This window comes from Myodes glareolus, chromosome 8 (genome assembly GCF_982192425.1).
Source record: "Myodes glareolus chromosome 8, mMyoGla1.1, whole genome shotgun sequence".
NCBI classification, from domain to species: Eukaryota; Metazoa; Chordata; class Mammalia; order Rodentia; family Cricetidae; genus Myodes; species Myodes glareolus.
This window is the reverse complement of record NC_142033.1, coordinates 109310534-109436102: the sequence shown is the minus strand read 5'-3', so window position 1 is coordinate 109436102 and position 125569 is coordinate 109310534. Positions and strand designations below refer to the sequence as shown.

The 125569-nt window shown below is 49.2% G+C and overlaps 4 protein-coding genes and 1 long non-coding RNA gene across 13 annotated transcripts; 1 reads left to right on the top strand and 4 right to left on the bottom strand.

Moving 5' to 3' along the window:
* Window positions 1–37346: 37346 nt before the first annotated feature.
* Window positions 37347–44596, bottom strand: Plpp2 (phospholipid phosphatase 2). 5 transcript variants are annotated; one of them, XM_085692556.2, is made up of 6 exons: window positions 44453–44596; window positions 41905–42056; window positions 41501–41775; window positions 38646–38703; window positions 38302–38478; window positions 37347–38130 (listed from the first exon to the last, which is right to left on the bottom strand). In XM_085692556.2, exons 2-6 carry the CDS (start codon window positions 41938–41940, stop codon window positions 38014–38016), a joined length of 663 nt encoding a protein of 220 aa, XP_085548682.2. In that variant the 5' UTR covers window positions 41941–42056; window positions 44453–44596; the 3' UTR covers window positions 37347–38013. The 5 variants fall into 5 exon arrangements, with proteins under 5 accessions (XP_085548682.2, XP_048315342.3, XP_085548679.2 ...); XM_048459385.3 differs by having other exon boundaries at window positions 44412–44573; XM_085692553.2 differs by lacking the exon at window positions 44453–44596 and adding an exon at window positions 42811–43388.
* On the top strand, window positions 42196–43799 carry LOC146894035 (uncharacterized). Its single transcript, XR_015738640.1, has 2 exons — window positions 42196–42871; window positions 43380–43799. It is a non-coding gene; the product is annotated as an uncharacterized LOC146894035 (long non-coding RNA).
* Window positions 44597–50416: 5820 nt separating the features above from the next.
* Window positions 50417–66661, bottom strand: Mier2 (MIER family member 2). Of its 4 annotated transcripts, none has more exons than XM_048459400.3 (14): window positions 66573–66661; window positions 61883–61973; window positions 61178–61320; window positions 60770–60895; window positions 60263–60380; window positions 59995–60083; window positions 59641–59710; window positions 57789–57940; window positions 57390–57471; window positions 57222–57316; window positions 52752–52876; window positions 52553–52641; window positions 51639–52077; window positions 50417–51364 (listed from the first exon to the last, which is right to left on the bottom strand). In XM_048459400.3, the coding sequence occupies exons 1-14, from the start codon at window positions 66579–66581 to the stop codon at window positions 51343–51345; spliced, it is 1650 nt and encodes a 549-aa protein (XP_048315357.1). In that variant the 5' UTR covers window positions 66582–66661; the 3' UTR covers window positions 50417–51342. The 4 variants fall into 4 exon arrangements, with proteins under 4 accessions (XP_048315357.1, XP_048315362.1, XP_085548677.1 ...); XM_048459405.3 differs by having other exon boundaries at window positions 60263–60374; XM_085692551.2 differs by lacking the exon at window positions 66573–66661 and adding an exon at window positions 66416–66541.
* An 11605-nt stretch (window positions 66662–78266) lies between these two features.
* Window positions 78267–87202, bottom strand: Spmap2 (sperm microtubule associated protein 2). Of its 2 annotated transcripts, XM_048461117.3 has the most exons (8): window positions 86864–87202; window positions 85961–86083; window positions 85661–85732; window positions 85126–85187; window positions 84422–84491; window positions 83467–83584; window positions 81099–81258; window positions 78267–78652 (listed from the first exon to the last, which is right to left on the bottom strand). In XM_048461117.3, exons 1-8 carry the CDS (start codon window positions 87163–87165, stop codon window positions 78414–78416), a joined length of 1146 nt encoding a protein of 381 aa, XP_048317074.1. In that variant the 5' UTR covers window positions 87166–87202; the 3' UTR covers window positions 78267–78413. The 2 variants fall into 2 exon arrangements, with proteins under 2 accessions (XP_048317074.1, XP_048317080.1); XM_048461123.2 differs by lacking the exon at window positions 85661–85732.
* Window positions 87203–118900: 31698 nt separating this feature from the next.
* C2cd4c (C2 calcium dependent domain containing 4C) lies at window positions 118901–122127 on the bottom strand. The gene is made up of 2 exons (XM_087909449.1): window positions 121775–122127; window positions 118901–121373 (listed from the first exon to the last, which is right to left on the bottom strand). Exon 2 carries the CDS (start codon window positions 121343–121345, stop codon window positions 120077–120079), a length of 1269 nt encoding a protein of 422 aa, XP_087765575.1. The 5' UTR covers window positions 121346–121373; window positions 121775–122127; the 3' UTR covers window positions 118901–120076.
* Between the last annotated feature and the right edge of the window lie 3442 nt (window positions 122128–125569).

Here is a 125569-nt window from a genome sequence, read left to right as displayed (position 1 = left end):
GGGATGGCAGAACTACATTTGGCAAGAGAGCTTAGTTGGGAGGAGGTAATGGCAAACTCACCCAAGACACTGCTGCATTTTCCAATGTGGAAGAAAGTACCTGCTCTTCATGAGGGTGGAGATTCCTCGTGAGGCCCCTCAGAGAACTGCGCACAGAGTCTAGTCCATGTCTAGGAGTACCCTAGATTATTATTGTCTATTGAACTGGCCCTAGCTTTATAGATACTTTCTGTGGTCTAGTTTTTGTTCGTCTTCATCATTAAGTTCTTATAAAAAAAAGAGTGTGATATTTGCTTTTAGTACTAGCCCTAGATATGTTAATATTTTGCTTTTGATGGCCTGTTAACTTGTTGTTAACACAGGGTTGACACGGTCAGCAATGGTGTCCCTATTTTTACTTTGGTATTTTGTAATTGGAAGAGACTTCTACCACGTGTTTAGAAGATGATCTCTGCTCATGCAAACTCTTCTTGGACTCTTCAGCAACATATGGGTGAGAAAGTACAGATTCAAATACACTGCCACTTTTCCTTCTCTTGATTTTCTTGCTGTAGTGTAACTTTTTGTGGATTTAGTAGAGAACATATAGTAATTTAGGCAGAATTTGTGTTTCCCTATACGTAAAAAACGTGGGGAAAGAAGAGTAATTTTTTTCTGAGAATTGTGTCTGTTCATAAGTTTAATCTACAGATCTTATAGAGAGCAGCCAGTTGACAATTTTGAATCAGTGATATTCTTTTGCTTTTCTAAAGTTATAGGGGCAAACTATTTAGTTTTTATTCAAGTGAATGCTGAACTTAATTTTTCTTTCCAAATTTCTGCAGATTTGGGTTACCTCTGTAATATGCTATCATCTCTAAAGGGAAATCCTAACATCTTTTATTTGAACTGTCTCTATTGATGGTATATCAACTTTTGGTATACCCTGTGAGCTGAGTGAAAATTCTGTGAACTTATTGCTTTGTTGTTGCTTTTTTAGAGAGGATCTTTCTTTTTTCACATTAATATTTATTTAAAAAAATTTCCACCTGCACCCTGCCTCCCTTTGCCCTCCCACTTCCCACCTTCCCCTCCCTCTCTAGACCTAAGAGCAGTCAGGGTTCCCTGCCCCGTGGGAAGTCCAAGGTCATCCCCCCCTCCATCCAGGTCTATAAAGGTGTGCATTCAAACAAACCAGGCTCCCACAAAGTCAGTCCATCCAGTAGAATCAAAATCCAGTGCCATTGTCCTTGGCTTCTCAGTCAGCCTTCATTGCCAGCCACATTCAGAGTGTCCAGTTTAATCACATGTTGTCCCGCGCTACCATCTCACCCGCAAGAACGACGCGGGACACTTAGGATCCTTCTGTAGAAAAGCTTTAATGCGTCTTGAGAGGGAGAGCATAAGCTTACATGGCGGAGACCCAGAATGAGGGGAACCCAGCCCTTATAAAGGAAACAGTCCTCACTTCTGACGTGTCACTCTTGGATTGGTCCGCTGCCCATTATCCCAGGTGATGCCTCGGAAGTAGGCAGGGACGCAGCAGTAGAGAGTTACCAAGCACATGCGCTGGGATTAAAGGCGTGTGCTACAACACCTTGAACTCACAGAGATCTGCCTGTCTCTGCCTCCCAGGCATTGGGACCGAAGGCGTGTACTACCACACCTTGAGGTCACAGAGGTCAATCTGCCTCTGCCTCCCAGGCATCAGGACTAAAGGCGTGTACCACCACACCTTGAGGTCACAGAGGTCAATCTCTACCTTTGTCCCTTGAAGCAATGGAGAATGTGGTTGCGGCCCTCCACATATCCCCCTTTTTTTACTTCTTTGCAGAAAGGCAACTCCCTCAGAAGGCAAAGATAGAGGTCGCACTTCCCAGAGCGGAAACATTACAATGGGCTTGCACGGAATCTGCCCCTAGGTTCATGACACCTGGAACCTATCCGGCCTGCCCTCTGCCATTTTTCTGGGAAAGGGAATATATGACAGGAAACCCTTATGCAGGGCGACATATCTCTCAGAGAGGGCCATTCTCTGTGCGATGCTCTTCAGCTCGACAACCTTCAGGGCTAGCTAAGCCAAGCATTCCACCCTGTGCAATGAACCACTGTCCTAGGGGTGCAGGAGCTGGTTGGCATAAATCTTATTGCTTCAGCATGGATAACCACACATCAGTAGAGGCTCTCTGTTCCAGGGCAGCCAGCGCTTGTGCAATAACCACTTTGTCCCTACGGCTTTGGGATTTGAGTCAGCAGACCATCCAGAGGAGAAACACTATTCCACAGCATAGGGCTGCTCCAAAACATTTCCACCCCCACCCATTCTTTGAAGTAGGGGATGAAAGACACAACCCAGGACTGAAATCCTACGACCAAGCTTATAAATCATCTCTAGGACGGTAGGGGGGCCCCAGAGTCTTATTGGTTGTAAAAAATCGAGGAAACACCGCCATCCTATGGCTGACTGGTAACAGCTTCGGGAAAGCTGAGAGTGTCCTCCATCGGTACTCTGTCATCCATCCGCAAAATGGCAGGAGGAACAGCAGCCAGGTCCTCAGGCGAATCCGTGTGTTGTGGATCACTCTTCACTGTTCGGGTCAATCGCTCTGGCAGCCAGAATGGGCTTTCTTGATCCTGTGGGAAGACACAAACAGCTCCCCTGGATCTCAATAGAATGGGATCCAGGCCTTTCCATTCATTAGAAAGCACATCTTTCCATTTAACCAAATCCTTGGGCCGCTGCGGATCCGAACAATGTCGTGTTGCAGCATTTTGGCCATTATCATCCAAATTTAAAAAATTTATAGTGAACAGAGCCATGGCAATGGCCACTCTTGGTGTCGGGGGCAACTCCTTCATTATTCCCCCTTTTTTTTGGTTTTAACAAGAACTGGTATCGGTATAGGCCATGCCCTTGTCATTGTTTAGAGGGTCATTCTTATTACTTTCTCATCAAGTTTTCCAGTCCAATTACCTAGAAGATAACTAGACAATTGCTTAATAATCAGTCATTGCATCTGGGATCGCAGGGGCGCAATTCTCCAGCTGCATCAAGAAGTCTACCAGAGGCGTGTTGGAAACTATGGGCTTTTGTGCCACAGTCACAGATTTAGCCAATGACCCAATCACCTTAAAAATCTAAGGACTTTTTGCATCTACCTCCCTGTGGATCCTGAAACATTAGATTTAAAACCAAATAGTTGTAAGCTGCCATGTGGTCGCTGGGGAATTGAACTCACGACCCTTGGAAGAGCACACAGCATTCTTAACCCCTAAGCTATCTCTTCAGCTCCTTATTCAGATGGAAAATCTCTCGGGCTAGTTAGAGAGATTCTACTTTTTCGCCCCGCCCGTTGCCCCAGGCTATTGGTCCACCTTTGTTACCTAGGATATGGGTAACCATGTTGTTGCGCTTTTATTATGATAATTACGACCAGTCCTGCCTGAAGTCAGCATAGCTCAGCTCAGCCAAACGGAGCAGAAGGCACTCCAGCCTCAGAGCCCCTCACAGTTTCAGGCACATTGCAAGCCTTCTGGCCTGGCAGCTTGTGGCACCGCTCTCATTCTCGGTACTGCTTTGACACCCTCCAGGCCAGGCACCAACTGAGCCGGCGCAACGTGCCCCCCACCATAGCCACCTAGCAAAGCTCCGCTCCAGCCACCCTCCAGCCGCAGCTGCATTCATTCCGAGTCCAAACTGGTGCACGGAGTAAAGCAGAATTCAGAGAAGCAGGCTTACTGCTCTGCAACCATTGAAAGGACCTCACTTAAACAATCTTTTAGGGAATTTGGGTGTTGTTAGTCTCTCTGGCTACTTCCTGCTGAATTGGGCCGTTGCATTCTTAGGGGTATTTACTACAACATTTCAGGAGGTCTCGGTGATTCAAACCACATAAATCCCAAGTATACCCTTAGGCTCTCATTTTCTGTGGAGATGAAAACAGAACCTTTTTTCCAAAACATTATTTCCTTAGCAGTTCCTAAATTTAGATATCTTTCTCCTGTCCAGTACATAAGAGACAACATAAACAACATAAAATATATCTGTCCTTTTTTCTTATTGTTGGTATCAGAAAGCTTTTGACCTTGTAAATCAGTCTCCCCCATTCTTAGAACCATCGGGGGATCCTTTTTCCTTATTTTCTTTTCAGTCTCCCCCATTCTTAGAACCACCGGGGGGTCCTTTTTCCTTATTTTCTTTTCTTGCGCACGCGCCTAACCTCTCACTGCACTCAGTTTCTGATATGCTATCCTGGACTTCCTCCAATACATTTTGTCCGTCTGCAACAACTGCCTGGCAGGATTTATCTTCTAAGCAATTTCAAAGTGATAAGAGAACTGCTAAGAAGTACTGAGGCCTCTACGAAACCTTTCCAAGGCGGAGACAAGTCAAGCCCAAAATCGAAAAGTCCAAGAATAATCATACCTCTCTGAGCAAACAACCTGCAGTTCTGAATCCTCCTTGTGTCCAAGGGGTCTCCGGAGGTGCGAGTAGTGGTCAGGGTCTCCCGGCGTCGCGGGTTTCAAGCACCAGATGTCCCACGCTACCATCTTGCCCACAAGAACGACACGGGACACTTAGGATCCTTCTGCAGAAAAGCTTTAATGCGTCTTGAGAGGGAGAGCATAAGCTTACATGGCGGAGACCCAGAATGAGGGGAACCCAGCCCTTATAAAGGAAACAGTCCTCACTTCTGACGTGTCACTCTTGGATTGGTCCACTGCCCATTATCCCAGGTGATGCCTCGGAAGTAGGCAGGGACGCAGCAGTAGAGAGTTACCAAGCACATGCGCTGGGATTAAAGGCGTGTGCTACAACACCTTGAACTCACAGAGATCTGCCTGTCTCTGCCACCCAGGCATCGGGACCGAAGGCGTGTACTACCACACCTTGAGGTCACAGAGGTCAATCTGCCTCTGCCTCCCAGGCATCAGGACTAAAGGCGTGTACCACCACACCTTGAGGTCACAGAGGTCAATCTCTACCTTTGTCCCTTGAAGCAATGGAGAATGTGGTTGTGGCCCTCCACAATATGTTCCATCACTCCCAGTCCAGCTGGCCTTGATGAGCTCCCATTAGATCAGTCCCGCCGTCTCAGTGGGTGGACGCACCCCTCGTGGTCCTGACTTACTTGCTCATGTTCTCCCTCCTTCTGCTCCTCATTTGGACCTTGGGAGCTAAGAATACATTTCTTTTGGTATTTTATGGGGTCTTTTGCAATCCTGAGAGTTGAAGCCAGAGTTGCAAACATGCCAAGCAACCGCTCAGCTACTGATGAGCCCAAGCCCTACTGCCCCTCACTCCATTTGGAGATGGGTTTCCATATGTAATCCAAGACTCAAACCCTCTGCCTTAGCTACTGTGATCGGGCAAGGCAGTGCTGACATTCCTCATTCTTGTATTCTTGCTGAGGCTGTTTTAGGATTAACTGGAATTTGATTCTCCTTTTCAAAACAAGAACTCTGAATCCACTCTCCTTTGTTTGACTTTTTTATTGTCCAGTATCTATTACAACTTGTAATCAACACTCAAAACAAAGACAAACAATAGTAACATATACTTGTAATCTCAAAGTGTGAAAAGCTGAGGCAGGGAGACCAAGAGTTTTAGGCCTGCCTGGTCTATATAGAAAGATCCCCTCTACCAGAAAATGGAAGAATCTCCCATGCTCTTGTATTGGGAGGATCAACATAGTAAAAATGGCAATTCTGCCAAAAGCAATCTATAGATTCAATGCAATCCCCATCAAAATCCCAACAAAATTCTTCACAGACCTTGAGAGAACAATAATCAACTTTATATGGCAAAACAAAAAACCCAAGATAGCAAACACAATCCCATACAATAAAAGTACTTCTGGAGGCATTACATCCCTGACTTCAAACACTATTACAGAGCTACAATAATGAAAACTGCTTGATATTGGCACAAAACAGAGATGTTGACCAATGGAATCGAATTGAAGACCCAGGTCTTAATCCACAAACTTATGAACAACTGATTTTTGACAAAGGAGCTAAAACTATACAATGGAAGAAAGAAAGCATCTTCAACAAATGCTGCTGGCATAACTGGATGTCAAACTGTAGAAGAATGAAAATAGATTCATATCTATCACTGAGAAGCTTCTGTAAAGCAAAGGACACTGTCAGTAAGACAAAAAGGCTACCTTCCGACTGGGAGAAGATCTTCACCAACCCCTCATCAGACAATGGTCTGATCTCCAAAATATACAAAGAACTCAAGAAACTAGACACTAAAACTCTAATTAACCCAATTAAAAAATGGGGTACTGATCTGAACAGAGAATTCTCAACAGAACTTCAAATGGCCAAAAGACAAAAGGTCATGCTCAACCTCCTTAGTGATCAGGGAAATGCAAATCAAAACAACTTTGAGATACCATTTTACACCTGTCAGAATAGCTAAACTCAAAAACACCAATGATAGTCTATGCTGGCGAGAATGTAGAGTGAGGTGAACACTCATCCATTGTTGGTGGGAATGCAAACCTGTGCAGCCACTGTGGAAATCAGTGTGGTGGTTTCTCAGGAAAATGGGAGTCAACCTCCCTCAGGACCCAGCAATTCCACTCTTGGGAATATACCCAAGAGATGTCCTATCATACTACAAAATCATTTGCTCAACTATGTTCATAGCAGCACACTATTTGTAATAGCCAGAACCTGGAAACAACCTAGGTGCCCCTCAATAGAAGAATGGTTAAAGAAGGTGTGGAACATATACACATTAGAGTTCTACTCAGCGGTAAAAAACAATGACATCTTGAATTTTGCATGCAAATGGATGGACATAGAAAACGCTTTACTGAGTGAGGTAACCCAAACACAAAAAGAGGAATATGGTGTGTACTCACTCATAAGTGGATTCTAGCCATAATTAAAGGTCTTTGAGCCTATAATTCGTGATCCTAGAGAAGCTAAATAAGAAGGTGAACCTGAAGAAAATCATATAGTTATCCTCCTGGATATTGAAAGTAGACAAGATAGGCAGGCAACCTTGGGTTGCACGGCGGGGGGGGGGGTGGAAGAAAGGGGAGATGGTTAGGGAGAAGGGAATAGGGGAGGACTGGGGAAAGCTTGGGGGAATGGGATAGGGGGAGGGAGGAAGGATGGATATGGGAGCAGGGAAGTATATATCTCAACTAAGGGAGCTATTTTAAGGTTTGCAAGAGACTTGATTCTAGAGGAGTTCCCAGGTCCAATGAGAGATCCCCAGATTGTTCCCTGGACAGCAGAGGAGAAGGGGCCTGAACTGGCCTTGGCCCATAACCATACTGACAAATATTTTGCATATCACCATAGAACCTTCATCTGGCGATGGATGGAGATAGAGACAGAGACCCACATTGGAACACTGGACTTAACTCCCTAGGTCCAAATGAGAAGCAGAAGGAGGGAGAACGTGAGCAAGGAAGTCAGGATCAGAGGGAACCTTTATCTGATGATGGATTGAGATTGAGACAGAGACCCACATTGGAGCACTGAACTGAGCCCCCAAGGTTCAAATGAGGAGCAGAAGGAGGGAGAACATGAACAAGGAAGTCAGAACCATGAAGGGTGCGTTCATCCACTGATATAAGGGGACTGATCTAATGAGAGCTCACCAAGGCCAGCTGGACTGGGACTGAACGAGTATGCAATCAAACCGGATTCTCTGAATGTGGCTGACATGGGGACTGTCTGAGAAGCCATTGATAATGGCACTGGGACTAGCTTCCTCGGCGTGTACTGGCTTTTTGGGTTTCTAGTCTGTTTGGATGCTCAGCTTCCTAGACCTGGAGGGAGGGGGGAGGAACTTGAATTTCACACAGGGCAGGAAACCCTGACTGCTCTTAGGACTGGAGAGGGAGGAGGAGAGGGAATGGGGGGAGTGGGAGGGTAGTGTGAGAAGGGGCGGAAGTGGAAATTTTTATGAATTAATAAAAAAAAAGAAAAGAAAAGGGAGGCGGGGAGGAGGTGGAAATTTTTAATAAATAAATAAATAATTTTTAAAAATACATGGACACAAAATATTTCACAAATTTCAAATATGAATACAAGAAAAAAAGACAGCAAAAGCAGGAAGTTCATCAATGGTTTAGGGGTAAACATCCTTAGAAACATTGCTGAAAACAACAGATTGTTCCTGTTTTCGTTCCTGTTTTCAACCAACTTCAAGAGTGCAAAACAGATCAAGAGGGGGTGCGAAGGCCTGTCCTCTAGGGACCCAACAATTCCCCCCTTTTTATTTTAAAAGCATGAGAGCCCTGTCTTAGGACTGCACCATTTTAAAACACAGCTTCCTGGGCTGTGCCGCTGGTACAAATGCAAGCTATTAAGCATTTAAATGGCATTAGTGGGCCCAGATGTTTGTGTGCCCACTCTGGATCGGGAACAAAGTACCTGAGACCATGCCTTCGACTCAGTGCTCCTTGCCTGAGCAGGCAGTGGGATCAGCATTACTAGGTGTGACAAGCAGGAGAACATGGCAAATACAGAGAGATGTTTCCAGGCTGCGCAGTGCTCTGTGTGGCAGATTTGGCTGTATGTGCTACATGCTCATTCTCAGAGTTAATGTGCTGAGTGCAGCTTCTGCCTGGTGGCTCCAGAGATAGCAGAAATGGTAGGTCCACCATTTTGAAATTGGAGAGAGGTGGAGTCAACATCCAGAGCAGCCACAACCTAGCTGCTTAGCATTTTAAAAGCTTGTCAAAACAGTAGAGAATTAAAGACAATGCAATAGGACAGATTCAGACATAAAAGACCTCTAAATGGGTCGTACTCTTAGATAAAGTTGTAGGCTTGGGACAGAAGAAAAACAGTATAGAAAGTCATAAAATAAAATTGATGCTTTAAAAAAAAGGGTAAAGTCTTTAAAGACACAGAGTACAGATAATGATAGATTAAAAGGAGTAAAAAAATAAGCCATGTAAAAATGGAAAATTCACAGAGAGTCTTGATTCTGTGTATTGTGTTTTCTTTGATATTTTGACTGTGAAGAAGCTAAGTACAGAGAGACATCTCATTATATGGGCTGCCAAGCTAAACCAGCATGTATATTATAAAGGTATCTTGACTTCAGAAGTTGGGTCTAAGGATGTGATGCTTTGGAAAAGTGGTTCTTTTTTGTTTTCACAGAAGATGAGACCCTGTGGATTCCTTCTAGACCAATATGGTATGAAAGATTTCCATAAACGCCCTCAAAAAATTGCTTCACTCAACTGGTGACTGAGATGAACCTAGCACATAGGCTACACCATGAAAGACCTGATTAACAGTGCCCCCATTCACTACAAAGCAGTTTGGAGAGAAATAACTATGCCCATATTACCAAATGCTGCTTATAAAGGTTCTTTTACATTTAAAGGGGGATATGACAGAGATAGTAATAATTTACACTGGTATGGATTTGGCTTTATTGATGTAAATTTAAGGTCAATCTTTTTATATATATATTTGTTCTTGATGAAGATATTGTGACTCTGTGTATCATTTAGAAATGTATTGTATAGTATAGGTTATTAATTGATAATTATCGATAATAGTAAAGCTTGTAGTCATGTTAGTTACATTTTCTAGAAGTGCATAGAAATATTTCATATAGGCACTCTTTATATCTTTCAAAGACTACAGAATATGGCATTTAAAATGTTTTAATAACTTAGAGCTTTTTATGACAATGAGACACGTCTACTCCTGGCAACACCAATCTACTTCAAGAGGAAGATGGGTATTGAAGAGGCTCCTTATGGAGTTGGTTAGCCATTTGGGCAAGAAACTGCTCTTGCCTGGACTGTGGCATGAACTGAACACAAAGAACCCACAGAGAGAGGACTGCTGAACTTGCCTAAAGGTGAGTTGATACTTCGAGATTCCTGATTCCTGAAAGAGTCTGCAAGACATTCTGCAGGATACAAAAGAAACTGAGTGAACTGTCTTTAAAATTTCCTGCTTTATGGAAAAGTCTGCAGGATACTGTGGGCCTGTAGGCTGAAGATGGATGCCCTAACGGTACAAAAGTACTTGGGGTGACTGTACAGGCAACAAGATGTCTCTGTGTTATCTCACTCAGGATGGTGTTTTCTACTTCCATTCATTTACATGCAGAATTCAAGATGTCATTGTTTTTCATGCTGAGTAGTATTCTAATGTGTAGCTGTGCCACACTTTCTTAATCCATTCTTCCATTGAGGGCACCTAGGTTGTTCCCAGGTTCTGGCTATTACAAATAGTGCTGCTATGAACATAGTTAAACAAATTCATTAGGCATCTCTTGGGTATATTCCCAAGAGTGGTATTGCTGGGTCCTGAGGTAGGTTGATTCCCAATTCTCTGAGAAACCGCCACACTGATCTCCAAAGTGGTCGTACAAGTTTGCTTTCCATCCAGCAATGGCTGAGTGTTCCCCTTGCTCCACATCCTTTCCAGCATAGGTTATCATTGGTGTTTTTGATTTTAGCCATTCTGACAGTTGTAAGACGGTATCTCAAAGTTGTTTTGATTTGCATTTCCCTGATAGCTAAGGAAGTTGAACATGACCTGAAGTATCTTTTGGCCATTTGAAGTTCTTCTGTTGACAATTATCTGTTCACTTCAGTACCACATTTTTAATTGGGTTATTTAGAATTTTAATATCTAGTTTTTTGAGTTCTTTATATATTTTGGAGATCAGTCCTTTATCTAATGTGTGGTTGAAGATCTTCTCCCATTCAATAGGCTGCTGTTTTGTCTTAATGACTGTGTCCTTTGCTTTACAGAAGCTTCTCAGTTTCAGGAGGTCCCATTTGTTCATTGTTGCTCTTATTGTCTGTGCTACAGGGGTTATATGTAGGAAGTGGTCTCCTGTGCCCATGTATTGCAAACTACCTCCCACTTTCTCTTCTACCAGGTCCAGTGTGGTTGGATTTATATTGACATCTTTAAAATACATTTGGACTTGAGTTTTATGCATGGTGATAGGTATGGATCTATTTTCATTCTTCTACAGGCTGACATCCAGTTATGCCAGCACCATTTGTTAAAGGTGCTTTCTTTTTTTTCAATTGTATAATTTTAGCCTCTTTGTCCAAAATCAGATGTTCATAGCTTTGTGGACTAATACCCACGTCTACAATTTGATTCCATTGGTCAAAGTTTCTATTTTTATGTCAATACCAAACTGTTTTATATCAGGGTAACTGTAGCTTCATAAAAAGAGTTTGGCAATGACTGTTCTGTTTCTATTATGTGAAACACATTAAGGAGTATAGGTATTATCTCCTCTCAGAAGGTATGTCAGAATTCTGCACTAAAACCATCTGGTCCTTGACTATTTTTGGTTGTAAGGTCTTTGATGACAGCTTCTATTTCCTCGTGACTTACAGGTCTGTTTAAATTGTTCACCTGGTCTTGATTTAATTTTGGTATATGATATTTAGCTTAAAATGTCCATTTCTTTTACATTTTCCAATTTTGTGGAGTACAGGCTTTTGTAGTATGACCTAATGATTCTCTGAATTTACTCAGTGTCTGTTGTTATGTCCCACTTTTCATTCTGATCTTGTTAATTTTCTCTCTCCAACTTTTGATTAGTTTGGAGAGGGGTTCGTTAATCTTATTGATTTTCTCCAAGAACCAGCTCTTTGTTTCATTGATTCTTTGGATTGTTGTCTGTGTTTCTATTTTGTTGATTTCAGCCCTCAGTTTGATTATTTCCAGTCTTCTACTCCTCCTGGGTGAGTCTGCTTCTTTTTTTCTAGAGCTTTAAGGTGTGCTGTTAAGTCTCTAATGTGAGCTTTCTCCATTTTCTTTGTGTGGGCACTTAGTGCTATGAACTTTCTTCTTTCATAGTGTCCCATAGGTTTGGGTATGTTGTGTCTTCACTTTTGTTGAATTCAAGGAAAGCTTTAATTTATTTCTTTATTTCTTTCTTGACCCAGGCGTGGTTTTGCTTTTTGGTTTTGTTTTTGTTTTTGTTTTTTTGGGTTTTTTTTTTGACTGTTCAGTTTCCATGAGTTTGTAGGCTTTCTGGGGATGGAATTGTTGTTAAATTCTAGCTTTATTCCATGGTTATCCGATAAGACACAGGTGGTTATTCCAAATTTTTGTATTTGTGGATGTTTGCTTTGTTACCGAGTATGCGATCAATTTTCAAGAAGGTTCCATGAGGTGCTGAGAAGAAGGTATATTTTTTCTTGTTTGGGTGAAAAGTACTATAGATGTCTGTTAAGTCCATTTGATTTATTATATCTGTTAGTTCTCTTGTTTCTCTCTTGAGTTTCTGTCTGATTGACCTGTCCATTGGTGAGAGAGGAGTGTTGAAATTTCCTATTAGTTTGTGGGATTTGATGAGTGATTTGAGGTCTAGTAAAGATTCTTTTACATAAGTGGGTGCTTTTATATTAGGGGCATAGGTATTCAGAATTGAGACTTCATCCTGATGAATTGTTTCTGTTATGAGCATAGAGTGTCCTTCTCCATCTCTTCTGACTGATTTTGTTTGAAATCAATTTTGTTAGATATTAGGATAGCCACTCCCACATGTTTCTTAGGTCCATTTGCTTGGAAAACCTTTTCCCAACCCTTTACTCTGAAATATTGTTTGTGTTTGAGATTGAGATATGTTTCTTGTAAACAGCAGAATGATGGGTCCTGTTTTCATATCCATCCTCTTACCCTGTGTCTTTTTATCAGTGAATTGAGTCCATTGATATCAAGCGGTATTAATGATCAGTGGTTGTTAACTCCGGTTATTTTTGTTTGGTGCTAGTGTTTGTGTGTTTCCCTTCTTGAGCTGTGTTGATGGAGGGTTGTCAGATGTCTGTGTTATGATGGGTGTTGTTGGCTTCCTTGGGTTGAGGCTTTCTCTCTAGCATTTTCTGTAAGGCTGGGTTTGTGGATATGTATTGTTTAAATCTGTGTAGTGAGGAGCGGCGGGCAGGCCTGCTTTTCATCCCGCCCAGCTCCCACATGGCTAGCTTAGTCCCGGAAATAACAACACACAAATTGTAATCATTGAAATTTCCTGCTTCGTGGAAATGTCTCTGGATACTATCGGCCTGAAGGCCGAATATGGATGCCCCAACGATACAGAGGAACTTTGGGTGACTGTCCAGGCAGCGAGATGTCTCTGTCATTTCTAGAGTTTTGGATGTGGATTACTTCTTGTTTACTTAGGTAATATATATCCTTCTGGAGTCTTTGATGGAGTTGAAGAATGGTTAGTTATAGTTTTCCATTATTATGATAAAGATAAAATAGATATAAGTATTTTAACTGTAATTCTCACTTGATAACTGTTTTGTTATGTGTAGTTTTACTATGTTAAACTGAAAGCCTTTCTTTTTTGTTTAAATAGAAAAATGGGAAATTATGTAGGTGGGCCTTCTGTTATGTGTTATTTTCATTGGTTAATAAAGAGACTGCCTTGGCCCTCTGATAGGACAGAAAATTAGGTAGGTGGAGTAAACAGAACAGAATGCTGGGAAGAGGGCAATGAAGCAGACGCCATGGAGCCAGCCACCAGGTCAGACATGCTGAATCTTTCCTGGTAAGCCACACCTCGTGGTGCTACACAGATTATTAGAAATGGGTTAATCAAGATGTGAGAGTTAGCCAGTAACTAACTCTCTAGAGATAATGGGCCAGGCAGTGTTTAAATGAATACAATTTGTGTGTTGTTATTTCCGGGGCTAAGCTAGCCATGTGGGAGCCGGGTGGGACGAAAAGCAGGCCTGCCCACAGCTCCACACTACAAATCTGTTTTTGTCATGGAATATCTTTTTTTCTCCATTGACGGTGAATGAAAGCTTTGCTGGGTATAGTAGTCTGGGCTTGCATCTATGGTCTCTTAGTGTCTGCAGCACATCTATCCAAGGCCTTCTGGCTTTCATGGTTCCCACTGAGAAGTCAGGTGTAATTCTGATAGGTTTCCCTTTATATGTTACTTGACCTTTTTCCTTTGCAGCTCTCAATATTCTTTCTATTATTCTGTATGTTTTGTGTTTTGATTATTATATGGCGAGGGGAATTTTTTGATCCAGTCTATTTGGTGTTCTGTATGCTTCTTATACCTTCATAGGTATATACTTCTTCAGGTTGGGAAAGTTTGCTCCTATAATTTTGTTGAATATATTTTCTGGGCCTTTAAGCTGGAATTCTTCTCCTTCTTCTTAGGTTTGGTCTTTTCAAGGTATCCCATATTTCCTGGATGTTTTGTGTTAAGAATTTGTTGATTTACTGGGTTTTTTTTGATCAGTGAGTCTATTTCCTCTATAGTATCTTCAGTGTCTGAGATTCTTTCTTCTATCTCTTGTATTCTGTTGGTTATACTTGTCTCTGTAGTTCCTGTACGTTTACCCAAATTTTCCATATCCAGTCATCTCTTGGTTTGTGTTTTCTTCATTACCTCCATTTCAGTTTTCAAGTTTCGAACTGTTTCCCTTACCTGCTTGATTGCTTTTATTGGTTTTCTTGGGTATCTTTGAGGGATCTATTAATTCTTCTAACTTTTTGTTTGCCTTCTCTTCCATTTCTTTAAGGGAGTTTTTCAATTCCTGTTTAAGGGTCTCAATCATTGTCATAAGGTTACGTTTAAAGTCGAATTCTTCTACTTCTTCTGGGTTAGGGTTTTCAAGTCTTCCTGTGCGTCACTGGATTCTGGTGTTATCATGTTGCTTTCAGGTTGTTGGAGGAATTCTTGCATTGGTGCCTGCCCATCTCTTCCTCTCTGGATCCTCTCAGCACAGGAGCAGGGACCTCGCAGACAAAAAGGCAGGCTTGGGATGCAGGGTGGGGCAGTACAAAGAAGCTCCAGAAACAGGGATACTCTCACTAGCTCCCCAACATCTCAGCCCCAGAGCATGCTGAGTTGGGGGATCCAAGGACCTTGCAGATGATAAGGGGTGCTTGAGGGCAGGAAGGAATGTGCTAAAGAGAGCCAGCAGCCAGGAAACATCATGCTGGATGGCAAGAAAAGCTTAGGGAGCTGAAGGAGGCCAGTACTCAGTTCCCTGGGGACTGTCTGGCCACAGGGCCACCCACTCACCTGTCTGGATCCTCTCAGCACAGAAGCAGGGACCTCTAGCCTTTTATAGTATTTTCACCTGTCAGGTACAGGATTAATTGTCATTTGACAGTTTACTTTTTTACTTGATAACTTTTTATTATTATTATTTTGTTATTACTTAAAAAAATACCAGTACAAATTCCCACTTCCTCCCCTCCTCCTACTTCCCTCCCACCCTCCACATACCCTCCTCCCCACCCCCTCCAATCTTAAGAAAGGGCAAGTCCAAGGCCCACCCCACTACATCCAGGGTGAGCAAGGTATACATCCAAAGAGAATAGGATCCCAAAAGTCAGTACATGCACTAGAGACAAATCCCAGTACCACTGCCATTGGCCCCTCAGTCTGACCCAACTGTCAACCACGTTCAGAAGGACTATTTTGGTCTCATGTTCATTCATTCCCAGTCCAGTTAGAGTTGGTAAGCTCCCATTATGCAGGAACACTGTCTCAATAGGTGAAACCCTCATGGTCTTGACTTCCTTGCTCATACTGTCCCTCCTCCTGCTCTTCAACTGGACCTTGGGAGCTCAATCCCAACCTAAAGATGATGGAGGAGGGTTATCTGTCTATTGTGTTATTTTCATTGGTCAATAAAGAGACTGCCTTGGCCCTTTGATAGGACAGAAAATTAGGTAGGCGGAGTAAACAGAACAGAACGCTGGGAAGAGGGCAATGAGGCAGACGCCATGGAGCCAGCCACCAGGTCAGACATGCTGAATCTTTCCCGGTAAGCCACACCTCGTGGTGCTACACAGATTATTAGAAATGGGTTAATCAAGATGTGAGAGTTAGTCAGTAACTAACTCTCTAGAGATAATGGGCCAGACAGTGTTTAAATGAATACAACTTATGTGTTATTATTTCTGGGGCTAAGCTAGCCGTGCAGGAGCCGGAAAGGACGAAAAGCATGCCTGCCCGCAGCTCCTTACTATATATGGCGCCTAGACGTGGATAACTGAATCCACAGAAAGCTTGAGAAAGCTTGGGAAAGAATAGAGTAAAGCATGTTTTGTTGGTAGCAGCAATTTCTCGGGTCTGCTCTGCTTGCTAGAGGCAAGCAAGCGCTCTCATCTAAGAGATGCTTCCTGACTCAGCTTTAACTGCTAAACCTTGTAGCTCTTTTAAAAGGTCCTGCCACGAAACACTTAAATAGTGTTGATGAAAAGCATGCTTTTCGGGTTTTCAGCTGTGGCAGGAGAAAAGCTGTGCTGTTTTAAAATGCCGGCTTTCTGGGCTGTCCTGCCAGGGCAAACTCTGACTCTTTCAGGCAGGCAGTCCGACTGAGTGTGGTCTGTGAGCAGAATGCTGCAGCTTGCTTGCTGGCAAGGACCTTGAAACGCCATAGAGTTGTGGCAGTGAACACAGCTCTGGCTGGTACCTCAGCCTTGATGCTGGAAAGCTAAATAATGGGCTGGATCTAACTATCAAAACCACAGCTTTAGTCCTACCAATATTGCTTGGTAAATTAAAGACTCATGTGGTCAGAAAAAGAGAGATATACAGTAAAGAGAGATTCAAAGACGAAGAAAACCTCTAAATGGTTTATAGTGTGTTACAAATAAATGCAGGATAAAAGTTAAAGTTCTTAAAGTAAAAAGAGAGTAGTTAGGTGTGGTGGTACACACCTTTAATCCCAATGCCTGGGAGGCAGGGACAGACAGATCTCTGTGAGTTCAAGGCGTGGTAGCATACGCCTTTAATCCCAGCACTGCGGAGGCAGAGACAGACAGATCTCTGTGAGTTCAAGGACAGCCTGGTCTACAGAGTTATTCCAGGACAAAGATATACAGAGAACCTGTGTCAAAAAGTAAAAGTAAAAATAAAAGAAATAGAGGTTAAAAATAAAGCTGCATAAAGATGGAAAATACACAGAGAATCTTGATACTGTATGCTATTATGCTCTCTTTGAATTGTTTGAATGCTGAGGAAGGAACAACAGCTGCTAAAAGATATTTGTTTATAAATGCTGCTGAACTAATCCAAGATAGATATGTTGAAAATACCTTGACTTCTGAATTTGGATCTAAGGATATGATACTTTGGAAAGGAGGTTCTTCTTTTATTTTCACAGAGGATGACACCCTGTGGATTGCTTCTATCCCAATATGATATGATAGACCACGCCCTCCTGAAAGGTTTCTGTGAACACCCTCAACAAATTACTTCACTCAACTGCCGACTGACATGAACCTGGCAGACAGGTTATACCATGAAAGACCTGATTAACTGCGCCCCTATACAGCAGGAAGAAGTTTGGAGAGAAATAACTACGTCCATATTCCCAAATATTGCTTATAAATGTTCTTTTACATTTAAAGGGGGGTATGATATAGATATGAATAATTTGCATTGGTATGGATTTTAAGGTCAATTTTGTTATATGTGTATATATTTCTGATTTTGATTGTGTAGTTCATTTAAAAATGCAATGTATAATTAAAAATATTGGTTGTTAATGGATAATCATTGATAATAGTCAAGCTTGTAGTAATGTTAGTCTGATTTTCTAGAAGTGCATAGATATATTTTAGATAGACATTCATATCTTTCAAAGACTACAGAACATGGCATTTAATGTTTTAATAACTTGGGACTTTTCATGACAATGAGACACATCTGCTCCTGGCAGCACCAATCTACTTCAAGAGGAAGATGGGCATCAAAGAGGCTCCTTATGGAGTTTGATAGCCATTTTGGGCAAGAAACTGCTCTTGCCTGGACTGTTATATAAACTGGACACAGAGAACCCACAGAGAGAGGACTGCTGAACTTGCCTAAAGGTGAGATGATCTTTCGGGGTTCCTGATTCATGAAAGAGTCTGCGAGACATTCTGCAGGACACAGCAGATAGTGACTAAACTGCCTTTGAAATTTCCTGCTTCATGGAAATGTCTCTGGATATTATGGGCCTGAAGGCCGAAGATGGGTGCCCCAACGATACAGAGGAACTTTGGGTGACTGTCCAGGCAGCGAGATGTCTCTGTCATTTCTAGAGTTTTGGAAGTTGCTTACTTCTTGTTTACTTAGGTAATATATCCTTCTGGAGTCTTTGATGGAGTTGAAGAATGAATAGTCGTAGATATAGTTTTCCATTATTATGATAAAGATATAGTTATAAATATTGTGACTGTAATTCTTGCTTGATAACTGTTTTGTTATGTGTAATTTTACTATGTTAAAATGAAAGCCTTTTTTGTTTAACAGAAAAAGGGGAAATGATGGAGGAGGGTTATCTGTCTATTGTGTTATTTTCATTGGTCAATAAAGAGACTGCCTTGGCCCTTTGATAGGACAGAAAATTAGGTAGGCGGAGTAAACAGAACAGAACGCTGGGAAGAGGGCAATGAGGCAGATGCCATGGAGCCAGTCACCAGGTCAGACATGCTGAATCTTTCCCGGTAAGCCACACCTCATGTTGCTATACAGATTATTAGAAATGGGTTAATCAAGATGTGAGAGTTAGCCAGTAACTAGCTCTCTAGAGATAATGGGCCAGGCAGTATTTAAATGAATACAACTTATGTGTTATTATTTCCGGGGCTAAGCTAGCCGTGTGGGAGCTGGGCAGGATGAAAAGCAGGCCTGCCCGCAGTTCCTTACTACATAAAGAAGAATATCCCTATGAAGGTACAAGAAGCTTACAGAACACCAAATAGACTGGATCAAAAAAAAATACCCTGGCCATGTAATAATCAAAGCAAGAAACATACAGAGAAAAAGAAAGAATATTAAGAGCTGCAAAGGAAAAAGGTCAAGTAACATATAAGGGTAAACCTATCAGAATTACACCTGACTGCTCAGTGAAAACCATGAAAGCCAGAAGGCCTTGGATAGATGTGCTGCAGACACTAAGAGACCATGGATGCAAGCCCAGACTACTTTACCCAGCAAAGCTTTCTTTCAACATCCATGGATGGAGAAAACAAGATAGTCAATGACAAAAACAGATTTAAACAATACATATCCACAAACCCAGCCTTACAGAAAGTACTAGAAGGAAAACCTCAACCCAAGGAAGCTAGCTACACACACAGTAACACAGACATCTGATAACTCCCCAACAGCATAACCCAATGAAGGGTAACACACAAACACTAGCACCAAAACATAACCGGAATCAACAACCGCTGGTCATCAATATCGCTTAATATCAATGGACTCAATTCACCAATAAAAAGACACAGGCTAAGAGAATGGATATGAAAACAGAACCCAACATTTTGCTGTTTACAAGAAACACACCTCAACCTCAAAGACAGACACTACCTCAGAGTAAAGGGTTGGGAAATGTTTTTCCAACCAAACGGACCTAAGAAACAAGCAGATGTGGTTATCCGATTATCTAACAAAAGTGATCAGTCAGAAGAGATGGAAAAGAACACTTTATACTCATTAGAGGAACAATTCATCAAGATGAAGTCTCAATCCTAAATATCTATGCCCCTAATATAAAAGCACCCACTTATGTAAAAGAATCTTTACTAGAACTCAAATCACTCATTAAACCCCACAAACTAATAGTAGATTTCAACACTCCTCTCTTAACAATGGAGAGGTCAATCAGACAGAAACTTAACAGAGAAAGAAGAGAATTAACAGATGCAATGAATCAAATGGACTTAACAGACATCTATAGAACATTTCACCCAAATAAGCAAGATTATACCTTCTTCTCAGCACCTCATGGAACCTTCTTGAAAATTGATCACATACTCAGTAACTAAGCAAACATCCACAGATACAAAAAAAATTGGAGTAACCACCTGTGTCTTAATCTTATCACCATGGAGTAAAGTTAGAATTTAACAACAATTCCATCCCAGAAAGCCTACAAAATCATGGAAACCGAACCGTCTACTACCGAACCACCGCTGGGTCAAGGAAGAAATAAAGAAATTAATATCTTCCTTAAATTCAATGAAAATGAAGGCACAGCATATCCAAACCTATGGGACACTATGAAAGCAATGCTAAGAGGAAAGTTCATAGCACTAAGTGTCCACATAAAGAAAATGGAGAAAGCTCACATTAGAGACTAACAGCACACCTGAAAGACAGAAAAAAAAGAAGCAGACTCACCCAGGAGGAGTAGAAGACTGGAAATAATCAAACTGAGGGCTGAAATCAACAAAATAGAAACACAGACAACAATCCAAAGAATCAATGAAACAAAGAACTAGTTCTTTGAGAAAATCAACAATGTTGACAAACCCTTATCTAAACTAATTAAAAGGCAGAGAAAACACCCAAATTAACAAAATCAGAAATGAAAAGAGAGACATAACCGCAGACACTGAGTAAATTCAGAGAAACAGTAGGTCATACTACAAAACCCTGTACTCTGCAAAATAGGAAATCCTAAGAGAAATTGACAATTTTTAGATAGATACCAAATTCCAAAATTAAATCAAGACTAGGTAAACAATTTAAATAGAACTATAAGCTGCGAGGGGAGATAGAAACTGTCATCAAAACCTCCCAACCAAAAAAGAAAAAAAAAACAGGGGTGTATGATTTTAGTGCAGAATTCGACCACAACTTACAAGAACATACTCCTCAAAGCATTCCACATAAGAGAAACAGAAGGGTCATTGCAAAACTCTTTTTATGAACTTACAGTTACCCTCATACAAAAACCGCACAAAGACTCAACCAAGAAAGAGAATTATAGACCTATGTCACTCATGAACATCAATGCAAAAATTCTCAATAAAATACTGGCAAACTGAATCTAAGAACACATTAAAAATCATACATAATTATCAAGTAGGCTTCATTCCAGAGATGCAGGGCTGGTTCAACATATGAAAATCTATCAGTGTAATCCAGCATATAAATAACTGAAAGAAAAAACATATGATCATTTCATTAGATGCTGAAAATGCATTTGACAAAATTCAACACCCCTTAATGATAAAGGTCTTGGAGAGATTAGATATACAAGTATCATATCTACATAAAATAAAAGCAATATACAGCAATTCAACAGCTAACATCAAATTAAATTGACAGAAACTCAAAGTGATTCTACTAAAACCAGGAACAAGACAAGGCTGTCCACTCTCTCCATATCTCCTCAACATAGTTTTTGAAGTTTCAGAAATAGCAATAAGAAAACATAAGGAGATCAAGGAAATTCAAACTGGAAAGGGAGAAGTCAAACTTTTGTTATTTGCAGGTGATATGATAGTGTACATAAGTGACCCCAAAAACTCTGCCAGAGACATTCTACAGCTGATAAATATCTTCAGTGATGTGGAAGGATACAAGATTAACTCATAAAAGTCAGAAGCCCCATGATAAACAAAGGATAAAGAAGCTTAGAGAAAAATCTGAGAAACATCACCTTTCACAATAGCCACAAATAATATAAAATATCTGGGGGTAACACTAACCAAGGAAGTGAAAGATGTGTTTGACAAGAACTTTAGGTCTTTGAAGACAGAAATTGAAGAGGATACCAGAAAATGGTAAGATCTCCCATGCTCTTGAATTGGCAGGAACAACACAGTAAAAATGGCAGCCCTACCAAAGCAATCTCTAGAGTCAGTACAATCCCCATCAAAATCCCCACAAAATTCTTCACAGACCTTGAGAAAACAATAATCAATTGTATATGGATAAACAAAAAACCCAGGATAGCCAAAACAATCCTATACAATAAAGGAACTTCTGGAGGCATTACCATCCCTGACATCAAACTCTACTACAGAGTTACTTTAATGAAAACAGCTTGGTATTGCATAAAAACAGAGATTTTGACCAATGGAATTAAATCAAAGACCCGGATATTAAGCCACACACCTATGAACACCTGATTTTTGACAAACTAGTTAAAATTATACAATGGAAGAAAGAAAGCATCTTTAACAAATAGTACTGGCATGTCAACCTGTAGAAGAATGAAAATAGATCCATATCTATCACCATGCACAAATCTCAAGTCCAAATGGATTAAAGATCTCAATATAAATCTGACCACACTGAACCTGATAGAAGAGAAAGTGGGAAGTAGACTGCAACACATGGGCACAGGAGACCACTTCCTACATATAATCCCAGTAGCACAGACAATAAGGGCAACAGTGAATAAATGGGACCTCCTGAAAATGAGAAGCTTCTATAAAGCAAAGGACACAGTCATTAAGACAAAAGGCAACCTACTGAATGGGAGAAGATCTTCACCAACCCCACATCAAACAAAGGTCTGATCTCCAAAATATATAAAGAACTCAAGAAACTAGGCACTAAATTTCTAAATAACCCAATTAAAAAATGGGGTACTAAACTGAACAGAGATTTCTCAACAGAAGTTCAAATGGCCAAAAGATACTTAAGGTCATGCTCAACCTCTTTAGCTATCAGGGAAATGCAAATCAAAACAACTTTGAAATACAATCTTACACCTATCAGAATGGCTAAAATCAAAAACACCAGTGATAGCCTTTGCTGGAGAGGATGTGGAGTAAGGGGAACACTCATCCATTGCTGTTGGGAATGCAAACTTGTGCAAGCACTTTGGAAATCAGTGTGGTGGTTTCTCAGAAAATTGGGAATCAACCTACCTCAGGACCCAGCAATACAACTCTTGGGAATATACCCAAGAGATGCTCAATCATACTACAAAAGCATTTGTTCAACTATGTTCATATCAGCATTATTTTTAATAGCCAGAACCTGGAAACAACCTAGATGCCCCTCAGTGGAAGAATGGATTAAAAAAAGTGTGGCACATATACACATTAGAGTTCTTCTGTGTAAGCAGTAAAAACAATGACATCTTGAATTTTGCATGCAAATGGATGGAAATAGAAAACACTATCCTGATGAGATAACCCAGACCCAAAAATATGAATATGGTATGTACTCACTCATTAGTGGATTCTAGCCATAAACAAAGGAGATTGAGCCTATAGTTTATGATCCTAGAGAAGCTAAGTAATAAGGTGAACCCAAAGAAAACCACATATAGATCCTCCTAGAAATCAGAAGCAGACTAGATCACAGGCAAAAGCTGGGAGCATAGGGGTATCATGCCATGGGGGTAAGTGGAGAGGGGGAGAGAGAAGGGAGAAGGGGAGGGTTGGGGAGAGCTTGGGGGAGTGAGATGATTGAGATGGAGGAAGGACAGATATGGGAGCAGGAAAGAAGATATCTTAATTAAGGAAGCCATTTTGGGGTTGGCAAGAGGCTTGGCTCTGGAGGGGTTCCCAGGGGTCCATGAGAACCCTGGGCAGTGGAGGAGAGGGTGCCTGAACTGGCCTAGTCCCGCAGTCAGACTGATGACTATATTGAATGTCACCATAAAACCTTCATCTGGCAAGGGATGGAGATAGAGACAGAGACCCACACAGGAGCACTGGACTGAGCAGAAGGAGGGAGAACATGAGCAAGGAAGTCAGGACCATGAGGGGTTTGTCCACCAACTGAGACAGTGTGCCTGATCTAATGGGAGCTCACCAACTTCAGCTGGACTGGAAATGAACAAGCATGGGATCAAACTGGACCCTCTGAATGTGGTTAAGAATTGGGGCAGACTGAGGGGCCAATGATAATGGCATCGGGATTTGTCTCTACTGAATGTACTGGCTTTTTTGGTATTCTATTTTTATTGGTGCAAACCTTCCTAAGCCTGGATGTAAGAGGGAGGGCCTTGGACTTCCCACAGGGCATGGTACCTTGCCCTCTCTTAAGACTGGAGAGGTTTGAAGCGGGTGTGTGGGGGAAGCGGGATGGAAGTGAGAGGAGGGGAGGAAGTGGGAATTTGATTGGCATTATTTATAAAGTAATAAAAAGAAATAAATTTTTTTTAAAAAGTAAAAAAGAAGATACAAATCAGAAATGAGGAAGTCAAAGTATCATTATTTCAGATGGATTGATAGTATGCATAAGTGTCCCTAAAAATTCCACTGGGGAAATCCTACAGGTGATAAACACTTTCATCAAAGTAGCTGAACACAAAATTAACTCATAAAAATTAATAGCCCTTCTATATACAAACAACAAACAGACTGAGAAAGAAATCAGAGAAACAGCACTTTTCACAATAGCTTCAACTTATACAAAATACCTTGGGATAACTCCATCTAAGCAATTAAAAGTTTTGGTGATAAAAACCTCAAGTCTTTGAACAAAGAAGGTGAAGAAGATATCAGAAGATAGAAAGATCTCCTATGCTCATGGATCAGTAGAATTAACAGTAAAAATGGCCATCCTACTGAAAACAATCTACAGATTCAGTGAAATCCCCATCAAACTTCCAACATAATTCCTTACAGACTTTGAAAGAACAGTACTCAACTTCATGTAGAAAAATTAAAAACCCAGGATAGCCAAAAACAATCCTAATGAATAAAACAACTCCCAGAGGCATCACCATTCCTGATCTCCGCTCTACTACAGAGCTACAGTAATAAAATTCACATGGTATTGGCATAAAACCAGACATATTGATCAATGAAATTGAATCAAAGACCCAGACATAAATCCATACGCTTATGGACACATGAATTTTTATAAATGTCTTAGTTAGGGTTTATATTTCTGTGATGAAACACCGTGACCCAAAAGAAGGTAGAGGGGAGGATAGGGTTTAGTAGGCTTATCCTCAGCATTGCTGTTCATCACTGAAGTCAAGACAGGATCTCAAACAGGGCAGCATCCCAGAGGCAGGAGGTGAGACACACAGGCCAGGGAGGAGTGCTATTTACTGGCTTGCTCTCCATGGCTTGCTCAGCCCATGTTCTTATAGAACCCAGGACCACCAGCCCAGCTATGGCACCACCCACCATGGGCTGATTCTCCCCAACTGATCACTAAGTGAGAAAATGCCTTACAGCTGGATCTCATTGAGGCATTTCCTCAACTGAGGCTCCTTCCTCTGGTAACTCTAGCTTGTGTCAAGTTGACATACAAAACCAGCCAGTACAAAAAATTATACAATGGGAAAAAGAAAATCTTCAACAAATGATGTAACATGATGGCCTGCTTGTTGGGGTTTCTGTCCTGGTCAGGTTTCCGCAATCAAGTTCCAAAGAAAATCACACAGAGTTCTATATTAATCATAAACTGATTGGCCCATTAGCTCAGGCTTCTTCTTAAGTCTTATAACTTATATTAACCCATTATTTTTTTCAGTACCTTTTTCAGTGGGGCAGGTCACATTCTGCTTCTTCGGTGTCTGGACAGGACAGTGGGAAGTATTCTTCCCAGAATACTCCTGTTCTCATTGTCCTACCTCCACTTCCTGTCTGGGTATCCCACCTATACTTCCCGCATAACTACTGGCCAATCAGCGTTTATTTAAAGCATAATTGACAGAATACAATTGTCCCACACCAAAATGGTGTTGGTATAATGTGGAATTCCCTCTGTATGCTGTGACTATGTTTTATTGCCATTGGTTAATAAAGAAACTGCTTTCAGCCAATGGGTTAACAGAGTAAAGCCAGGAGGAAAATCTGATCAGAGATGTAGAGAGAGAGTAGGCAGAGTCGGGGAGATGCCATGTAGTTGCTGAAAGAGACAGAGGCCCCAGAACCTTACCAATAAACCACAAGCCTATATAAAAATAATAGAAATGGGTTAATTTAAGATATTAAATTATTGTTATATTAAATATTATTAATATTTATAAATAATATTAAATATTAAGAGTTAGCCAGGAATATGCTACAAATTGGAGTGGCAATGTTGGCTGACAGTATCCACATAAAACCTGAGAGAGCTTAGAAAAGAAATTCTAGAAAACTAGGAATCAACCTACTTCAGGATCCAGCAATTCCACTCTTGGGAATATATCCAAAAGATACTCAATCATACTACAAGAGCATTTGTTCAACTATGTTCATAGTAGCACTATTTGTAATAGCCAGAACCTGGAAACAACCTAGATGCCCCTCAATGGAAGAATAGATAAGAAAGTGTGGCCCTTCTACACATTAGAGTACTACTCAGCAGTAAAAAATAATGACATCTTGAATTTTGCATGCAAATGGACGGAATTAGAAAACATCATCCTGAGTGAGGTAACCCAGTCCAAACAAAACAAATATGGCATGTACTCACTCATAAGTGGATACTAGTCATAAACAAAGGGCAACGAACCTACAGTTCAGGATCCTAGAAAAGCTAAGTAATAAGATGAACCCAAAGAAAAACATACATAGACCCACCTGGAAATTGGAATCAGACAAAAATTTGGGAGCAGGGGGATGGGAGTAGAGGGAAGAAAAGGGGAGATTGAGGAGAACTTGAGGGTATGGGATGGTCGAGATGGAGGAAGGACAAATATGAGAGCAAGGAAAGAGATATCTTGATTGAGGGAGCCATTATGGAGTTAGCAAGAAACCTGGCTCTAGAAAAATGCCCAAGAACCCACAGGGATGACCCCACCTAAGACCCTAAGCAATAGAGGAGAGGATGTCTGAACTGACCTTATCCTGTAGTCAGACTGATGATTATCTGAAATATCGCTATAGAACCTTCATCCAACAACAGATGGGAACAGAGGCAATCACCCACATCGGAGCACTGGACTGAGCTCCCAAGATCCATTTGAAGCATGGAGGGAATGAGAGTATGAGCAAGGAGGTCAAGACCATGAGGGGGTCATCCACTGAAGCAGTTTGCTTGAGCTAATGGGAGCTCACCAACTCCAACTGGACTGGGAGTGAACGAGCATGGGGACAACCAAGCCCCTCTGAAGGGGGTTGACAGCTGGGGCAGACTGAGGGGCCCTGATAGCGACAATGGGATGTGTCTCTACTTCAGATACCGGATTCATGGGATCCTAGTCTCTTTGGATGTAAACCTTGCTCAAAATAGATGTAGTAGGGAGGGCCTTGGAGTTTCCACAGGGCAGGTTCATGGCACTCCCTTAGGGTTGGAAGGGTGTGGGGAAGGATCTGTGGAGGGGGAGGGAGGGGACTTGGAGTAGACGAGGGAGTGGAAGTTTGGATTGGTACTTTTTAAGTAATAAAAAAATGAAAAAATAAAAATTAAAAAAAGAAATTCTAGATATAAAACAGAGTTTAGCACAGCTTCTTGGTAGCTGCATTTTTTTTTTGATGGGCTCTGTTTGCTGGCAGTGAACAGGGGCACCATGGCTCCTTTAAGAGAGGTCTTCTTGACTCAGCTTTGGCAGCGAAGGCAGTGTGGCTACTTTAGGGAAGGGCTTCCTGGTTCATGCTATTTGTGGGAACAGTTCTAGCTCTTTCAGGAGGCTGAGCACTTAAATGGGGTCTATGAGCAGCATGCTACAAATTGCTTAATGGTGACACAGACCTGCTGGGATACTGGAGTTGGCAATGTGCATGGTTCTCAGAGGCAATGAACATGCCTCAGCCATGTTGGACTGTGTGGAATTGGTCCTGGCCATGTCTGCTTAGCATTTAAAAAAAAAGTGCTCCTGGTCAAAAAAATAATCACAGATCTGCACACAATAAAGACAAATCCAGATGGAAAAGACCTCTAAATGGGTCACAGTGTTGGATAAATGTATGCTGGTTTGAAGAGAGAGGAAAAAGAATATAGACAGTTATAATATAAAAGAGTACAGACATAGATCAAAGGAGTAAAGATAATTAAATAAATATTAAACTTGTGGAAAAGGTAATAGAGTAAGAAGAATAAGTCATGTAAAGATGGAACATACTCAGAGAGTCTGGATTATGTATATTATTCTATTTTCTTTTAATTTTTTGACTGTGAATGAGCTAAGAACAGAGAGACATTTCACTGTATGGGTTGCTAAGCTACCATTTTTTTTCCAAACCTTTCAAAGATTAATAGATTGTGACACTTAAAATGTTTAAGAAATTAGGACTTTTCATGACAATGAGACACATCTGCCCCTGGCAGCAACAATCTACTTAAAAAAAGAGGATGATGGGCCTCGAGGAGGCTCCTTATGAAGTTGCCAGCCATTTAGACAAGAAACTGCTCCTGCCTGGTCTGGTTGATTATGGAATGCTGTATGAACTGAACGTGCAGGACCCACAGAAAAATGACTGCTGAAGCTGCCTAAAAAAGGTGAGACAGTCCTTCAAGGTTCCTACTTCATGAAAGAGTCTGCCAGACATTCTGCAGAACACAGAATAAAGTGACTGACAAACTGCCAATATAGGCAGAACTCTCTTTGAAGTTTCCTGCTTCATGGAAAAGTCTGCCGGATACTATGGGCCAACAGGCTGAAGATGGATGCACCTCTGTATGTTGTGATTACCATTAATGAATAAAGAACTGCTTTAGCCTTTGACAGGGAAGAACAGAGCTAGGTGGGGAAAGCTAGGCTGTATGCTGGCAGAAAGAAGGGCCGAGTCAGAGAGATGCCATGGAGCCACTGCCAGAGTCAGGCATGCTGAAACTTTGCTGGTAAGTCACATCCATGTGGCAATACACAGATTAATAGACATTGGTTTAATTAATATGTAAGAGTTAGCCAATAAAAAGCTAGAGCTAATGGGCCAAGCAGTGATTTAATTAATACAGTTTTTGTGTGAATATTTTGGGTCTAAGCTAGCCGGGTGGCTAGGAACCAACACGCAACCTCTCACTACATTTGGCACCAATGTGGGGCTAAATCCACGTAAAACCTAAAAAAGCTTTTTAAAAAATCCTAGACACATATAAGGGAAAAAAAACAGAGTTAAACATGGTTTGGAAGCACCATTTTCTTGAGGGGGCACTGAAGGCGTAAGTCACAGACAATCCCACACCAGTTTGGAATTATGATTAATAGAATGGTTATTTATTCAAAGGGGAAAAAACTTACAGATTACCGTCCCAGACAACAGCCCCTCCGCGCGAACAGGAAAGGAGTCCAGGGGCCAGAAACGGAGCCGGAAGACAAAGAGAAAGTGGAGGACAGCCGCTGCTTTTTTTAAAGGGAGAGACCACGCCCCAATGGGCTGGTAACTCAGCGGCGATTGGCTGAAGGAGCTGAAGGAACTCCCACAGCATCTCCCCCTTTTGTTTAAGTAAGAGAGTTCTAAGCCTACTACGCAATTATATACAATAAGTACAAACCTACGAAATTATATACAATAAATACAAATATCCTATTCTAACTAGCTTAAGTCTTGTATAACAAATAACTTGGCCAAGTCATGAAAGGAAAGTAACTACATTTATATAATCTTCAATCCCATCGAAGATCTGAGAAGGGAAATAATGTTATCTGAGTAATTAGGAAGTGCAATCAAACAACTTCCAGAACATGTAACAAATCGCAGAGACAACTGGCTACCTGGACAAACACCCAAAGTCACATTTGCAGCGTTGAAGCAACCAACTTTGGCTAAGGCCTGATGTAACTGACATACCATTTTCAAAGGCAAGAAACTTCAAAACTATCTTACCCTGTCTTGGCAGGATATGACAGTCTTGTTTTATCCATTTACGGATATTCTGTAACTCTGTCAGTAGTTGAGGTATGAGCATTTCTTTACCCAAAGGCCAGTTCTGCCAAGAAGAAAGGCTCCAGGTGGAGTGTCTTTGGTGCTCAACATTCTCTCGGGCATAGATCAGTGTTGCCAGGAGTGATTGTGTCTCCCTACCATAGAACTCTGAATTAGATTAAAGGCCATTTTCTACAGCTCTTTGAAGAGGTTGAAGATTATCTATCTATACTGAATATAATCTCTATATATCTAAAGAACCTGATTAGTCTAATTATAAATGACAAACTTAGATGACTGTTGATCTATATAATTCTCAATATCTATCTAACTTAAAGACTGAGATAATAAACAAGTGTGTAATAAATGAGGACAATGAGACCTCCAAATATAAACAATGTGCAAGTATACATTGCAATATGGTAAATATATATCAATACATAAACAATATATAAGTATCTTAATCAGAGGTAGAAGTGTACAATGCAATATGGTAAATATACATATATCAATACAATATATATATACAAATACATAAAAATGCTAAGGATATGATACTTTGGAAAGGAGGTTCTTCTTTTGTTTTCACAGAGGATGAGACCCTGTGGATTGCTTCTATCCCAATATGGTATGATAGACCACGCCCTCCTAAAAGGTTTCTGTGAACACCCTCAAAAAATTACTTCACTCAACTGCTGACTGAGATGAACCTGGATGACAGTTTATACCATAAAAGACCTGATTAACTGCGCCCCTATACAACAGGAAGAAGTTTGGAGAGAAATAACTACGTCCATATTCCCAAATATTGTTTATAAATGTTCTTTTACATTTAAAGGGGGATATGATATAGATATGAATAATTTCATTGGTATGGATTTTAAGGTCAATTTTGTTATATGTATATATATTTCTGATCTTGACTGATGTATTGTGATTGTGTAGTTCATTTTAAAAATGTAATGTATAATTAGAAAATATAGGTTGTTAATGGATAATCATCGATAATAGTAAAGCTTGTAGTAATGTTAGTCTGATTTTCTAGAAGTGCATAGATATATTTCAGATAGACATTCATATCTTTCAAAGACTACAGAACATGACATTTAATGTTTTAATAACTTAGGACTTTTCATGACAATGAGACACGTCTGCTCCTGGCAGCACCAATCTACTTCAAGAGGAAGATGGGCATCGAAGAGGCTCCTTATGGAGTTGGTTAGCCATTTGGGCAAGAAACTGCTCTTGCCTGGACTGTTATATAAACTGGACACAGAGAACCCGCAGAGAGAGGACTGCTAAACTTGCCTAAAGGTGAGATGATCTTTCGAGGTTCTTGATTCATGAAAGAGTCTGCGAGACATTCTGCAGGACACAGTAGATAGTGACTGAATTGCCTTTGAAATTTCCTGCTTCATGGAAATGTCTCTGGATATTATGGGCCTGAAGGCTGAAGATGGGTGCCCCAACGATACAGAGGAACTTTGGGTGACTGTCCAGGCAGCGAGATGTCTCTGTCATTTCTAGAGTTTTGGAAGTTGCTTACTTCTTGTTTACTTAGGTAATATATCCTTCTGGAGTCTTTGATGGAGTTAAAGAATGGATAGTCGTAGTTATAGTTTTCCATTATTATGATAAAGACATAGTTATAAATATTGTGACTGTAATTCTTGCTTGATAACTGTTTTGTTATATGTAATTTTACTATGTTAAAATGAAAGCTTTTCTTTTTTGTTTAAACAGAAAAAGGGGAAATGATGGAGGAGGGTTATCTGTCTATTGTGTTATTTTCATTGGTCAATAAAGAGACTGCCTTGGCCCCTTGATAGGACAGAAAATTAGGTAGGCGGAGTAAACAGAACAAAATGCTGGGAAGAGGGCTATGAGCCAGACGCCATGGAGCCAGCCACCAGGTCAGACATGATGAATCTTTCCCGGTAAGCCACACCTCGTGGTGTGATACAGATTAATAGAAATGGGTTAATATCAAGATATGAGAGTTAGTCAGTAACTAACTCTCTAGAGATAATGGGCCAGGCAGTATTTAAATGAATACAACTTATGTGTAATTATTTCTGGGGTTAAGCTAGCCATGCGGGAGCTGGGTGAGGCGAAAAGCAGGCCTGCCCTGCAGCCCCTCACTACAGGGCACTGTTTGCTAGAAGCAAGCAGAGGCAGGGCCCCTTTAAGAGAGGTTTTCCTGATTCAGCCATATGGGGAAAAAGGAGCCACTCTGTTTTAAAATGCCAGCATGACCTCTGGCTCTTTCAGGAGGCCCAGCATTTAAATGGGGTTTGTGAGCGACGTGCTACAGCTTGCTTGGTAGCAACATGGACCAGCTGTGTGCCTAGATTTGGAGCATTGTGCATGTCTCTCAGAGACAGTGAGCAGCTCTACCATGCTGAGCTAGGTGGAGCAAGCAGGAAGGACAGTATTTCCCCTAGCAATGGTGCAATTTAAGTTTTAAGAAGCGTTTAACATTTTAAAAAGTGCTCCTAAACAGTAAAAAATTACAAATATACAGTAAAGACAAATCCAGATTTAAAAAAGAACTCTATATGAGTCACATTGTTAGATAAATGTACATAGGCTTAAAAAGGAAAATAAAAATACATAGAGTTTTTAAAAGGTTTAAAAAAACAAAAAATCTTTGAAATCTTTAAAGAGACAGAGTACAAAAGAAATAGAGTAACAATAAATAAGCCACATAAAGATAAAATACACACAGAGACTCTACATTATGCACATTGTTGTGTCTTCTTTAATTCTGACTGTAAAAAAAACCAAGCACAGTTATGGGCTGCTAAGTTAAACCAACATGTATATCTTAAAGGTATTCTTGATTTCAAAATATGAATCAAAGGATATGTTGCTTTAAAAAAGAGGTTCCTTTTTTGTTTCCACAGAGGATGAAAATCTGTGGATTGCTTTCAGACTAATATGGTTTGATGGACCAAAACCTCCTAAAACATTGCTTTAAACATTCCTCAAAAAAATTACTTTGCCCAATAAACAGCAGAAAAAAGTTTGAACAAAACTACACCCATATTCCCAGATATTTTCTATAAATGTTTGTTTACATTTAAAGGGGGATGTGCTATAGAGATTTGCATGGGTATGGATCTTGGTTTATTGATACAAACGTAAGGCCAATTTTGTTATTTGTATATTTATGCTCTTGATTAAGATACTATGTTTGTGCAGCTCATTTAAAATGTAATATATAATTAAGAAATACAGGTTAACAGATAATCATCTATAGTAGCCAAGCTTGTAGTCATACTAGTTAGATTTTCTAGATGTACAAAGATGTATTTCCGATAAATAGGTATTCTTCAAACCTTTCAAAGTCTATGGAATATGGCATTTAAAATGTTTTAAGTATTTAGGACTTTCATGACAATGAGACACATCTGTTCCTGGCAGCACTAATCTACTTCAAGAGAAAGATGGGCATCAAAGAGGCTCCTTATGAAGTTGGTTAGCCATTTGGGCAAGAAACTGCTCTTGCCTGGACTGCTTGATAAACTGGACATGCAGGACCCACAGAGAAATGGCTGCTAAATTTGCCTAAAGGTGAGACAATCCTTTGGGGTTCCTGCTTCATGAAAGAGTCTGCCAGACATTCTGCAGAACACAGAAAAATGTGATGGACAAACTGCCAGTATAGGCGGAACTGTCTTCGAAATTTCTTCCTTCATGGAAAAGTCTGCTGGATACTATGGACCTGTAGGCAGAAGATAGATGCCCCAACATTACAAAAGAACTTTGGGTGACTGTCCAGGCAGTGAGATGTCTCTGTCAATTCTAGAGTTTTGGAATTTGCTTACAATGCATTTCTTGTTTACTTAGGTAATATTATAACCTTCTGGTTTCTTTCTGGAGTTGAAGAATTTATAGTTATAGTTCTAGATAAAATAGATATAACTTTAATTCTTGCTTGATAACTGTTTTATGTAATTTTACTATGTTAAATTTAAAACCTTCCTTTTTATTTAAACAGAAAAGTAGAGGTGATGTGGGATTTCCCTCTGCATGCTGTGATTACTATTAATGAATAAAGAACTGCTTTAGCCTTTGACAGGGAAGAATAGAACTAGGCAGGGAAAGCTAGGCTGTATGCTGGGAGAAAGAAGGGCAGAGTCAGAGAGAAGCCATGGAGCCGCCACCAGAGTCAGGCATGCCAAAACTTGACCAGTAAGCCACCTCCATGTGCCAATACATAGATTAATAGAAATTGGTTAAATTAATATGTAAGAGTTAGCCAATAAGAAGCTAGAGCTAATGGGTCAAGCAATGGTTTAATTAATACAGTTTCTGTGTGATTATTTTATGCTAAGTTGGGCGGCCAGGAACCAACCAACATCCTCCCATTACACTAATGTTACAGAAGAATTTCTGTAACAGAATGAGTAACTGTCCAGGCAGCAAGATGTCTCTGTCAATTCTAGAGTTTTGGAAGTTGCTTACAATGCACTTCTTAATTTAGGTAATAATATATCCTTCTGGAGTCTTTGATGGAGTTGAAAAATGGATAGTTATAATTAGTTTTCCTTAGTTATGACAAAAGATAAAATAGATATAAATATTATAACTGTAATTCTTGCTTGATACCTGTTTTGTTATATGTAATTTTACCATGTTAAGGTTAAACCTTCCTTTTTATTTAGACAGAAAAGGGAAGGTGATATGGGATTTCCCTCTGTGTGCTGTGAATGTTTTACTGGTTAATAAAGAAGCTGCTTTTGGTCAATGACTTAACTGTAAAAGGAACAGTGGGCTGCGATCCCACTCGCCACCTGGCTAGCTTTACCCCTGAAATAATTACACGGAAACTGTATTCATTTAAACACTGCCTGGCTCGTTATCTGTGGCCTCTAATTGGTTAACTCTTACATATTGATTCAACCCATTTCTAATAATCTGTGTCTCACCACGAGGTCGTGGCTTACCGGGAGGATTCTAACCCACGTCATTCTTGGAGAGGAGAGCCACATTGGGCACCACTCTGTAGTGGTGGGAACGGCGGGCTGCGGCCCGGCTCCCAGCTAGCTTTACCCAAAATAATTACACAGAAACTGTATTCATTTTAAACACTGCTTGGCCCATTAATTTCAGCCTCCTATTGGCTATCTCTCACACTTGATTAACCCATTTCTAATAATCTGTGTACCACCACAAGGTGGTGGCTTACCGGGAAGGATCTTTACCTGCGTCCATCTTGGAGAGGAGAGCTGTAGCGTCTGCCTCACTGCCTTCTTCCTCCCAGCATTCTGTTCTGTCTTCCCACCTACCTATATTCTAACCTATCAGGCCAAGCAGTCTCTTTATTAACCAATGAGAGTAACACATAGACAGATGACCCTCCTCCATCACTTAACAGAGTAAAGTCAGGTGGAAAATCCCAACAGAGATGTAGAGAGAGAGTAGGCAGAGTCAGAGAGACAAGATGTAGCTACTGAAGGAGACAGACACCAGAACTTTACCCAATAAATCACAATTTTGTGGCAAACACAATAATAGGAATGGGTTAATTTAAGATGTAAGAACTACTTAAGAATATGGCTGAGTCATTGACCAAGCAGTGTTGCAATTAATATAGTTTCTCTGTAATTATTTTGGGTCTGGGTGACCAGGAACAAACAAGCAGTCTCCGACTACACTGGTCTAACTGGATATCTGCATGCAGAAGAATGCAAATAGACCCTTATCTATCACCCTGTGCAAACTCAAGTCCAAGTTGATCAAAAAAACAGATCCACTGAGCCTTATATAAGAGAAAATGGAGAACAGCCTTGAACGCGTTGGCATATGAGAAGACTTCTTGAACAAAATATTATGTGCTGACTAGTCGTGTGTCAACTTGACACAAACTAGAGTCAGCTGAGAGGAGAGAGCCTGAACTGGGAAAATGCCTCCATAAGATCAGGCTGTGGGGTATTTTCATAACTAGTGATCAATGCGGGAGGCCCAGTCTCTTGTGGGTGGGGCCACCCCTGGGCTGGTGGTGCTGTAAGAAAGCAGGTGTGCAAGTCCCGGGGAGCAAGCCAGTGAGCAGCACCCCTCCCAGGCCTCTGCATCGGCTCCTGCCCTGCTTGAGTTCCTGTCCTGACTTCCTTCAATGATGAACAGTGATGTGAAGTGTAAGACAAATCAACCCTTTCCTCCCCAACTTGTTTTTTGGTCATGGTGCTTCATCGGAGCAATAGAAACCCTGACTGAGACAACTTTAACACAGGCACTAAGATCAACAGTTAATAAATGGGGCCTCATGGAACCGAAAAGCTTCTCAGCACACGCAGGGCCTGCGCAGGTCTGCACCAGAGCCTCTGCATGGATATTGTAGGTTCCAGGCTGGTGTTTTGTGTGATTGCTGAGTGTGAACAAGTGGGTCTCCGCTGGTTGCAGTCTCTCGAGCTCTTTCCCTTCTGTTTGTCTTGTCCAGCTCTGACATGTTAGCTTTTGTTTCATATTATCACATTTTATTTTGTTGCTATCCCTTAGAAACATGTGCTTTTCTAGTGAAAAGAAAAATCGAGACAGGAGGGGTACGGGGAGGACTAGAAGAAGGGGGCGGGAACCAGAGTCACAATATATTGTGAGTGGAGATCTGTTTTTGATAAAAGGACTAAAGAAAGGATTTGTCCTTTCTGTGTGTGGGGAGGGAGGGTTAAGGGAGGTGGTACGTGCACATAAATGTAGTGCATTTATATAGAGGCCAGAAGGGGACATCAGGTACCCCCAGGAGATGGAGTTCCAGGCAACCGTGGGGCCGCCAGCATGGGTTGCCATGCACTTTACCCACTGTGGCATCTCTCCAGCCCCTGCCTGTTGTTTAAATAAAGAATCCCTCTCTAGGGTCGTGAGAGAAGGGTGTCAGCAGCATACTTCTCCAAAAACATGAGGACCTAAGTTTGGATCCCCGGGAGCAATGCAGTAAGGCAGGCATGACATAATGCCAGCAGTGGGAGGCAGAGACAAGAGCATGCCTGTAAGCTGGCGGCCGTGTACTCTGGTCTACTTGAAAGTTCCGGGCCAATGAGAGACCCTGTCTCAAACAAAGAGTGGGAAGCATCTAAGGGTTGACACTTACAGTCACCCTCTGACCTCCACAGACAGGCACACACATGAACGCCCACGGATATACACAGAAGCGTCAGCCTAGCCCAGGCTGTTCTCACACTCACCAGCCTACCTCAGCCTCCCCAGGGCTAGTGTCACAGGCGTGTGCCCCACTCCCGCTAGGCTTACACTAAACTGAGTTGTCAGTCTGACAGGCAGACATGGGTGCCTGGAAGAGGCCCAGCTCAGCTTCTGGCTGGCCAAGCAGAGGGTGTGTAGAATCAGAGCCTTGCTGAGCTCAGGTGACATGAACCCTCCTTCTCCCTGGGGTCTTCTGACTGTAATGGACCAGCTGATCCCGATACGAACCTGGTGGACAGGACTTAGATTCAATCCTGACCCAGCCTCTAAGAAGAGGAGTGAGATGGGAGTGTTCCTAACTGCCCCACCGTGCTCTCTGACCCAAGGGTCTGAGGAGTACACAAGGAGCCGGCCTATTCCCAGACAGACACACACCTTGCCCTGGGATACAGCAAGACCTGTCACCACGCCTGCTGCCCCTGGATGACCGGCAAGGCACCCTGGGAGCATCCTTGGGCATCTAGTAATGTGGTCCACGAAGGGTCTCTTGTTCTAAAGTGGGCCTAGCATAAGCGTCCACCACACAGCAAGGAAGGCCACAGTGGCTATAAGGCCTCCATCTTGGGCTGTATACAGAACAACCAGGCCAGGTCTGTGTCCCCTAAGTCAATGCTGAGACTGGGCAGGCCCAACACAGTGCACTGGGGAAGAAGGCAGGTGTCGCAGGGCCATCTCACCAGGAGAGAGTAAAATCAACATCCATGGCCAAGACATTTGGTACAAAGTTTATGACTCACCCTCCCATGAAAGTAACTTTAAGTGTTCTGAAATAGATGGGAACGGCAGATCTAGACCCACACCCAAAGCCTGGCTACACATCCAGTCCATGCCGGGGAGTGGAGACCGGACTGGACAGCAAGCTTTGAGGGAGGGCTTTGGAGGGCTCGGACAGGAATCTTCTGCAGGCTTGAGAACAGGATTCAGACCAAAAGTCACGTGTGTCTGTTCCTAGGCAGCCCAAGGTTTAGCAACCCTTTTCACACTTGTGATCCCTGACCTAGGCCAAGGTGAACTGCTCCACCCAGGCAGACAAGCGGTCTGTCCCTGCAGGACCGACAGGGAGGGTGCTGACTTCATATACCATCGCAGACTGGCCCATTCCTGGGGCCGCGCAGGGATGGCTCTCCTCGAAAAGCCCTTTGTGGTGGGAGACAGTCCTCAGAGCAGGACCTCATCTCATCTTCCTGGGGCACTCAAGGAGCAATGAGGATGGATCCTGCCCACACTCAAGGCCAGTCAGGTACCCAAGACCCTGATCAATGGTCACCAGCCGGGACCCTGGGGCAGCTCCAAAGTCAGTAGTGCCTGACCAGGGCCAAGGGGCCAACACATGACTGGCCCACAGGTGGCTTCCGGGAAGAGACTGGGTACGCAAAGTGGCTAAGGTCCGTCGCCGAGGGTCAGCGTCAGTGACAGACTGGGCTTGCGCTCAGGTTCCGGGTCCTCCTGGCAGGGCTGGGGCGGCCGGGATTTGAAGAAGTCTGAGACATAGCGGACCTGTGGGGGAGGGGAAGGAAGAAGCCCAGAGGGAGGAGCCAATGAGGGTTGTAAAGGAGATGGGGCCAGTGGTGAGGGGCAAGCTCTGGGACGCGGATCAGCAGGGAGAGGTCACAGTAACATTGGGCTCAGCCAGGACAGGTCCTATAGGATGAGGCACGCAGGGCTCACCGTGAGGCACGCTACCAGGGCTCCCTGCAGGAGGCCGACGAGGACATCACTCCAGTGGTGCTTGTGGTCGGACACACGGGTGTAGCCCACATAGATCGCAAAGGCCACCAAGAAGAACTGGACCGTGGGCCTCAGCAGCCGTGCCCACTTCCAGCAGAGCCGGGCCTGCACATAGAGCTGTCGGGGCATCAGCCTGCATTAGCTGGGACCGTGGGTGTCCACACCCTACCCAGCCCAAAAAAGAGCCGTAAACCCCCTACCCTCAGGGCCTCCTCCACGTACTCCATTGTGCAGCGGGGAAGACCCAGGCCCAGGGAAGGGGAGGCAAGAAGGGAGACACTCACCGCCAGGAACAGCATGCAATACATGCCGAAGGAGGAGTGTCCGGAGTAAAAGGAGAGCCTGGGAGGGAGGGCAGCCGGTCAGTGGAACCCAGAAGGCAGAGCCAAGAGCTCCTTGGGAAGCTGGCAGTCACAGAGGGGTGAAACTCTAAACTACGGGAAGCGGGGCTGGAGAGATGGCTCAGCAGCTATGAGCCCTGGCTGCTTTTGCAGATGACCCAAGTTCAGTTCCCAGTACCTACATCATGCTGCTCACAACTACCAGAAGATCTGATGCCTCTGAGGGCACCAGCGTGCACGTGCACGTGCACAGAGCGGGGGGGGGGGGAGAGAGACCAAAAATAAATCATCTTTAAGATTTATTTATTTTTATGTATATGGTGTTTTATTTACATCCGTGTGCCACATTCCTGCAGTGCCTGAAAGTGGCCACAAGGGGGCATCCAATCCCCTGGAACTGAAGCTACAACCGGTTGTGAGCTGCCTTGTGGGTTTTGAGAATCTAACCCAGGTCCTCTGGAAGAGCAGCCAGTGGTCCTAACCGCTGAGCCATCTCTCCGGTCTCTTAACCTGAGGGAAGGCTTACACACACAGGACACTCACCACGGAGCGGCCATCTCCCCTCCTCACTCTCACTTCACCAACTCCAGCTCTCCCACCTGCTCCTACCTGTTCCTGGAGCAGGCCTGGCCAGCAAGACCACACTGAGGGTGGCAATCACCCAGGACTGCCACCGTAACCCAATACTGTCACGGCCACTGTCGCCGTGGTCTGAGGTACTGATATCACCTCATCTTATAAAGACATCAGTCACTGCTGCCTCAGAGCAACCTGGGGGCTGTGCTTTGGAGGCTCAGAAGGACCAGGCACCCCCAGTGCACCCACAGAGCCACTCCGCAATCTTGGCAGACAAAGTAAGGCTAAGGCAGAGCCCCTAACTCCACCCTAGCACCCAGAAAACAAAAGAGAATTATATGTCCAATCCTGCCCACCACTACACCGACAACAGACCCTCACGACATGGCCATCCACATTGTTCAATCAGGGAAGTCACTAAATAGATGGTGACCACACTGTCCATTCTCCCCTGTAACTTGGTGTTAGAGAGACTTGCCTGGCATGTGTGAGTCAGAGCCATTGATTTGATCATTAGTATGGCCATAAAGAGACAAACAGACAAAAATCACTGTTTTGCAGCAAAATAGAGAGAGAAAGAGAGAGAGAGAGAGAGAGAGAGAGAGAGAGAGAGAGACTCATACATACACAGAGAGAGAGAGAGAGCACGTGTGGAGAAAACACTCATGCACACACATAGCGTGACTAATGAACAAGCTAAGGAGCTGCAGAGATGGTCAGTGAGGAGCCTGCTCTGTAAGAATAGGACCTGAGCTCCATCCTAGCACTCACGGGAAAGTGAGGTGATCCGGGACCTCAGACTCCATCCTAGCACTCACGGAGGTGTGGAGCATGCCCATAATTCCAGGACCTCAGACTCCATCCTAGCACTCACGGGAAAGTGAGGTGTGCAGCGCACCCGTAATCCCAGGACCTCAGACTCCATCTCAGCACTCACGGAGGTGTGGAGCATGCCCATAATCCCAGGACCTCAGACTCCATCCTAGCACTCACGGAGGTGTGGAGCATGCCCGTAATCCCAGGATCACCGACTCTATTTTAGCACTCACGGAGGTGTGGAGCATGCCCATAATCCCAGGACCTCAGACTCCATCTCAGCACTCACGGAGGTGTGGAGCATGCCCGTAATCCCAGGCCTGGGGAGCTGGAGACAGAAGGCTCCCTGGAACTTGCTGGCCAGTCTAGAATTGGACAGCTCCAGCTTCAGTAAGAGACCTTGTCTTAAAACAAAACGTGGAGAGGGAGTGGAGAGGTCACTCTGGAGTTAAGAGCACTTCCTGCCCTTGCAGAGGACCAGGGTTCCGCTCCCAGCACCCACACAGCAGCTAACAACCTCTTGTAACTCCAGTTCAAGGGGATCTGATGTCCTCTTCAGACTCCACGGACTCCCGCACAAGTGTGGTGCCCGTACATGCATGCAGGAAAACACACATGCACATAAATAAAATAAACACCTTATATATTTATGGATGGTGGAGAGCAACTGAGGAAGACACTTGCCCCTTGACTGACTACTGGCCTACACATACGTGTGGACACACAAACACGCACACATAAGGAGACACAAGCGCCAAGCTTAGGGGACAGACACTTCAACCAGTCACTGGAAGCATCCAGAGATGAGAACATCTGTGAGGATGGAAGGGAAACAGAAGCCGGGGAGACAGTCTATGCCAGCCATAGTGACACAAGCCTGTCAGTGACCCCAGCACTCAGGAGACTAAGGCAGGAAGACGAGAAGTTTGAGGTCCTCCTGGGCTACACAGTGAGATCCTGTCTCAAAAATCTAAAACTGCATTATGGGTGTGAAAATGCCTGTAGTATTGAAGGAGAGAAAGCACTGGAAGGACTTAGGGCGGATGGGAGCCAACAGAGAGGGTCAGGGGAGACAACAGAGTGTGGGTGCAGACCCACAGGCCACACCAGGCATGAACAGCGGAGCTCAAAGAGCAGGATGGGCAGGGAAATGGTGCCAAGAGCAAACAAGCTCACCACAGAAGACCCTGAAGAGGAAAGAACTCAGTCACAAGCCTCGAGGGGCAAGCGGCAGCCAGCCCACCTCTGCAGGGCCTCCCAGACAACTGAATCCTGAGTGCACAACAGTACAGAGGAAGACCCATGACCAGCTTCTCTGCCTGCCTCTGCTGAGAGGTTTTCTCCCTTCACCAGGCCCCAGATTTTCTGTCCCTCAGAGCCTTGCCTGGCCTGCAGTCAGTACCCACCTGGCCTCAGTGACATTGGCAGGGCTGCCCCTGCACACCTCCAGCTGCACGTAGCCAGAGCAGTTGACCCGGCTCCAGTCAGGGTCACAGACAGCCAAGAAGCTGGGTCTCAGCCGGCCGATCATGTACTTGGCCAGGTCGGTCAGAGACTGGCTCACAGCGGCCCCGAACAGGAAGGTCCCCAGCACCTTGTAGATGGCGGCCACGTAGTTGTTGAAGTCGGAACGTGAATAGAGACGGTCTGTGTATACCAGGTAGGCCTCCCCCGATGAGACCTGCCAACAGAAGAGCTGCAGAGCGCGGGGCAGACACCGCTCCCACTGTGCATCCTGCTAGGGAGCTGGGCCCTACACACCTCAGGGCAGGGCTCACCCGGCCCCCACCCAAGCACTTTTCCGCCTTACAAGGATGACGGTGGCTGTGATGATGACCCCAGCCATGAGTCCATGGGTGATCGTGTCTGGACGGTAGGGGTACCGGATGGAGTCATCTCCGCAGTAGAACCCTCGTTTGTATGGTGTGTTCACCAGAGTCAGGATGATGAAGGGCAAAGAGGCTGTGGGAAGCCAGGGAAGGCACACAGTACAAATCTTGCCCACATGGTAACTGTCCTGGGATCAGAGTCACTCTGCCATGACCCTATGGGAAACTCCTCCGTGACTTCTGTTAATGAGCCCAGTACTGAGCAGCTCTACCATGCTGCACTCTGGCCCCACCTTAGGCCTCCCTCGGGCTGACTCAGCACCAGCAACCACAGCCTCTACACACCATACTGCCAGCACAATGGCTCCTTCCCATCTCATCCCAGCCCCCTGATGAGCCACCCATGGGGTCACCATTGCTCTTCATGGCTTCTGTCGCCTTAGCGACAGTTGACTGGACTGCTCCGTCTGCATAGGAACACCAAGGTGCCTGCTGTGTTTGGGGCAGGGCACGACACCAGGCTAGACCGGAGGGCTGTGGGGTGGAGTCACCTACATCAAGGGCACAGTCGGAGGGCTATCCCTAGAGTCTGCCCTTTTGAAGGTGCACTGATGTTTTGTACTGTGTGAGGGTGTTGGATCCTGGAGTTACAGACATTTGTGAGCTACCACGTGGGTGCTAAGAATTGAACCTGGGTTCTCTGGAAGAGCAGTCAGTGCTCTTAAGTGCTGAGCCATCTCTCCAGCCCCTAGAGTTTCTGCTTCTTTATCTGCCTTCATTCCAAGTTCTGAGCCACTGCCAGCTACACACTGGACAAGATGGACCCAGCCCTGGATGTGGGAAGCTCAGACCAAAGCCCAGAGACACAGAACCTCTTGGAAAATGACCTGGCAGAGAAGCTGTGGACAGAGTTGCAACCTGGAGCCTCCAACCAAGGACAGCTTGGAGGTGAGAGCCAGTCACAAGGACAGGACAGTGGGTAGCGCCTTGTTCTGCAGGCATGGGAACACAGACACCAGGGCAAGTGCCCTTTGCCCGTGAGCAGGGAAGCTGGGTGTGGAGGGCGCAGCTTTCAGGCCATGACTGCCAGGAGAACACAAGGAGATGAGCCTCCTTCAGCATGGAAAGGGGCAGCAGGCAGCCAGAAAGCAGTCCCTGGCATGGGCTGAGCCATCACAAGGCCCAGATGGGACATGATCCAGGAAGGTGCTAACATCATGAAGCTAAGAGATGGGACTAAAAACTAAGGGTGACAGCAGCAATGTCCCCTGGGAGGGATCAGGCTTCATGACAGTGAGAGAGGGCTTGAGGGAGAAGAGGTCAGAGGACAAGGTAGGATGGCCACAGAGGAGAGGGGAAGGGTGAGAGCGGGGAGAGAAGGAGAAAGAGGGCAGAGGGTGAGAGGAGAGAGGGTCTGAGAAAACAGGTCTGAGGAAATCCCTTATCTTGTTTATAGGAGGTGGCAAAGTCAAAGGATCTGGTGATATCATCACGGGAGACACTGGAGTCAGTGAGTCCGCTTAGTGGACATCTGGGCAGACCACAGGCACAGAGACGGCTGGGCGCAGAGACGGCTGGGCTGCATGGCAGCTGTGAGCCAGGGCACCGACTTCTCTTTCCACCTTCCGGGGATATCTTTCGGGGATCCACCAACAGGCAGGGGCCTCCCTGCCAGCACCCGAAGTCTGTGCTGACTAAGGGGAACAACAGGCTGGCATTGGCCTCCTCCTGCTGCTGTGACTCCCTGGGTAACTCCGCCTCTGGGGACCCAGGACTTCCCAAGGAAAAAAATGTAAACTATTTCCAAGTCCTCCAGCCCCTGGCACACAGTTAAAGCAACAGAGATGTTTTAATAAACCCATACCGTCGAAAAGTGTGCCCAAGGCTCGGGGATGTCCCACGGGGCCTCTTGGTTGCCAAAGGGCGAAGCTAAATAAAGTATCCTTCCGGAATATGGAAGGTGGACCAAGAGCGGGAGATGCAGAATGGGGGAGGAGAGACAATACCCTGTCACCGCCTTTGGTGTAGGATCCAGTCACTCACTGTCTCCTGGGCCCCCGAACAAACACTTGGCCTTTGTTCGCGCCTTGGGGGTTCGAATGCTCCTCCCCACGGCCTGAACCGGACTGGCAGGTTTGTCTGTGCGAGCCTGGACGTCCCCGCCTTCCGAGGGCACCGTGCTGGACCTTGGCCACGAGTCACTGGCCTGCAGGGTCTTGGTGCCGCCCCGCCCAAGTGAGTCACGTCGCCCCGAGGTACTCGAGCGACTTCCTGTTGCCGGCTTGCTGGGACCCACACCCCGGGAATAGCCACAGGTAGAGAGGCAGCCCCGATCCTGCCAAGCGCCCAGGAGGGCTGGCAGGGCGCGCACTGGGAAGTGGGGAGCACCGGTCACCACCGTCAGCATCCCGAACGCGCACTGGCAGGAGGGACTGTGGGAGCGTGCACTTGGGAGAGAGTTCCCGTACCCGGGTCCCAAGATTCTTACCGACCAACACGCACAGCACGTCCAGCAGCACGAAGACCCACCTCCGCTCCATGTCGCCCCCGCCCAGGGACGCCCGCGACTCCCGCTGGTCCCAGTTGTTCCGGAGCGTCCCAGCAGCCCCAGGATCACATGGCCGTGGAGACTGCCCGGCCCAGGGAAAGGGCTGGGCTTGAAAAAAGGGCCCGAGCGAGGCGGAGGCGGGGCTGGGGAAGGGCGTGGCACAAAGAGAAAGTGAGGAGGCAGGAGGGGCAGGAGAGGCAGGAGAGGGCGGAGGCCCTGAGGGGTGTGTTTACCACCTTGACCCCGGCGAGGAGGGGCGGGGGTTTCGGGGCTGGGAGGGGTCTCAGGACAAACAGAAGTCTCCAGGCTGACATTCCGGAATCTCCGGGTTGAGAATATGCTTCCAAAGCTTGACTGGGGTCTCCCACCTGGAAAGGAGTCTTCCGGCCACCGAATGTCTAGGATGCAGGCTGGAGGTCACCCAAGCGTCCCCAGCATTTCTGCGGATTCTGCAGTTGTAATGCACGCAGAGTTGCGGGTAGAGTAAGCCGACAGCCGCCTAGGCAGCACTGAGCTCACACTCAGGAGCTGATCTCCTCAGCCTTTCCGAGGGAGGGCACCTGACACCTCTGAAACCAATAAGTACCATACATAGCACGGGGTGACCGGGCTCAGACAGAGACCCGCCTTTCCTCTAAGCTAGCATCTTGTAGTCCCTGACATTTAAAACGGTTCCTTAACATTCCCGTCAGGGTCAGGATCACGCCCCTTACTACTGTGGGATCCACCACCACAGAGTTTCTGACCCATGAATGCGGCCCCAGACCACCCTGTTCCCAGGGGTGTCCTGGAGCCCTGGGCCAGGGACATTTGGGAGTCAGTGGGATGTGGACGCTGGAGAGGAAGTTCAGGCTCCAATGCACACCTGGAATCCTTTCACTCCGGAGATCACAGCTCCTTGAGGCCTCCACCTAGGCCACGCTCATGGCCACCATCAGCCTTTCTCCCATCACAGGGTTGAGTTTCAAGATGTTTGAGACTTGAGGATAGGGGAGGACAGGAGAGGACCAGCTCCTGGATGAAAGTCCAGAAGATTCCCCAACCTGCTCCTGCAGGATGTCATCTGGTGTAGGACTGTCCAGAGAGGTCCCGAGAGAACCCAACTGCCCGCCTTTTGGTGCTGGGACAGGGCAGCACAGTGGCCTGCTCATGGGTAAGAGAGGGACCCTGCACCCTAAAGTTGGCAGGCAGCACCTCCAGCACACAGTAACCTGCCGACCACTGAGTCTGGACAAGGACTGTGCAGAAACCTGGCTCCAGATCTTCTGTATCCCTCCACCATCCACCCCCACCTAGGCCGCAGGCCTGACCCTTGGCAGGCTGGACTCTGAGGACAGGGCTCTATTTGAGAGCATTGGGAGCAGAGCTCCCCAACGCCAGCATTCGTTCACACCATCCACCATGGCTGCAGCACACGACTCAGGGGTACCAGGGTTATACCCGCGACACATGCGACATGTCTGCCAGCTCCTGACAATTCGTATGAATGGTGGCATCCTCTCTGCCCCCTTCAACCGCTGATTACCTGGGACCCAACCATTAGAAAGTCTTAGCAGGTTAGGGCAGCATTGCGATTGTGTGGAAAACACACTAGGGTCCCCTACTGAATGCCTACTGCGGCTGAGAGGAGGGGGGTGAGACAATAGGCTGGAGACAGAGAATGTTGATGGAGAAAGTGGGGGCTGGGGCAGGGCTGGGGAGTGTGGGGAAGGAGGAGGGTGAGGCTAGAGGGGTGAATGGGAGGGATTGGGGGAGGAGAATCCTGGATAAACTCGGAAGGATCTGGGTCAGTCGTTAAAATCCTTGGGTAGTATCAGCATTAAAACCTTGTGGAGGTGGCAAAAATTAGGATTAGGGTTAGGATTGGGGTCATGGTTCCTAATCAGTTACCAACGTGGCCATAAATAGTGAGAAACTTCCCTAGAATTCTCCTACCCTGCGCAGGGCCCGGGAGGAGGGCTAGGAGAGTGGCCTTTTCCTGGGGCAGAGGGGATCTGTCAGTACTGCTGTCTTGCTAGCTTCCTGTTCCTAAGGTCACTGTTGGCCCAGGGCAATGGAGTCAGGGTTAGCTCTAGCCCTGGGGACTCAGTGTCTCTGAAGGAATGCTGCAAGACACCCAAAGTGGCCAGCAGGATCTACAGTTAACAGACACCACCCACAAACACGCCGCCTCGGCTCTCCATTTCCCTGGGGATCTGGAGGATGTTTCAGGGCTCCCCGCCCCAGAGTCAGGGTAGGGGTTCCACACAGTCTGACGCAGGCAAGATGAAGGCCAAGGCAGGGAATTTGGATGCGTCCCTGCAGACAGACCCTGCAGCCTAGGACACCTGGAAACACTCAGCAGAGGGAGAGTGGGCCACCATCAGCCTCAGGACCCCGCGCACTGCAGAACCGACCTTCCGCCCTCCCTGAGTCCCCACCCCATGCCAGTCAACTGCAAGGTCCAAGCTGGGCAGCTCCTGCCCGGTACCTAGCCACTCCCCTGTGTGAGCACTAGAGGATGCACACACCAGCAGCGTGCAGGGCTGGGGACGGCTGAGCAGGGCACTGGCTGCAGTGCACAGCGGTGCGGCGGTGCGGCGGTGCGCTGCTCTCACACACAGTGGGGCAGGGCAGGTGTGAGCAGCACTGAGGTCCTCACACATGGCTGCCTCCTTCCCTGCTGCTAAACCGGAAGCACCATACTGAGGGGCAGCCAGCTGAGGGCCGAGTCACTGGAACACGAGATAGACACCTTATGACCCTCCTGTTACTGCTCATCCCTCAGGACAGGACAAGTGTCTGCTGGGCAGAGCTCCAAAGGAGCAGGGAGTGGCACCCGCCCCCGCGGACCACCTGCCCTCAGTTTGTCTCTGAAAATCTACACGGAGGCTCCGTACATCCCCCTCAAATCACCATTCCTGTCACCTCATGCCAGCCACAAGGCCTGGATCCAGGCCATACCACAGTCCTTGATCAGATGACTGCCCGGGGTGGGGCTGTGGATCAAGCAAAAGACAAAGCCCAGAGGGTCTGAGTTCCAGGCTACCAAGCCCTTATCAGGGGAAACGTAATTCCTGGTAATATGGAGCACAAGGCAGTGTATAGCCTGTCTGTCATGGGAATCTGAGTACCCATATTTTACCCAGTGACCCCATCAAGAAACTACAGTCTGGGAGACTGAGGACCACCGAGAAATGAGCAGAAGTTTAGACAACAAAGTCAGGCCTGGGTCCATCAGACCCTAGAGCTCTGACCAAGTCAGACAGCCTGAGCTCAGGCCAGCGGCAGCCCAGATCCTCCAGTTCTGGAAGGCTTTCTCCCTCCTCCAACGCTGACTTGAGAAGCCCCATATCCACCTGCCTAGTCCAGCACAGACTCCCACACTTGTACACATCCCAGTGCAAAGAGAAGGCCTGGTCCTGACGGCTGTCCCCAGCCTGAGGTCTAGGCTATAAAACAGGGACAGCACTGGTAGGAACGACCTACAGCCATTTAAATTCATGAGGGTGGCCTGGCATCTGCCCCAGCTGCAGATGGTGAGGGCCGCCAGTCCAGTTCTGATCCCCAAGTCGTCTGTCCCGTACAAGGCACAGATGCTGGCTGTGAAGTCACGAGTCGGCGTGATGCAGAACTCAGGGTGGCTCCTCTCAATTCCAGCCCGCCTTGAGTCCCAACATACTTCTGCAGCAGCCAGGACCCTCCTAGGCTCCCCACAAGCTCTTGGCCTATGCTCCCCAGAACCGAGAACATGCCACAGACACAGCAACTGTCCGAGTCTCAACTGTCGCTGCACACTCACGCCAGAAAATCCCATCTATGACACGAGACCCAGGAAATCTCACCCAAGGACCTCCTGGCAGAACTGGAAAGACACAGGCCTTCCACAGGGAAGACGCAGGACTGCAGCCGCAAGCCAGGCGATGCAGCAACAGGGATGACCCGTTCCCAGCAACCTCCACAAGAAAACCCACAGAGCCAACTAACCAGGGTTCATGGAGGACCACAGAAATTAAACTGACAACCTGGGAACCTGCACAGGTCTGACCTAGGTCCTCTAGGTCCATATATTATGATTATGTAGCTTGGTGTTCTTGTGGGACTCCTAACAATGTAAGTGGGGGTGCTTCTGACTCTTGCCTGCTGTTCAGACCCTTTTCCTCATACTGTCCTTGTCAAACCCTAATATGAGGGGATGTGCCTAATGGTGCTGCAACTTGATATGCCATGTTTGGTAGACATCCACGGGAGGCCTGCCCTTTCTGAAGAAAAGCAATAGAGTGGATGGGGGTGGGAGGAAAGACAGGAGAGCCAGGGAGGTGAGGAGGGCTGTATTATATGAGAGAAAAATAACTTTTAGTAATTTGTTTAAATTTATTTTATATGTGTTGGTGTGAAGGTGTCAGAACCCTGGAACTGGAGTTACAGACAGTTGTGAGCTACCACATGCGTACTGGGAACTGAACCCAGGTCCTCTGTAAGAGAGGCCAGTGCTCTTAACCGCTGAGCCATCTCGAGTCCCCAGTTTTTCAAGACAGTTTTCTCGGTAGCTTTGGAGTCTTCTCTGGAACATACTCTAAGCTGGCCTCAACCTCAGAGATCCACCTGCTTCTGCCTCCCAAATCCTGGAACGAAAGGTGTGTGCCACCACCACTTGGCCTGAGAAAAATTAATTTAAGTTTAAAAAAAAATAGACTCAGATCCTCAGAAACAGCCAGACATGAAGCAAGGCCGATGTGGCAGAACGTGAGTGGAGGGAACGGGAAGTGTGTGAAGACTTCTAGGACCCGAATCAGCAATCAACACTTGTCAAAACTACACAGACATTTTGGGCACGGTGGCTCAGGCCTATAATCCCAGCACTCGACAAACTGAGAAAAGGGGATTGGAAAAGGCCAGCCTGGGCTACACAGTGAGTCTGGGGTCAGTCTAGGCTAAAAACAATGGAATAAAAGCAGGGCCAGAGAGCTGGCTCCACAGCTTGCATGCTGTCAAACCCGAGGACGGATGGCCTGGGAACAAGATGAGAGAGAACTAGCCCCCAGGCTGCTCTCTGACCTCCCATGACATGGATGTACCCATACGTATACATACAAATAAATAAATAGAAAATACAGGACTGGGAATGTCCATGGTACAGAACTTGTCACGTAAAAGGCCTTGGGAAGGAAGGATGGACAGACACACACCCTTCCTCCTTTCCCCTCCTAGGCAGGAGAATGGCAGGTTTCAGACCAGACTGCTCTACAGTCTGAGGCATCTTAAACTACACAGCAAGACTCTGTCTGTAAACAAAACAGGAAAAACCAACACATAAAATACAACAGTAACTATTTCAGAATACAAAGAGACAGCAGACACAACACGGAGTGTTTTAGCAGAAAAATTTAAAGATTCAGGACTATGAATGGGCCTGGAGTATTAGAAAAGATGCCAGTTCTCTGTGCCAGGTTAATAGGAGCCATATGAACAGAGGGGTGGACGGGAACAGACCCACTGTCCACACAAGAGAAAAGCCTCCCCACAGCAGGGGAACTCTCAGATCCCACGCTCTCTCCTCTCTCCCAGACTGTCTTCCTTCCTCTCTGCCTTGGGCCCCACTGTCTGGGTTCGATCGCCCTGTCCCTGCCCAGCCTGTTTGGAGTACCCAAGGAAGTGGTGCCTGTTTCCAATAGTGTCCACACACAACACCCTTCCCAGCAAACACTGACCTCTGCCCACCACCCTAGGGCTCTGCTCTAAGTGTCTCCTCTGCCACTGGCTCCACCCAAAGTCGACTGATGTCTGAGCTTTACTGGAAACTTCCAGGCTGCCCGGGCCCTATGCCATGGGGTCCTGTACGACCTGTTGACCTCACGCCTCTCAGATGTGCTCTGCTGTGCAGCCAGACTCTTGCCCAGAGTCCCTAAGGGTTAACAAGGGCAATACAGGTTCCCAGCTTCTGCCAAGCCACCATAAGACACCCCGGGCTTCAAATCAAGTTTAATAAATAAAATAGAGTTGGGCAAAGGCAGTCTCACATCACAGTGTCCTCGGGGGGCGAGGGACGGTCCAGTCCAGCCGCACAGACTCAAACAGCACCGCTCTGCCAACACCGGGCGGAGCTGCCTGCCCAGGGACCCCACTCCAAATTGTAAACACCAACATAAATAAAATGAGGGAGGCCGAGGACAAGACAGACCCAGCCACCCTGACAGGAGCCTCCAAAGAAATGAGAGCCTCAGGACAGGGGATGGCAGGGTGGTACTTCCAGAGCTGTACCCCAAGATGCCCCAAGGAGAGGGGCAGGAAGGGAATGGACCACCTGCTCCTCACCCACCAGGGCTGCTGAGGCCCCACCTCAGCACGGGGGGCGGGGGTGCAGACAAGAGGCAGTGGGGTATAAAGTGCGGCTTTTCCTGAAGTGGAGACGGCAAAGGGCTGAGAAAGGGCGGCCACAGGGCGAGGTATATGGCTCTGTGCCCCAGGGTCCCACGCTGAGCAGAGGCTGGCGGCCACAACCCCGCTGTGGTGGGGAAAGAGTTGGCCTATGGAAGGTGCCCGGGCAGAGGCTGCTTGTTCATAATGAGTCCTGCCCAAAGCCCCAGGCAGCACCACCTGCCCAGCCCCTGTAGGCTGAGAGGCCAATGGCTGGCTCCACGTCGGGATGGGCCCTCTCTGAGCCCAGTTCCAGGTTCACTCCATGGCATGGTGGCAGCCAGGGGCTGTGGCGGTACTGGATGCTGAGGTCTGGGGTCTGTGTGGCCCTGGCCACTTCACTGAGTCCCATCATGTTCTGAAGCAAAGGAGGCACCACGCAGGCCTGCGTGGGAGGGGTCAGGAAGACTGACGGGCAGGCCTGGCAGTGCTGCCATGTCCATTCTGAGCACGCGTCCCCACAGATGACCAGGGGTCAACAGGTCATCACATTGCACCTGTGAGAAATCGTAAGGAAGGGTCAGTAGCTGAGCGACCCAGGCCTTGCCCATTCCCACCACTGCTCCCACCCAGAGAACGGCTCTGGTTTCTGCCTAGACAGAGCCTGGAGCCTGCGCCTGATTGAAGCTTTGTGAACAATGTGAACATATTGCCAAGTCAAACACTAAGGAAGCCATAGAGGAGGTACAGACAGGGCAACCACAGTCCACTGGAGGCAGCTGTGCCCTGGGCACTGGTCAGCCCGCAAAAGGTGCTAAGGATGGCACTCACTGTGACAAAGGCTCTGAGCGCAGTGTGGAGGCTGGGCACGTGGGGTGGCCAGTTAGGAAGGGATTCACATCTCCGATGCCAATGAGTCCAAATTCAGTGACTGACAAGGCCATCTGTGCTGGAGCCATGGGCTCTGCAGTGTCCTCGCTCAAATCCACAGGGCTGGACACAAGGGGCAGTTCCTCAGGTAGGGCAAGGTCCACAGCCAGTCTGGGGCTGGTGCCCAGCTCTGGAGCAGCAGTGGCAGCAGCAGCAGCAGCCACCACCAGTGGGAGTTCAGCCGGGGCGGCCAGGCTGCTGGGCTGCTGGAGCGAGGCCACAGCAGGGGGCTCATCCAGAGGCTGGACCGAACACGGTTTTGGCTCTGAGGATGGGAGCTCAGCTGAGCCCACTCCGGGCTGATCGAGACCACCAGTTGCAATGTCCACACTCGGTAGTTCTGAAGGGAGAACAGGGGAACAGCATCAGCCCCCACAGCCCCACATGCTCCTCTTGGGTCTCATGGATGTGGGGCCTTCTTAGCCAGCCCAGCCACAGAGACTGAGGCCAGGAGCAGCCCTTGTCTATGGACAAGCTATGGCTTTGTAAACTAGCTCAGGGGACCCAGAAATGAAACAGGACCCTGCTGGGCAGTGTGAACACTGGACAGTCCTGCAAACCCACGAGTACCACACAGGGAACCAGGCAGACACGACGCCAGAGCACTGAAATGAGGCCTCTGCCAACAGACAGATGTGCAAGCAGAGTCCTTAACCGTGTGCCCTGCGTGAAAACACGTTTGCTACCTCCCAGTCACAGGGTGAGCACGGGTGGCTAGGAGCGAGACCCAGCAGGCCCACTGCTCACTACAGAGACCGTGTAGCAAGGCTTGGGTTCCCTGTCCTTACCCACAGCCCTGCCTCATGAGAACTCACCTATGGGCACCCCTGCCTCAGATTCCTGCTCAGGGTGCAACCGGCCAGGGCCATCGGGGTCAAGGCCATCCAGGTCCTGCTCAGCATCCCTGTGGAGAGAGGACTATGAGAAGAAAGCCAGGGAAGCAGGGCTCCAGCAGGAGGGGCTGCCCCATCCCCCCCACCCCCACCCTGGCCAATGGTTAGCAAGAGCACGCACGTGATTCCAGAGGAGACAAACTTCCTCCGGCCCAGCCGCGTCTGCTGGGCAAAGTAGTCGTAACGCTCAGATTTCTTCCACAGGTAGTAATACTCCACACACTCGCCCACTGACCGCGTGCGCACCTGTATGGACCACAAGTATGCTTTGTGGCCTACTGCACAGCTGCGGCCACAGGGCAGCAGGAAAGGCTTCCATAGGAACCTCTGAGACCCCACCAGTGTCCCATCAACTAGCTCACAGCCTTCTTTTCCTGACACCATGAGAACCTGCCTCACCCCTGTGGGCAACTGCCTCCTGAATCTCAGCTCCATGTGCCCAGGACATCTGAGCTCCTCCCCATGAGGTGCACAGACAAACAGAGCCTCCAGCCAGAGGGCAGTGCAAGTGTAGGATGCTGGCCCTGGGAGTCAGCTGCTAGTGTGAACATGGACTGGGGCCGTCCTGAAGACACAGCTGAGGCCGTGCACTGCTGGGCCAGTGCTGCCCATCCACTGTCCACCTCCAGGAGACACAGCTCACACATAATTTACAAGGGTGTTTCTGGGTTTACAAGAGGAAACCCCACGCTGCATATGGGTGGGGTCCAGGATGAATCAAAAAGGAAAAAGACGCCAGCCAAGCACCTGCACCCACCTGGCGACTGGGACAGAACTCAATGCGACCGTGGTAAACTGCACCCTCAAATCATGACCAATAACAGACGTCCTTAAGATGTTTGTGGCTAGAGGTTTGGTCACAGCAACAAGCAAGTGACTATACAGAAAACCAGTGCTGAGAAATGTCACTGGTAGACGGGCCTGACCGTGTGGTCCACAAGTATCTGGGAGGAACGTGACAAAGTTTGAAACTATGAGTTAGAAGCTCTAGGCTCTAGCTCCTAGCAGAGTTTCATGGCCGCACTGGTAGGAACCCAGAAGGGCAGAGTATGGAGAAAAACATGCACAGTGGAAGCCGAGGTTCCCATAGGGAACAAGGCTGGCTACATTTTGGCAAAACCTAGCTTCCTCATATCTGGTTGCTGAACACTGGAGTGGGGCTGAACTCAAAAGTAACAGACACGGCTGGGCAGTGGCACACACTTTTCATCCCAGGAGTAGGGAGGCAGAGGCAGACGGATCTCTGAGTTCGAGGCCAGCCTGGTCTACAGAGTCAGTTCCAGAACAGCCAAGGATATAGAGAGAGATCCTGTCTCAAAAAGAGAGAGAGAGAGAGAGAGAGAGAGAGAGAGAGAGAGAGAGAGAGAGAGATACAGCTGCTCCGTGGAAGAGATTTCAAGGTAGACTAGCACGCTCACTGTGCACTGCACCCTGTCCAGATGCGGCATGTGCATTGTGCACTGCGCCTGCTCAGATCAACAGTAACAGAGAACAGAGAGAAGAGAACGTGAGGTTCAGCGGGAACACGGACCTCAAGCGAGATCCCAGCTGCTAGTGCAGCTTCAAGCACCGAGTCCCTGAGCCCTGCGATGGGAGAGTGGAGCAGACACAGAACCCAGCACAGAAGGTGCTGAAACCTAAATCCATTAGGAAAGAGCACAGACTGAGGTCGCTGACAGGGCCCTTCCTCAACAAGTGCCCAAACGAACTAACTCCCCAGGTGCAGCCAAGGAGCAGAGGCCGCCGAAGCACTGGCACAAAGGGCCACACCAGCTGGGCTGGCAGCAAAGCTCAGCAGCAACAAGCACAAGCGCTGGCTTTGCAGACGCAAAAAGCCAAGTGCAAGAGGGCCACGGAGGCTTGCACCAGCTTTCTGGAAAGCCACTACATGAAGCTCCGAAGGTAAAGCCCAAGCTCAGTGGAGATGCCAGGGTGCTGGAGGTACCAGAAGCAGGAAAAACTGCTGGCAAGGAGTGGAGCTGTGGCAACACGGCTACAGTGGCAGGACTAGGGTTGCTGGAGCCCAGATGAAGTCATCAGGAGCAGGATACAAGCTGTGGAGTGTGGGATCAGCCAAGCAGGGTCCAAACAGTGCTTTCGGCTCAGTCTTAGCTATGCGGAAAGAACAGTACTGTATGTTGAGCCCCACTGGACAGAGTATGGAGCTTAGAGTTTTGCTTTTCTTTGTTTTCTTGCTTGAGAAAGGGTTTCTCTGTGGAGCCCTGGCTGTCCTGGAACTCGCACCCGTAGACCAGGCTGGCCTTGAACTTAAAAATAGATTCGCTGAGTGCTGAGATTAAAGACATGAGCCACCATGCCGAGCAATTTATGTATGAGTATGTATCTGCATGTACGTATGTGCACCGTGTGTGTGCGTGGTGCACCTGGAAATCAGAGAGGGAACAGATCTCTCAGAACTGAAGCAACAGGCATTGTGAGGCAGTGCCCTGCAAGGGCAGCCGGTGCTCTTGAGCGTGGAGCCGCCTCCCCAGCCTATGAATGCTATGCAGAGAGAGGACAGGGAGTTAGGTACAGGGAACTGGATGCACTCCCGTCAGGAGGAATCCAGGAGAAAGGGAACTCCAGAGTCCTTAGGAGAGTAGACTGTGACAGGGAATCTTGTCAACCTGACAGGATTTCCAGTCACCTAAGTGACACACACAATCAGCGTGTTGGAGAGTCTCCAGAGAGATGTAACTGGGTATGGACAACACACCCTGAAGGTGAAGGTGCCATCCAATTAGTAGTGGTTCTGGGTGAATGAAGGGGAAGCAAACGACAAGCAGGGAATCTATGCTCGTCTCTGCTGTGCAGCGGGGACGGAACGCAAGCAGCTGACTCCTGCTCTCAGTCCTGCTCTGCTATGAGTGATAGCCTTTCCTGAACCCTTGTCCTACAGTATCTTACCACAGCTCCAGGACAGTGACAGACTGATAGGCCACAGGTGCAGTGACAGACAGGACACAGGTGCAGTGACTGACAGGACACAGGTGCAGTGACAGACAGGACACAGGTGCAGTGACAGACAGGACACAGGTGCAGTGACAGACAGGGCACAGGTGCAGTGACTGACAGGACACAGGTGCAGTGACAGACAGGACACAGGTGCAGTGACTGACAGGACACAGGTGCAGTGACAGACAGGACACAGGTGCAGTGACTGACAGGACACAGGTGCAGTGACAGACTGATAGGCCACAGGTGCAGTGACAGACAGGACACAAGTGCAGTGACAGACAGGGCACAGGTGCAGTGACTGACAGGACACAGGTGCAGTGACAGACAGGGCACAGGTGCAGTGACTGACAGGACACAGGTGCAGTGATAGGAAGTGACAGACAGGACACAGGTTCGGTGACTGACAGGACACAGGTGCAGTGACAGACAGGACACAGGTGTAGTGACCGACAGGACACAGGTGCAGTGACCGACAGGACACAGGTGCAGTGACCGACAGGACACAGGTGCAGTGACTGACAGGACACAGGTCCGGTGACAGACAGGACACAGGTGCAGCGACTGACAGGACACAGGTGCAGTGACAGACAGGACACAGGTGCAGCGACCGACAGGACACAGGTGCAGTGACAGACAGGGCACAGGTGCAGTGACTGACAGGACACAGGTGCAGTGATAGGAAGTGACAGACAGGACACAGGTGTAGTGATAGGAAGTGACAGACAGGAGGCAGGTGCAGTGACAGGAAGTGACAGACAGGACACAGGTGCAGTGACTGACAGGACACAGGTGCAGTGACAGGAAGTAACAGACAGGACACAGGTGCAGTGACTGACAGGACACAGGTGCAGTGACAGGAAGTGACTGACAGGACAGGTGCAGATGCCAGGCTTCATCTGTGGTGCACCAGGTAGGCTGAAATACAGGTGGCAGATCATCCAATGGCCACCATGCACCCCAAATCCCAGAGCTGTGCCAAGTTATAACTGTGGCACTGCTGCTCCAATGTCCCCAGTAGTGTTCCACCTGATATCCTCTGGCTCACAGCCCCGCCCCTGTCCAGGACACAGCAGTTCTGCCCAGAGAGCAGGCCTTGCACACGCGTAGGCAGGGGCCGGTTTCCACAGGTACGGGTCATCATCTGAGGAGGCCAACCTTGCAGTGCGCTCCTCGTGGGACAGTTCAGGACTGAGCACTGACTCTGACCAGTGCTCGGCACAGTCACCCCTGCACCCCCACTCACTACAGATGAACCGGTTCCCAGGCAACCAGGCCAGAACAGGGATAGACTGCCAGCAGTCACATAACCTAACAGCCACAGGCTAAGGCCTGTGCGACATGTCAGTCCAGAGCAGGGCCAATGGCACCGCAGCAAAGCAGGTGTCCAAGGGGGATTCAGGTCTGCGAAGGAAGACAGACCTAGGCGTCCTGTTCAGTGTGCAGCACTGAGCCAGCAAGGTCCACAGAAGACAAAAAGGTGACAGGGTCGAGCAAGGTGTGGGTGAGAGAGAGCCAGCTTGGGGACAGGAACCTCTAACTTTGGGGTGAGAAAGTGGCCTGGTGAGTGTGGCCAAGACCCAAGGGAGCCATCAACAGGAAGGGCAGGTCTGCCAGGACAGTGAACCTCACCCACCTTGTTGGCCTGGATCAGGTGGAAGTTCTTCCCGTGAACACGGAAGCCGTGTTCAAAGTTCCTGCACTCTTCCTCACTCCAGGCGCAGAGCCCGTCTGCAAAGAGAGAGGGGCGCTCAGGCAGCTCGGGAGCAGCAGGGACAAGGGGGAGTCCAGGGCTGCAGCTCACCTCTGATCACTTTTACGTTGAACCTCAGTCTGCGCAGGGCCTCCTCCACGTTGAAATTACACTTCACCAGCTCGTACAGCGCCTGGGGCAGAGCGTGGTTTAGCTTTTCCACCAGCCTACGAGGGCCAGCACAGAGGGTACCTACGCCACATGCCACACCCACACCACGGCCCCAGAGCCATGTGCCACACCCACACCACGGTCCAAGTCACATGCCACACCCACGTGGTGTGGGTGGGGCCGTGGTGGCCCCAAAGCCACTGCCACCGCACCCACACCACGGCCCCCAGGTGTGATCAGGACTGACACCATTGCCCCCACAAGCTGTTCAATGTGAAGTCCATCCCACGAGCACACTGCCTGACCATTCCTGGGGTGTGCCCAGGGTGTGACCCCTACCTGTTCACTGTCCTTAACCACCTCGCCCTCTGGGATCTGGGGGCCAGTTGTCTCCTGCCACCTCCGCGTCACCGCCCTGTACAGGAACTCTTCCACCTCCCGCTCCGGGAGCACGCTGGGGCTCCACAGCAGCTGGTCTTCATTTTCATAGACTGTGGAAGAGGCTGAGAGTCAGGTGGGCAGTGGCCACCCACACCAGGGGAGTCAGGGCAGGCGCCTCAGCACCTCCCGATGGGTAAAACCAACTCCTGGCACGTGCAGTTCAACATCATATGGACCCAAGAGGGCTGTGGGCACTGAGGGAACAAAAGAGGTGGGGTGTGAAGTCAGTGAACAGGCCCCAGAGGCGGCACCCCTCGGCGTGCTTTGGTCACAGTAAACACAGCGGAAACAAAGGGGACAGCAGCCCGACCAGGACGGCGGTGCTCACCGACGAGCCCGGCTCTTCAGAGTGTCAGCCATCTACACACAGAAGGTTCTAGGCCTCAACTACAACAGACCCTGTCTCACAAAGGGAAATAAACAAGAGAACACACACACACACACACACACACACACACACACAGAAGTCGATGAACTCAGCTGAATTTGTCATTTAAAAGTTCACAGATCTCTGTGAGTTCAAGGCCAGCCTAGTCTACAGAACTAGTTCCAGGTCAGCCTATACTACAAAGAGAAACTTTTTGTTTCAAAAAACTGAAATGAGTAAAACCAAAAGTGAAGCACAGTCCAGATGGCTTCACAGCAGAACTAACACACGCTTCATGGGACAAGCTCAGAGTCTTCCTGCCGCTGAAGAATGGCAACCTCAACACTTCCACAGGGCAGTGTAACCTGGGGTACACACACACAATGTAGATATAACGTGTAGATAAAGATGCAAAGGAAGAGGCTACTGTGTCCCCAGTGAGTGACATAAAACATACACAACGACCACAAAGCGTCAGCCAGATACTGAACAAATGGACAGAGATCTGGCACCATCCTGACAGCAGGGGGGAAGCCACGAGCTGGCGACTACCAGGAACAGAGTCAGCCTGGGTTGTGTCCCAAACATGCAAATAAGTAACAACCCCTGCAAACCACACGGGCGCTGGGTAAAGCGCTGGGTCCACAGCGCAGGGTGCTGACAAGGGGGGGAGCACCTACAATACCTGAACACTGGGGAGCTCTCCACCCACCTGGGGACAATGTGACACCAGCCAAGAGATGAACGTGCGACTAAGGAACAGCTGACACCCACTACGCAAGCAGCAGACACTGCAGGGACATCCACAGAGGCAGTCACAGAGCAAGGCCACAGGGAGGGACGGCTACTAGAGGCCGTGGAAGACCTGAATGACACCGAGGGCTCGGGTGCACACCAGTCCGGGCTCAAGGACACAGCGGGGCAAGTGTAGGTGCCTGTTGACTAAGTGTCTCTGTGCCCCACCCTAAGTGGGCACACCCTGCACAGTCCGCGACCTAGCAGTCATCCCCTGCAAGGTCTCTGACCCCTGCTGCTGGGCAGAGCAGAGACTGCTCAATTGGCAGTGGCCCTGCAGGCAGGAGGCAAGAAGTCCAGACAGGAAGTGACCTCCCAGATCAAGGAACAATTAGGGGACACAGGAGCAGCAAGCATATCGTATCCAGGGTAGGCCCAGAGGAAACACTAGACCCATTCAGGGAAGGGTGCTGTTGGTAGTGCCAGTACACACGGGGCAGTGGGAACCCACAGCCTGGGTGAGGGCCATTACCCTAGGATACTGCTAAGGCTGGTGGACTCCACCTACAACAGCAAACAGAAGCTTGCTGAGGTGCTGCCTATTCCCGGAGTCCCTGGACAGAGCCCCAGGCCTCCGGGATCACTTACTCTTGTCGCAATGTCGGCTCAAGTGCAGGATGTTGAGGTCAGCCTGGAACTGAGGCCCCACCATGATCTCCTGCAGAGGCAAGGACCAGGGAGAGGGTCAGGAAGTCAATGGCAGACATGAAGCTGGGACCCCACAGGCACCATGGACTCCAAGCAGAGGTTGTCACCCAGAACTGTGGGTCTGCCAGACAGTGCCCACTTCTGTACTCTGGTGGGTGAGACTGAACACTCTGCTGCCCTGCCCTGCAGGATGCTGGGTCAGTCATCCCCAGAGCAGCAGAAGCACAACCAAGGTCCAGGTACACGGTGGGCCCCACCCAACCTGGAGGCACGCAGTAACACACAGCTCCACACCTTCTTGCACTTGTTGGCAGGAAGCGTGTCCTCCTCAGTGTCGGAGGAGACTGAAGAGCCTGGGCCATTATCACCAGCCAAGAACCGAGCTGAAGAGAGAGAGGCAGTAAGGGGACCCACCAGAGTACGGTCGGCCCTTCCGGGGGCTTCGATGGCAGTCCGCACAGCAGCCCTCAGCCCCACCCTGGCAAAGCCCCCAGCCGAGGCTGTGCGTGCAGGCCTAGGTGACACACAGCAGCAATGTCAGTGACAGCGACACTATACCCACTCTGGTTACGGAAGAGGTCCGAGGCTTCATGGGAGGTGACAGATGGGGTGAGGTCGTCAGCCGAGGACTGCGTCTCTTCCTCCTCTTCCCCAGAAAGCAAGTCCTTGGCTATCTGCTCCTTTGAGCGGGACAGCGAATGAAGTGTGGCAATTACTTTATCTATACCAACAAAAAAGGCCAAGCCTGCCGGGCGAAGGGGACTCAAGACACTGTCTGTGTTGGCCCAAGATGCAGACTCCACATGCCCTCTGGGGCTCCAGCTCTTTTCCCTGCCACAGTTCCCCTGGATGGCATCCATCACTTGAACCAGAACGGGTGTCAGCCCTACCCCAGGGCAGGGTCCCTGTGGTTGTACCAGAGAGGGCGGAAAGGCAGAGCAACCCTGGGCAACTGTCGCACTTGCTGACTGAGTAGCTCCCCATCCTGGGCCTGATATCCCTGCTCTTCCCCTCCAACTCAGGGCAACCAGCGGCACCCTGGGGCCCTATCAGGGACACTTCCACTCACCTTGTCCAAGGTCATGTCCGGGAGGGTTGGGGCTGTGTCTCCGCCCTCGCTCTCCTGCTCAGAGATGGGGTCCGAGGCCTCGTACCCATACAGTGCAAGCAGTTCATCCAGGGGCATGTCACTGCTCTGGGGAAGGAGTACCGGACCCATGTGGGGGGTCAAGCCTAGGGTTGTGCCTGAGACCTCCACAGCCGGGACCCCTTGACACCCCTCTAAGTCCCCATGGGGCACTACAACTGCATCAGGACCACCGAGGAGATAAGAGGCCTGAGCACCAGCCACGGTCCTGGGGGGCAGAGCAGGCTCTGAGGCCGGGCCAGCACAGCACTATGCAAACCACATGTGCACGGGGATGGACCACATGGAGACCAAGGGGAGCAACTGGATCAGACTGGTGAGTCACCACACCTGGGCGATGAAGTCCTTGTCCAGCTGATCCTCCGGCTTATCAGGGCACTGCGGGGCCTCAGCACAGCCCTCTCGGAGGCTATAGTTCTGCGACAAGAGCTCGGCGAGGTTAAACCGATGGTCTGCAGAGCCCATGGATACCACTGTGGGAGAGGTCAGCAGGTAGGCAGAGTGTGGGGACTGAGTAGGGGTAGGTCTGGGGGGCCCATAGACTGGAAGGGCACTGGGGTAGGAAGAGGGGAGGCATCAGTCAGGTGACCGTGGAAGGCAATGAAGGTGTCCCAGGTCCGGCCCCACAGCCATAGCCCTGGTTCTGGACTCTGGACAATATGGGCAAGGTGCTCAATTCACACACGGGGCCACATAGGCAATACCACACAAGTCACTGTAGCTGCACCAAGTTCTGCTATCTGCAGGGCCACAGCCATGTGATATTTATGGTGGCAGAAACCTCCATCACTTCACCCACATGGGCCCACAGCAGACGACCAGCAGACCGGCTAGGGACCTTAAAGTCATCAGGCATGTAGCCACCCCGGGGAGGGCCTCCCACTCACTCTCAGTTAGCTAGCCCGTCCCATGGCTCCAAGGAGAGGGAGTGTCCCGACCACTGTGTATGACTCCACCTGATGGGGGACACTGAGCCGCTCAGGAGCACGGGCTCTGTCTCTGGAGGTCTAGGGCAGAAGGGGTGAGGATGGTTACCTGCTGTGGCCTGCAAGCTGCACTCCCGAGGGCACAGGCTATGTGCAAGGCAGGGGGCCACACAAGGACTCTGCCTCTCCAGCGAGGAGGCCTGAAAAGAAAGAAAGGTGGTGCTGGCTCTGGAGCCAGAACCCACAAGCAGACCTCACGCAGCTACCGAGGCTCTGGTGAGAGCCCAGCCACTGGGTAACTTTGAGGACAGCAGGGAAAGCGGAAAGGGGACCGCCCAATCACAGCTCCTGTGTGGAGGGACCTTGAAGACATGGGGCTTGGCGACAGATAAAGACACAGAAGGATATACTTGTAACACTCCTGACAAAGCAGAGAGTGGAACTGGACTCAAGGGTTCTGCTGGCTGGGGAGAGCGGCTCTAGAAAGGAAAGCAGTAGCTACACAGGTCCCACTGTACTGAGAGGAGGGGACAAGTGGCAGCAAACTGAGGCCATGCTGTGAAACCAGGACCAAGGGACGTCAGGACTGCACCGGGACACATCCCCCATTCCATCAACAGAGAATGAAAGGGAGGGACAAAGGACGGCACCTCTTCCAGGTGGTGACAGAGAGGTGGCTCAGCAGGGCTAAGCACCATCTTGGTCCCACACTCCAGCTATGGAGATTCTGTAGATTAAGGAAACAACCGCACTCACAACAGCCGGGATGCACACAGCACATGCTCCCTAAGAACACAGACATGTTCTGCTGACAGAGAAATGACTGGTATGAGAGAAAAGATAACCATGTTCCCAGCCAAGGTTCTCACACTGGAAGATGGAGACCCTCTGAAGTGACCTAGACAGCCAAAACCACCTAAATTGTAGAAATCGACAAACAGCACACACAGAAACTCAAGGGACCCAGAAGAGCTAAAACCATCCTGCAATGGGGTGCTCCCAATTTCACAAATGACTATCAGAGACATCTCAGCAGGGCGGAGTGCGTCCACAGACAGGCTCAGGTCAGGAACCTCAGAGACATCTCAGCGGGGCAGTGTGTACCCACAGACAGGATCAGGTCAGGGACCTCAGAGACATCTCAGCGGGGCAGTGTGTACCCACAGACAGGATCAGGTCAGGGACCTCAGAGACATCTCAGCGGGGCGGTGTGTGCCCACAGACAGGCTCAGGGCAGAGGCACACAACTGGGGCCTCAGAGACAAACTCCCCAATGGCCTGGACACATGAGTCCAACACACGTAACCAAGCAAGCAGACCGACACTCGTGACTGGACTCACAGAATGGGAGGAAACACTGGCAAAGCACGCATCTGGAAAGAGGCACACACACGTACGGACCGCTTACTGAGGAAGAGAAAGACAATGGTCCTGCCTCCCAACGTCTCAGGCCTGGAGCACATATCTCGCTCCTATCAGAACCCAGTGCACTCCAAGAGTAAGCCCAGAACAGGGAAGGCGCATCAGAGCCTGCATTCCTGGAGACAAGCATGCAGCACCAGAAACGGCTTGGCAGTATCCCCAAAGTCACACCACCGTGAGACCAGCACTTCTACCCCAGAAGGGAAAATACACAGGAGAATCATTCACCTCAATCAGAAGTGGAGGAACATGTCTACCGCTGAGGAACAGATGAACGAAACACCACAGAGTATCACACAGTCACGAACAAGCAAGGCTCTCTCACACATGCCACTAGAACCAAGGGGGACCTTGTAAGCACTGCAAAGAAAGGTCACACAGTGTGGGGGGCACCATGGTGGGAAATGCACACCAGGGATGAATCCTGAGACAGGAGGTAGGTGTGTACTGGCTGAGTGCTGGAAAGGGGCCAGGGTGACTGCTCATGGGGACAGGGCTTCCTTCAGAGGTGACTGGACACTCTCAACTGATTGTGTTTGGCAGTTATACCAACTTCAAAAACAACAAAAGCTACCGAACTGTACACACTAAAAGGGAGACAGGGTGTACCACAGCAAAGCTGCTGCTGATAATAATAATAATAATATCATCATCATCATTATTATGTGGGCAGGAGAGATGGCTAAGTGGTTAAGAACGTTGGGGTACAGTTCCCAGCACTCATGGCAGCTCACAGCCATGTAACTCCAGTTCCAGATCTTGCACCCTCTTCTGGCAAAACACTCATACACAAGAAATAAAGTTACATCCCCCCCCCCAAAAAAGTTAGAATGTTAAAGAAAGTTTAAAACTTAGAACACTGTAGCACTAGGTCCTTGGAGAACCTTAGAGGTGAAGCATTCATCCCTCCCAGAAAAGAAACAAGTAAACTACAGCCCAGAGAGGTGGAGTTACCCACTCAGCAAGGGGCCCACCTAGGACAGCCGCAGGGGCTGAAGGCAGGGAAAGAACAGGGCGTTCACGCAGGCTGTACCTGGTGTGGTGAGGCAAGGCGTCCTAACCTTTCTGGAACACAGGCCACAAGCAGACCAACAGGCAGAGGTGAAGGCACGGGGAGGGTGTCCCAGTGTCCGTGGAACCATGCCCAAGGACTGGCCCTCTCTCCCTACATTCGAGAGCCCTAACTAAGAGGGGAGACCCCAAAGGACACCACAGTTGCATGGCAGCCTAGCAACAGTCTCAGTGTCCCTCCTGTTTCAGGTCAGGGGTCAGACCTAAACAGGGTCTCAAGCAGAGAGGAGCTAAGAAGAGTGAGACACAGCCAACTGGGGAGCCACACAGTTTCTTCCTTGCCAACCGGGCCAAGTTCAAGAGCCCCGAGATAGGCAAGGTCACTGAGAAACCAGGCACATCACTTCTAAGATACTTTAAAGGGTGGGTTCCGAGCCCTACTTCCCCACATCGGGAAAGACAAAGGACAGCAATGCCCCTCAGAGCTAAGATGATACAGGTGACAAACACACTAGACGCTGAAACCAAGGGAGAGGCCAGAGGCAAGCGGGTCCTCCCGCCCCCAGGTCCCTGAGAACAGAGGATGAGGGCGCAAGTGGATTAGCATGGCCACCATCACCCTGACCGTCAGAAGCCCAGACACAGAGCAGGTGGTGCCTCACAGGCGGGTCTCCACCCAGGACCCAGCCAAACTGAGACTGTTAGAAGGACAGGCGATAACTTCAGAGGCTGTCCCCAGCATTCCACAGAGCATCTTTTAAAGCACAGACGCCATGATGCGAGGAAGCCCAAGCCGTGCAGAGACCTCATACGTGTGTGAGAGCCCACATTCCATTGGAGAAGGAGCCTAGCATTAGTTCTAAGTCCAGTTACCTACAAATGGCAACCCACAAGAAGTCAAGCGAACCCCAAGAATTATAAGGTCAAGTGAATGCCGAGGAGTTAAAGAGAAAGACTCGCCCACACCCAGGCAAGTGCCCCAGTACCCTCGGTGTCCCAGTCTCACCCCTCCACTGTGGCACCTAGGACATCCCCAGAGACAGGTTCAGCCTGTCTCTACCCACATGGAGCTGGGACACAGGAAGACAAATACATGAGGGCTAAAGGAAGGCACAGGCATGAAGAAAACAAGGTGGAGGCTGGGCAGCTGGGGTCAGAGAAGGCATCCCAGGGCCAGATAAGGTGCGACAACTGGGGGGCGGCTCCATGGGAATTCAGAGTACCAGGGAGGACTCCATGGGGTGGGTGGTCTCAGGAGGGCAGCAAAGGGTAGGCACAGTGAAAAGATAAAGCTTAGACTATAAGAGCGGGACAAGCCACCAGGGCTCCCACCCTTCACTGAGACGCACACTAACAAGCACTAACAAAGAGAACTTCTAGATGACCGTGTCCACTTCTATGACTTAAAAATATATGGACACCACCACATGAGAGGACGATGCATCAGGACTCCACTGGACCTCTCAGTTATGGGAAGACACCAACACGGTCCCACTTGAGATTGGGAAACTGAGGCCGACCCCTTCTAAATCCTAGACTCCAGAATAGGGGGGAGGCAATCTGCTAAGTCTCCACCACCCAAGTCACCCAGGGCAGAGCAGCCTGGGGCCCAACAGCACCCACTTGGCCACCATGCCCCGAAGGTTGATCTGCCTTGTCTTCATAAGGACTCAGTTTCCCCAAAAGCCCCCTAAAGAAGGAACTACGCCCGTAAGAACCCTCTGGATCAACCAGCCGGAGAGGTCCAAGTGGACTTCCAGAACTCGACCCTGTGGCCCGCGCGGGCCTGTTGCTACCCAAGCGGCCCCACTCGCCCACCGTGCTGAGTTGCAGTCCTGGAGTGGCGGGTTCGCGGCGCCTCGATGGGGGCTGGTTCTGGGGTTCAGTGGCCGCACCCAGTGGTGCAGGTGGGCTCTGGGCAGAGCCCCGCAACCCCGCGCCCGCGGGGAGGCCCGCGCCCTACCTCCTACAACCAGACGAACTCCACGCGCGAAACTTTCCACTCGCAAAGCACCGCGGACTCCGCACCGTGCTCGTCCCAGCGCGCTCGGCTGCGGTCTCCGCGTCGCCGTCCCAGACGCCAGCGCCGCCCACCCACCCCGTCCGCAGCGCTGCGCCCTCCCACCGCGCGGCCCGGGGTCTCGGCCCGGCACCCGGTCGCCCGCGCCTCGCGCCCCTCCCCCTCGCCCGCCCGCCCGCGCATGCGCACCGTGGCCGAGCTGGGGTGCGGCGGGCGCCCACGGGGCTCACGCTCCGGCCCGGGGGTGGTAGGGAGGCTCGGGGCGCTCGGGCTGGGAGAGCACGAGCCAGACCAGGGCGACTGAGGGCAGCGTGTGGGAGGGGCCGTTGCCCAGCCGCTCACTCACCTCCGCCATGGCCGAGCCTGCGCGCGGGAGGCGGCAGCCAAGCGGGTCCCCGGATGCGGTGCTGCGCGCTTATTGGCGGAGGTGCTGGGAGGCGGGGTGGGGCGGGCCGCAGCCGGCGCGTAGTAGGTGTGCTGGGGCGGAGGGGAGGGCTGTAGGTCAGTCCGTGTACCCCACTCCTGCTGATTCCCGTGTGGATGCCCAGCCACAGGTGAGGGAGGTGGTGCAGAGGTGAGGGCACAATCCACAGGTGAAGGGGCAGACAGAACTGTAAGGGGCATTGATCTGGAAGTGAGAGGGAAGTAGTTCACAGGTGAGGAGGAACAGTCTACACGCGAAGATGGCCCACAGGTGAGGGACCAGTCTATCGGTGAGCGGGACTTGGTCCTGAAGAGAAATGGGTGGCCTGGAGGTGAGAGCGATGGTCCAGAGGTGATGGGGAATGGCCTAGAGGTGAGAGGGCCAGTTCGGAGATGAAGGATACAGTTCACAGGGGCGGGGATTGAGGAGGGTGGGCCTGTGGTGAGGGACGGTACCAGGAGGTACAGAGAGCAGGCGCACACGGGAGCTTCGGGAACCTGGGCTTGCTGATGTCAGGAGGGGGCACACAGAACGGGAGACACTTGGAGACCCTCAGGTAGGCTAACCTGGGTTTGCCGAGGTAAAGTACTCGTCTACACAGGTCACCCAGTGAGCCTTCCCACTTGGGCCAGGAGCAGCTGAGCTGAGAACTGAAGGCACCACTGGGTGCTGGAAGAAAAAGGCTCCGTCCTGGCCCTGAGGACTTGCCAACCCAAGACAGAAGGTTTGCTTCCTGCCCCTGAGCCAGCGCCCCACTCCTCCACTCCTTAGTTCACAGCCATCACATCCGCTGGGACCTATACAACTGCCCCCTGGATGCTGAATCCAGAAGTCAAAGTGAGTCTTTGAGACACTTCAGCAAGCACAAGAGGGAGCTGAGGAGAAAGGCTGAGCCTGCCTTTCTCCTCAGAGCTATGACAGAGCTATGACAGGATCACTAAAGAAAGCCAGGCATGGTGGCTCACACTTGTAACTCCAGTGCCTGGGGGACTGAGGTTTGAGCATCATTATCAGTTTGAGGCCAGCGCAGGCTATGGCGCGAGACCCTGCCTCAAGAAACCAAACTAAATCTGGGTACGGTGGTACACACCCTTAATCCCAGCACTCAGGAGTCAGAGGCAGGTGGATCTCTGTGAGTTCAAGGCCAACCTGGTCTACACAGCGAGTTCCAGACCAGCCAGGGCTGCATAGAGGCACCCTATATCAAAGTAAACAAACCAGAAACAACAACCAAAAAAAGCAGATTAATCGATCACGAGAGGTTAAGCAATTGGACAAGTGGATGAAGAGAAAAAACTCTTCAAGATGGGGTCTTTGTTCCCCATGGACTCAATGGTTGCCATGGAGAACTGAAGTGACCTTTTGACCAAGTGGCAAGCATGAGTACACCTAATGAAAGCAGGTGGACACTGTACCTCCTCAGGTGGTGCTGGGACGCATCTCATCCAGGCCAGACTGCCGAAACTTGACAGAGGCATGGGCGCCAGACCAAGCTTGAAAAGGAACATTCTGTGGCTGATGCTGGAAGAGGGGGAGCCGTAAAAGTCTTCCAGTTCCATCAACAACATGCAATCCTTGATATTTAGTGACCCAGGAGGGAAGGGAAATACCACACAGGACTCTCAGACTTCATAGATAGAACTGAAGTCCAATTGTAAAGGATTGGATCAGTGTTGAGTTTCCCAAAATTGATGACTGTTTTATGGATCTGCAAGAGAATATTCTTGTTTGAAAATTCATGGGCTAGAGAGATGGCTCAGTGGTTAATAGCACTGGCTGCTCTTCCAGAGGTTTTGAGTTCAATTCCCAGCAACCACATGGTGGCTCAGAGCCATATGTGATGAGATCTGGCGTGCAGGCATACATGGAGGCAGAATGTTGTATACATAATAAATAAATAAATAAATCTTTAAAAAAAAACAAAATTCACCAGGTATGGTAACTCACACCTGTAATCCCACCATTCACAAGGCTGAGGCAGGAGGATTGCTGTCCAGTCAAGGCCAGTCTGGGCGACAGAGTGACTTCACCATGGGATATAGGCCGAAACCATTGCCCAAAGGGGCCGGGGACCAGCTCACTTGCCCCCTGCCACTCTTACTGAGGACCCAAGTTCCATCCTAGTGTAGGAGCCTGCTCCTACCAAGTCAGCTAGGGTTCCTGGGTTGGGGGTCGTCAAGGCTGAGGAAATTTCAGATGAAAGAAGCTGAGACAGGAGACACAGGATAGAATCAGGCGATCTCTTCGGTCATGCCGAAACAGCCAAACAGCCCAGAGTTTATTTCAGAACTTGCTTCTATGCAAAAGCAGAACAGAGCACAGCACAGACGGTCGGTCAGTGTCTAACCTAAGACCATCCCTGTCCTTGAGTGAGCAGCCTCCTCTCCAACATGTGCTTGCTGCTCCGAAGCTGCCTTACTTTCTATCATGTTCCTGAGGTTTGTCGTCAGCAGTATAGTGTCTACTAGATAGAGTGCTCTTTTCTCATGGGCTAAATCAGAAGTCTCTCATAGCCCTCAAGGTTATTTTAAAAAGCAGAGTAGGCAAGATTGAACTCAAATGACTTATAAGTCAGAATGAGCTCCAGATGGAAACTGAGTCACGTATGGGCTCCCACACCTTAGTACCTACATAGCAACTCACAACTACCTGTAACTCCAGACCCAGGGAATCCAATGTCACCTGGCTTCCTAGGGTACCTGCACGAATGTGGTACACATACATGCACTCAAGTGCATACACGGAAAATTTTTAATTTTTAAAAATCTGGGGAAAAAAAAAACAGGTTGGAGAGATGCAGAGGACACAGGGTCAGTTCCCAGCACACACATGGAGAGATGCAGAGAACACGGTCGGTTCCCAGCACACACATGGAGAGATGCAGGGACACGGTCGGTTCCCAGCACACACATGGAGAGATGCAGGGACACGGTCGGTTCCCAGCACACACATGGAGAGATGCAGGGACACGGTCGGTTCCCAGCACACACATGGAGAGATGCAGAGAACACAGGGTCGGTTCCCAGCACACACATAGAGAGATGCAGGGACACGGTCGGTTCCCAGCACACACATGGAGAGATGTAGGGACACGGGGTCGGTTCCCAGCACACACGTGGAGAGATGCAGAGAACACGGGGTCAGTTCCCAGCACACACATGGAGAGATGCAGAGAACACAGTCGGTTCCCAGCACACACATGGAGAGATGCAGAGAACACAGTCGGTTCCCAGCACACACGTGGAGAGATGCAGGGACACGGTCGGTTCCCAGCACACACATGGAGAAATGCAGAGAACACACATGGAGAGATGCAGAGAACACTGTCGGTTCCCAGCACACACATGGAGAGATGCAGGGACACGGTCAGTTCCCAGCACACCCATGGAGAGATGCAGAGGACACCGTGGTTCCTCCATCCAACCCCACCACCTTCACCCTCTGGCCCAGTATCACATAAATTTCTCCCTATAAGCAGCTGTTCACCCTTAGGGCTCCTACAACAGACCGAGGTGTGATTCCCTGAAGCCAAACTTGGCAAGCCAGTAAGTTTATTTGGTTCACGGAGAGTTGTGCATGACCCCAAGGCAGCTGGACCATCAAAAGTCTTACCCAGGAATGATGATAATGTCCCCATAGCTGTGGAAATGGGATTCTCCTTTCAGACAATCTCCCTGCATCCTGTGAACTCTGTCTGCTCCTGAGGCCGTGAGCAGACTGGAACCACACTCAGATGGGAGGGTAGGAAGGAATGACAGCTCAGATGAGGGCTAATGACAGTCCTCAACCCTTTCTGTGAGGGAGAATGTTCATAGCTGCACTATTTGTAATAGCCAGAACCTGGAAACAACCTAGGTGCCCCTCAATAGAAGAATGGATAAAGAAGGTGTGGCACATATACACATTAGAGTTCTACTCAGCGGTAAAAAGCAATGACATCTTGAATTTTGCATGCAAATGGATGGAAATTTACTGAGTGAGATAACCCAGACCCAAAAAGATGAATATGGTATATACTCACTCATTAGTGTACTCTAGCCATAAACAAAGGACATTGAGCCTATAATTTGTGATCCTAAAGAAGCTAAATAAGAAGGTGAACCCAAAGAAAAACATATATTTATCCTCCTGGATATTGGAAGTAGACAAGATTGCTGAGCAAAAGTTGGGAGCACGGAGGTGGGGTGGGGAGAAGGGGAGATGGGGAGAGAGAAGGGAGAAGGGAGAAGGGGAGGATGGGGAGAGCTTGAGGGAATGGGATGGTTGAGATGGAGGAAGGGTGGATATGGGAGTAGGGAAGAAGATATCTTAATTAATGGAGCCATTTTAGGGTTGGCAAGAGACTTGGCTCTAGAGGGCTTCCCATGTATCCAAGATGTCCCCAGCTAGGTCCTTGGGCAGCTGAGGAGAGGGTGCCTGAACTGGCCTTGTCCCATAGCCACACTGATGAATACCTTGCATATCACCATAGAACCTTCATCCAGCGATGGATGGAGATAGAGACAGAGACCCACATTGGAGCACTGGACTGAGCTCCCAGATGAAGAGCAGAAGGAGGGAGAAGATGAGCAAGGAAATCAGGACCACGAGGGGTGCGTCCACCCACTGAGACTGTGAGACTGATGTAATGGGAGCTCACCAAGGCCAGCTGAACTGGGACTGAACGAGCATGTGATCAGACCTGACTCTTTGAATGTGGCTGACAATGAGGGCAGACTGAGAAGCCAATGATAATGGCACTGGGTTTTGATTCTACTGCATGGACTGGCTTTTCGGAAGCCTAGTCTGTTTGAATGCACACCTTCCTAGACCTGGATGGAGGGGGAGGGCCTTGGACTTCGCACAGGGCAGGGCACCCTGACTTCTCTTAGGACTGGAGGGGGAGGGGGAGAGTGGGAGGGAAATGGGAGGAGGGGAAGAGGTGGAAATTTTTAACACATAAGTAAAAGAAAGGAAAAGATGAAAAAAGAAGTTTAAATGGCTTTTAAAAAATAAAGTCTTTAAAGAGACAAAGTACAGACAGTCATAGATTAAAAGGAGTAAAAACAAAATAATAAGCCACATAAAGATGGAAAATACACAGAGAATCTGGATTATGTATATTATTGTGTTCTCTTTGAATTTTTTGACTGTGAAGGAGCTAAATACAGAGAGACATTTTATTGTATGGGCTGCTAACTTAAACCAGCCTATATAGTTTAAAGGTATCGTGATTCCAAAATTTGGGTCTAAGGATTTGTTGCTTTGAAAAAGAGGTTCTGCTTTTGTTCCCACAGAAAATGAGAACCTGTGGATTGATTTCAGACTAATGTGGTTTGATGGAGCAAGACCCCCGAAAGGTCACCATGAACACTGCCAAATATACTTCACCCAACAAAAAGCAGGAAGCAGTTTGGAGAGAACTATGCCCATATTCCCAAATATTGTTTATAAAGGTTTGTTTGCATTTAAAGGGGGATATGCTATAGAGATTTGCATAAGTATGGATCTTGGTTTATTGATACAAATATATATGCACTTGATTCAGGTATTGTGTTTGTGCAGCTCATTTAAAAATGTAATGTAGGGCTGGAGAGATGGCTCAGCGGTTAAGAGCATTACCTGCTCTTCCGAAGGTCCTGAGTTCAAATCCCAGCAACCACATGGTGGCTCACAACCATCTGTAATGAGGTCTGGTGCCCTCTTCTGGTCTGAAGGCATACACGTGGACAGAATATTGTATACATAATAAATAAATGAATATTTTTAAAAAATTAAAAAAAAATAAAAATAAAAATGTAATGTATAATTAAGAAATGCAGGTTAGTAGATAGTCATCTATAATACTCAAGCTTGTAGTCAAGTTAGTTAGGTTTTCTATATATAGAGAGATACATTTCAGTTAGAAAGGTATTCTTCAAATCTTTCAGAGACCTTCAGATTATAGCATTTAAAACATTTTAAGAACTTAGGACTTTTCATGACAGTGAGACACATCTGCCCCTGGCAGCACCAATCTACTTCAAGAGGGTGATGGGCATCGAAGAGGCTCCTTATGGAGTTTGCTAGCCATTTGGATTAGAAACTGCTCTTGCCTGGACTGCTTAATGAACTGGACATGCAGGATTCACAGAAAAATGACTGCTGAACTTGCCTAAAGGTGAGACAGTCCTTCAGGGTTCCTGTTCCAAGAAAGAGTCTGCCATACATTCTGCAGGACACACAGAAAGTGACTGACAGACAGCCAATATAGGCAGAACCGTCTTTGAAATTTTCTGCTTCATGGAAAAGTCTGTCGGATACTATGGGCCTGTGGGCTGAATATGGATGCCCCAGTGTTACAGAAGAACTTTGGGTGACTGTCCAGGCAGTGAGACGTCTCTGTCATTCTAGAGTTTTGGAAGTTGCTTACAATGCATTTCCTATTAACTTAGGTAATATTATATCATTCTGGAGTCTTTGATGGAGTTGAAGAATAGATAGTTATAGTTTTCCTTAATTATAATAAGAGATAAAGTAGATATCAATATTATAACTGTAATTCTTGCTTGATACCTATTTTTGTTATATGTAATTTTACTATGTTAAAAACCTTCCTTTTTATTTAAGCAAAAAAGAGGAAATGATGTGGAAAGTCCTTTGTATATATGTTGCTTTTATTGGTTAATGAATAAAGAAGCTGCTTTTGGCCAATGGCTCAACAGAATACAGCCAGGCTTGAAGAGATATAGAGAGAGTAGGCAGAGTCAGGGAGATGCCATGGCGCCGCCAGAGAAGACAGACGCAAGCTGCCAGCCGGAACCTTGCCAGTAGGCCACAGGCCTCGTGATAAAATATAAAATAATAGAATGGGTTAATTTAAGAGATAAGAGTGAGATAGAAATATGCAAAAGCCAATAGGCCAAGCAGTGATTTAATTAATGCAGTTTCTGTGTGAGTATTTCTGTCTAACTGGCCGGGAACAAACAAGCAGCCTCCTACAACAGAGGCAGGAGGATCACTTGAACCCAAGAGTTCAAGAACAATGTGGCGGTGTAGCAAGGCATCTTAATTACTTTTAAATTGCCATGACGAAAGACCATGACCATGGCACCTTGCAAAAGAAAGTATTTAAATTGGGGCTTACGGTTCAGAGGGTGAGTCCATGACAGGGAGGCAACAGGCAAGCAGGCCAGGTGCTGGAGCAGTAACTAAGAACCCACATCCTAACCACAGCCCAAGACGGGGCGGGGGGGGGGAGCAGAGAGCTATGAGGAATAGTGTGAGTGTTTAAAACCTCCAAACTCTCCTCCATACACCTCTCCAACGAGGTCACACATTCTAATCCTTTCCAAACAGTTCTACCAACTGGGGACCAACTGTTCAGACAGAGGAGCCTGTGGGGGTCATATTCTCATTCACCAGCACAAGACACATCTCAATAATAATAATGCCACAAATGGGTTATAAAGGACATAAATTAAAACTGGCTTATTGAGCTGGGCAGTGGTGGCGCACTCCTTTAATCCCAGCCCTCGGTAGGCAGAGGCAGGTGGAGCTCTGTGGGTTTGAGGCCACCCTGGTCTACAGAGCAAGTTCCAGGACAGCCAGAGCTACACAGAGAAACCCTGTATAGAGAAGAAAAGAAAACCCTCTGTGCTGGAAAGTTGACTCAGCTGGTGAGAGTGCCACCGCCCTTCCAGAGGACCCAGGTTCTAGTCCCGGCATCTACATGGCAACTCACAACTGCCTGTAACTCCAGTTCCGGGGGATCCAAAATAATAATAAAAAAAAACTGGCATATTGTCCATATGTTAATCCTAGCACCTGCAAGGCTGCAGTCAGAAGATCCAGTCTCAAAGACTGCTTCCACGGAAATGCATTTCCCAGAGCAGGGGAGAAGGTTTAGTAAAGTGCCTGCCACACAGCATGAGGATCTGAATTCGGATCCCTGGTACCATCTAGAAGCCAGATTCACATGTCTGTAGCTACCTCTGGGGATGTGGAGACAGGTAGGTTCCAAAACTCACTGGCTGACCAGTCTAGCCAGTGGCTGACCCAGAGTGTTGGACCAGGTTCAGTGTCTGTTAAAGGACCATGCTGTACTTCCTCCAGAAGGGGCACACATTGATTGTGTCTTGTCATGGTGGAAGGGCAGAAGGGCAAGCAAACAGCCCCCACCTCAACCTCAAACCCTTGATGAGGTGCTAATCCCATGAAGACTGCCTCCCAACTCAGTCACCCTCTTAATAATGTCACATTAGGAATGAATCTCGGAAGGGGCCCCGTCATTTGACTCACAAGAAGCTTTACAGTAGGAAAGATGCCCCAAAACAAGATGGCACCTAGTCCTGTGAGCAGTTGTGTCAGAGCTGCCCTCAGAATGCATGGCAGGAGAGCCCTACTGTGTGCTGTAGTTCAGGAGCAACCCGTGTGTCTGCAGTATTCTCCCCGTCGCCAGCACAAGGTCCCACAACTGTGCCTTGTCGCTGCCAGACACAGCCTGGCCACCCAAAGCTCCTGTGTGGGAAGTCAGTCTCTTCCCATCCCTTTGCAGGTCATACTCTCTAGGAAGCAGCCCTGGCTAGTTCTTAGGTCAAGTAGACACAGGCAGACATACCTGAGAAGAGGGAACAACAATTAAGGAAATGCCTCCAAAAGGTCGGGCTGTAGACACCCCAGTAGGGCATTTTCTTAATTAGTGGTTGATGGGAGAGGGCTCAGCCCATGGTGGGTGGTGCCATCCCTGGGCTGGTGTACTGGATTCTATAAGAAAGCAGGCTGAGCAAGCCATGGGGAGCAAGCCAGTGAGCAGCACCCCTCTGTGGTCTCCGCATCAGCTCCTGCCTCCAGTTCCTGTCCTGACTTCCTCCAGTGATGAACTGTGGTGTGTAAGTGTGAACCAGATAAACCCTCCCCTCCACAGTTGCTTTTGGTCATGATGTTTTATCACAAAGCCTCGATGAAGACAGAAGCAAACAGAGACTCATACTGGGGAGAGGACACCTCTGGAAGTGGAGGCAGCAAGGTGAGGGAACCACCAGGCAGTGGGCAGAACCCGTGATGACCTCAGCATTTAAGGCTTCCCCAGTGAGAGTGTGACCCAGAGAGCTGCCCTCTGGGGCAAGTCTGCAAAACTAGAGTGAGGCCAGACATGGTGACATACATCTTTAATCCCAGCACTCAGGAGGCGGATGCAGGCAGATCTCTGGTCCACAGAATTCCAGTACAGACAGAATGATACCTTGAGTTCAGGGTCAGCCTGGACTAAATAGTAAGGCCGAGGCCAGAATGAGACTCGCGCTGGTTTCCTGAGATCCTCCCTTGCCTGGTCCCCTCTTCTGTGTTCGTACTGCCGACTTCTGCTTTGGTGACGCAGCCCCTGTTAGGAAAGACATCTACCTCTAGGCAGAGACAGTAGGGCTTGCCAGGGACCTCAGAAGGGAACCGCCCCTAAGGGGGCAGATTCACCTTGAGATAATAGACTTTTTTTAAAAAATATTTATTTATTTATTATGTATACAATATTCTGTCTGTGTGTATGTCTGCAGGCCAGAAGAGGGCGCCAGACCTCATTACAGATGGTTGTGAACCACCATGTGGTTGCTGGGAATTGAACTCAGGACCTTTGGAAGAGCAGGCAATGCTCTTAACCTCTGAGCCATCTCTCCAGCCCCCGAGATAATAGACTTTTTCCTCTCAAAATTCCCTGCCCCTAGTGCAGCCCCTGGGAGCCACTGTGAGGCTGTCCTGAGGCCTGACACGGAAGGAACTATTTCCTTTTCCCTTTAATAACGTTTTCTTCCAGATGCTAGTCCAGAGCCTCAACATGCTTTTAGACCTCCTAACTAATGCTCTGAACTTCTTCCCCTTTGTCTAGCTTAGCCTCCCACCTGCCACTGCTCTCTGCCTTATCTCAGATGGTATAACCTTTGCCGCTTCTCTCCTCCGCCTGCCCCACACCTGCAGCCTCTTCCAGGCAGCTCTGATTTGTTCAGCTTGCCTGCCCTGAAGTTTCTGTCTGAAACTCTAATCAATTGTCCTCCAACTGCCATTTGTAGCGATTCTTAAATTCTTTTATTAATAAGACTGGGAACCCCAAAGAGGGGACCCCAATTTCCCAGGTATCATATGATGACTCTTCTGGGACTTCCCGAGATTTCCTGGAACATTTTTTTCCTGTCTTTTAGTTAGTTCGTTGACAGAAAACAAACAAACCTATTTCTGATACCCTGCGATGGCCGTCATTCCGCTTGTCAGAGCCTCGGCCTCCATCCTGCAATCTGTTGAACCCACCTGTGATCAGATATTACCCCCAGTTCAGGACCCCAGGCATCTGTGAAGGGGGAGCATGACCACAGACATCAGCCATACACAGTCTGTGCCTCAAAGGGCACTAACCAGAGCTGAGCACTGTCTGTCTCTGCAGAGGCAGAGCCTCATTCAGGCCACATAAGACATCCAACTACCTCCCCCAGTTCCTGAGTGCACTACCCAAGCACTGAAGAAATGGGGACCCCCACCCCACTATCCTGGATGACCACCTCCCTCCTGCTACGTAGACACCTCTGGCTACACTGCCCGTGCTGTGAGGACGGCCTCCTCCATCAGCATGGCTCTGTTCAGAGACATCTCCACCATCTCTCTCGGTCTAGGTCTGGCAGCAAGTGCTCAATCATATTCTCTGAGTTACCAGAAAAGTTCATGTTTTCTGATAACTCATGACCAAGACTGTGGGATTCCCAGGCCTAGCTCAGGATCTGTGAGATGATGTTTATGGTGATAATGCAGTCCTCTCTCACTGTCCTGAACAGGGCAGCTGGCTCACCGCGACACAGCCAGCCTCCAAGGAGGTTCTGTGTAAGGTTCCACAATGAGGGAGAGTCCTCCTGCACAGTTCCCCATTCTAGAATATTCTCCTCGAGAATAGATAAAGAACCCTAAACTGGGGACCATAATGGACCAGGTGTCACCATGGGATCCTCAGAGAAGAGGATCACTGGAGCAGAGACTGGGAGACACGAGCTGCTGGCTCCAGAGGAGGAAGGAAGGGCCTCGTGCTAATATGGCCCCTGAGACTCTGGGGCAACGGGACCAGGATGTGCTCCCAGGATCTACCAGAAAGAAGTACCTCTATTTCATCCAGCTCTCATGGACCTGAGAGGTGAGAGACCCTGGGGGTGGGGGGGTTCATTGGGAACCTAGAGCCTGCTCCACACATCCGCACCGCCTAACCAGCTGCCCACATCTGAAGAAAGAACTGACAGACAGAAGTCTGTTTCTGACAACTCTGGGAGCCATGTCCTGCTGTGTGCCTCCAGCTTGTGCAGTGATGTACCCTCAGGTGGCAGAAGTGGCCAGGAGCGCTCCCCTCCCAGCCTCACTGCCCCCAGTCCTCCCTCCAAACACCATGACCCTGTGACAGTTTCAACCGTGAAGCTCAGGACGTTGGCAGGAACCCCATAAGAGGATGATGATCTTGTCAGGGTCACCACAAGGACCAGCATGCCATGGGGCTGAACTCGAGGTCCGTGTGGGCATGTGGGAGGCAACAGGAGGGGAAAGTCGGGGAGATGGGGCAAGGGCCTTGGGCCCAGCCTCAGAGTCCCTTGAGATGGGAAGAGAAACTTGGGAAATAAAAGGGCCGCACATTGCAGGTAGAATGTGAAAATAACGTTATTATTGTTGTGGCCTGTGGCGTCCCTGCCCACCCATGCCCAGGCCACGAAGCTCAGCAAATCAGGCACACAGGTGAGGATGCACTTGGGTGTTTACTGGGGGTGGGCCGGAGGTCAGGCCTGGCTGTCACACTTTCTTGGTGATGAATTTGGGGGTGGCAAGCTCATAAATGCGAGGAGACGCCTGGGCCACCAGAGAGGCTGGAGAGATGTAGTACGGGTTGTAACCCTCGTTGAGGTCCTTGCGGATCTTAGGCTGGGCCAGGGAGAGGATCCGTGAACTGGCCACTGCTCTCTTGGTGACATCCAGGACCTCCCACTGAGGACTGCGGTCAGGAACACACTTTTCTGACAGGGCTTTGGGTGCTGGAAGGCAGAAGAGAGGAACGAGGCCAGGCTCAGACTTCTCAGGCAAAGCTCCAAGCTGGGCCCGCCAACCAGCAAAGGAGTGACAGAATCTGTGTGGGCCACGCTCACAATGTCACTCAGAGACACGGCATTCCCACGCTGGAGTATCACACGGCCATGACCAGAACCGAGGCTGGGAAACAAACGTGTGAGCAGTTGCGGGACTCAAGGACAGCGGGAGAGCCAGACACAAACCACATGATGGCGCAGGATTCGTGACAGGGGAACCCAAAAGAGGAGGTGGGTTCAGAGGTGCAGGGGACTGCTCAAGAGGACAAGGTTTTCTTTTGTGGTGAAAGAATGTTCTAGAACCGGATAGGTGATAATTGGACAACTTTGTGAAAATACCGAAAACCATCTTTTAAGAGGGTGAATTGCGAAGATGTTTTAGTTGGTCATGGTTTTAGCGCTCAAAAAGGAGACCACAGGCACCAGGGAGAACATGGGTCCTTCTCCACCTGGACCTGGTGTCAGTGGTGGAAAGAGAAAGAGCCTGCCTGGTCCGTGTGTTCTATGCCTTTGGCATCACTATGGGATGAGGTACAAGGCTACAGGACTTCTCCCTGGCCGGTGGCCCTGGGCCTCTTCCGGCCAGCCCATCCTCCCAGAACAGCAGCCGCAGCCTCTATCCTGTCTGCCTGGGCCCCGGAGAAGATGGGCGAGCCCTCTGCCCACACACACACACACACCAGGGTCAACAGTCCCACTGCACTGAGGCCCTGGGGAGAGAACTGGGACCCTGTGATGGAGAATCACCATGGAAACATGCCTCTGGGCATGTCTACAAAAGTCTTTCTCACAGGGCCAGGAAAGTACACCCTGAATGTGGCGGCGGCACCAACCCGAGGGCTGTGCCCTCAAACCGCAGGGGTAAACAGCTAACACAAGCCCTGTCCTCAAAACCCAGAGGACCTCAGGTTGGATCAAAGCTCTGCTAGCAAAGGTCCTGGGGTAGAACTGAGCCAGCATCTGGGACCCTGCGGTCCCAAGGCAGGAGACGAGACCCTCCCTGAACTCAGGGCACTGAAACTTTCAGCGGTGGTGACACCTGAGCCCATCTCTGCTCCAGAACAATTTTAGTGTTTAGTATGTATGAAGGTTTTCGTCCATATGCACATCTGTGCACATGTGGGTGCCTGGTGCCCTCAGAGATCAGAAGAGGGTGTCGGGTCCCCTGGAGCTGCCATGTGGGGGCTGGGAGGAATCGAACCCCAGTCCGCTGAGAGAGCAGCCAGTGCTCTTAGCCGCTGAGCGATCTCTCTAACCCCAACATCTGGGCTTTAAAACTCTGTGCCGCACAGCATGACAGTGGAGAAGAGCCCCGCCCCCTCCCGCTCTGACAGGACTGACAGAAGCAGAACAGGGTGCATGCTCCCACACATCGCTAAGCACACCCCATTGTCAGCAGCAGAGGGGGCGCCTGGCAAGCTCAGCGCCAGGAAGTGCTGGTCACAGTCCTTCTGACTGGGTCCTTGTATTGGACAGTAAAGCCTGAAGCTGCCCTAGCCCACGGTGTACACGGTAAGGCCTGGGTGAGAGGAAACATGCATGCATGTTCACACGAGCTCACGCCACCTCGACCTCGCACCTCACCATCTGCTGTTGAGAGAACGAACAAGTGGACAAACAGAAAAGGACAAGTGGGTTGGGAGGCGTCGCCGCAGGGGGTTACCATCCCCCCATAAAGAGACCTCCAAGCTGTAACCAGAACCTGGGGCAGAGGTACCTGGGGAGATGGTGGGGAAGGCAGAACATGAACGACCAGATGTGCAGCTGCAGGCCCAGGGCAGCACAGATCAGAGGCTCTCAGGGACAGTGTGCAGCGACCAGGACCCAGGCACACCAGACACGCATCCCTCATAGGCCACGCCGGGTGCAGAAAGCACCTAGACTGTGCCAGGGTTCCGTATCCGAAGTGCACAGGGTGCAGGAACGACACAGGAAGGGGATCACGGGGCCCCAACGTGCTAAAGGCTCAGCCCAGTGGTCAGTATGAGGGGGGATCGCCTGGAAGAGGTGTAGGAACTAGCCCACACGGGTGCGCACTGTGTGTGGCCTCTGAGCTGAGCCACTAAATGTTACTTTCACCTTCTTCTCGGGCTCTTTTGTTTCTCCTGTGAACAGTACACATTGCTTTTGCCACTGGTGAATGGCTATTCGACTTTCACACAGAAAGGAATCAAACAAATAATTGTTTCAAATCAGCCCTCCCAGCTCAGCCTGGCTGCCAGGTGCCTGCCCTCCACCTCATGCCCGGCGCCCACTTTGTCTGCTATACCCTCTGTTGTTGCCAGGTTTCAGACAACCAGTCCACAGCTGAGGGAGATGCAGGCACAGCCCTGGCAAATGCAGGCCTCCATCCTGTCTCCTCAGCCACCCGACAGCCAGGAGGGCATCCACTCACTTGCCAGCTGGAGGAGGCGGTTATAGTCTGACACATAGGGCTTGGGTTTCGGCATAGGGTCCCACTCCTCCAAGAGGATGGCTGGGGGCCTGGGCTTTGCCAGGCTAAGGGTCCGTGGGGTGGGGACTGCCATCTGGGCTGCTCTGGACACCTGGGAAACCTGGAAACAGGAACAGAGGGGAAGAGTGAGGCAGTCGTGATTCCTCAGGTTTGTGGAGCAGCGGTTGATTCCTCAGGTCTGTGGAGCAGCAGTGCCCTTCTCCTGGGGAGACGTGAGGTTTGCAAAGTGTTCAACAAGGATTAATGGCCTTAGTACACAAAGAACCCCTCCGGGGACAAAATGCCAGTGCTCTCAGCTGACTCGGTGAAGGAAAATCATAAAGCGAAATACCAGCAATGCTATAATAATAGCCCAGCATGGCGGCGCATGGGAGGCAGAGACAGACAGATCTCTGTGTGTCTGAGGCCAGGCTGGCCTACAGAATGAGACCCTGTCTCAAAATGAATAAAATAAACAAATAAATAATAAACAGAGAGAAAACAGGCTATCGCTGGACAATCACTTGAAAACACGCTGGTGACAATGTGGTAGCAGAAACTACGGACACCAGAGCAGGAGAGCAACTCTACACAGCTTCCTGTGACTCGGAGTGAGCCTCGCAGCTCTGACATCAATGCAGAACACACATGCAAAGCCAGCAGGTAGCAATGCTGAATTCACCTGGAACGGGGAGGCTACGGAGGGGCTGTTGAGGTGGAGGCAGGAGGATGCGGAGGGGCTGCTGAGGAAAGAAAGGGAAGCAAGCCAAAAGACATACTCCCCTAAGGTACGTTCTTTTTTAAAAATTATTTTATAGTTTGTATGTGTATTTGAGTCTGTGCATCACATGTGCGTACTGCCTTCAGTAGCCAGGAGAGGGCGCCAAATCCTCTGGAATTGGAGTCAACCCTGGTCCTCCAGAAGAGCTGCCAGTGCTAATAACAGCTGAGCGGTCTCTCCAGCCCCAGCCCACTGTCCAAGGCCTCAGATCAGATCTGGGACTGTGGCTCATCACCCACCCTTGAAAAGCTGTTGCATTTCCCAGCCTGAGTCTTCCCCACTGACACTCTCATGGTGTCTTAACCTTGCTCCCTCCCAGGCCCAGAGAGAAGCCTGCATGTACATATTGTATATATATACATGCATGTATATATACATTGCTGATACACGGACTGGAGATACTAGCACAGACATACTAGATACTCGCGGGACTTGCTGAGCTCTGCAAGAGCCAACGCACGCAGGAAGACACAGTGCTAGCCCTGGCGAGCTGGTTTCTGGACGAGGGATGGATCGTGACAGAAGTCCCCAGAGAGACCAGGCCAGTAAGCACAGGAAAGACACACACAAGGTGGGCCTGTGTAGGACTAGTGTGACTGAGTTGTTCTGGGCAAAGCCTGGGCTTGGCTGAGGCTAGACCTTCACCTGTTTCAGAAGGAGTAGCTGAGAAGGGTAGAAAGACCCCGTGGGGCCTCAAAGGAACCTGGACTCTTCAGAGGGTCCTGGTGACCACAGAGGCCTGAGGGGATTGCAACCCTGAGGCACCAGAGGTGTCCTGAGTGCAGGACCCAGCAGGAAGGAGGTGGGTGTGTCACACCAAGCGTGAGGGCAGGGATAGGAGGCAGTGTGTAAGAAGAATCGGCTTCTCATTTGGATCCAAATGAAAACCAAGTTCAAAAGTCACCTCTGAGATAAGCAGGGAATTTAGTTTGCTTTTGTTTGGGGAGGGGTGTTTTTTGTTTTTGTTTTTGAGACAGGGTTTCTACATAGCCCTGACTGTCCTAGAATTGACTATGTAGTCCAGGCTAGATTTGAACTCACAGAAATCCACCTGCCTCCTCCTGCCTCCTCCTGTCTCCTCCTGCCTCCTTCTGCCTCTGCAGGGCTGGGATTAAAGACTCGCACCACCACCATGCCTGACATGATTTCTGGTTTTGGAGGCAGGGTCTCTCAAACCTGGAGCTAACTGATTCAACTAGACTGCCTGGCCAGGGAACCCCACCTGGGCTTTAAAATTATTCTAAAAAGCAGATTCAAATGACCACACAGAGTGACTGGTCACATCCCTTTGAGTGGAGTCCCTTCTCAGTGGAACCCCACCCTAGCCAGAGGCCAGATACTGACTTGACTGGGAGTGAAGCCTTGGACTGGGGGGGGGGGGTTGCTTGGAGGCAGAAGAAGGTGACAAGGAGTATGGGAGAGCAGAGTCTTCCAGATGAGCCTGCGAACCCACCCACTCCGTAAGGCTGCATCCCTGTCCCCTCAGCTACACCTAAATGCAGCTGTCACACTGTCCCGCCCACTTGGCGTGTGGCCAACGCTACCTACCTCAGACATGTTGATGCTCCAGATGTTGTTGCGGACCTTAGGAATAGCCAGTTGCTTCAGCCGGTTAGTCGGTTGGTACTCCAAAGTGGATCGAGGAATGGGCCAGATGGGTGTGATCCTAAAAGGCACCCTGAGTTCAGCCGTCACCCCACGCCTCTGGGTCCCCGTGAGGGGTTAACAGTGTGTACGGTCTTTCTCAGAATTCTCAGAATGCCCCTGGATAGGCAATGCCTCCCAGAGGAGATCCAGCAAGGGTCAAAACAGACCTCTCCCAGATGTCCAGCCCAGAGGGTAGAGCGGCCAGCTCCATCCCTATCAGGATCCTGATGGGGAGGAGGGCACAGAGACAACAAGCCCTGCGGCTACCCCGAAAGGCTGACCTCAAAGGGTAAAACCAGGTCCCATCTCTTCCCTGTCACAAGAACGCCTCTGCGACCCGGACTTCTGCGACTGCTAAGCCACCTCTCCCATTGGCTGCCAGAGGCTCACCCTGAAATCCACTCCAGTGCCAGGGCATAGCCACCCACAGGTGAGCAGGACTTCAGCTTCCTCCCACTCAGGTGACAACATGGCAGAATGGGGGGCAGTGCATAAACACAGGTATGAAAACCCAGGACTCCACAGTGGTGGCCCGGGGCTCACTTCAGCCATCGGTGGGGATTTATCTCCTCTGTGCACAGAGACAGCAGGCTTTGCCTGTGTGGCTCTGAGGACAGGCTGCAGAAAGCATGGCTGTCCTCCAGCTCCCGCCTCTATAGCCTACAGTCAAGAGCAGCAATGACACGGGGCCAGGTTGATCACCTACGGGTGCTATCCCCGTGACCCCTGAGGTCAGTCCACCGTGGGACGGTGGCTGGGAGCTCTTGAGATCCAGACCCAGAAGTGGGTCATGCAAAGCCCGTCTGGGAGAGAAGGAGGAGGGCCTCAGCTGTGGCGTCTGCCTACCCTCTCTCACCTGTTGTTGTTGTAATATTCCAGGTAGAACCTCTTGGGCCGCGACAGCTCTTCCACTCGGCGGGACACCACTGAACAGATACGGTCCAGTCACCACAGTTACACTGGGCCTCAGTGGGAACCACCCTCCACCCCAGGGCTCTACTCAACCCTCCACCGGTCCAGCCAGGGACATAGGCCATAGACATGGATGCCCACAGACACCCTCTCATAGGGAGGACAGGCATACATAATACAAAGGACAACAGGACACCGGGACTACAGCTCCTTCCTGTCCAGGGCTGAGCACAAGAGACTCAGAAACTGGGTTTCTGTTGGAAGTTAGTGCCAGCCTAGGATTTCTAGGGCTTGTGGGTTGTAACTGAATCTGGAGCCCCAAGAGAGACCCTGCTTGCTACGCTCATTCACATAGGAGCTCTTGTTGGGAGGGGGCTTTATTTGAGGGAGTCCATGCTTTCAAAGAAGATGGATCTCATCTGGGGAGGAAAGTGGGACTCTCTGTAAAACAAATACTAGCCCTGCCCAGCTTTGCCTTGGAAACTGCCCCGAGCCCCTTACCCTGTGAAGTGTCTACAGGATTCTAACCACTCAGGGAGGTGGAGGAGGACTGGGGTCCTGGGGAGGTGGGGGAAGACTGAGAAAATGACACAATGGTCACAGGCCAGGCAGATGACACCCAGGCTGCCCTGGAGAGATGCAACCTACCAGGGACAGTGATGCTCAAGGTGGTGTCCTCGATAAACCGCTCGGTCCAGTATACAGAAGGCCTGGAATACAGCCGAGCAGCTCAGGGCGGAGCGCCTTGTGCCCTGCGCCCTGCTGGGGAAAGGAAGCCTGGGGCCCTGGAACAATGAACAGGAAGCTGGGGAACCAGGGAGGGCGGCCTGAGGAAAATGGAAGGAGGACCCGGAGGAGAGAGAGGTTGGGCTGAACGAGGGCAGCGAGTAGCAGGGAAAACAGATTGTGTAGAGCGAGGCCCACGATCCAAGCCGGGGCGGGTGCCGAGTGCCGTGCGGAGAAGTACGACCCCCAGCGGCACAGACAGACACTGCAGCGGGCTCGGTCCACAGCAGGGGAGCGCAAGCAGGCCAATCCTAGCACGCGGGTGCCCCCAGCCAAGACAAGAGCCCTTCACCCCCAGAACCTGGTCCCTGGAGAAAAGGCAGCTCGGGTGTAACCCTGGGGCCTGGCATGTCCCTGACATGGACAGGTGACACAGGGAGGGGACACCCCAACTCACCAATACAGGCAGAACTGCAAGTTGTTCTTATGTGGGGAAATCCAGGCATAGCCCTTACAACAGCACCCCTTCCTGCGATGAGACAGGGTCCCAGGCCCTGCCTTTGCCTCTGGGTCCCCACGGGCTCCCAGATTCCTGTTTCCTCTACGTACCACCCAGGGACCCCACCTTTGGTGTCCTGCCTGATGCCTCCCCAATGGCCCATTTATTCTCTAGGTGGTGCGGGGAGGGGGTAATGGGTTGGAGCACAGAAGCCTGGGGCTCCCACTGCCTCACCTCCCCATGGGCTCCACCCCTCACCTGTCTCTGAGGCATTGCCAGTTGGTCTTGGGCTTTGCCAGCTCCAGCAGCCTCCTGCCCTTCTTTCTCCTCCTGCTCTTGGCAGTGGAGATGCTGGGAGTCCGCTCAGTGATGGACAGCTGGCTGCAACAGAGATTGGTGTCCAGGATCTACTGGTCCACCTTGATGTGTCCCCCACAATCAGGAATCATTGATTGGCTCTGGTCCCTGGAGCCTCGTTACGCTCTGTCACCCAGGCTCCACAACGTCCGGAAACTGAGCCCTGAGCCCATGGAATTGGAAGAAACCAGCTCCCGCCTCCTGGGGCCGTTGAGAGAATGAAGCACACAATGCTCACTTATTGTGGAATGTTACTTTAGGTATGTAAAGATGTGTTACATTTGTTTGTATTGCCTTGGTTTAACCATGGAAAGATTGTTGCTTTGCCTGCCTAAGGCCCCTGGTTGGTCTAATACAAAGCTGAGCAGTCAGCAGCTAGGCAGGCAGAGGGAACAAATAGGAGGAGAGAAGAGAAGGGAGAGAGAGAGACAGGGAGACGCCTGGGGCCAGCCAGGCAGGCAGCTGCCATCTCAGGAAAGCAGGACACACAGAATGAAAGAAAACAAAAAGCCCTGAGGTGATAGATCAAGAGAAACAGGTTAATTCTAAGTTATAAGAGCTAGTGGGACAAGCCGAAACTAAGGCTGAGTGAGCGTTCATAACGAATATGCAGTCTCTGTGTCATGATCTGGGAGCTGGCACACTCACTTCTCTCACCAGCGATTACTGAACCCAGAGCAGGACAGTTACCAGCAGCACCCCCAGCCTCTGGGGGAGCTGGGGACTCTGAAGGGAAGGACAATGAAGATGGCCAGGGTGGACTGGTGTGTGAGCACAGTCCTCCTCCTGCTCCCCAATACCCACCTCATTTCTACCACCTCCACCTCCAGCTCTCGTCCGTGACTATCATCCGGATTGGGAGCCTCAGCTAGCTCTTCCCCAGCCACCTCTTCCTGGGGAATCTCTTCCTCCGTGTCTTCTGGGGCTAGCCCTGCGGTGGCCTGGGAGCCCTGTAGCCAGTGGCTCTCAAATGACGTGCTCTGGGGGCCCAAATTGCCATTGGTCAGACCGCCATTGTTCTGCCCATGCTCTGACCCTCCCGAAGTCTTGGCCTCCAGGACAGGGTTGCTGAGCAAACTGGCTCTGTGTTCACCGAGTTCCCCCATGTGCTTGGTCCTCCTAACCCTTTAACCCCACTCCTTCAACACCCAAATGGGTATGTGGTTGCCACAGTAACAGGAGAATGCCCACCCATGGATTCTGAGGCCCCCATTCCATCCAGTCTGGGAGTTAAACCTGAGGTGAATAGTTCAGGGTTCCACTATACATGTCTTTCCTTTGGAGTGGGGGACAAGGGGTGACAGGGTCTCGCTATATAACTCAGGCTGGCCTCGAACCCAAGCTCCCCCTGCCTCAGCCTCCTGAGTGCTAAGATGATCCATCTTCACTGGACTCCAGAGTCAAACCAAGATTCAGATCTCACCAGAGGCTGCACCTCTCCCATGGATGGTTTGTGGGTTCCACGGAGATTTCTAGGCACAGGTTCTTTTTTTTTTTTTCTCCTTAACAGAGACTACATCTCTTCTTCTGGTTATAGTTGGGTCTGTTTTTAATGCCTGATGCCCAAGCAGCCACCCTGTGACCACGGAGCCTGCTAATCTGATAGCAAGTGACCAAGATGAGGCTTCTATTTCTGGGGCTTCCAAACTGTACCCCCTCAGAGATGGTGCTAAATCTCTACTTCCTCCTCTGGTAGCTGACCCTCAGGTCCTCACAGCTCAAAGCACTATGACATGAGAAGACTCTGCCACCAAGCTATATAAGAAGTACCTTCCAAAGGTGCCAGCTTGCACCCTCACAGTAATACTATGGCTGTGACAGAGGGTGTGGCTAACACATCCCCCATCTCCAGCCTGGGAATGGGGGGAGCTAATGGCACTGAGGACCTTGGCCCTCGTCCCAGGGCTAGAGAGCCTTCACCTCCACCTTCACTGCCTCCACAGGGGTGGGACTGAGAGGAGGTCAAGGGGCATGTGGGAGAGGCAGGACTCAAGGGAGCTGAGGTCGTTTGTATGTAATTGACCCCAATAAGCTCACAGGGAGTGGCACGGCTCGGAGGTGTGGCCTTGTTGGAGGAAGTGTACCACTATGGGTTCAGACTTTGTTCTCTCCGTGCCCCAGCCCGGTTCCTGCTGCAGTCTGATCCAGATGTAGTCAGCGTGTGTCTGCCTGCACACCACCATGCTCCCCGCCATGACAGTAACAGACTGAACCCCAGAAACTGCAAAGGAGTCATTCTGATTAAATGATTTTTTTATAAGAGTTGTTGCAGTCATGAGGGTCCGGGCATGAATCTGGGACCTCGCAGCGAGTAGGCCTGAGCCAAGTCTGGGAACTCTGAGGAAGTAGATCAGAGCTAGAGACCTTTACAGGACCAGCCCCAAGCCAGGGACCTCTGCAGGAATGGATCCAGACAACGCACATTTACAGAAGCAGGTCTGAGCCAAAACCTAGGCTAGAACACTCCTGAGACAGCAAACTTTACAGAAGCAGAGCAAAGCCAGAGGTGCTAAGCAGCCTCCAGGAACATGGAGTGACCAACGGGGAAACTAGAACCGTGGCACTGACTGTACCGCGAGGAAGAACCATCTGAGCCTCGGATTTACTGGCACCTAGAAGATTAATCACCAGAATCACAGAAAGCCCCAACCACACCAATCAGAGGAAAAAAATGAGTGGACAAGAACACAGGCAACATCCCAAAGAGCAACATGACACCAGTAAAATCTAGAGACCCTACAACAGCAAGACTTTTGTTGGTGTTGTTTTTTTCGAGACAGGGTTTCTCTGTAGCTTTGGAGCCTGTCCTGGAACTAGCTCTTGTAGACCAGGCTGGCCTTGAACTCACAGAGATCCTCCTGCCTCTGCCTCCTGAGTGCTGGGATTAAAGGCATGCGCTACCACTGCCTTTAACACTAAACATACAGAGTAAAGAAAGAATATCAAGAGCTGTAAAGGGAAAAGGCCAAGTAACATACAAAGGTAGACAAATCAGAATTACACCTGACTTCTCATTGGAGACAATGAAAGCCAGAAGGTTGTGGTCAAGCGCTATGCAGATATAAAGTGATCACGGATGCCAGCCCAGACTACTATACCCAGCAAAACTGTCAATCACCATAGAAGGACAAAACAAGATATTCCAGGACAAAACTAGATTTCACCAATACCTAGCCACAAATCCAGCCCTATACAAAATACTAGAAGGAAAACTCCAACCCAAGGAAGTTGGCTACATCAACAAAAACACAGACAATTGATGATCTCAGCAACCAATCCCAAAGAAGGGGAAAACGCACAAATTAACATCACCAACAATGAAAACTAAATTACTAGGAGATAGCAACCACTGGTCATCAATATTCCTTAATGTAAAAGGACTCAACTCACCCATAAAAAGACACAGGCTGCCGGAGAGATGGCTCAGGGATCAGAGCACCTGACCGCTCCGCCCAAGGACCCGAGTTCGATTCCCAGCCGGGCACCACGTGTAGTTCAGTGACCCTCAGTCAGCGCCACCCAGCAGCCTGAAGAGCGACCAACACACGACCTCCCACTGTCCACCGTAGATCCCCGTACAGTAATAGGCAAAAAAAACAAAACAAAACAAAAGACACAGGCTAACAGACTATATATGAAAACAGAATCCATCCTTCTTCTGCATAGAAGAAACACATCTCAACCTTAAAGACAGACATTGTCTCAGAGTAAAGGGTTGGGGAAAAAAATCTTTCAATCACATGGACCTAAGAAACAAGCAGGTGTAACTATCCTAATATCTAACAAAATAGACTTCAAAGAAAAATCATTCAAAAGAGACAAAGAAGGTCATTTCATATTAGTCACAGGAGAAAGCCAAGAGAAAATCTTAATACTGAACATCTACGCCCCAAATACAAGGGCACCCTCATAGGTCAAAGAAACACTTCTAAAACTTAAATCATACATTAAACCCCACACACTAATAGTAGGAGACTTCAACACTCCCCGCTCACCACTGGACAGGTCAGTCAGACAAAAAATTGACAGAGAAATAAAGGAACTAACAGATGTTATGACTCAAATGGACTTAACAGACATCTATAGAATATCCCGTCCAGAGATTAAAAAAAATACCTTCCTCTCAACATCTCATGAACCTTCTCAAAAACTGACCACACACTTGGTTAAAAAAAAAAATACAAAAAACCCCACATATCATCAGATCACCATGGCTTAAAACTAGAAGTCAACAGCAATACGAATTCCAAAAAGACCACAAAAACATGGAAATTAAACAATGCTCACCTGAGTCATCAATGGGTCAAAAAATAAATAAAAGGAAAAATTAAAGACTTCCTAAAATTCAATGAAAATGACCATACAACATACCCAAATTTATGGGACACAATGAAAGCAGTGTTAAGAGGAAAGTTCATAGCACTAAATGCCTACATAAAGAAGCTGGATAAATCCCACACTAGTGAGTTAACAGAACATTTGAAAACTTTAGAACAAAAGAAAGCAAACTCACCTTAGAGAACTAGACGGCAAGAAATAATCAAATTGAGAGCTGAAATCAACAAAATAGAAACAAAGAAAGCAATTCAAATAATCAATGAGACAAAGAGTTGGTTACTCGACAAAATCAACAAAATAGACAAACCTTTATCCAAATTAACCAAAAGGCAGAGAGAGAATATCCAAATTAATAAAATCAGAAATGAAAAGGGAGGCATACCACAGACATGGAGGAAATACAGAGGATCATCAGGTCATATTTCGAAACCTGGACTCCACAAAATTGGAAAACTTAAATGAAATGGACAACTTTCTGGACAAATATCACTTACCAAAATTAAATCAAGACCAGATAAGCAAATTAAACAGACCTATAACTGCTGAAGAAATAGAAACAGTCATCAAAAGTCTCCCAACCAAAAAAGTCCAGGACAGGATGATTTCAGCTCAGAATTCTACAGGACTTTCAAAGAAGAACCAATACCAATACTCCTCAAGCTGCTCCACACAATAGAAACAGAAGGAACATTGCCAAACTCTTTTTATGAGGCTACAATCACCCTGATACCCAAACCTCTGAAAGACATTACTAGGAAAGAGAATTTCAGACCAATCTCACTCATGAACATTGATGCAAAAATACTAAATAAAAGACTGGCAAATCGCCAGGCGATGGTGGCGCAAGCCTTTAATCCCAGCACTCAGGAGGCAGAGGCAGGCGGATCTCTGTGAGTTCAAGGCCAGCCTGGTCTACAAGAGCTAGTTCCAGGACAGGCTCCAAAGCTACAGAGAAACCCTGTCTCGAAAAAAAAAAAAACAAAAAACCAATACTGGCAAATTGAATCCCAGAGATGCAGAGATGGCTCAACATACGAAAATCTGTCAACGTAATCTACCATATAAACAAACTGAAAAATAAAAACCACATGATTATCTCATTAGATGCCAAAAAAGTTTTGGACAAAATGCAACATTCCTTCATGATAAAGGTCTTAGAGAGAGCAGGGATACAAGAAACATACCTAAACATAATAATGGCAATATACAGCAAGCCAACAGCCAACATCAAACTAAATGGAGAGAAATGCACAGCGATTCCACTGAAATCAGGAACAAGACAAGGTTGTCCACTCTCTCTATATCTAGTCAATGTAGATCTTGAGTTCCTAGCTAAAGCAATAAGACACCAAAAGGAGATCAAGGGGGATACAAATCGGAAAAAAGGAAGTCAAACTCTCCCTATTTGCTGATGATATGAGAGTTTACATAAGCGATCCCAAAAATTCTACAAAGGAATTTCTACAACTCATTAACATTTTCAGTAATGTAGCAGGATACAAGATTAACTCAAAAAATCAGTTGCCCTCCTGTACACAGATGATAAATGGGCTGAGAAAGAAATCAGAGAATCGACACCCTTCACAATAGCCACAAATAGCATAAAATATATTGGAGTAACTCTAACCAAACAAGTGGAAGACTTGTATGACAAGAACTTTAAATGTTTGAAGAAAGAATTTGAAGAAGACATCAGAAAGTAGAAAGATCTCTCCTGCTCTTGAGTAGGCAGAATTAACATAGTAAAAATGGCAATGTTACCAAAAGCAATCTACAGATTCAATGCAATGCCCAGCAAAATCCCAGCAAAATTCTTCACAGACATCAAAAGAATGGTACTCAACTTCATATGAAAAAAAACCCAGGATAGCCAAAATAATCTTGTACAATAAAAGAACTTCTGGAGGCATCACAATTCCTGACTTCAAACTCTACTACAGAGCTACAGTACTGAAAGCAGCCTGGTATTGGCATAAGAGCAGACAGGAGGACCAATGGAACAAAATCAAGGATCCAAATATTAATCCACACACCTTTGAACACCTGATTTTTGACAAAGAGGCAAAAAATATCAAATGGAAAAAAGAAAACATATTTAACAAGTGGTGCTGACATAACTGGATATCAACATGTAGAAGAATGAAAATAGAGCCATATCTATTGCCATGCACAAAACTAAAGTCCAAATGGATCAAAGACCTCAACGTAAGCCAGCCACACTGAACCTTATAGAAGAGAAAGTGGGAAACAGACTTGAATGTATTGGCACAGGGAACCACTTCCTAAATATAACCTCAGCAGCACAGACACTGAGAGAAACAATTAATAAATGGGACCTCCTGAAACTGAAAAGTTATTATAAAACAAAGGACATGGTCAACAAGACAAAACGACAGCCTACAGAATGGGAAAAGATCTTCACTAACCCCACATCAGACAGAGGTCTGATCTCCAAAATATACAAAGAATTCAAGAAATTGGACACCAAAAGATCACATAATACAATTAAAAAAATGGAGTACATGTAGGTACACAGGTCTTTCCCCCTTTTGTTCGTGGCTATTTGCAGGGCCGTTTGACCTCTGGCTCCCTGGCTTGCACTTGCACCGGCCTGAGGGTTTAGCTTAGAAAGAACTTGGCTCTCTTTTGTTATGGTGATTCCACCTGTAAACAAGGCCCTATATGCCTGCCACGCCTACCTCCCGCAGCTGCTTCTGGCCTTGGGCGCCTGGCACCTGTCATCCTCTTCCACTGCTCCTGATGGGAGGGGGCTTTGCCCTTTTGCCCCCTTGCCCACTAATATATATACCCGACTTGAGTTTAATAAAGTGGCCATTTACTCTTTGGTGAATGAGCAGGTCTCTTGCTGTCTTTGTGCTTCAACCCTTAGGATATTAATCCATTCTCGTGGGCCTGGTTCGGGAAAGTGCACGCCTGTTCTGAGGTCTGGGTATTCACAGAAAAGTGCCGTGGGCAACAAGTACAGACCTAAACAGAGAACTCTCAACAGAGGAATCTAGAATGGCAGAAAGACACTTAAGGAAATGCTCAACATCCTTAGTCATCAGAGAAATGCAAATCAAAACAACTCTGAGATTCCATCTTACACCTGTAAGATGGCCAAGATCAAAAACACTGATGACAACTTATGCTGGAGAGGTTGTGGGGAAAAGGGAACACTCCTGCATTGCTGGTGGGAATGCCACCTGGTACAGCCCCTTTAAATGTCAGTGTGGCGATTTCTCAGAAAATTAAGAAACAACCTTCCTCAAGACCCAGTAATACCACTTTTGGGTATATATCCAAAGGATGCTCAATCGTGCCACAAGGACATGTGTTCAGCTATGTTCATAGCAGCTTTGTTTGTCATAGTCAGAACCCGGAAACAACGTAAATGCCCCTCGACCAAAGAATGGATAAGAAAATGTGGTAATTTACACAATGGAGTACTGCACAGCAGAAAAAAATAACGACAGCTTGAATTTTGCAGGAAAATGGATGGAGCTAGAAAACATTATTTTTAGTGAGGTAACCCAGACACAGAAAGACAATTATCACATGTACTCACTCATAGGTGGTTTTTAAACATAAAGCAAAGAAAGCCAGCCTACAAACCACAATCCCAGAGAACTTAGACAACCATGCGGACACTAAGAGAGACATACATAGATCTAATCTACATGGGAAGTAGAAAAAGACAAGATCTCCTGAGTAAATTGGGAGCATGGGGACCTTGGGAGAGCATTGAAGGGGAGGGGAGAGCCAGTGAGGGGAGTAGAGAAAAATGTAGAGCTCAATAAAAATCAATAAAATTTAAAAAAAGAAAGAAGGAGTTGTGGCAGTCATGATGTCTCTTCACAGCAACAGAAACCCTGACTAAGACGGGGTTTTAGGGGACAATGCCAGTCCAAAGATCACAACAAATGCCAGACCCAGGGTGATACCCCAACCTCCGACAGGTGCGCTAGCCCACCTTGACTGTCAATATGATTGGATCTGGGGCCATTGGAGAGATGACCTGGTTGATCTATAAGAGCCTCTCCAGGGGAGACTAACTGGTGCGGGCAAACACTCCCTCAGAGTGGCAGTCCTTCCCAGTCCGTGCAGTGAGAGCAGGTCCCAGGGAAGGCAGGGCTTCTTGCTGGCTAGAGTGTCTACTCTGTTGTGGCCTCTGCCACCGCCTTCCTTCACCGACGTCAGAACCCTGCTCCCTCAGCTTTCCAAGGAGGACTGAAGACGGGTGGTTCCCCAGGACCCCTCAAGGCCCTCAGTGCCAGATTGGGACTGGTAAAACATTCCCTCAGCCTCTGCAGAGTGCAGTGGCCATTGCGATACGGCCTGAAGGGTCTGAAGACAAGAATAAAAATATAGACACTAAAGATTAGAAGGTAGAAGTTTAGGATGTAGGAAGAAGGACACATAAAGCTGTAAACCTAAGTAAACTATCAACAACTTTCTCAGCAGATCACAGATCAATCTTCACAGGGATTACTTTCTCGGATGCCTGGGAAATCTCCATCACGTTAGCTATTTACAACTGACTTTTTTTATTACAAGGCCAGAGCATCTCCCTGTAAACTGAGGGTAGTGTCTTGACTGTCCTTAACAAACAGTAGGTGTGAACTGAGTTTAACCCTTAGGAGACAGAGATATGTGACCTCTGAGTCAGACACTGTCTCTGTTATGGGAGACTGGCACTACCAGAGGAGAGGCATGACCTCAGTTTGTACTCGGGGATACCAGGAGACAGTGGATAAATAAAAGAAGGTTTTAATGAGCTCTGATAATAAAGGTTGTAAAGTATGGCAGTCAATTTACCTAAAAATAATGTGAAAGACTTTTCTTCTAAGTTCTCAGTCCAAGAATCCTAATTTATTAACCTTCTAGTGTTACAAGCAGCCCCCTTTCTGACAAATTGCTAAAGATATCTGTTTTCTTGCAATTAGTGAGTTTCGTTGTAGTCTCTCCTAAAACATATTTCATGATGGCTGCCTAATTACTCATGGACACTAGCACTCACTCCCCTCTTTAGGGTCTCCGCTGACCAACCCAAGGGTCAGGGCAAGGTTGTAAAATTCTCTTGTTCAGGGATAATGCCTGGTGCCCCTGCTATAAAAAGTAAGTTCAAAAACCAGCCGTTTGCCACAGCCTAACAAACACCATCTCTGGCTGTGGTCTCAGCTAGCTGATAAGCTTCTGTGCCCCGCGGTGTTTTATTTTTATTTTTTTATTTTTAAGTTTGCTTCTGGTTTTCCTAGGATCTGGTTTCTGGAATAAAGTTTGCTTCTGGTTTATTAGACTTGGTGGTGTTCTCATCTTTGTGCGACCCCCCTGGACCCAACACGGCCCACATTCTGGAAGCCCATCTAACACATGCTCATTCTGTCCCGCGTGTCCCAGGGAGAACCCCGGCTAACACACATAAAAAGTCAATAACTGGAATCATTGCAGGCCCTGACACTCTGGTGGTGAATGAAGCTACAGTCTCCGTCTTGGGGTTCCCAGAGAGGGAACAAAGACTACGCCCTGCTTTGTGTGCTGCTGTCGCCATGATGAGAGGCACCACAGGCTCAGCCAGAGAAAGCATGGTTGCTTGACTGTCTCTCCTCAAAACGCTTTTCCCCTGAGAATTGTTCATATAACTTCAGGTGTAGCTAAAGATGAACTGGGCGGGGCGGGGCGGGGCGGGGCGGGGCGGGGGGCGGGGCGGGGGGGCTCAGCAGTTAAGAGCCCTCGCTGCTCCTCCTTGGTTCTCAGCGCTCATGTGGTAGCTCATGGTGCCTGTAACTCCAGCTCCAGGGCATCTAACACCATCTGGCCTCGGCAGGTGTCTGAGTGTCCTATTGCTATGAAGAGACTCCATGACCAAGGAAGCTTATAAAAGAAAGATTTTTTTTTTTCGAGACAGGGTTTCTCTGTAGCTTTGGTGCCTGTCCTGGAACTCGCTCTGTAGACCAGGCTGGCCTCAAACTCACAAGAGATTCGCCTGCCTCTGCCTCCCGAGTGCTGGGATTAAAGGTGTGTGCCACCACTGCCCAGCTAAAAGAAAGCTTTAATTGGAGGCTTGATTACAGTGTCAGAGGGTGAGCCCATGAGTACTACGATGGGAAACATGGCAGTAAGGTAGCTAAGAGCTTACACCTTACCTACATGTTGGAGGCAGAAAGAGAGGGAGCCTGGGCCTGGTAAGGGCTTTTGAAACCTCCAAGTCCACTCCCAGTGACACGCCTCCTCTAACATGGCCACACCTCCTAGTCACCCCAAAACAGAATGAGAATATCTCTTGTGGACTTGTGTATTTGGATGCTTGGTTCCCAGTTTATGGAACTGTTTTGGGCTTCCTGAATCTTCTTTCCAACAAGTTTTGGTCCTTGGCACTTCTCCGGCTCTCCATTCCAAATCAGATACCACGTTTCCCGCTATATGAGTCTGGGGGAAAGTCCTGAGGGTCTCCCCTGGACAGCTCCAGCTCAGCCGTGCTTCGAGTCGAGATTGTGGTGATGATCATAAAGACCACTAGGTGGCGGCGTACTCACGGCCACCGGTGCCCTACACCAAGGAAAAGGCTCCAGGCTTCGAGCCGAGGTCTCCCTGCAGCTGGGCAGCGTTTACAAGCAAGAAGAATCGCCCAGCGGCCTGCGTGGATGAAAACTGCCATTGAACAGAGCTTAGGGCCAGAGCATCGTTCCTGGGACTATCGACTCTCCGAAGAGTCGCAGGTATCCCACAGATCAAGGATAACTGTTTTCCAGGAGATGAACACAGACTGGTGCCCGGCAGAAGAGCAGGGTTGAAACCATTAATACAAAGGCGAAAATTCCAATCCTTCCGGTCCCCCAAGGGACTGCTTGGCTCTAACAAAAAACCTGACGTTCCCAGAATTTCTTTACCCAAAAGCAAGTAGGCTCTGTCCTCATCTCCTGGGCTCTGCTGCTTGTTCTCTTCCAGGAAGGCTGCACCCGCGGCCTAGCAATGAGCACAAGCGTGGGGCTGCGTGGCTTCCCTGCGCCTGAAACTCCGCTGGAGGTCCTGCTGCCCCCGCAGTACCCACGCGCTCTTTTGAGAACAGGGACCTCTTCTGAGGTCCCACAGAGTGATCAGAACTAGGAAACGCAGTGCGTGGGGTGGTGGGGATTTTTGAACCCTGCTGCCTGGGGACCTAAGCGTCCATCAACTTCTGCAGTGTGCCTTCAGGTTTTTCTCTGGTGACCAGGCAAGACTGGTGCATCTGTGCAGGCATGGCGCCGTCCTCCACAACCTGATTGGTCTCCAGCGGTGGCCTTCCGTGTGGGCCCCTCTGGCTTCCGTGTGAGCCCCGCTGGCTACCCTGATATATCTCAGGCATGTACAGTCAGCTGCGGCAGATTCAGGCGGGGCTGTAGCCCAGCGATGGAGCCTAGCACGCATAACGTTGTAGGTTTAAACTCCTGCACCAGAAAGGCAGGGAGGAAAAGGACAGCCATGGACTCGTGAAGAGCTTGTGCTAATTTCTTGGGAGAAAATTAATAGCAATTATTCCAAAAGTGATAGAATTAACCTTATAAAGAGAATTATTTGGATTCTTCCCCAAATTGTACATGATGCACCAATAACTGGAGCCTGAACATTTTATACTGATGCTAATAAGTCAGGGAAGGCAGGTTACAGATCAGAAGAATTGAGTAAGGTGGAACAAAGCCTTTAAAATTCTGTCCAAAAGGCAGAATTATATGTCATTCTTATGGTGCTAAGGGATTTTAAAGAACCTCTTACTATGGTTACTGATTCACAATATGCAGAGTTGTCTTGCATATTGAAACCGCTGAATTTATACCAGATGATACAGAGTTGACTTCATTATTTATCCAGGTGCAAGACATAATCAGGAATAGGCTTTGTCCTATATACATAACACACATCCGATCCCATACGTGTTTGCCAGGTCCTCTAGCACAGGTAATGCAGAAATTGATGGATTATTGATTGGAAGTATAGTAAAGGCCTGAGAATTTCAGAAGAAATATCATGTCCGTAGCAAAGATTTAAAGAAAGAGATATTCAAAGGAATGAAATCTGGCAGATGGATGTGGAAATTAAAATATGTACACCACACCATTGACACGTATTCAGGATTTCAATGGGCAACTTAAGCTCAGAAAAGGCTGATTTGGTAATCACACATTTATTAGAAGTTATGGCCATCATGGGTATACCTGCACAAATAAAGACAGACAATGGTCCAGCTTATGTGTCTAAGAAAATGAAAGAGTTTTTTGCTTATTATAATATAAAGCCTATTACCAAACAATCCTACAGGTGAGGCAGTTATAGAAAGATGAAATTGTACTATAAAGGATATGCTGAACAAACAGAAAGGGACGAAAGATACCCTCAGAAATAGACTGCATAATGCTTTATTAACCTCGAATTTTTTAACACTAATGAGAAAGGAACAACAGCAGCAGAGAGACATCGGATAATAGAAAAAAAAACTTCTGAATTGAATCAGTCAGTTTATTTCAAGGATGTGTTGACCCCACAATAGAAGCCAGATGTACCATGTTGGAGAAGGGGTTTTGCTCTTGTTTCCATATGAGAAGAAAAAGCTCTGGATACCATCAAAATTAATAAAGATTTGGTCTGAAAAAGAGAAATCTCTTGAGAAAGAGAAATGACAGCTCACCCAAAGAGGTGACAATCATAAAGGTGGTAAGAAAACTTCATAAGGGTTGGGGCAGGGTTCTGTTCTTGTCTTTGCAGGAAAAAAAAATTATCTTCAAAGAGTCGAGAGACCTTGGATATCTAGATGCCTAAAGATAAAAAGGTCGCTATCCAGAAAGAATCAACAAGCAAAGAGAAATCTACCTTATGATGTTGTATCATCTGCATGGTAAAATTTGTTTATCTGGACGTGTACACATCATACTTAAAAATCAGAGCTGGTTTTACAATTGGACAATGGCTATCCTTCTCTAAATCCAAGCACACTGTTAAAAGAGAAATTCAGAATTTCTGTCTCATGTCAGGAGCCATCTGGTATGGGACAGAAAAAGGATAGATGTTAAGGAAATATTTTACTTTTCTTCATGCCCATTTTGTTTATATCGTATCTTTCATTAAATATATGTCTATATGAATGGTGTTTAAGTTTTCAAGTATGAACAGCAGATTTTTCTGCAGTAATCTTTAAAGTTTCCAGGAAGAAGATGGGGCCCCACAACAACGACTCCACCTGGTTGATATGACGTCGTGATGCTGATAGTGCTACTATGAGACTGGTTTTGGGTACCAGCTGCGAAAATGGTACACCTTCCTACAACATTCTGACCAGAACTCCAAATAAGAATAAAAACAAACAAATAAAAAAACCTATCGACTACTCAGAGACCATTTGCAATTATACAAAACAGCAACCTTGAAACTTAACCATCGTTTTACTTTTACAGGATTCCATAGAAAGGGCATCACCCCCACGACAACAGGAAGCAATTCTAGAAGACAACGTTCTCTCTCCCAACAAAGTTTGTCCTCGCGCTTAGGGACACCATTTAGAGGTGGATTATTACTCATGTAGGGCTCGGGGTTGGAATGGAAATTATGTAGGCCCAAAGATCTCCAAAAAAGGAGGGAAAATTGTATGGGATAATAGGTAGATTAGTGTGAACTTACTCACACTAATAACAATAATGGTGAGTAATAGATTAGTGTGAACTCACTCACACTAATAACAATAATGGTGAGTAATAGATTAGTGTGAACTCACTCACACTAATAACAATAATGGTGAGTAATAGATTAGTGTGAACTCACTCACACTAATAACAATAATGGTGAGTAATAGATTAGTGTGAACTCACTCACACTAATAACAATAATGGTGAGTAATAGATTAGTGTGAACTCACTCACACTAATAACAATAATGGTGAGTAATAGATTAGTGTGAACTCACTCACACTAATAACAATAATGGTGAGTAATAGAGTGAATACTTGTGAGCTGTTATTTATGGACAGTTTACGTTGGTATCGATTTTTATATATTGATACAAGTTCAAATTACATTTGTTATATTGAATGTGCTCCTATATCTGTTTACAATATTTGTACACCTATGCATAGTTATCTTGTCAGATTATATGCATGCATGTTTCTACCTCTGTTTAAGACATTTTGTATACTGATACAATTTTAAGATATAGTTATCATATTGCATTATACATTTCTACCTCTGATCAAGATACTTACACATTGTTTACATTTTGATGTCATTGTCCTCATTTACTGCACAGTTGTTTAAAGACTGTTTAACATTCTGATATGAAGTCTTAACCTCTAAGTTATATAGGTATTAAGTATTATAGGTCAACAGTCATTGATGTTTGTTATGCTTTTCGTCAGACTAATTAGGTTCTTTAGATACAGAGATTGTATTCTGCTTAGACAGGTAATATTCAACTACTTCAAAGATCTGTAGAACATGGTATTTAAATAACTTAGGACTTTGTTGACATGAGAAACGATTGCTCCTGGCAGCACCAATCTATTCCTGAGAGAGTGTTGAGCACCACAGACACCCCACTTGGAGTTTGTCTTCTTCTTGGCACAACTGGCCTTTGGGCAGGGAACTGCCCATGCCTCAACCACTGACAAAGTGCATGACGTCTGGACCAGACAAACATGGTACAAGGAAAAAGACTGCCAAACCTTGCCAAGACAGAGTAAGATGGTTCTGAAAATATTCCTGCCTCTGAAAATGGTCTGTCAGTTACTCCAGGTCTCAGCCAAAGTTGGTTGCTTCAACATTGCAAATGAGACTTTTGGTGATTGCTCAGGCAGCCAGTTGTCTCTGTCATCTACTGCACATTTTGGAAGCTGCTTGATTGCACTTCCTGCCTACTCAAGTAACATTATCTCCCTTCTCAGGCCTTCGATGGGGTTGAAGATTAGATAGTTGTAGTTACCATCCTCTTATGATCTAGCTAAGACATTTCCAATACAAGACTTAGACTCCTTAGGATAGAATGTTTATTAAAACGTTTAGCATTTGCTCCTTGCTTAATATTGTTTATGCTGGTTGTGATTCTAATCTTATACTTGATATCTGTTCCTAGTGTATGTAGTTTTTATTGGGTTTGGAACTCTCTTATTTAAACAAAAAGGGGAGGTACTGTGGGAGCTCCTTCCACTCCTTCAGCCAATAGCCTTTAAGATACCAGCCCACTTGTGTGTGGTCTCTTATACTATAAATGCAGCTGTAAGCCTGGGCTTGCTCTCTTGCTTTCGGCTCTCACTTCCGGCTGCTAGACTCTGTTCCTCTTCCCCGTTTGTGCAGAAGACTGTGATCTAGGACACAGTCTTATTTAGTCCCCTAAATAAATAACCCTTTATTATACATAATTCTGAACTAATGTGGGATTATTTTGTATCTTCCGCCATCACGGTGGGTGGGGGGACTATTTTTTGTCCTGGGACTTTACATTTCTTTCCCCCAGATAGAGCATCCCAGAACTTGCTCTAAAGAAGAAGAAAGGGCAGGAGCTGACAACCCTGTCACAACGCTTGGGCTTCCACCTCTTTTCAGGGGCATGTAGGGGTCAGAGGGGACCTGGAGCTGCCAAGGCAACCTCAATGGGCATCCACAAGCACAACAAGCACAGGCTTCGGAAAGGCAGAGGCAGAACCGATCTCCAGTGTGGTCCTCTATCCTGGCATTTCCCAGCGCTGTCTGGTTCCTATGGAGACGCCCAGAGAGGAACCAGGCTGAGCTGGGCTTCCCGCCATGCGCCAGGCTCTCGCCTCAGACTAAATTAAGTCGTCCCAGTGGGGGAGGTGGAAAGAGAGAATCTAAAATGAGCCGGGGTGAGTCAGCGCCCAGGGCCTGAGGGGGATGCGGCCAGCCCACCAAGGTCTCATTCAGTGAGGGGTGGCCGCATAGCAGCTCCATCTGAGAGAAGTCTATTAATACACATTAGGCTTTCTGTAACTCGGAGAAGTGACCATCCCACTCCATGCTGGGCGCTCCCCTGGTTCAGAGAGACACATGTGACCCCAACAGGGCCCAGGATCCCCTAGAGCAGAATCGTCCTGAGCGCAGATGACTAAACAGTGGGTAAGGCGATGAGCAGTAGCTATGGAGACCACAGGCTGCGCACAGCACCTGCCATCACTACGTGGATGTCCTTGAGAGCCCACCTGGTCCCGGCTGGCTGGTGGAGCGCGGAATACTCCCAGTCGAGGGCTTAGATGGCATCGCTGGCTATCATCTGGCCTGACTGCGGCGCTGGGGCTGCGGGGTACAGGCTCATATTGGCCACTGGGGCTTAGGCTTCAGGAAAACCAATGGCTCATTTAGATTAAAGCTTACTGGTTACTCATGGGGCTGAGCTGCTGGGAGCACACCCAGTTTCTGGCAAAAGGGAGAAGAGAGGCCCGTGAGGGCAAGGGACAGAAGGAACATTTAACCCCTCACCTACCACCAGTGAGAACTAAACTCCTAACTACCTCAGGCCAAGCTAACCCATCTCCTGCTAGTCCCTGGCTACCTCAGTCTCATGCCAAGATAACCCATCCCCTGCTAACCCCTGAATACCTCAGGCCAAGCTACCAGGCAATGGTGGCACACACTTTTAACCCCAGCACTTGGGAGGCAGAAGAGGCCAGCCTGGTCTACAGAATAAGTTCTAAGACAGCCAGGGATACACAGAGAAACCTTGTCTCAGAAAAGAGAGAGAAAGAAAGAAAGAAAGGAAGAGAGAGAGAGAGGGAGGGAGGGAGGGAGGGAAGGAAGGAAGGAAGGAAGGAAGGAAGGAAGGAAGGAAGGAAGGAAGAAAATTAGGACAGGGAGTGAGAGGAGAATGGTGGGGGATGGTGGTGGATGATGGAAGATGGTGGAGGGTGGTAATGGGAGGATGGCTAGAGGATGGTGGGAGGATCCAAAGAGTGTACTGGAAAGATGGGAAGATAGTGGTAGGATGAAGGAAAGATTATGGGATGGATTTTGAAGTTCGTGACAGGATCAGTTATTGGACATCTCCCACTTGGGGCTGTATCAGCTTACCCTCATAAGGGTCTGAAGAGACAGTTAGGGCACAGGCTACCCTTGCAGAGAAACCCAGGTTAGGTTTTCTTTTTTCTTTAATTTTTTAAATATTTATTTATTATGTATATAATATTCTGTGTGTGCCTGCAGGCCAGAAGAGGGCACCAGACCTCATTAGAGATGACTGTGAGCCACCATGTAGTTGCTGGGAACTGAACTCAGGACCCTTGGAAGAGCAGACAATGCTCTTAACCGCTGAGCCATCTCTCCAGCCCCTCAGGTTAGGTTTTCAGCCTCTACATGGTGACTCACAATCACCTTTAACTCTGGTTCCAGAGGATCTAATGCCCTCTTCTGGCCTCTGTTGGCACTATAAATACACAGAACATAGACCTATATGCAAGCAAAATACCTATACACATTAAATAAAAATGAAGAAAATATTAAATACTCAAACAAAAAACAAATTAAAAGAGAAAGGCTTTATTTGTATTCCTATTTTGTGGAGCCCAGGCCATCATGGAGGGAAACCATGGCAACAGAATAATGAATTCTGGGACTCAGCTCACTCTCTCCATCCCATCCCTGCTGGGAGACAAGGTCTCACTGTGTAGCCCTGGCTGTCCAGGAGCTCACTCTGTAGACCAGGCTGGCCTTAAACTCATAGAGATTCCCCCTGCCTCTGCCTCCTGAGTGCTGGGATCAAAGTCCGGCTCACAGGAAAGGTGCCATTAGCACTTAGGGTGGGTCTTCCTACCTCAGTTTACCTAATCTACACAACCCCTCACAAGCAGGGCTAGAGGCTCCCTGCTCCACAAGTGCTCACACACCTCTTGTCTCTTTGACCTAAACTTATACCACTTTTACGTCCTAATCTTTCTTCCCCTTCCCCCCAGAGGTTCGTGGCCATCTCGAAATGCAGAATGCATCCCATCCAATTTCAAAAGTCACCCATAGTCTTTAGCAGCTCTAACACTTTGTATAGGCATTCACAACTAGGGATATCTGGGACTCTCCAAAGTGTTAGAGCTGTGTTTGATTGTATAGGCATTCACAACTAGGGATATCTGGGACTCTCCAATCAAACACAGTTGCATCCTGCCAAGACACAAGCACGCACAGTAAAAATTTCCATCCCAGACAGGAGAGGACAGGATACAGTGAGTATCTACCAGACCAAAATAAGAATAAAACTCAGGATGCAAACAAGTCCGCCAGCCCCATGTCCAGCATCTGTGGTTTATAACAGAATCATCTGGGTTCCAGCTCCACCACTTGAAACACATGCAACCCTTCTCTTGGGCTCACCCCACTCCATGCCCACGGCTGCCCTATGCTGGTGCTATGGTCCTGGCATCTACTTCCTCCTGGGTCTCTACTGAATCATAGACTTTGCTTTCACCACAGTGGCCTCTCAAAGGCTTCTTGCAGAGACTCCAACCCTACCTCCCACTGCCTGGCTCAGTGACTGTCTGGAGTCGTGGTTTAAGACTCCCTGACCCCTCAATCCTTTTATACCTGGAAAACCCTCACTTCGTGGGTGACGCTGCCAAGTTCTGCCTCCAGCTCTGACGCACATTGTGTTGTAGCCTTGATGTGATGTGTGTTAAGAACAGTTTCCCTGAGCAGGTTTGTCCTGCAGGGAACTCCTTCAGATGCATTTTTGATGCAGGCTGTCTGCTTTCAGAGAAGTTTACGTTTATATGTATTGGAACCTTTGGTGGATTTTTGCCCTTAATCATCCCATAGTGCAGAAGGTTTTCTCTTCTTCAGCATGTGCCTTGACTGAAACTTTACAGCTGTGTGTGTTCTTTCCCTCAAGTCAGGTTCTCTAGAGGAACAGAATTTACAGGATGAATATGACACACATGGGGGGCGAGATTTATCTGAATGGCTGTGCACTGTGGTTCACCTAGTCCAACAACTACTGTCTACAACAGGAGGTTCAAGAATCCAATGGTTGTTCAGTCCGCGAGGCTGGACATCTCAGCTGGCCTTCAGGATAGTCGGGAATCCTGAAGAAGTCGGCTCCAATGCCAGGGGGAGATGAACTCGCTAGAGAGAATGTGAGCAAGCAGAGAGCAGGAGTTTCCTTCTCCGTGTCCTTTATAGAGCTGTGGCCTGGGTTAAAGGCAGATCTTCCCACCTCAAAGACCTGGATTAGAGGTGGTTCTCCCCACTTCGAATGATCTAACTAAGAAAAAGCCCTCTGGGCAGTGGAAACCCAGCGCTCAGGAGTCAGAGGCAGGGAAATCTCTGTGAGTTAGAGGCCAGCCTGGTCTACAGAGTGAGTTCCAGGGCAGCTAGAGCTACAGAAAGCAAAGCCTGTCTTGAAAAACAAAACAAGGAAGAAAGGGAGGGAGGGAGGGAGGGAGGGAGGGAGGGAGGGAGGGAGGAGGGAGGGAGGGGGAGGGAGGGAGGGAGGGAGGTCAGTTCTTCACAGGCATTTGTTGAGTATTACTTTAACTGGACAAAGCTGTGTTACTTTTGTTTATGCTGTATTTGTTTATTGATGTGAGGATGTGTGTTGAATTATGTAAAGATTGCTGCTTCTGTTTCACAAGCCTAAGGCTCCTGATTGGTCTAATAAAGACCTCACTGGCCAATAGGTGGGAAGGGAAAGGATAGAAGGGACTGGGAGGCAGAAAGAATAGGAGGAAAATCTAGGCTCGAAAGAAAGAAAAAGGAAAGAACTAGAGAAGAAAGTGGAGGGAACGAGGGACATGCCTGAAACAAGAATTCAGGCAGACACCAGCCAGTCAGAGAAGCAGTGGAAGTAAGATCTACAGAAGGAAGAAAGGTAATGAGCCCCGAGGCCAAAGGTAGATAAAGAGAAACAGGTGGATTTAAGAGCTGCTTGGTAACCAGCACCAACACCACCACCATCACTACCACCCCACCACCACCACCACCACCATCACCACCATCACCACCACCACCACCACCATCACCACCACCACCACCACCACCACCATCACCACCCCCATCACCACCCCCATCACCACCCCCATCACCACCCCCATCACCACCTCCATCACCACCATCATCACTACCACCACCATCACCACTACCACCATCACCACCACCACTACCATCACCACCACCATCACCACCATCACCACCACGACCACCACCACCACCACCATCACCACCACCACCACCATCACCACCACCATCACCACCATCACCACCATCACCACCATCACCACAAGCACCACCAGCACCACCAGCACCACCACCATCACCACCAGCACCACCGGCACCACCACCATCACCACCATCACTACCACCACCACCATCACCACCAGCACCACCATCACCACCAGCACCACCAGCACCACCACCAGCACCACCAGCACCACCAGCACCACCAGCACCACCAGCACCACCACCATCACCACCACCACCCCCACAACCACCATCACCACCACCACCATCACCACCATCACCACCACCACTACCATCACCACCAACACTACCATCACCACCACCACCACCACTACCACCATCACCACCAGCACCATCACCACCACCACCATCACCACCATCACCACCAGCACCACCACCAGCACCACCATCACCACCACCACCCCCACAACCACCATCACCACCACCACCATCACCACCATCACCACCACCACTACCATCACCACCACCACTACCATCACCACCACCACCACCACTACCACCAGCACCACCAGCACCATCACCACCACCACCATCACCATCACCACCACCATCACCACCACCATCACCACCACTACCACTACCACCACCATCATCACCACCATTACCACCACCATCACCATTACCACCCTCATCACCATCACCACCACCACCCCCATCACCACTACCATCACCACCATCACCATCACTACCCCCATCACCACCATCATCACCACCACCACCACCACCACCATCACCACCACCACCATCACCACCACCACGATCACCACCACCATCACCACCCCCATCACCACCACCATCACCACCACCACCACCACCATCACCACCACTACCACCACCACCATCACCATCACCATCATCACCACCACCATCACCACCACCACCACCATCACCACCACCATCACCACCACCACCACCATCACCACCACCATCACCATCACCACCAGCATCACCACCACCACCAGCATCACCACTACCATCACTACCATCACCACCATCACCACCACCATCACCACCACCACTACCACCATCACCACCACCATCACCACCACCACCACCATCACCACCACCACCACCACTACCACCATCACCACTACCACCATCACCACCACCATCACCATCACCACCCCATCACCATCACCACCACCACAAAAAAAAACAAAACAGCCTGGTACAGGTGTTCCCGGCCCTTAGGGTTTTAATTAACTCCAGATGTAGTCAAGTAGACAACTGAGAATCCCTACCACTTTACCGAGCCACACACTTTGACTATCATTCTACCCAACTGTGTTCTCTCACTGTACACCTGCATTGTGCACCCAGCATTTATGTGTATTATAAATGGACCACAGGCTGAATCTCTCGTCTTGAAACCTCCTCTGTCAAATAAATGAATCTATTAACTTGTATATTTGTTTTTATTATTTTATGTGTATAGTTATTTTCTCTGCATATGGGTCAGTGCATCATGTGTGTGCCTAATGCCCTCAGAGGCCAGAGGAAGGCATAGAATCACCTGGAGCTGGAGTTCCTGGTGTGGGAGGTCCTTCTGTATATGTGTTGCTTTTATTGGTTAATGAATAAAGCTGTTTCAGCCAGTGACTGGGTAGAATAGAGCTAGGCAGGAAAACTAAACTGCATGCTGGGAGAAAGAAGGCAGAGTCAATGAGAAGGTAGGTAGCCTATGGAGGAAACAGATGCCTCAGCTGGAGCTCACCAGAACCTTGCTGGTAAGCCACAGCCACATAGCAATACACAGATTAATAGAAATAGGTCAATTTAAGATATAAGAGCTAGCCAGAAATATGCTTGAGCTATTGGCCAAGCAATGTTTTAAATAATATAGTTTCTGTGTGTTTATTGCAGGACTAGGAGGGACAGAAACCTCCCCCAACAAATTACAGATGATTGTGAGCCACTATGTGGGTGCTGGGGACTTAGCCTGGGTCCTCTGCAAGAGCAGCCAGTGTTCTAACCACTGAGTCATCTCTCCAGTCCTGTCAGCCTCATTCAGGTTCTCGGGTAAAGGCAGATTCTTGACCAGAACAACCCCTTAGCCCTTGCTACCCTCTAACACCCGGTGAGCCAGGCCTCCCCAGTCCTTATGGGTTTTCCCCCAGCCTTATATTCTTCCAAAAATTCATCAAAACAACCGATTAGGCTCTGCTCACATTTGAGGACTTTCCTGGGCCCAGCTTCTACTCTTCCACATTCCTCCCACAAACTGCTCCAAAGCTCCAAGAACTCCACGGTCAGGTCTACCAAAACAATGACTCTCCTGGCCATTCCAGTCCTCTCCCTGTTCCTGCCACTGTGACTACACACATGGACAGAAGCGGTCTACGGGGAGAGGTTTGCTCTGGCTCACACTTGGAGGGTACAGTCCATGATGGGGGAGCATGCTGGTCGGAGCATGCAACATCTGCTGCACCACATGTGCAGTCAGAAAGCAGAGAGAGGAGGGCTGGTGTCAACTCGCAAGCCCCAAACACGGAAAGGTGGATGTTTTGCTGCGCTGGCTGGTTTTAGAGCAACTTGACACAGCCGGAGGGAGCTGCAGTTGAGGAAAAGCCTCCATAATAATGGGCTGTAGGCAAGACTCAAGGCATTTTACTCAATTAGTAAATTGAGTAATGGTGGAGGGCCCCGCCCATTGCTGGTGGTGAAAAAAAAAAAAAACAGGATGAACAAGTCATGGGGAACAATTCAGTAAGCAGCACCATCCATGGTCTCTGTATCAGCTCCTGCCGCCAGAAATATGCCCTGCTTGAGTTCCTGTCCTGACTTCCTTCAATGATGAAGTAATGTGTAAGCCTCATAAATCCTCTCCTCCCCAGCTCGCTTGGATCCTGGCATTTCACCACAGCAATGGTGACCCTGATGAAGACACTCACAGTGAAGGCAAACCTTCCCACCTCGATTGACCCAGTATCCCCGACAGGCACAGCCAAGGGCTGTGCAGAGCATGTGTGCTGAGATTCCACACTTCTTCTGTCTACGACTTTTTAATTAACAGACAGCAGCACAGACTCACAAGCTGCTGTGTAACCACAGTAGAATTCAGATATCAAATAAATCCATCGTACACCTCAGTTCCGGTCCGCAACACTTTCGCAGCATTATGCAACCATTGTCCTTACTCTACCATTCTGTCGTATCGAGAACAACTCCCGTCCCCATGAATAGTCACCCCATGTCCTTCCAACCCTTGGCATCCATGAACTGACATCTCCAGAGTGCCATACTGTTGTAGGAGGCTGCTTTTTCATTCCTGGCTGCCCAGACTCAAAACAGCCACACAGAAACTGTATTAATTAAACCGCTGCCTGGTCTATTAGCTCTAGCTTCTTATTGGCTAAGTCTTACATCTTAATTTAACCCATTTCTATTAATCTGCATATCACCACGTGACTGTGGCTTACTGGCAAGGTTCTGGCATGTCTGTTCCCTGCAGCAGCTACATGGAGTCTCCCAACTCTGCCTTCTTTCTCCCAGCATTCAGTTTAGCTTTTCCTGCCTAGCTCTACTCTACTCTATCACAGACCAAGACAGATTCCTTATTAACCAATGGTATTCACAGCATACAGAGGGGAATCCCACATCACCATACTGATGTGGGAAGTCTTTCTGTATATCTGCTGGTTTTATTGGTTGATAAATAAAGAAGCTGCTTTGGCCTGTGATAGGGCAGAATAGAGCTAGGTGGGAAAACTAAACTGAATGCTGGAAGAAAAAAGGCAGAGTCCAACAGAAGTCATGGAACCACCGCAGGAGACAGATGCAGGAGTCAGACACCAGATGGAATCTTACCAGTAGGCCACAGTCCACATGGCGAAACATAGATTAATAGAAATGGGTTAATTTAAGATATTAGAGCTAGCTATTGGTCAAACAGTATTGCAATTAATATAGTTTCTGTGTGGCTATTTTGGGTCTGAGTGTCTGGGAAATGGATGAGCAGCCTCCGCCAACACCATATCGCGTAACTTTTTGTGCCTGATTCTCACTTATCATGACACAATAGGGTCCTTCCCTGTATACCACAGCCTTGCTCCTGTTCACACCTGGGTACCATTTCAGCAGTGGATCATCATCCCCGTGTAGACAGCCCAGTTCTCTCCACATCTTGACGTGTAAACAATGCAGATAAGAACAGTTCTGTGCCTTGTGATGGCTTTCTTCCCTCCTGCATGTACATGTGAGAGAAACGATTGCTCTGCCTAAGGCTCCCCTCCCCCCAGACTGCTCCAAGGCCGCTGTTATGTGTGACAGTCCAGTTTCCCAGCAACCTCGTTGGCTGACATCTGTGGGTATGAAGCATTATCCCATGATTTTCATTTACATTTTCCTTGTGCTGGGTGGTACATGTGATCCCTGTGAGGGTTGAGTCTTTGGAGCAGTGGCTCTCAACCTTCCTAATGCTGCGACTGTAACTTTTTTTTTTTATTTATTATGTTCTGTCTGTGTGTATGCCTGCAGGCCAGAAGAGGGCACCAGACCCCCATTACAGATGACTGTGAGCCACCATGTGGTTGCTGGGAATTGAACTCAGGACCTTTGGAAAAGCAGGCAATGCTCTTAACCTCTGAGCCATCTCTCCAGCCCCCTGCGACTGTAACTTTGCCACCGTCATGAATCGTATGCAAATATCTGAGATGCAACCTCTGTGAAAAGGTCGTTTGACCCGAAAGGGGCTACGGCCCACAGGTGGGAAGCCACTGCTCTAGACTCTGTCTGCTCACTTTTTACATTATATGGCTCTGGGCACTCAACCTTTGGGAGATCACCACCCGTGGATGAGAACACTGATGTCCCCAGAGGCCCCTACCCCCACCATGACTACCTTGGGTTCTACCCTGCACCTCGCTTCATGTTGTACGAGACCAAAACAGTAAAATTATACCTTGTAGGTTAAGAGTTCTGTTTGTAACTAAGACAGCTAAGAATAAGGTCCTGGACAGGCAGGGGTGCACGCCTTTAATCCCAGCATTCGGGAAGTAGAAACAGGAGGATCTCTGAGTTCAAGGCCAGCCTGGTCTACAGAGTGAGTTCCAGGACAGCCAGGGTTACACAGGGAAACCCTGTCTCAGAAAATAAAAAAAGAAAAAGAAAAGCTCCTGTGTTAGGTTCTCGCAAGCTAAGTTTCTACTTGTAACTAAGTTCCGTTTCTTAGGCCTGACGGAAACTGCTTGCACCCCTTTCCATGATTCCTTACCGTGTTCTTCCCTTTCCGTGTAGTTTCCTAATGATGCGTAACCGCCAACCCTTCTGTGGCCTAAAGGACCCCAAGAGACCAGCAGGGGCTGCTCGCTCAGACCCATACAGGGTGAGGCAGCCGGCTGCTCAGTCCTGGCACACCCAAAATACAGCTTGCTTTAACTGGACAATTCTCAGGGTTGACAGCTGGAGCGGCAGCAGAGTAACTCCTTAGTCTCCTCATAGGCTGCGGCTCTTTCACCCTGGGGTGCTGTGGAGACATAGCTGAGCTTCCTCTGCCCAGATCTGCGTGCTTGGGAGTAGGAGCCTGAAAACTCTGCACCCCCTCATCAAACAGTGCCAGCCCCCGCCATCTTTGTCCTGCCCACAGACATCTGGCAGCAGCAGGGTAGATGGGGGAAATCTGCTGACAGATTTCTGTCCCAAAGAAACACACAGTTGGCCCATTAGCTCAGGCTTCTTATTTACTCTTATAACTTAAATTAGTCCATAATTCTTTTCTATGTTAGCCACATGGCTTGGTACCTTTTATCAGTGAGGCATTCTCATCTTGCTTCCTCTGTGTCTGGGTGATGACTGCAGACTTGGCCTTTCTTCTTCCCAGAATTCTCCTGTTCTGGTCACCCCACCTATACTTCCTGCCTAGCTACTGGCCAATCAGCATTTTATTAAAGCAATACAACTGATAAATCTTTACATGGTAAAAGAGCATTGTCCCCCAGCAGGAATCCTTCTAAAATATCATCAAAACCCAGCCTGGGCTGGCAAGATGGGCCAAGACCCTTGCACCCAAGTCCAACAGCCTAAGTTTGAGCCCAGGGACCCATGTGGTGCAGAGGAGAACCAACTCCCATGAGTTGTCCTCTGACTTACACACACACACACACACACACACACACACACACACACACACAGACACATATACACACACATGCATACACACACACACATACAGATAGACAGACACATATATACACACATGCATACACACACATACATACACATACATACAAACACACACACACACCATATACACACTAAATAAATACATAAGTATTAAAAAAAATCTGTTTTGAGACAGAATCTCATTATGCAGCCCTGGATGGCCTAGAGCTTGCTGTGTAGACCAGCCTGTCCTCGAACCTGAATAAAATAATAATACTTGTTAGGTTTCAACCCCAGGACAAAAGGCTGAGGGGTCCATTAACACATCAAAGCGGACCAGGACTCCAGGCTCTCCCAGGATCCCTCAGTCCCTACCCTAAATTCTTCGGCCTAGGGACTAGGCTGGCCCCTGCTCTGGACTGAACCTCGAGGCTGCTGCACCTGATGCCCTCTCTCTCCCCTGACTTGGGGTCACGTCCCCCTGGCTGTGTCTCCCCCACCACACCTCGGAGCCGCCGAGCCCTTTCCTTTTTACACATCTGCTGCCAAAACCCGGGAAACCTAACAGGAATGATATAATAATAATAACAATAATAATTTTTTAAAAACCTTATTCCTAGAGGCTTGTCCCTGCTAGGACCCAACTTTTCACTCCCTGCTGCTGCACACGGCTCCCTCTCCTGTCTCCTCCCGCTTCAGGAAGCCCCTAGGCTCATCCTCTCTGGACACAGCACTGGACTGGCTAGGCTCTTGTGTGCTGCCAGCTGGCCGCCTGACTGCCTGGACCTCCCCTCGGCAGGGTGGCAGGTTCCCAGAGCAAGTGGAGAGCAGATGAGAACGAGGACCCAGTCACTGGGAGGCACGGTCGAGGAGGCGGCTCCCACTGTAGATATTAAGGAGAGTTCAGTCATCAGCATCTGAAAGAGGACAGGGCAGAGAGCAGAAAAGCAGCAGACTGAACATGGAGAGGTGGGGAAGAGACGAGAGAGAAGCAAGAGATGGGACCAGGAGCCAAGAGCGGGAGATCAAGAGGAAGCAAGAGAAGAACCAAGGCAGCATGTGGCCAAGAGGGCAGGTTTTCTTAGGAAGCTGGGGTGAGAAGAGCAGAGAGAAGCCCCAGGTGCAGAAGGAGCCTGGTGACCGGCTCGCACTTTGGTATGTTAACAGGCACCACAGTCAGCCATTTGTCCTGAGTTTCCTTGGGACCTAATTGAGAGCAGGCAAGGGAAAAAACAAACGCATCCTGCTGTAAGTAAAGCCGTGGGGATCATGGCATATCTGCCCAAACTGAGAGGGTTGGGGGTGTCATCTGGGACACTATTCCAGGAACATGAGCCCCCATAGGGTCCTACCTTCTACCAGAGACTCCGGAGCCAGATTTGAATACTAGCTAATGAATGCAGATGGAGCACCTTCTGTCTGCACAGAAGGCACGGTTTGCTGTGTGCAGCCAGCATGCATTGAGCACTGACTGCATGCAGCTGGCTGTATCGTGTGGCCGACGGGTCACAAGTCCTGACCTCATTCCTTTCTAAGAAAAACCCAGAGCCTGGAAAGGGACAAAAACATCCCTGCTGCCTTCTTGTTACACCCTAGACCGAGGTTTTCTTAGTGTGGCTTGACGTGGCACGGCATGGCACGTGAGTTCCGAGCCAAGGCAGTATGATCAAGTCAAGACTGAGACCCAAAGCCCTCCCAGACTTCCCAGACTTCCCTCCCAGGAGCCAGGCCCAGCCTAGCCCTCTCTCACTCCCGACAATGAGAGAGACTGACTCCCACCTGGGTCCTCCGGTGAGCACAGCCAGTGCCATGTGTCTATCCCTCTATCCCTCCCACACCACCATCAGGATGGAAGGCAGGATACAAGCCAAGGCTGCACACAGAGCAGCCCTGAACCTGAGTCCTACTATCTGCGGCCCTGAGAGTGGGTGCTTATAGCAACCCATTGTAAAGCGAGTGACAGGTGGCAGCCCACAGACCACCCTGTAAACACCGCATCCATCGCTATGCGGCCATCACCCCACACACAACCCCAGCAGCTTGAAACCCAAAGTCAGCTGAGCCGGCTGAGGCCCCTCCTACCGAGCACGGAGGGAAGTGGCGGGGATCACCATCCAGGGAGCCACTGTCTCAGGCAACCTGCAATTACCACCTAATATGATTGTGTTCATTACCGCTGCAGTGTATGAGCACTGAGCTGTGAGCCCAAGGTTACTTGAGACCACACACAGGCTTTCCAAACTAATCACATGCTCAGCTGGAACCCCACATGGTCAAATGGAAAAATAGAGACTTAAGCTGGAGTGTAGAGGCGAAGGGAGGCCCCACAAGCAGCCACAGCCTTTCCAGCGAGTGGACTTGAGGAGGTGGCAGGTGGGGCTCCAGAGATCCCGGAAAGCTGGGGAGCAGGGCCAGAAGGGCATCAAAGAGACATCCCTGTGGCCCTTCCTCGCGCCCTTCCTCGGTTCAATACCTTCCACAAATCTCGGGCAGGAGGCTCATGCCCTCTTCATTTCCTCCCAAGCTCTCCAAGCATCCACTGTCTGTTTCTTCCTGGGGCTCCCCAGGACAGGGACCTCACCCCTCAGTCATGAGGCCACTGCGCCACTGTTCTTGGCAAAACTCATGCTGTCCTATAGCCACACTGATGAATATCTTGCATATCACCATAGAACCTTCATCTGGCGATGGATGGAGATAAAGACTGAGACCCTCATTGGAGCACTGGACTGAGCTCCCAAGGTCCGAATGAGGAGCAGAAGGAGGGAGAACATGAGCAAGGAAGTCAGGACCGCGAGGGGTGCGTCCTCCTACTGAGACGGTGGGACAGATCTAATGGGAGCTCACCAAGGCCAGTTGGAATGGGACTGATGGAGCATGTGATCAAACTGGACTCTCTGAATGTGGCTGACGGTGGAGGCTGACTGAGAAGCCAAGGACAATGGTGCTGGGCTTTGATTCTACTGCATGGACGGGCTTTGTGGGAGCCTTGTCTGTTTGGATGTTCACCTTTCTGGACCTGGGGGGAGCGGGGAGGACCTTGGACTTCCCATAGGGTAGGGAACCCTGACTGCTCTTTGGCCTGGAGAAGGAGGGGGAGGAGGAGTGGGGGGGGAGGGGAGGGGAGGGAAGTGGGAGGAGGGGAGGGGGTGGAAATTTTTAATAAAAAATATAAATAAATAAATAAAATTGAAAAAAAAAGAGTAAAAAAAAAAACCTCATCAGGTTGGGGCACAGAGGAGACGCAGTGCCTTTCCCAGCTGCAAGGATGCCCAGTCATGGACTTCAAGCATAGCTGGACCCAGGGAGCCAGCATGGACGTAGCCCTCACCCTCAGTTCCTCTTCCCCCTACGCTGGTCCCCTCTGAAGAAGGCACGTCTGCTGTGAGTGGAATCCTCTAAGAGGCTTCAGATTCCACCTATGAGGACCTGGATGTCCACTGCATCTTCAAGGCAGGACAGCTCAAGTGGAAGCCGTGCTGGCAGGGCTGGGTGCTCACTCACCAGCCTTTGTCATCACCACGGACCAGAGGAGCCTGAGTGCCCTGGGGACAAGGCAACCCTGGACACTGTCCATGCTCCCTAAGTGTCCTCCTGGGCAGCATGAAGAGAGAGGCGACCAGGCTCAAAAGGGCTCTCCTCTTCAGGAGAGAGACGGGATGGACATGCAGGACCTGTATGGAGGGATATTTTGTTTGTGTTTTAACAAATAAAGCTCACCTGAGATCAGAGGGCAGAGCTGAGCCACTAGAGGACAAGCGGTGGTGGCTCGGTGGCTCACACCGTTAATCCCAGACTAGGGAGGTGGAGACGTGGCTGGGCGGCTCAGTGGCTCACACCGTTAATCCCAGACTAGGGAGGTGGAGACGTGGCTGGGCAGAAGGACAAATGTAAGGTGGGGGGAGACAGGTGCTCAGACGTTTGGTGGAGACAACTGCAGTCTGAAGATGCAGTCTGAGCACAGGATCGCCCCTTCAGTCTGAGGATTTGGTAGAGGTAAAAGGTCTCTCTAGGCCACATCGCTTCTCTGATCTCTCAGTTTTTACTCCCTAATATCTGGCTCCGGGTTTTTATGAAAAGCAACTAGAATTCATGCTACACCATTCATGTGCTTTGATGTGGGGAAACCCCTGCCAGACACAGACACAGGGTGAAACAGCCATCCAGGAGCACAGTCACATTATATATGGACACAGGTAAACACACGCAAACACACAAGTGTGCAAACCGAGAAAGCAATCTATTCAGAGTCACACAGGGTATCAGGATGTCTTCTGAGAGATGACATTAGCTCTGGGATGGCACACAGTGGCCCAGGAGAAGCCCAGGGGCCCCAGTAACACATGCCAGGACCTCGGCCTCGGCGGTACTGGTCACTGGCAGCAGCGGCTGCTGGGGATTCCAAGGCAGCAGGAGGACTCGATGTGCTCTGGGGCAGTGAGTCAAACTGGCCAATGGGCTAAGAGGGACATGGTGTCCTGTCCTGGGGTCAGGAGGACACAGGGGTCCTGTCCTGGGGTCAGAGGGACACAGGGGCCCTGTCCTGGGGTCAGAGGGACACGGGAGTCCTGTCCTGGGGTCAGAGGGACACAGGGGTCCTGTCCTGGGGTCAGAGGGACATGGTGTCCTGTCCTGGGGTCAGGGGGACACAGGGTCCCTGTCCTGGGGTCAGAGGGACACAGGGATCCTGTCCTGGGGTCAGAGGGACACAGGGATCCTGTCCTGGGGTCAGAGGGACACAGGGATCCTGTCCTGGGCAGAGAGGGACACAGGAATCCTGTCCTGGGCAGAGAGGGACACAGGGATCCTGTCCTGGGCAGAGAGAGACACAGGGATCCTGTCCTGGGGTCAGAGGGACACAGGGGTCCTGTCCTGGGCAGAGAGGGACACAGGGATCCTGTCCTGGGCAGAGAGAGACACAGGGATCCTGTCCTGGGCAGAGAGAGACACAGGCGTCCTGTCCTGGGGTCAGAGGGACACAGGGAACATGTCCTGGGGTCAGAGGGACACAGGGGTCCTGTCCTGGGGTCAGAGGGACACAGGGGTCCTGTCCTGGGCAGAGAGAGACACAGGGGTTCTGTCCTGGGGTCAGAGGGACACAGGGGCCCTGTCCTGGGCAGAGAGAGACACAGGGGTTCTGTCCTGGGGTCAGAGGGACACAGGGGTCCTGTCCTCGGGTCAGAAGGATATGAGGTCCTTGGTGGGGATTAGAGAGGCCGCAGGGCCTTAGGTGGACACCAGGAGCTGGGCCCTGTCCTGGAAATCTAGGAGGCCTTTAATCCGGGGCTCTGAGCCTTCAGTATCAGGACACCAGCCTGGGCTCTGCTCGCTTCTCTTCTGTAGCCGAGGACCGGCCAGCCCAGCCCTCCACACATGGTCACAAGCTTCCCACATTCCTTTCTCTAATATTGTAACTCGTGCCCAGGTTCAGCACAAGGCCACAGGCCACAGTATGGTAGCTCTCCCTCTTAGCATGGGCCCCTCCCACCCACAGGAACCCATGTTGACCAGAGTAGCCAGCAAGGTGATGAGGGACAGTGGGACCTCCTCTCCTCAGTCTGCTGCCATCTAAGGCATCCCCCCCAGCACCCTGTCCTATTCATGTGTGCATGGTCCCAACTCCGGTGTCAGATGCGCGGCCACACAGTGACTTGGTGCAGAGAAAACCCTGTTTCCAGCTGAGAGGCCCCAGAGGGCTTCCTGTAGGAAGTGCCTGCCACCCTGGGGAAGCAGCCTCGAGACCTGAGTCTCACTGGGCCAGATAGGGCCAGGTCAGTTCCTGGTTTAGGCATCTGGCAGGACCTGGAAAATAGAGGAAATGGAGACAGCTCTCTGAGGACCGCAGTTTGACTAGGCTCCACTCTCAACCCCGTCCAGACAGTTGGACATTTGGCAGAGCCCACGGGCCTTCAGCACCTCAGGGGGTATCTGTAATGTCCATTCTGCAGCCTATGGGGAGGACAGGATGGGTTGATGTGGACACAGGGTGAGGACAGGGCCCAGCACTCAGATCTGGGAGTCCCTCATCACACAGGCTGGGGCCTCCCTCTCTCTCTGTCCAGCAGTCCCGAGAGACAGAGAGTAGGAGTGTGAGAAAGGCCTTCCTCACCCAAGGTTCTCCCCCACCCCCCCCGCCCGCCATCCACAGCGAGACTATGTTGTTATTAAACACAAAGCAAGCAGACCTGCACCCCCGCACTCCCCAAACACCTTTACTGCACTAAAAACAGCATTATAAACAAACACATTGGGGGAGGCATCGTAAAGAGTCGCACACAGTCAACTGCAAACACAAAGGTATCGAACAGCGCAGGGTGTAGAAAACGGGAAACCGAAAACAGCAGGTGGTCCCTGCCCTCTGTCCATCACCCCAACTGGCCAGCCCAGGTGTTCCAGAGACAGTGGGGACCAGGCACAGGGAAGAGTCAGCTCCAAGGTGCCACTCGGCTGTGCCTAAAGGGTCCCTACAGGATCAGCTCCCATGTTCTTCTCTAGAGGGACTTGGGCTTTTAGAGTCTGAGGACAGCAAAAGAGGAAGGACACCGGGCCCTTCCTGGTCCACCGGGGCCCAACAGGCCGTCCGTTTAATCTGAGTCATAGTTTCTGCAGAACACAGCAGCCGTTCAGCGAGCCAGGATCCTACCCCAGGAGGGTTTCCTATGCGGGGAAACCACACAGAGCCCAGACTTGTCCCTCCCACCCACCACCAAAGCCTATTTACACTCTGGAGCAAGGGGCACCCTGGGAAGGAAGTTTGTTTGGAGCCTGCAGAATGGGGAGGGAGTCATGGGGCAGAAGCTCTGGGTTACAGATGCTTCTGGTTGGTCGGGAGGAGTGGAGAGAATCCTGTGCCAAAGAGCCAACAGCCAAGAGACACTGCGACCCTCGGCTCCATTTGCACTCTGGCCCTCTAGTCTCCCCAGCTCTAGACAGAATGGAACACCAGCTCCAGAACCTGAGAGGCTGGGTCTACCTGGAGCCAGCCTGTCAAGGAGGATGACCTCCGACAGACGAGGGGTTCTCAGAGCATCTGAGCAGAGAGTGTAGCAACCAGACTGTGAGGGAAAACACCCCCTGTGCAGTGAAGGGGGGAAAGAAAGGCCAGCCCCCACTCGGGGAACTAATCTCTGGGTACCGGTTGCCTTAGGTACCCGGGATGCTGGGACCGCTAAGAACCCCACAACTCAAGATGAAAGGGCCAAGAGGTATCACGGAGCGGGAAGGGGGTGGGGTGCCGGCCGGCAGAGCGCCTGCAGCCCATCTTCTATGAAAAGAGCAATCCACTAAGAGAGACCCAGGGAAACACAGGGCCACAGGCCCCGCCCCCACCCACTCCGATGAGCTCAATGTGGAGGGGGAGGAGCCGGTGACCTCACAGAAAGGGCAGCAGCGAGGTCAGTGGCAGTTCCTCCTCCCCCAGGATTGTGTCCCGCTTGAGACTGCTACCCTTATTGACCACCTTGATTCTGAGGGCCAGCTTGCGCACGCTGGCGGGACCCAGGCCGTCAAAGAAGAAGTCCTCGTTGAAGATGGGGTGGCGACTGTTTTTGATGATGGTGCTCCGCTGCTTCTGCAGCTTCCCGGGCACCAGGCACAGCCCTACGCAGCAGTTGATGCTCCGGGCATCACAAGGCCGGTCAAACAGACCCTCAGCCGCCAGCAGGCGCACACGCAGGCGGGCCTGAGCCGCCTCGTATTCCGCCAGCAGCCTCACGCTGCCCCTGGTGCCCATCCGCACTGTGTGCTCTCCACGTGGTGCCTGGCCAGACTCGGGGCCTGGCTCCGGGGTAGCCTTGCGGGTCAAGCGGCGACGGACACCTGGGCTAGTGTCTGGTGTGCTGTCATCGGCAGACAGGGAGCCATGGCGGCCCACCGACTGTTTCAGCTGGCTCACCTTGGCCTGGCTGTCCTGGGCGAAGCCCTTGAGCAGCGACACAGAGCGAGAGAGCAGAGGGGACCCGAAGGGAGAGGACTCCGCAGAGGACCCCGTATCACTTTCCCCGCCACTGAAGTAGCGACTAGGGCTCATCAGGGTCCCCCCAGCCTCCCGGGGTCCCCCATTACCCCCATTGGCCTTGGCACCTATTCGCCGGCGGCCAGCACCAGGGGAACCCACCTGGGCCAGGGCCCCATGCTCACTGTGGAAAAGGGACTCCTTGCGTCTGGTGTGGGGGCTCTCAGCCAGTGTGGCAAAGCCATAGGATGTTTGAGCCTTGGGCACAGAGGGCAACGACATGGCACCCTGTGCCTGGGGGTCGGCATTGGTGGCCTCCTCTGCTGTCCAGTCCTCTGCACTCTCTATCTGAATCACGTGTCGTGTGGCTGCCTTCAGCAGACTCCTGCTCTCTGAAGCCAACTTGACAGGCAGCCGGGGGCTTCGTGGTGTTCGGCGGGGCCCAGGTGAAGCCAGGTTCTGCTCGGAAGTGGATGGGCCCAGGTCTGCCTGCCCCTCGGCCTCTGGAGGGCCTGAGGGCAGCTTGGGGGGTATGAAGAAGTCGGGGATCTTGTCCGGCGTCAGCACGTTGCTATATAGAGGGCCCTTGGAGGCCTTGTCCCCAGCCTCGCCACCCACCCCGCGGCTGGCTCCATTGTCCCCAGACCCCCGAAGCCGTTCCAAGAACCACATGTTGGTTTTTCTCATGAGGGCAACAGGCAAGAGACCAGGGAGTCTGAGAAAAGAAATAGGGATCAGAGGTGACAGATGTACTCAAAGGCCACCTGTCAGAGGGTGGGACCTGTTGGGGTTACCAAGAGGTTGGTATCTGTACCCAGATGTAAAATGATTGTCAGAACTGTCAGGGGCCGGCACTTTACACAGGGTGGGGGGCGTCATCTGTCAGGGCCCCATGGGGTTGACATCTGGTTCAGTGGTCATCACCTGTCAGGGTCGAGGCCAGCGTAATGCAGGGACACGCTGAGCGCTTGGAGCGCCCTGGGAAGTGTCAGCCTCCCAGGCCAGCTGGCCTCAGCCTGTATTCCGCACACCTACCCACCCACCCGAAGGGCTCGGGGTCTCCCCCAGGAACCACAGGCCTGAGCTGTCCCGGCCCCGCCCCCAGCTGCCACCCACCTGTGGCTTCGCTCAGCTGCTGCGCCTTGCGTTGGAGCGGGGGAGGCGGCGGTCCTGGGTCCCGCGCAGCGAGTTGACCGCGCCCCCGGCTTTCTGTGCGCAGGATCTGGGCACCTCGGAGCGCGCCGGGCTCACCTGCCGCGGGCTTCGGCGACTCCGGAACGCGGGGCTCGGCTGCGGGCCCGGCGCAGCTGCGAGCGAGGCGGCAGCGCAAGGGCCAGCTCTGCGCTCGGCGCGGGAAACCGCCCACCACGCCGTATTCCTCCGAATGTGGCCGCGCGCCCGCGTCCCCGCAGTCCGGGAGGGGCGGGGCCTCCCGGAACTGACCGAGGGTGGAGGATCGGGGGCGGGGTTCCTAATATCAATAGGGCGGGGTCTGCATGTAGGACCGGACTGGGAGCCGGGTTGGATGACGGGCGGGGCTCCTGGTTAAAATAAGGTGGAGCCTGAAGAAGGGGCGGGGCTGGCAGGAGAGGCAGGACTTTGTTGGTCTGGGCCTGGATGCGGGGCCGGTAGTATTGGATCAATTGTCTGGCACAAGGAGGGAACGCTGAGAGGGTTAGGGGGAACCTACTCGTACGGCCAGGGGCGGATCCAGCTGTGGGACGGGTCTTGGGCTCTGGGCTGAACCCCCTGATACCAACTTGTACCGCCTGTGGTCCTGAGCAGGGCCCCACAGCACTGATCTGGGCCTCTGGTACTAGACTGAGTGGAATACAGACTGGATGGGGAGCTGAGGGGCGGGGTTTGTGGCAGTGACCCCAGCTGAGGCAAGCTGTACCACTTCCGGTCTGGGCACCGCCCCTCACCTTTGAGGAGCGTAGTAGTTATAATGATTGGAGTAGGGAACTGAGTCCCTACTTCTAAATGACTTTCTCCATCTTGGGTTCTCATGGCCACTCAGCAGGGAGCCGTGCTCAGCGGTTTGTAGATGAGGTGACAGTTTCTAGGAGAAGGACCTAGCCAGAGGGAGGCCTGGTCACTGCTAACTAGGTTTCCACAGCTCAGTATCAGGTCCTGAGGGAATGCACCTTTCATGGGACCCTCCTATGACCAAATGACCCAGATGCTGGAGACAATCTGATGGCCATCCTGATGCCCAGGAAGACAGGTGCCCACAGAGTAGCACACAGGTGAATGGCAGTGTGGGTGTGTGGCTCTCCATGACACAACTGTAGCAAGCGGATCGTGGTGGTGCACACCTTTAATCCCAGCACTAAGGAAGCAGACACAGGTAGATCTCTGGGAGTGGGGCCAGCCTGGTCTACAGAGTGAGTTCCAGGACAGTCACCAGGGCTGTACAGAGAAACCCTGTCTCAAACCAACAAAACAACATCAAATAAAAGCCTGTGGCAGGAAATCTACAGGGGGATGAAAGAAACTGCCATTGGCCATGGCAGATATAGCCAGGGCTCAAACTGCAGGTACCTACTGGGTCACAGTGCCTAGGAGCCAGGCTGCCTTGGTCTACTTAGCTGGAGCTTGATTCTTGTGGCCATACGCACTTGCTGCCGTGTGCCTCCAAACCCCCCCCCCCCCGTCCCTCCGCCACCTCAGTGTTTCCATAGACCACATTTGTCCACTGCTGAGAGTCCCAGACAGCCTAAGAGATGTTGGCTAGATTTTTTCCCCAAGCTTTCTGCAGGTGATCACGTGTCTTAGCGAAGGGTGCTGACCCTCACAGCAAAGGATTCCAGAGGCTGTCCCCTGCACCCTGTTATGTTTGGAAGCTTAGAAATGGAAGCCAAGGTGAAAGTTATCTGGAAGTGGGTCTTCACTACCGTATTGGCCCTCGTGGACCTCACCCTGTAGGGAGGGAGCCCAGCCCTTCCAGCTGGCAGATGGCAACCAGGAGCCTCTTGGTCAACAAAGCCGTCTGCCTCTTTCTGGGCAGAACCACTGGCCGAGGCAGATGTGGCCAACCCCCCTCCTATCTAGGACTCAGGCTCAGTTCATGCTGGAGAGAGCTCCTAGGGCAGGTGGTACTGATCCGGCTTCTTCCGCGCCACCTCCTGCTGGGCACAACCTTAGCCCCCAGGGTCAGTGGGAGGGGCATTTCTCAGAGGTCTGTGTGCCATTTTGCTCCTGTCTGGGGCTAGAGAGATGGCTCAGTGCTTAAAAGAACATTCTCTCATCGAGGATCCAGGCTCAGTTCCTAGTACCCATATGACTCACAGGCACACACACGGGCAAATGCTCACACACACACAATGCAGTGCTATGTACAACGAAGGTGTGGGGCTCAAGACCTGCTGCCGGTCTTTGGTTTTTGTACCCTCGGCTCTAACAAGAGGAGTCTTGCCTCAGGTCACAGGGGCCTGACAGCTCCTGCTCCACAGCCTGTTCACTTAGACATGTGCAGAGCATGGCAGGCCCACAGGAAGCTGGGCCTCCTGTCTCACAGTAAGGGACCTATGGGCACGCCAGAGGAAGAAAACCCCAGAATTCAAACTCAGAACTCTGGCACGCTCATCTGAGATCCCTCAGGGCAAGTATTTGCTGAGCAGCTGGTGTGGACGGTAGGACTGTGGGTGGAATCCCCCAGAGTCAAGCGCCTGAGCTTCCAGGAGAACCGAGCCTAAACAGGAGGGCTGGCCACAGCTGCCTTCACCCATGGCTCAGCTCAGTGACAGGAGGTTAATGGAGCCCAGCGGCTCAGCCATCCTTGTCACCCCTCACCATGGGTGGGTCTCTGGTGAGTCACTAGCATCCACCTCCTAGCCTGCACCATGAGATCTGAAGTCCCTAAATTCAGGCCGGTGTGAGTACACGTCCTGAGAGGGGCCAGACACGGGACTTCAGAGAGGAGGGGGGCTGGACCTTGTAAAAACCTAGTGTATGAATGGATTCACGAATGACTGAACGAAGCTAGTTTAGACCTCTTTGACCCAGGTTCCAGAATCCAACTACACTGCCTCTTCCTGGCCCCTCTCTGGCACCAGTCCTGTGCCCCCCACCCCTGGGCACCATTCTGTCCCTGGGCATGCCAGCTTCACACACAAGCCCTGTCTACATGTTCCCACTCTGCCCAGAACTCTCTGCCCTCCACCTTGGGATCAACAGCGGTCTGCAACGAAGCCGTCCAGATTTCCTGGACTCCAAAACGGTCCTCTCCCGAGATGTTATCTGTAAAGTACACTTAGTGGTGACTTGCTGATCAGTGTCTGAGATAGTCTTTCATCCTGCTGAAGACTGCGGTGGGATGCATGGATGAGTTGGTATATGGGTAGACGAGTAAGTGGAGAGAAGGGTGGGTGGGTGTGGGCAGGGCTGAAGGCTGGGTGGGTAAAGACATGGGTGGGTGGGTGGGTGGGTGGATGAGTGGATGGGTGGGTGGATGAGTGGATGAGTGGATGGGTGGAAGGGTGAAGGGGGTGAGTGGGTGGGTGGATAGGTGGATGGGTGGGTGGGTGAAGGGGTGAGTGGGTGGGTGGGTGGATCGGATGGATGGGGTGGGTGGATGGGTGAAGGGGGTGAGTGGGTGGGTGTGGACAGGGCTGAAGGCTGGATGGGTAAAGACATGGGTGAGTGGATGGACGGATGGATGGGTGGATGGGCTGGTGGATGGACAAACTGACCGTTGGATAGGTAGGTAGGTGGGTGGATGAACGGATGGGCTGATGAGTGGGTGGGTATATGCGTGGATAGATGGGCACAGGAATGGGTGTTAGGGGAAGAACCCTCGGCCAATCTGTATTTGAGGAAGAGAACTCTACCTTTATGGTCTCATGTTTGGGGCAGGTGAAAGTTTTTACTCCCACACCCTCCCTGGCATGTACTCCATCCAGAACACCA

Excerpts from the sequence above, each read along its gene's own strand:
- Mier2 (XM_048459400.3), bottom strand. Across the intron at positions 57,317-57,389 it reads CAACGTAAAAGTGATCAGAG|ACGGGCTCTGCGCCTGGAGT; the intron begins GTGAGCTGCAGC and ends CTCTCTTTGCAG. Across the intron at positions 52,078-52,552 it reads TGAGGCAGGGGTGCCCATAG|AACTACCGAGTGTGGACATT; the intron begins GTGAGTTCTCAT and ends TTCTCCCTTCAG.
- Spmap2 (XM_048461117.3), bottom strand. The coding sequence starts at position 87,165 with ATGGGGGAACTCGGTGAACACAGAGCCAGTTTGCTCAGCAACCCTGTC. Across the intron at positions 86,084-86,863 it reads GTGGAGGTGGTAGAAATGAG|CCAGCTGTCCATCACTGAGC; the intron begins GTGGGTATTGGG and ends TCTCTGTTGCAG. Across the intron at positions 85,188-85,660 it reads TTGCAGTTCTGCCTGTATTG|GCCTTCTGTATACTGGACCG; the intron begins GTGAGTTGGGGT and ends GCTGTATTCCAG.
- Plpp2 (XM_085692553.2), bottom strand. The coding sequence starts at position 43,045 with ATGCTGAAGGAGGCTCATCTCCTTGTGTTCTCCTGGCAGTCATGGCCT. Across the intron at positions 41,776-41,904 it reads TCACAGCCACCGTCATCCTT|GTCTCATCGGGGGAGGCCTA; the intron begins GTAAGGCGGAAA and ends TTCTGTTGGCAG. Across the intron at positions 38,704-41,500 it reads GCCAATGTCACTGAGGCCAG|GCTCTCCTTTTACTCCGGAC; the intron begins GTGGGTACTGAC and ends CCTCCCTCCCAG.
- C2cd4c (XM_087909449.1), bottom strand. The coding sequence starts at position 121,345 with ATGAGAAAAACCAACATGTGGTTCTTGGAACGGCTTCGGGGGTCTGGG.